Genomic DNA, 122,140 nt, shown 5'->3' on the forward strand with positions numbered 1-122,140 from the left:
TGGTATCCCAGTTACTGTGAAGAATCTTATACAACTATATTCTTCTCATATATTATGTGTAATATAGGAGAGAATAGAGTTGACGATAACTCCATATCCCTCGTACCCCTAGTTGAATAGATTAAGTGAATGTAACCCAAAACTTTCAGCTGTTGTTGTACGAAACGTTACGTTGATTAACACAAAATTCATTATAATAACGAAAAATTTCATTGTACGAGTATTAACGAATTTGTTTCATTGGCTCAGTTTTAATGACACATTTCGTTAATATAAGGAAACTTTTTCTATCAATGTATAACCTCAAAAAAGTCAAGCTTTACAATAGAGCTGTCAGATGGCAGATTGCAACACTAGGCCAAAAAAAGGCAACCCTCTATATACGGCCGAAAGTTCAAGCTGGCCCAATCTTATGTATCCTTCACCATGGACTGAGTACTATGTTTTGCAAACGACTGTCATGCCCGAACGAATTAGGTTGTGGTAAACGTTACCGATGCCAAGGTATTCTGAAACTTCTTAACTTTGTCGACATACCTACACGGTTGAAAAAGACTGTTTTTCATATGTTTGGCTATAAACATTATATGTTTGGAACACAAATTTTTAAACACAATATTTTTGAGTGCAAGCATATAATGTTCATAAACTAGCATAACATGTTTGGGACATATATGTTAATATGTTAGAACATATTATGTTTGGGACATAAAATGTTTGTAAATATAATATGCTTGGATGCAAACATATATTAATTTAGAAATAGCCTATAAACATATATGTGTTTAGTAGCTTGGAGCGCTATTTAACAGGGAGCGATATTGAATTAAGTTGGTGGTTGTTGCTTGTTATTACAAAATTAACATTTTATTTTTCCTTGGGCAATTGATCAGCTACTTCTTTGATCCTTACAAACTGTGTGGTCCGCTGTTCGAATCCCCGTCCGGCAAAAGGTAAAATTAAAATAAAATAAAAAATCATAAAATTGAATAATTTCTTCTACAATGTTTGTATTACAGAAAAAGGTGCTAAGAACTAAAAAATCTCGTGGAAATGAGAAAGATGTCGGGGAATATACAATTGGTCAGAAACAAAATTTTGAGCATTCAGGTCGAAAACCTATGTTGTTAGCACCTATATTACCTGTTTATTTTCATAATTCATTATGATTGTAAATATATAAATAAATAAATAAAATTTTGAGCACAATATTGTTTGGGAGAATTTTTTTTAAGCATATAATATTTTTGGGTGCAAAATGCTTCCAAACATATTATATGGTCACATAATAACATATTGTTTTTTGGAAGATAACATTATTGAATTTGGATGCAAAAATACAAAATGTTTGGAACTTAGACTACCCAAACATATATTGTTTAGACCAATATGCTTTCAAACATATTATATATTGGTAGAGATCAAACATATAAATGTGTGGGCAATACCCAAAAATGTATATGCTTGAAGCAAAATATGTTTGGGAGTATATGTTACAGAAGCGATTTTTTGTGAGGGTGTACACCCTCCAAAAAAATGGTTTCTGTAACATATACTCCCACATTCTGCTTCAAGCATTTATATATTCAGAATTGGTTCAAACAAAATATTGTTTGTATTCTCCAAACATATTATGTTTGACTTTAGGCATAAACTGGTAGAAAAAAAAAACTTTTAATGAAATTTTCTTTGTGTGTATATATTTTTAAGGCGCCAATTCGTTATTTGCATTTTTATACCCGCCACCATAGGATGTGGGGTATATTAACTTTGTCATTCCGTTTGTAACACATCGAAATATTGCTCTAAGACCCCATAAAGTATATATTCTGGGTAGTGGGTCACGCTAACTTCCGAACGAAACAAGCTATCGACTTGAAACTTGGCATAAGTAGTTGTTATTGATGTAGGTCGCATGGTATTGTAAATGGGCCATATCGGACCACTTTTACGTATAGCCCGCATATAAACCGACCCCCAGATTTGGCTTGCGGAGCTTCTTAGAGAAGCAAATTTCATCCGATCCGGTTGAAATTTGGTACATAGTGTTAGTACATATACGATATTTAATAACCATGCAAAAATTGGTCCATATAGGTGCATAATTATATATAAACCGATCCCCTAGATTTGACCTCCAGAGGCTCTTAGAGGAGCAAAATTCATCGGATCCGGTTGAAAATTGGTAAGAGGTGTTAGTATATGGTCTCTAACAACCATGCAAAAATTGGCCCATATTGGTCCATAATTATATATAGCCCCAATATAAACCGATCACCAGATTTGAACTCCGTAGCCTCTAGGAGGAGCAAAATTTATCAGATCCAGTTGAAATTTGATACGTGGTGTTAGTATATGCTCTCTAACAACCATGCAAAAATTGGTCTATATCGATTCATAATTATATATAGCCGTTTTTTCACCCTCTCTGGTTGAAATTTGGTACGTGGTGTTAGTATTAGTGCTAGTTCTTAGCACCTTTTTCTGAAACAGAAACAGCGCTTGATATAAATGACTTCGACTTTGGTTATTGAATAATCAAATAACAAAAATAAAAATGTCGTACCAAAAAAACAATTTGCTTCAACCGTTTTCCAAACTTTTTTTTTTTTGTGTATATACATTTAACTCCCACAACTCATAAATTGATTCAATGTAGTGCTATCTATTGAGAAGACGGTTGTTTTCAAATATTCAAAAGCCTTTGGTTGAATTCGTGTCGAACTACCTTAATATACAGATGTAAACCAAAATATTGATTACTCATTCATAGTGTGGGGGTTTCATATATTCATCAAGTTTGCAAACGCGTATTCGACGCCTTTGCCAAAAAGAAATCTTGCATACAATGAAAAACGGATGTAAGATATTCCACTCTATTGACTGCATTACAACATCCGGTGGTTAATCGCAACATACCCATAGATGAAAAACTCAAACAAATATACATCACACTATGTAGACACATTGTCATACACATACTCATCATTCATGGATCCATTGCCAGGGCAGACAAAAGCGGCGGATTTCTTACACATTGCTACAATTCAATTTATTTTGTTTTTTTTTTTTTCAACTCCAGAAGGAAGAAAGGAATATGAAATACAATTTGTGTAACACCATCAAAATTTCAATTGAAATTGTGCATTTAACGGTATTTCGAATGAATCAATTTAAATCCGATTGGATGGAGACATTTATGGCTGCGATGAATATGGATATATGAAGAATGCTTTTATGTATATGACAGATTAAAGAAGTCACCATAATATGAAATTGATTTAATGTTGACTCATCGCTAGTTGGCTAGATTTTAGTAGGAGCATTGAATTGCTCAGTGTTCTCGTTGAGAGATTTGCACTGTCTTCGATTTGGAAACCACCATGGATTGCGTAGAAACTTCTTCTAAAGACTGGCATCCACAATCGAATTGCTTGCGTTGCGATAACACTTGCCGATGGCAAGGTCTCTTAAAACCTAACACCGTCTTCTAAATTGTAAGTTAGTTCATATGTGGTATATATTAAACAAAAAATGCCGATTAAATACGTATATAATTCAGTTTGACAAAATTTTCTATAGAAATAAAATCTTGACAAAATTGTGATACCACATTGTTGAACTTCTCTCTACTACAAGTGTAGCTTAACCAACAGAGGAAAAGAATGTTTGTCAAATTTATTTGGGCAAAGTCCTATAGACTGCATCCTCTACTTGCAGCAAAACTATCAACCAATTATCAGAATAAATTCAGGCAGTTCATTAAACCCAACAATGAACCACACTTGAACCTTCCGAAAGAAGGTTTAACATGATTGCCGGCTTATGCCGAAATAATTTGTACAAACATATCTCTTTTCCGAGATATGTTTGTACGAATTTATTTCGGCATAAGCCGGCCATCATAAACCTTTTTTCGGAAGGTTCAAGTGTGGTTCATTGTTGGGTTTAGTGAACTGCTGAATTTATTCTGATAATTGGTTGATAGTTTTGCTGCAAGTAGAGGATGCTGATGAGGAATGTGGTAATTCCGAAACGTGCGTCCATCCAACCATCTTGCAGTTTATAGGGCTTTGCCCAAATAAATTTGACAAACATTATTTTCCTCTGTTGATTAAGCTACACTTGTAGTTTTGTCAATGCTTGGTTTTAAGCTGAAATCAAAAGAACAACAACAATGAAATAAAACTTTCACAAAATTTTCTATAGAAATAAAACTTTGACAAAATTTTCTATAGAAGTAAAATTTTGAAAAATTTTTTTATAAAAATAAAATTTTGAAAAATTTTCTATAGAAATAAAATTTTGACAAAATTTTCTATAGAAAAAGAATTTTGAAAAATTTTCAATAGAAATAAAATTTTGACAAAATTTTCTATATAAATAAAATTTTGAAAAATTTTCTATAGAAATGAAATTTTGACAAAATTTTCTATAGAAATAAAATCTTGATAAAATTTTGTATAACAGGTTGGCTGATAAGTCCCCGTCTGACACATAGATGACGTCTCTAGTATTAAATGCATATTACTTTTATATAGTACCAACCTTCAAATGATTCGTGTCAAAATTTGATGTCTGTAAGTCAATTAATTTGTGAGATAGAGCGTCTTTTGTGAAGCAACTTTTGTTATTGTGAAAAAAATGGAAATACTGTTTTCTGAAGGGAAAAAATACGGTGGAAGCAAAAGCTTGGCTTGATAATAAGTTTCCGGACTCTGCCCTAGGGAAATCAACAATAATTGATTGGTATGCAAAATTCAAGCGTGGTGAAATGAGCACGGAGGACGGTGAACACAGTGTACGCCCGAAAGAGGTGGGTACCGACGAAAACATCAAAAAAATCCACAAAATGATTTTGAATGCCTTAAAGATATCAAAGGAACGTGTTGGTCATATCATTCATTAATATTTGGATATGCGGAAGCTCTGTGCAAAAAGGGTGCCGCGCGAGCTCACATTTGACCAAAAACAACAACGTGTTGATGATTCTGAGCGGTGTTTGCAGCTGTTAACTCGTAATACACCCGAGTTTTTCCGTCGATATGTGACAATGGATGAAACATGGCTCCATCACTACACTTCTGAGTCCAATCGGCAGTCGGCTGAGTGGACAGCGACCGGTGAACCGTCTCCGAAGCGTGGAAAGATTCAAAAGTCCGCTGGCAAAGTAATGGCCTCTGTTTTTTGGGATGCGCATGGCATAATTTTTATCGATTATCTTGAGGGAAAAACCATCAACAGTGACTATTATATGGCGTTATTGGAGCGTTTGAAGGTCGAAATCGCGGCAAAACGGCCCCATATGAAGAAGAAAAAAGTGTTGTTCCACCAAGACGACGCACCGTGCCACAAGTCATTGAGAACGATGGCAAAAATTCATGAATTGGGCTTCGAATTGCTTCCCCACCCACCGTATTCTCCAGATCTGGCTCCCAGCGACTTTTTCTTTTTCTCAGACCTCAAAATTTTAAGGCAAAACCGAAGGAGTACTACCAAAATGGTATCAAAAAATTGGAAGGTCGTTAAAATCGTTGTATCGCTCTTGAAGGGAATTATGTTGAATAATAAAAACGAATTTTGACAAAAAATGTGTTTTTCTTTGTTAGATCGGGGACTTATCAGCCAACCTGTTATGGCCCATATCGGTTCACTTTTACGTGTAGCCCCCATATAAACGGACCCCCAGATTTGGCTTGCGGAGCCTCTTAGAGAAGCATATTTCATCCGATCTGGCTGAAATTTGGTACATGATGTTGATATCTGGTCTCTAACAACCATGCTAAAATTGGTTCACATCGGTCCATAATTATATATAGCCCCCATATAAACCGATCCCCAGATTTGACCTCCGGAGCCTCTTGAAGGAGCAAAATTCATCCAAACCGGTTGAAATTTGGTGCATTTCGTTAGTGTATGGCCGATAACAACCATGCCAAAATTGGTCCGTATCGATCTATATTATATATAGCCCGCAAATAAACCGATCCCCAATCACAGAAAAATCATGATTGCCACTCGAGCCAAAAATAATCTACTAAAATTTTATTGCCAAAGAAAATTTTGTCAAAATTTTATATTTCTATAGAAAATTTTGTCAACATTGTATATCTTTAGGAAATTTTGTCAAAAGTTTATTTCTATAGAAAATTTTGTCAAAATTTTATTTCTATAGAAAATTTTGTCAATTTTTGTAAAAAATTTTGTCAAAATGTTTTTTGTATAGAAAATTTATGAAGCATTTGGAGAGGAATATTTTGCAAAATCTTCCAAAACAGAATTCTACCAATCTACCAAACAGTAAAAAATCTACCATTTGTGGTAGACTCGTAATTGTATATATGGGGGCTATATACAATAATGAACACGAGTCTACCAAAAATGGCCGATTTTTTACTGTTTGGTAGCGACCCCAATATTTCAAATCTGGCTCTATAATTACCGCACAAAAGTTCATATCGGTTCATAATTATTTCTTCCCTATATATACCGGTCAAGAACTGAATATATACGTATTTAATCGACCTTTCTTTTGTCTACTTAATATCCCGTATGGACTAACTTACAATTTAGAAGATGATGTTAAGAAGTTTTCAGATGCCTTGCCATCGGCCGCGACCCAAGTAATTTAATTGTGGATGGCCGTCTTTAGTAGAAGTTTCTACGCAATCCATGGTACATAAGATTCGGCCTGGCCAAACTTATGGCCGTATACACTTGTTTTATTTTGTTGTTTTTTTTTTCTTATTTTTTACTTTTTTATTGATTTTCTATTCTGTTTTGCAAAATTTAATTGTACAAAAATTAAGTTTTCACTTAAAACGGCTTAATTCCGTACTTTCTAAGACTTGGAGCCACCGTGGTGCAATGGTTAGCATACACAGGGTCGTGGGTTCAAACCCAGTTTCGACCAAACACCAAAAAATTTATCAGCGGTAGAGACGTCTCAAGTCAAATCGTAATGATTCTTAATTGCGCGTGACTTCATTTCTCTTTCAAGAGGGAGAGTTACCTTACAAATCAGCCAAAACAAATGAGTGATGTACAGAATTTTATATACCTTGTAGTTGTTTGTGAGTTTTTCGGGAAATAGGCATACTCCAAATGGGGGTTTGCAGTCCGTGGAATGGGTTGCAAACCATGTGTCCCCACGGTCCATACCCAACAAACACGAGGATGAGCATTTTTCATAGGTAACGCCATATCAATTTGATAGCGAATCCCATCTTCAACATTAATTCAAAAATCCTTGCAAATTGAAAAGTTGTTGCTAAAGGCCGGTACTATGTTCATTCTTGCGAAAAATTTTTATGGAAACCATTATTTCGCACATAGATAGCGGCTTTTTTTTAGGTAGCTTGGAGCGCTATTTTACAGGGAGCGATATTGGATTAAGTTGGTGGTTGTTGCTTGTTTTTACAAAATAACATTTTATTTTTCCTTGGGCAATTGATCTGCTATTCCTTTTTTCCTTTGTATAGTTTCGGAACAAAAATATGGTCCGTGTTTGATTTATAAACCCGCACAAATAGTTTTAAAAAAAATAAATTATTTCTTAATTCACATTGCAAATGGCGCCGTGCTATAAACGTCAGTTTTTCAACACGAAAAAACAAAGTATCACAAATGGAAAAAATTTCGCAAATTTTTCCCATTTTTTGGTTTTGTATGGAGTTTCAACGCGAAAACCGAACAGAGTACCGGCCTTAACGTGTTGTATTCTATTGTTAAGGGTAATGTCTGTTTTTTGTTGAGAACGTGATTTTCTCAACAATTTCTCAAATTGAATTCTAATCTAAATCTTTGACAAAATGTTTGAAAGCGTATTGAATATAAACATTTCTCCAATGCTTGTGTTTATTGGGTAGACGCGACAAATCTAGTCATTCCTTTTCAGAAAAAAAACACAAAGCGCCATCTACGGCGTGCAGAAAAACTAAAGCACAGTGAATAGACATGAGACATCTATAAATTTTGTCTGTATATATGCAAGAAAAACGCATGTTGTTTAGGTCTTACATATGTCAAATATCTATACGTTTTTTTGTAATTGTCAACACTGTGTAAATCAAATCCACCAATCACAGACCGATACGTCTGTTCAAAGAGCAACAAGAGATATTAAAGAGATACTTGGTCATTCTGCAAAGTAACAAAGTAAGGTAAACAGTTAGACATTTATTAGTTGAAGATATTAACTTGCTGGAAATAGAATTAAAACTAGTCATTGCCAAAGATATAAACTCAACAAAGTTGAATATTTAAAATATCGTATAGGCGTTAATAGATTTTTTTTCTATTCGCGTATAGGAATAAAAAACAACAACACTTCTTCTGTCAACGTCACCGGCTTAAGACATTCTAGAAGTATTTTCGGAGCGATTGGAGCACACAAAATGATAATAAAAGGTCAGTGACAAGAATTACAATTTTTTTTTTTTGTAAAGAATCATTGATGAACACGTATTCTTTATACAGGCCTACTATGTGTTCTTTTTGCTGTGGTGATGCCCAGAGTTTGGGGCATGTATTCGCCCAGTGACGCTGTTGTTGAACTGACTCCCTCCAATTTTGATCGGCTTGTGGTTCAAGATGATGCCATTTGGGTTGTTGAATTCTATGCAAACTGGTGTGGCCATTGTCAGAGTCTAGCCCCAGAATACAAAAAATTGGCCAAAGCTTTGAAGGGTGTCATCAAAGTAGGAGCTGTGGACGCTGATGAGCACAAATCTTTGGGTGGCCAATATGGTGTACGTGGTTTCCCCACAATCAAGATATTTGGTGCCAATAAACGCTCGCCCACAGACTATAATGGTCAACGTACGGCAAAAGCTATTGCGGAGGCGGCTTTAGCCGAAGCTAAGAAAAAAGTTCAAGCTGCATTTGGAGGTGGCAGCAGTGGTAGCTCCTCTGGTGGAGATAGTGGCAAAGATGACGTCATTGAATTGACAGACGATAACTTTGATAAATTGGTTTTGCAATCTGAAGACGATTGGTTGGTTGAATTTTTCGCTCCTTGGTGTGGTCATTGCAAAAATTTGGCTCCTGAATGGGCTAGAGCAGCTACAGAACTAAAGGGTAAAGTTAAACTGGGTGCCTTAGATGCTACGGTCCATCAAAGCAAGGCTGCTGAATATGGTGTAAGAGGGTATCCCACAATTAAATACTTCCCCGCTGGCAAGAAGAGCTCATCCGATGCCCAAGAGTACGATGGTGGACGCACATCCTCTGACATTGTTACATGGGCATTAGACAAACATGTGGCAAATGTACCCGCCCCAGAATTAGTAGAGATTATCGATGAATCTTCATTTGATGAGGCCTGTGAAGGAAAACCATTGTGCGTTATCTCTGTTTTACCCCATATACTTGACTGTGATGCCAAATGCCGCAATAAATTCTTGTCGACTCTACGTGAGTTGGGTGAGAAATTCAAACAGAAAGCCTGGGGATGGGCTTGGTCTGAAGCTGTTGCTCAACCAGAATTGGAATCTTCTTTGGAAATTGGTGGTTTTGGTTATCCTGCCATGGCTGTGGTTAATTTCAAGAAAATGAAATTCTCCGTATTGAAAGGTTCCTTCTCTAAGGATGGCATCAATGAGTTCTTACGTGATATTTCCTTTGGCCGAGGTCAAACGGCACCAGTCAAGGGTGCCAAGAAACCATCCATCAATACAGTACCAGCCTGGGATGGTAAAGATGGGCAATTACCTGCCGAAGAAGATATTGATCTATCCGATGTTGATTTGGATGATCTCAAGGATGAACTGTAAGATATAATGAAATAGAAGCCACATCGCAAAATGCCACCACCATTTCTTCCTCATTTCATAATGTAATTTAGCATACACTTAATTTATCGTAAGACTGTCATTAATTTCATAGTTTTTTTTTATATATATAAACATAAAATTATCGTATGTATTCCATTTCGAAAAAAATAAAGCATTTGTGTAAGGCCAGTATGGCTTTATTTAAAATAATTGAATATTGAAAAAAAATTGTATTTATGTAGGACCAACACAATAATATACAAAGTAACCATACGTTGCAAAATCTAGCTTTTGATAGAACTAAACGCCCGAAACTTTTTTCTTTATCATTTTTGGGTAGAATCGAAAACAATTGCAAATATTTCCATGCCCAAGGAGGCACTATTTATTTTAATATCAATTGTATGTAGGTAACAGAGAATGAAGCCGACCCATTTTTGTCGGCGGCGGCTGACACTAAATTTTTGTCTCCGGCGGCGGCGGCTTGACGGCTAAGCCGATATAGATTTGTCCATTCGGCGGTGGACAATTATCCATTATAAAATCAATTTGAAGTTATTCGAATGGTAATGAGATTAGTTGTACAACCAATCTTACAATCAAATTTACATTGACTTCAAATTTTCTGAGCAAATTTTTTTGCAAAGTTATTATAGCAGCGTGAAATAGATTGATTGTGGGTGGAAGGTTCAAAATTTTGGAATAAAGTACGACAATTAGTAATACATTTTTCTGATTAAGATCGATATTTTTGATTAATTGGCGGCTAAATTTGAGTCGAGATGAGTCGATATATTCGGCGGCGGCGTCTACTGGTCAAAAATCGTCGGCGGCGACTGAAATCGGCGGCGCGACTCGGCGGCTTCATTCTCTGGTAGGTAAGAATCATTTATATGATAGGGTATTTTTGTAGGATCAGAATAATAATATTCACAACATTCGTTGAAAAATCTAGCTTTTGATAATACTAAATGCCTCGAAAGTTATTTTCGTACAAATAGTGTTATCAATTTGGGTGGATTAGAAAACAATCGTATGTATTTTTATGTCCAGGAAGGCACTATTTATTTTAATGTTATCAATTTTATGTATTTAAGATTCATGTATACGATAAGACGACAACAGCGTAGGCTATCGTGGAGGGAAGTATCCACAGAGAGATCAATCACTTTAATGTGCAGACAAAATACACATTCATTACAAGGTGGAAAAAAAGTCTGAAACCAAACAGGACCAATATCACACGTCATTCTCTCAAAATGTTTGTATGCCCTTGTTATATGCAAACAGTGAACCATTCCATATTAAGAAACATGTTCAAAATATATTAATGCTCAAAAAATATAGTCGGGAGACGTTTTTTTATCGGTGTTAGTAATTGATGCGACTTTTGTATAATCTATCAAGAAAATCTTTAGAAATCAAAAACGAATTCGACGCCACAGTGAAACCATTTAGCTCATTTTGACTATGCAACATCACGATAGGAGAACCTACCAATATCCGTAAAAGACATTTTTTTAATTAAACTATGTTAAATAAATAAAAAAATCACATCTAACGATAATTTTACTACCATGAAGAAATGAATGAATGATAACGAAAATTCCCTGAGACGATAGGTTAGGTTAGGTGGCAGCCCGATGTATCAGGCTCACTTAGACTATTCAGTCCATTGTGATATCACATTGGTGAACTTCTCTCTTATCACTGAGTGCTACCCGATTCCATGTTAAGCCCAATGCCAAGGGACCTCCTTTTTATAGCCGAGTCCGAACGGCGTTCCACATTGCAGTGAAACCACTTAGAGAAGTTTTGAAACCCTCAGACATATCACCATTACTGAGGTGGGATATCCACCGCTGAAAAACTTTTTGGTGTTCGGTCGAATCAGGAATCGAACCCACGACCTTGTGTATGCAAGGCGGGCATGCTAACCATTGCACCAAGGTGGCTCCTTCCCTGAGACGTTGTTATCGAATGTTTTCGCAAGATATATATGGAATTATCGGAAAACAAATAAAGCATCAATTTACAAAAAAAATATATGTTTTAAACAAGCCTACACTTGTAGGAAAAAATCTGCTAAAATAGCAGTCGGTGTTATATTTTTGTACTTCATACTCAAGCGTACAATTCGTAAAATGTTTACAGTTTAGGAACCAAAAAAGCATTGTGTATATTACTGCCCTCTAATATCTCTGAAAACTTCTAGTTGCGATCAGCAAGCAGTTTGTTGTTGGTGTCCATCGAAATTTCTATTAATAACAATTTGCATCTTTTTAAATATTAGTTTTGAATTACTTGCAACAAATTTTTGTTATTTTTTTTTTGCGTATCAAAGATACATATTGAACCACCAAGCTATATCTTTTATCGATTTCTGATATTTCCGATAAAATTTTCCCATCGATCTCGCATGTCAATTAAAATTTTGTAGTGTCTATCGAAATGTCTAAAAACTATTTACATTTTTTGTTATTTTTGACAAAAACACGGATTAACGTGCAAACACTAATTTTCTTTATCAATTGAAGGCATTATCGAAGCTGGAAGTTAATTTATTATGGAAAAATTCTCTCCGTTTTGATGTAGAAACCCCTTTCAGCATCATCATGGTTGCTCAAGTATATAATAGGGTTGCCAAAAAAAAGAGCATGTATGGTGACTTTTTTGATACAGTGAACACAAAAAAAACGCCCTAAAAACGCACATGAAAACCAAAAAGGCATTTTCAAAATTTTCTATAAAATTTATTTTTAAAAATATGTATACATATAAAAAATCTATAAAATACAGTATAAAAAAGAGTACAAGAATACTTAATTTTTATATCTAATTTCTATAGACTTATGACTAAAATTGTATATTCATCAAAAGGCAAATTTTTTCAAAAATTTTGTTTGTTCATAACCCTTTTGCAGTAAATAAAATATTTCCAAGAAATACATAATGAATGTGTAAATGGTTTTATATGCTATTTAAGTACAAACTAAACTATATAAATTTAGTTTCTTTTGTTGTTGTATATAATTGAATACGTAACTAGTGTAAAACTGTTTAAGTAGTTATTTAATAATATGATAAATTTGTAAATCTAATATGCTATTTTGTGCAGTGTAAATTATAGTCTTTAATGGAGAGTATTAATCACAAATGTTTACTACGATTTCTTTTTGTTCTATACACATATATCAAGGATATATGCTAGTTTTTTTCGCAAAATCTAAAAAATGATGATTGCTAACCGATTGTATGTTTTTGTCAATAGTAATGAAAAAAAAATATTTTTGTTACAACAACAATGTAGAGATTCGTTACTAAGGGGCTGTTTAGGAATGAGGATATCTAATATTTTAGGGGTTAGTTGGAATGCTGAAAACAAAAATGCTAAATATGAAACTGCTTAAGATATGATGATTAATCTATTGAGCATTGATTTCCGCTTTATGTTTGGAAATTGAAATTCTGATCATTTAACTTAGGCAATTATCTAGTCGCTCCCTTAGCCTTTAACTGTCAGTTAACAAAACAAAAATTCAGTTGAAGTTAATCTCTCTGGATTAACTTCAACTGAAAAAAATTTCGGCAATTAAGTTGCTAAGTACTGAAAGTTGTAGAAAAAAATATTTTTGATACAACAACAATATAGAGATTCGTTATTAAGGGGCTGTTTAGGAATGATGATATCTAATATTTTAGGGGTTAGTTGGAATGCTGAAAAGAAATATGCTAAATATAAAACTGCTTAAGAAATTATAATTAATCTATTGAGCTTTGATTTCCGCTTTATGTTTGGAAATTGAAATTCTGATCATTTAACTTAGGCAATTATCAAGTCGCTCCTTTAGCCTTTAACTGTCAATTAACAACAAATAAATTTGCAGATGTCTTCTCTCTGGGTTAACTTTAACTGAAAAAATTTCGGCAATTAAGTTGCTAACTGATATATGAGTATATAAGCAGTATTGTGGGGTTCAAGTGGAAAATTTTGTCGTCGGTAGTTTAGACTCGTCCAGTCTTCGTCAAAAATTAAGCACAATAGGTGCTTATAAATTGCACATCTCCATCCAAACAATGGATTATAATTTAGTTAATAACTGTGATTTGCTCATGCAACAAAGATATGTTTGTCCATAGTACTCTGATAATATATTCTTCTTGTTCATTTTCAAATTTGTAGTATGTCGGAATAAGTGTAAAATTGTTGAACTGACGTTGCCCATAAATTTTTAGAAAACCTATTTATGAAGTAGAATAATAATGGCATAATTCGATTCAGTGGTTTAAAGTCACCTAGGCTAACGATTAATACAGTTTTGACCAGCATCAATTTTCAATTAGTCGATTTTGACCAACTTTGATAGTCGATTATTTTTACATATCAAATTATCACATAAATCTGAAGTAAAGTTAGGTCATCGAATTTTATTTCCTATATTGTTGAAAATGTATATGTAAACCGCCTTTAACAAGCTGTTATATGCACTAACTTCCCCACATTTTTTAAAGTGTATATAATGAAATTTCACCGTTCTGAATTCAAAAAAATTATTAGGTGGGAATACGGATCAGTTTAGGAAACTGGCTAAAGAAACTAATAAAATACTGGGGATTCTCTCCAAATAGGGGCTACGTCAAACAATGGCCGTTGTGGACATTTATAGTTATACTTGACACATCGGTTTTGGCTGTTTAATTTAGGGATTGTAATCTAAATCGAAAATTCGACCATTTGACTTTAACAAATTTTTGGAAAAATAGACTTTCGACATTTTTAAATTCACACTGCAAAGATGGGGTTTTGATTTATAAACACTTGAATTTTGGTGGATTAGATTGAATTCGTGATAAAGATATGGTCATCATATTGACTACGAAAAATCGTGTGTACTTTTTTTTGTTTCTTGCTTTTCTAAACACTCAAAAAGGTCTATATAAGAAATTTGTCGAATTTTTAATCATCTTCTCTATATAGCTATTTTTTACAATAATGCAAATATAAAATGATTGCTCAGGAAGTACAGTCCATAAATGTGTCCATATGTTAGCTACATCACAATATTCAATAAGAATAACATTTCAAATAGGTTAAATTTTCAAGAAACCTCTTAATAAGTTAAAGTGACAAGGCTTGGGAGCTGTATGAAGAAATATGAAAATATAGTTAATATTTGACGAAACATTTGGGAAATCTTACAATTTCCTTTCCAGACATCATAAGTTCAAATCCTCCTATAAGGACGCTATATCAACATATAGGTTTGCTGTGAATACTTTGAAAACCTCGTCACAAGAAAATAGTCTAGGGTATTGGTTTACTTTTGCTTTTGTACCAAGCAAAACAGAAAATCACTTGCAATTAATGTGGAATAAAAAATGTATCTTATAATTTCCCCTAATGAATACCAAGTTTTTAAGGATATTCCCACGATAACAATACTATGACATTATTCATTAATACTATTTCCAGCGTCAAACACAAAATCTGATTTCAATGCTAAAGTCAACAACAACTAAAGTGTTATTAAAATATATGCATTTTTAATATAAATTATATGGATACATACATAGTTTCTTCTCAGATACCTGTATTCAAGCACTAATAAATCGAAGATGGGCAATGGAAAAATAACATAAACAAGCAGCTAGTAATACAGCATACAGAAATGCCTTTGCTAAAGGAAAACAAAAACACAAAGAAAACTACAAACACACAGTCAGCGAGGGAGGGAAATGTGTTGTTTACCACGTTTACACACTAAACAAAGATACAGTGAATCAAATATAGCAACAACTGAACTGTCTTCCACTGAATGTTTATCGTAAAGTCGGCGGCGGCATATGATCCACAACAAAAAAAAAAAGAAGAAAACATACAAAAGATATAATTACGGATCTAAGGTTTGAACAGTGAAACCAATTCACAGAATTTGTATTGCTAGTGATGAGGGTACGATGAGAAATTGTTGTTGTTGTTATTGTCATTTTTATCGTCTCGTCTACCAATTATTGTTGTTGTACAAATAAAGGTAATGGAAAATATTGAATTTACTTTGAAGAAGATGACTGACTGAGTCATTTTTTAGGAAAAAGTTTTCGAAACAATTATGGCCACCCGAAATAAATTCATACTTATCGGTTCTGTGCATTGAGCATTTTAAGAATTTTGCTAAACTATTTTTAAAGAGCCAAAGGTTTCTAAATATTGTACTTATGCATTAAGGTTAAGGTTTGAAAAATCTTACTCTATTCGAGAAAAATGCTGGCTGTATTTCCACCATTCAGGACCGGCGGTGAATGGTGAATCACAGGTCTGAGTTATTGCTGAATTCCTATTTAAATCTATGCTCTTCATTGTGCTGACCATGTTTTTGATCATCGGGATAATTTTCTATCGATTGTATAGAGCGAGATGTGGCTGCTGTGATGGTGGATGATACATCCATAAAACGATATTTCTTTTCATCTCGACACAGGAACGGATAACACATTATGCCATAATAGAATGCCAAACAGCTTACAATAACTACAAATATTATAGCAATGATTCCGAATGTGGAGAAGCCTGAATTTTTGTCCAGATATTCTTTGGGTGTAATAGCAGGAGCTTGAGTTGGTTGAGCTTGTTGTGATCCATAATAATTCCGTTTTTGTGAACTGCTTGAACGACTTCTACCTACATTCCCCGCTTCACAATAATAATCACAGCTCAAGGTAACTGCAAAAACAAAAACGAGAGTCACGTAGCATTTTTTTATGGGGCAGTGGGTAATGTTTTGTGTTGCATCTACTTACCTATCACCAAGAATATGAGGACCACTTTTTTGATCATTATATTATTATAGCTGTTAAATTCAAATTCCAATGGTACACTTGATGATGTTATTGAGTATATTTTATGAAGGTGATAGTTTCTCAAATTACTTTGTGTATTTTATTTACCCTTCCTGTTGCAACAAAACCATGCGTTGTGTGTGTGTGATAGCTAATCAACATCAGAGTTGAATTTTCAACCATTAATCCACTTTATACAAATGTGCTCAGATTGTAAGGATAGAAGCAGCGTCACGGTAAAACCTAAAAGGTATGTACGACGCTGGCGTATTGCACCGCCAAGCCTATAATACGGTGTTCTCACCAAGAATGTTTTGGGGTTTGAAATGTTTTCCCTTTATAAGCACCTCAAAACGAGACGTTTTCGACATACTAAACAAGTAAGGAAAGTCTAAAGTCGGGCGGGGCCGACTATATTATACACTGCACCACTTCCCTGCCAGCATTTCAACGTTCCATTTCATCCTCATCGCTATCAAAGACTCGTAAGTGGCACTGCAACTATCGCCAACTGTGATGGGGTAAACATATCAAAAAGTACAAAATGTACATGGAAGTATTTTGCCATCACTATTGTTACAAGAGCCATTTTATATTTTGTGAAACACAAAGCACAACTAGCTTCTTATAATTTATTTAAATAAAAGTGATAATGAAGTGTTAAAAACATAGTTATTACCCTTAAAATTGTGAAAAGTAAATTGGTGAACAATTTTTGACTTTCCAAATGGAATAAAGTGATAGTTTTTCAAATATTTTTCCAGGCACGCTGCCTCCATTGGGAATAAAAGTACTGGCTGATAGACGCTACAACATTTAACTTACAACTTGTAACTCAACATCAATCTCTTATTAATGCATAGAAATGTGTTAAATGTGATGTGATAGCCGTATAAATGATGTATATGAGAATTTATAAATGTTTCATAAAATTAATAAACATCTAAACAATCGTGTTTTACTTGACCACAATGATTCTTTTACAACTATCTTAAAATGCACTTTGTCTGATTGTTTGAAGGGGCTCTTATTGGCGTCCTTCTAAATGTATCCAGAAGGGCTCCTAATAATTGCACTCATGCGATACTTTTTTGTAGTAACTTGGCTTGGTACAACTTCTCAATAGTGACGGCGCTTTTCCGAGGAGTTTTGGATATCGTATAGACTGTTTTCGACGTAGTGGGGATTCTCTGAAGCGCCCCCAAATTCAAAAAATGTTGGCAGGGTTTGTAAATCCACATTTTCGATACTATATCAAATCCGTCAAATGTGTTGGGGGCTATATATAAAGGTTTGTCCCAAATACATACATTTGAATATCACTCGATCTGGACAGAATTTGATAGACTTCTACAAAATCTATAGACTCAAAATTTAAGTCGGCTAATGCACTAGGGTGGAACACAATCCCAATAAACACAGGATGAGCGTTTTTCAAATGCAACAACTTTTCAGTTTGAGGGTAAATATAATTTTCAACATAAATTCAACTTGACTTGAAATAGCTCATCTTTAAATCATCTTTAAATTGTTTGCGAATTACTTCCAATTTGCCAAAATGTTGACGAAATCTTTGAAAAAGTGTTGAAGATAATATGAGAAAACTTTGACAAAACACTACCCTAAAATGCAACGAAAAAACCATGTGGTTTTCCATACTTATTTGTGCAACGAAGTTCGTGGTCAATTGCAAGAAATTAAAAAAATGGAAAATTTTGGACAAAAAATGAAATAAAACTTTAAGGAAATCACTAAATGTATATCTCTTTGCAATCCCAATAAACACAGGATGAGCGTTTTTCAAATGCAACAACTTTTCAGCTTGAGGGTAAATATAATTTTCAACATAAATTCAACTTGACTTGAAATAGCTCATCTTCAATACATCTTCAAATTGTTTGCGAATTACTTCCAATTTGCCAAAATGTTGACGAAATCTTTGAAAAGGTGTTGAAGATAATATGAGAAAACTTTGACAAAACACTACCCTAAAATGCAACGAAAAAACCATGTGGTTTTCAATACTTATTTGTGCAACGAAGTTCGTGGTCAATTGCAAGAAATTAAAAAAATGGAAAATTGTAGACAAATAACCAACTAGTTAATAAAAATAGGTAAGTGAAAATAAAAAATGAAATAAAACTTTAAGGAAGTCACTAAATGTATATCTCTTTTGCAGAAAACTAAAATTATGGATTCTACGTTCTTGAAAACATTAAAAAGTTGACCGATGAAAAAATGGTGGACAATTAACTGGAATTGCTTCAAATAGTTTATAATAATTGGTACGTCAATATGAAAAATTAAATCAACACTTTAGAGAAGTCACTAAATTTAAATCTCTTTGCAGAAAACTAAAATCTTTGGATGCTACATTCTTGCAAACATTAAGAAGCTGACCAATGAAAAAAGAGTGGCTTATCGACAAGAAAAAGTTTCCAGAAGCATTACAAGTGCAACCAATTAAAATTGTTAAAAACAACAAATTGTTGAAATCAACAACTTCTGGATGAAAATGTGCATCACATCGTCAGTTTAATTCATATGCTATTAACAGTTTAAAATGGATATTTTGTGAATTCCTTCTGCTGGAAATCAATTCTAACACGCAGTCCAGTACGTTCCTAATTTCAAATTGCCCGCATGTTAATAAATTTTAATGCTGTTTTATGACACCAAAAGGAAGGAAATCGAATTATCAATGCAAAAATGTTTAAGATATTTAAAGGTTTGTTGTTTTTTTTTTTTTTGTTCTTATTTGTTGATAAGTTTAATAAGATTATTATTTATCAATTAGTATTGTAGTGTTATTTGTATTATTTGGTTTAGTGTATTATTATATATTTTATTTTGATGAAAAAGAATAAATTATACAAAATTCATAGAATTTTGGCTTTGACTTTCAATTTGAAGTGGGGATATCATTCATACAAATTTAGGTTGAAAAGTATTTGCAACGATGTTAATTTTGAATTTGACTCGCATCGAAAATTGTTTGACAAATCATTGAGTAGCGATGTATTTCAATTTGAGAATAACACTTGAGATATTATTGCTAATGTGTTGAATTTCACTGTTGAGGGTAATGTCTGTTTTTGTTGAGAACGCGATTTTCTCAACAATTTCTCAACTTGAATATTACCCTAATCCTTTGAAAAAATGTTTGAAAAATTGTTGAAATTTAGCATTTTTCAAAGGTTTGTGTTTATTGGGATTATGCAAAGAGATTCAAAACATTAAAAAGCTGACCAATGAAAAAATGGTGGACAATTAACTGGAACTGCTTCAAATAGTTTATAATAATTGGTATGTCAATATGAAAAATTAAATCAACACTTTAGAGAAGTCACTAAATTTAAATCTCTTTGCAGAAATCTAAAATCTTTGGATGCTACATTCTTGCAAACATTAAGAAGCTGACCAATGAAAAATGAGCGGCTTATCGACTTGAAAAAGTTTTTAGAAACATTACAAGTGTATCCAATTAAAATTGTTAAAAACAACAAATTGTTAAAATCAACAACTTCTGGATGAAAATGTGCATCACATCGTCAGTTTAATTCATTGTGAATTCCTTCTGCTGGAAATCAATTCTAACACGCGGTCCAGTACGTTCCTACCCTGCCAGCATTTCAAAGTTCCATTTCAACCTCATCGTTACCACAAACTCGTAAATGTCACTTCAACCATCATGAAAAGGTACATCAAAAAGTACATGCAAGTAATTTGCCATCCCTACTGTTAAAAAAGCCATTTTTTTGTGAAACGCCAAGCGCAACCAGCTCGTTATATTTTAATTAAATAAAAACGAAAATAAAGTTCTGAAAACATAGATTATACGCTTAAAATTGTGAAAGGTATATTGGTGAACAATTTGGTGATTTTCCAAATGGAATAAAGTGATTGTTTTTCAGATATTTTACAGACACGCTGCCTCCATGGAATAAAAACACTGGTTGATAGACGCAGCAACATGTAACTCGCTACTTGTAACTCAACATCATCATTAGTGCCAAAAATTATGTTAAATGTAATGTGATAGTGGTATAAATGTTATATTTTTAAGAATTTGTAAATGTTTAATCAAATTAATAAATATCTAAACAAACGTGTTTTACTCGACCACAATGATTCTTTTACAACTATCTTAAAATGCACTTTTTCTGATTGTTTGGAGGGTCCCTTATTGGCGTCGTTCTAAATTGATCTATAAAGGCACCTAATAATTGCACTCATGCGAAACATTTTTGTAGTAACTTGGCGTGGTACAACTTCTCAATAGTGACGGCGCTTTTCCGACGAGTTTTTGATGTCGTATATGATTGTTTTCGACGTAGTGGGGATTCTCAAAAGAGTCCCCAAATTCAAAAAATGTTGGCAGGGTAATTTCAAATTGCCCACATGTTAATAAATTTTAATGCTGTTTTATGACACCAAAAGGAAGGAAATCGAATTATCAATGCAAAAGTGTTTACTAATAATGTTTAAAGGCCGGTACTCTGTTCGGTTTTCGCGTTGAAACTCCATACAAAACCAAAAAATGCGAAAAATTTGCGAAATTTTTTCCATTTGTGATACTTTGTTTTTTCGTGTTGAAAAACTGACGTTTATAGCACGGCGCCATTTGCAATGTGAATTAAGAAATAATTTATTTATTAAAAACTATTTGTGCGGGTTTATAAATCAAACACGGACCATATTTTTGTTCCGAAACTATACAAAGGATCAAAGGAATAGCAGATCAATTGCCCAAGGAAAAATAAAATGTTATTTTGTAAAAACAAGCAACAACCACCAACTTAATCCAATATCGCTCCCTGTAAAATAGCGCTCCAAGCTACCTAAAAAAACGCCGCTTTCTATGTGCGAAATAATGGTTTCCATAAAAATTTTTCGCAAGAATGAACATCCCTGCCAACATTTTTTGAATTTGGGGACTCTTTTGAGAATCCCCACTACGTCGAAAACAATCATATACGACATCGGAAAAGCGCCGTCACTATTGAGAAGTTGTACCACGCCAAGTTACTACAAAAATGTTTCGCATGAGTGCAATTATTAGGTGCCTTTATAGATCAATTTAGAACAACGCCAATAAGGGACCCTCCAAACAATCAGAAAAAGTGCATTTTAATATAGTTGTAAAAGAATCATTGTGGTCGAGTAAAACACGTCTGTTTAGATATTTATTAATTTGATTAAACATTTACAAATTCTTAAAAATATAACATTTATACCACTATCACATTACATTTAACATAATTTTTGGCATTAATGATGATGTTGAGTTACAAGTAGCGAGTTACATGTTGCTGCGTCTATCAACCAGTGTTTTTATTCCATGGAGGCAGCGTGTCTGTAAAATATCTGAAAAACAATCAATTTATTCCATTTGGAAAATCACCAAATTGTTCACCAATATACCTTTCACAATTTTAAGCGTATAATCTATGTTTTCAGAACTTTATTTTCGTTTTTATTTAATTAAAATATAACAAGCTGGTTGCGCTTGGCGTTTCACAAAAAAAAAAAAAATGGCTTTTTTAACAGTAGGGATGGCAAATTACTTGCATGTACTTTTTGATGTACCTTTTCATGATGGTTGAAGTGACATTTACGAGTCTGTCGTAACGATGAGGTTGAAATGGAACTTTGAAATGCTGGCAGGGATAGTACCGGCCTTAAGATATTTAAAGTTTTGTTGTTTGTTTTTTTTTTTTTTTGTTCTTATTTGTTGATATGTTTAATAAGATTATTATTTATCCATTGGTATTGTAGTGTATTATGTAGTGTAGTGTATTATTATATATTTTATTTTGATGAAAATGGATAAATTATACAAAATTCATAGAATTTTGGCTTTGACTTTCAGTTTGAAGTGGGTATATCATTCATACTAATTTAGGTTGAAAAGTATATTCAAAAAAGATGAAAAGATGATGTACAGTGGGAGAAAAGATGATTCAATTTGTAAGAAGAAATTTCCCAAATGTTTTCTCCATAAGGAGTTAGCATAAAGGGCCCAAAATTGAGTTATCTCTCCCAGCCAGATCTATACTAAAGGCTGTGGAAAGGTTCATTCGCCCAAACCGAAACATGTACAGTCCAGGCGTGTATAGATTTGTATCTGGCGTTTTCTTTCCAATGGCTCTATTAACCATGTTCCTTAATCTATATCTGTCCATAAAGCTCGAAAAATAATTGTATAATTAGATATAATGCATTTGGACGTCAATTGGCTGTTTCGGTATCAGGCTAACATGAAATATTACCCTGCCAGCATTTTAAAGTTCCATTTCATCCTCATCGCTACCACAGACTCGTAAATGTCACCACAACCATCGCGAACTGTGATGGGGTACAAAATGTACATCAAAAAGTACAAAATGTACATGAAAGTATTTTGCCATCACTACTGTTAGAAGAGCCATTTTATTTTTTGTTAAACGCCAAGCGCAACCAGCTTGTTATATTTTATTTAAATAAAAACAAAAATAAAGTTCTGAAAACATAGATATTACGCTTAAAATTGTGAAAGGTATATGGTGAACAATTTTTGACTTTCCAAATAGAATAAAGTGATCGTTTTTCAAATATTTTTCCAGGCACGCTGTCTCCATCGAAAATAAACAAACTGGCTGATAGACGCTGCAATATGTAACTTGCTACTTAAAACTCAACATCATTCTTTTATTAATGCAAAAAATTATGTTAAATGTGATGAGATAAACCGAAAAATTTTATATTTATAAGATATTATAAATGTCTAATCAAATCAATAAACATCTACACAATCGTGTTTTACTTGACCACAATGATTCTTCTACAATTATCTTAAAATTCACTTTTTCTGATAGTTTGCAGGGGTTCTTATTGGCGTCCTTCGAAATTGATCTAAATAGGCACCTAATAATTGCACTGATGAGAAACTTTTTCGTAGTAACTTTGCGTGGTACAACTTCTCAATAGTGACGGCGCTTTTCCGACGAGTTTTTGATGTCGTATATGATTGTTTTCGACGTAGTGGGGATTCTCAGAAGCGCCCCCAAATTCAAAAAATGTTGGCAGGGTATATGCAACGATCTTAATTTTGAATTGGACTCGCATCGAAAATTGTTTTGACAAATTATTGACTAGCGATGCATTTCAATTTGAGGATAACACTTGAGATCAGAGAATGAAGCCGACCCATTTTTGTCGGCGGCGGCTGACATTAAATTTTTGCATCCGGCGGCGGCGGCTTGACGGCTAAGCCGATATAAATAAGTCTCTCTCTCTAAATAAGTCTGCGGCGGACAATTATCCATTATAAAATCAATTTTAAGTTATTCGAATGGGAATGAGATTAGTTGTACAACCAATCTTACAATCAAATTTACATTTCATTCAAATTTTCTGAGGTAAATTTTTGCAAAATTATTATAACACTTTGAAAAAGATTGATTGGGGTTGAAAGGCTCAACATTTTGACTAAAATTACTACAATTATTAATAAAGTTTTTTGATTTAAACTAATATTTTTGATTAATTGGCGGCTAAATTTGAGTCGAGATGAGCCGACATATTCGGCGGCGGCGTCGACTGGCAAAAAATGGCCGGCGGCGACTGAAATCGGCGGCTTCATTCTCTGCTTGAGATATTATTGCTAATGTGTTGAAATTCACTGTTGAGGGTAATGTCTGTTTTTTTGTTGAGAACGCGATTTTCTCAACAATTTTTCAACCTGAATATTACCCTAATCCTTTGAAAAAATGTTTGAAAAATTGTTGAAATTTAGCATTTTTCAAACGTTTGTGTTTATTGGGCATATACATACGCAACTAGTGGCTCGATTTTAACACACACGCATACATAATAATTAAATTGAAAAAGAAAAAGCAGAGGTTTTTTTACAAATAAATTTGAATGTAAAAAATCTAATTTTACAATTCTGCATTTTATTTTTTGGAACATACCCTGCCAGCATTTCAATGTTCCATTTCATCCTCATCGCTACCACAGACTCGTAAGTGACACTACAACAATCGCCAACTGTGATAGTATTTTGCCATCACTATTCGCATGAAAGTATTATGCCATCACTATTGTTACAAGAGTCACCAAGCGCAACTGGCTTATTATAATTTATTTCAATGAAAACGAAAATAAGGTGTTGAAAACATAGTTATTACGCTTAAAATTGTGAAAAATAAATTGGTGAACAATTTTTGACTTTCCAAATGGAATAAAGTGATAGTTTTTCAAATATTTTTCCAGACACGCTGCCTCCATTGGGAATAAAAGTACTGGCTGATAGACGCTACAACATTTAACTTACAACTTGTAACTCAACATCAATCTCTTATTAATGCATAAAAATGTGTTAAATGTGATGTGATAGTCTTATAAATGTTATATTTATGAGAATTTATAAATTTTTCAAAAAATTAATAAACATCTAAACAATCGTGTTTTACTTGACCACAATGATTCTTTTACAACTATCTTAAAATGCACTTTGTCTGATTGTTTGAAGGGGCTCTATTGGCGTCCTTCTAAATGTTTCCAGAAGGGCTCCTAATAATTGCACTCATGCGATACTTTTTTGTAGTAACTTGGCGTGGTACAACTTCTCAATAGTGACGGCGCTTTTCCGAGGAGTTTTGGATATCGTATACGACTGTTTTCGACGTAGTGGGGATTCTCAGAAGCGCCCCCAAATTCAAAAAATGTTGGCAGGGTAGCAATTAATTTTTATGATTCCATTCATTGGAATCAGCAGAAGTTATTTTACAAATAACTTTGAATGTAAAAAATCTAATTTTACAATTCTGCACTTTATTTTTTGGAACATAGCAATTAATTTTTATGATTCCATTCATTGCTACCCCGGTACTATACATGTTAGTTGAAGTGCTAATCTTCAATTGAGTTACACAGCCTGCGTCAGGGCACCAATGAATTTGCTGATTACATTGCTTGCCTCTGCGCTTTTTGTTATGTTTTTGTATTCCACGCGCTTTTTACAGTATAGGACTTTATGTATTTTAACTTCAATCAATAATTTCTCGTCCATATTTTAGATTGTTCTTCGTTTCTTGATTTGTTTACATGTTGTCAAGGCACCCGACGCATTGAAAAGTTAAAAGTTCGTCAACTTTATGCGTCATATGCATACGTTACTTTTGTCGTGTAAAGGCCGGTACTCTGTTCGGTTTTCGCGTTGAAACTCCATACAAAACCAAAAAATGCGAAAAATTTGCGAATTTTTTTCCATTTGTGATACTTTGTTTTTTCGTGTTGAAAAATTGACGTTTATAGCACGTCGCCATTTGCAATGTGAATTAAGAAATAATTTATTTATTAAAAACTATTTGTGCGGGTTTATAAAACAAACACGGACCAAATTTTTGTTCCGAAACTATACAAAGGATCAAAGGAATAGCTGATCAATTGCCCAAGGAAAAATAAAATGTTATTTTGTAAAAACAAGCAACAACCACCAACTTAATCCAATATCGCTCCCTGTAAAATAGCGCTCCAAGCTACCTAAAAAAACGCCGCTTTCTATGTGCGAAATAATGGTTTCCATAAAAATTTTTCGCAAGAATGAACATAGTACCGGCCTTAACTCAAATAATTGTAGTTCCAACATTTTAACTTTTTTTGACAAAAGCATATAACGTACGAACGCATGACCGCATGGTATGTACCCTGCCAACATTTTTTGAATTTGGGGGCGCTTCAGAGAATCCCCACTACGTCGAAAACAGTCGTATACGATATCCAAAACTCCTCGGAAAAGCGCCGTCACTATTGAGAAGTTGTACCACGCCAAGTTACTACAAAAAAGTATCGCATGAGTACCAAATTCAAAAAATGTTGGCAGGGGCGTACCAGCCTGCGAAATTTCGAACATAAAAAGCAATGCATTTCTTATAGGAACGAAATTTTTCGCTAGAGATGCATAACGGCCTTTAAAGAAACCAAAATCAGCTGTTTTTCGTTTTGTATGCGAACGAAGACTACACCCAGAGAAATGGTTGGTTGCAATTCGATAATTACAATGAGGAAATGATGTCAGTAACTTATTTTTTGTTACAAGAACAATGTTTTGATTGTTTTCCCCATTATACATCCAACACGACCATAAAAAGTTCACGGGATCAAAACGAAATTCCCATAACCATTCAATTGGTTACAATAACCAATGCCGATAAATTTGGTTTTATGCTGCATAAAATTGTTGAGCTAACCACCAACATAGTGAGACCTACATCATGAGAATCAACAAATGGCTGGTACAACCAAAAGTTAAGTATACTAATAGAATCTTAGTTCAATTATAGGACGGGCGTAAGGTAGTTGTTGCAACAAATAAATATTTATATCAACATCGACATGGTAAATGGTATGACGCTACAAAATTTGCAAAACGGGGAACAGCATTTACTTGATAATAGTCCGCAATACATTGCATAAAGTTTATCCCATAGAAAAGAAGTTGCCTTCAGGTAAGTATCGCACCGATTTATAAAAAAAGGAATGTTACAAAAGTTTCCATAAAAATTGCAGGCTTCATACACCAACAAACACAAATACTTTTTACGGCAAGCTAGCTTTTTTTATTGTATTAAGAATACAGGACGAGTCTAAGTCGATTTGTATTTATATCTAAGGCTTAAGGAAGAAATTTCTGGCAAGTATATATTGAATTAGGTTCTGTAGTTCGACCACATAATTGCAACCTAATAAACATAATTGGTATACAAACATTACCTATAAAAAATTGTTAACTGTAATGTAAATTGATCTCACATATATGTACAGTTTGTCAAGAAAGTGTTTTGACAATGGGATCAAAATTATGTTTTGTTCCAAAATTAAATATAATGAAATTTTAAAATAATATTTTATTATGTATTTTGCAAAGTATACATACGTACACAGAATTAAAAATTTAATAAAATATTTAATATTTCAATTATTTTTTTGGATTTGAAATAGTTGGCAATGTCAAAAGACTTTCTTGACAGACTGTATGTAGATCAAAAGCCTTTGTTGTTAGCACCTTTTGTATTTATTTTCGTAGTTTATTATGATTGTAAATCTTGTAATAAATTAATAAAATCTCAATATAATCTGCCCTTTCATTTGATATTGGAATTTGGTAAGGATAATAGTAAAGAAAATCGAGGGCGGTTGCACCAACAAACAAAACAATTAATATGAAATTGCGACAACCAATGCAAAGTTGATCCAACATACTACCATGTAATTACAATTGCCAAATGTTAATTGTGCTGACAGATATCATTGATAGTTGATGGAACCACCTGCTTTCGGTTGGCAAATAATTCGGTTGAGGCAACGAATTTGTTTTCTGGGTGTAGAATTCGGATAAGCCGGTACTCTGTTCGGTTTTCGCGTTGAAACTACATAAATACATACTATTTATTTATTTGTGTGTGTTTATAACGGATTATATTTTTGTTCCGAAAATATACAAAGGATCAAAGGAGTAGCAGATCAATTGCCCATGGAAAAATTAACAGCCAATTTCTCATATCCGAAACGAATGATTTCGTTCGACTAGAATGCCCAAAACAGCTGAATTTATAAAGGAAAATCAGCTGTTTTTGGCATTTCTGGCATGGAAAAAATTAAACATTCCAAATAGCTTCCAATCCAAGCATGTTGGTCTAAACACCTTCAGACTGGAATTTAGAAAATCAAATGAAGCAAATGACTTCGTCAATAACAAGAAACTGCTGAGTCTGGAAATGAAAACATTCATTCCGGATCGTTTTGTCCAAAAATTCTATATAATTAAAAATGTTCCCACATCCTGGTCGGGTGAGAAAATAATTAATGAAATCAACAGGAAGAATATTTTTAAATGCGTCTCTGTATACCGATATATAAATAAAAATGATGAAGGTATAGAATATCCAAGTGGGACAATTAAGATTGGTTGTATTCACAATGAAGTGATTCGAAAAGTGGACATGTTTGGAACATTTGCTACAGTGAACTTGTATGTACCCCCTCTCCGTCTTTGCAAAAACTGTGGAAGATTGGGTCATATTGCAACTCGATGTCGGTCAAAAAAGAGATGTTTACTATGTGGAAATTTTATCCCATGCGAAAAAAACTGTAAAGAAATAAAATGTAAAGATTGTCTAATGACAACCCAATGCGCTGCTCCTTGTATAACACCAAGATGCATTCTCTGTAATCAATCAGACCATTCAGCCAACGATTCAACAAAGTGTAAAAAATGGGAAGTGGAAAAATCGGTAAGAACAATTATGGCCTTATCAAATAAATCCCGCAAAGAATGCCTGCAATCTCATCAAAGCACGAACTATTTTGAAATTCTTGGAGAAGAGGAATATGCCAAAAATTTTCCTGAAATTACTACCAAAAAACATCAAAACTCCAATATTGTCTCCAATTCCATAAATGAGGAAATCAACAAAAGAATTACCAAGTTGAAATATAATAAAGTTGCTAGACTCTCACCAGCGAGAATAAATCCGGTTGCCACACCAGTGACAATTACTCCCACCAGACCCACATACGAATACCAAAACTTTTCTACTGTCTCTGATTTTGAAAAAGTAGTCACGCTATTCAATACTAAAATGACTGCAGTTCTTGAATCAATCAAATGCTCGGAGGGGCTAAATATTCTACAGAATTTCCAAGAAGCTATCAAAAGTGTACCATCTACAAGTAAAATTAAAACACATAATCTTAAAAATAATAACACAACTGTGAATGATTATTCTACAATATAACATTCAAAGCCTACCAAAAAATAAATTATTTTTAGACTATCATCTAAACAAATTAAATGTTGATGTGTGCATTCTTAGTGAAATTTTTAATTATGAAGACAAAGACACTAAAACGTGCCTTAACAACTACAATATTATAACTAAGAAACGCCATGATAATTTTGGAGGTGTTGCTATACTTAGTAAAAAAAGTATAAAAATTAAAAAAATACAATTTTCTAGTTCACTGGATATTCTGATTTGTGAAACAAAAAACCTAAACACAAATTTAATATTTGTTTCAGTATACTTCCCTCATTCAATTAGCACTAATACCTTAAAAATTGAATTGGAAAAACTATTTTTCTTTTTAGAATACAAGCAAAATGTTTTCATACTAGGTGATTTCAATGCCCGGTCAAAAGCTTTCGGAGACACTTTTGACTCATCCCGAGGTAATGCAATCAAAATGATTTTTAACCAATCAATTTTTCGATGCTTAAATGATGGCAGTGTCACCTTTAGGAAGAATATAAATGACCACTCTCATGGTTCAGTTCTCGACCTTTCATTCACAAACACGAACATGCCTACTTCATGGTCAGTATTAAAAAACTATATTGGTGGTAGTCATCACTACCCCATAGAAATCAAAATTATGAGTAATAAATTAAAAAAAACAAAATTTCTGGCAAAAAACTTACTATTGGAAAATATTAAAAAAATTACAATACCGAACAACATGCGGGATATCCAAAATTGCTTTAAGTCTGAAATTAAGAAATCAACGTTCACTTTAATTAAAAACAGAGTACCCAAAAAGTGGTGGAATAAAGAAGTAGATAAACTATACAGACTAAAACAAGCAGCTCAAAAAACTTTTGATCTCAAAAAAGACAATATAAATGCCTCAAAACTACACCAAGCAATAAAAAATTTTCAAAATGCAGCCAAGAGGGCTAAAAAACAATCTTTCTGTGATAAAGTTGAAAAGCTCAACAATAAACCTGACTCAAAGTCACTTTTTAAATTTATTAGAGGATGTAAGGAGTCACAAGAAACGTCAACAAGCTCCAAATGGTGTGAAGAGAATAACATGGAATTCCTAAACCACATGAAACTTCAAGTTCCGGATAACACATTTGTTACTCCAATAACGCACTCTGCTATATCACATGATTTTTCACTGGATGAACTAGTGCACGTCTTGAAAGGCAAAACTACCCCCTCAGCCGCTGGTCTAGATGGTATTACTTATGAAATGATCCATCAACTATCATTGGTATGTAAAAAAAGACTGCTTGAAGCTCTCAATAACTCTTGGAGATCATGCGAGATTAGTGATAATTTGAGAAAAATCAAAATAGTACCAGTACCAAAAAAAGGTAAGGATCTTGATATCTATACAAATTTTCGACCAATAGCTCTCATCTCGGTACTCATCAAAATTACAAATCTAATGGTAAAAGAACGCTTAAATACATTCATTAATCTAAACCACATATTGCCAAATAGGTCATACGCTTACAGGAAAAATATGTCGGCTTCACACTGCATTAACGACCTAATTCACACTATGAATCTCCAAAAAGAAAAGGGAAGAAAAGTTGTACTGGTTACAATGGACGTTAGCAATGCTTATGAGCGGGTTAATATCAGTGTACTGCAATCTATACTACTTGAATTAAACTTCCCTAACCAAATAATAGCATGGATAATGTCATTCCTTTGCAAAAGAATATTAGTTATGGGAAACAATCAAATAGAAATTTTTAATGGCATCCCACAAGGCAGTTGTCTGAGCCCATTATTATTTAATATCTACACGTTGGGTCTCCATGGCGTAGAAGATGAGAATACGGACGTCTTTCAATTTGCGGATGACTTCATAATCCTCACTCATAGTCATGACTTTGATGATGCTATTAAAAAACTGCAAAATAAAGTAATCAGTTTTGCTTCGCTTTTAAAAGACTTAAATCTCAAAATAAACATAGAGAAAACATCTACAATGTATGTGGCTAAAGGTGCAAGAAAAGTTCCACTAATATCTCTCGCTGGTCAACTGATAAAACCGGTTACAAGTATAAAATTCCTTGGTAGAAATATCAAAAACAGTCTGTCTCTAAAAGAACATTATGATGAAGTCATAAATTCCTGCAGGTTTTTTCTCAAGGCCATAAGAATGATAACAACTCTGAATTATGGTATACACCCCTACGTTGCCAATAACATAACAAAATCCATTATATTCTCCAAGATAGAATATCTCAACTCCTCCATGGCGCATATGCCAACATACCTAAACAAAAAAATTACTAGTTTTCAATATCAGATTCTACGTAGGAATCTTGGTCTAAAGGTGGGTACTATGTTTGTTGGCACGAAAAAAACTTCACTTAACCATTCTTTCGCGTTGAAAAATGAGAGTGTTGACAATACATTTCGAACGAAGAAAACAGCTATTTTGGAGCTATTCCGCGTTTATTTCTCCGCAATTTAATTGACAACATCGCCAAATGTCATACTATTTTTACTTATACATACGCAGCAGCTGATTGTTTACATACACGCATTCATGATAATTGTTTTGAAAAGTGTTTTTCTACCAGTTTTTGGATTGTTTTGCAAAAAAATCTCATACAGCACTGGACACTAATAATTGTTAAGAATAAAGCTCTAGCCGCTCTACTCCTGGTGTCTTACCACATTCTGCAACAGCTTTTACAACATGTGGTACATTGTCTTCTTCAGCTTTTCCAAATGGATACCGTCAATTTGTAACGCACATCAAAAAAACATATAATTCCGGTGTTATGCTAACTTTTACATCATGCGCAGCAATGGACTCATTCATCAACAAACTTAATTCGTTGGTGTCCACAATATCTACACAATCGCATTGCAATACCATGCTGTTGCCGCCTCACTAGCAATTTCAAATCCAGTGGTCACCACCACGGTTCCCACAAAGGATAATAACGCCATTTCATTTGCCAATGTTGTTACATCGGGGGGAACAACCAACTTAAGCCCATAACTCAAGTTCAAGGGTAGTTCCTAAGCCAAAGTCACTGTTCCCGACTTATATTTCGTCACAAAGGGATGTTAGTGTTCTATACCAGACTCTTCGTTGACTGAAATTAATACATTGAGAAGCAATTGGCTGGTTTACTGAAGGATGTTATACTCTCCCAATGTATAAGTTCCAATAACTATTTCAGTCACGTTATGAAATTCAACCAGTGTTTTGAATTGATAAAATGCAAGAATGCCGCTAACTGAAATTTAAAAGCCACAACGAAATTAAATCGTTTTATTCCAGCCTATCGCAATCTTTTTGGACAAATGATGAATACAAGAAAATTATTTTGCTATTTAAATAAAAATTATTTAATTATTTGCTATAAACATTTATTTTGGATATAACTTTGTTCAGAAAAATTTACTAATTTTATATTAAAAAGTATAAAACGTATAAGACCACCCAATTACTTATACCCCGGTATATAAAAATAAAACAAGTTCGATTATAATTTTATTATGATTTTTTATTAATTTGTACATTTATACACTAATTAAAGACCCTAGAACACAATGTTTTCTTTTCTGGATTATCAGCTTTCTTTCACTAATATTGTTATATTTAAAAATTTTTAATTATCATTTCTCATATTTAGCTTTCATGTTGTTTCCATTAAAAATTAAAATTGCATTAACATTTCTTTTGTTCAGTTCTCATTCATTTACGCCTCTTACACACAAAAAACGAGCTCGCTTAACAAATAGAAAAGGGAGCAATTACGAGGAGCGGTAAAATAATAAAAAAAATACAATTCATTTCTTTGTAAAAAATGGGTGTTGAATGTAGAAGCACTGGGTTTACAGAGATAAGACGAAATCGTTCTTAAGCATATTTTAAAAAAGAAATCTTCATCGATTACATCTGCAGTATTATGACAATTAGCTTCTTCTACTTCTTCGTGTTCTGTGCAAACATTATGTTGCATAACATTAGTCAATTCTAAATTAGCAGGGGATGATGATAAATGGTGGGCTGGTTGTATCTCTACAATATGACGCTGATGGAATGCTATTGTTGCTGATGGCTGAAGCGATGATGGTACTGTTGTAATAGGCGGAGTTTCCAACGGGCACCGGTCGCCGATTGGAAACTCCTAGAAGACATTCCTTAGGGGTAAAATTTCACCCGGCCACTTCTTCGCCAGCAAAATCCAATTTAACAACATCACCTGGTAAACATTCCTCCACATCAACTTCATTCTCTGCCGTATTTATACGGTTCAATGTCATTGTAATATCTGGACCAGACTTAAGTCCCACGGTAGCTCCTGCAAAAGCCATTGTAGTGGTGGGAACAACAACATTCGATCCAGCTGCTGGTGATACTATTGTGGATGATTGTGAAACCACCATTGCATTAGTATTGCATTTGTATTACTAACGGCAGCAACAGTCGATATTGCATTTGAAGAATTAGTAATAGTGGCTAATGTTGGAGTAGTATTTGCTGCCACCCCAATGGGACCACTCACTACTTGGGCGGCCGTTGTATTTGGTTGTTGCAATACAATATTTGCGGTCACAGCCACTGTGGTCGTGGCAGGTGTTGAGGGTGCTATGTTGGAGTTGTTCACTGTAGCTGATGTAGTGGCTGCAATTGTGGGTGTCAGGGATGTGAGGGCAGATGCTACTGTGGCAGAAACGGCTACAGAACCAGATGCTGTTATATATGTTATATACATATAGCACTCCGTTATTTTTATTTCGTCAATCTAATTGCATTTTTAAATAACAACGCGAACCACTTTTGTATTCTAATTTAACACAAATCATTTGAATAAATCAATTATTTCTTAATTCACATTACAAATGGCGCCATGTTTTGAAACTAACTAATCTCAACATATGGGAGGATTTAAAGCCGACCTAATTAGGGACTATGCACTTTATGTCAGTTTTTCAACTCGAAAAAAACAAAGTACCACAAATGAAAAAATATTTCGGTAGTTTTTCGCATTTTTGGTTTTGTATGGGATTTCGCTTCGGAAACCGAACATAGTACCTACCTTAACTCGAACAACACCCACGCATGTAATCTATGCTTTAGCTGGAACCTTACCTCCCAAACAAAGAACGCAACTCATTGCTGCTAAAGAACTTATAAAACTAAAAACCTTTAATCTATCTTTATACCAATATATCACCTCCTCGTCTTCTAATACAAGCTTGGGTATGGTTTATCACAAATTCAAATATATTTTTGATAATATTGTAACAAATGAGAACAAAAGACCCTCATATAAAATAAAAGTCCTGCTAAATTTGTTTGATGGAAACAAAAACAATACTAACATAGAATGTATAATTGCTATATATCGTCAGTCTATAAATGATTTCAAAACAATGGGTTATTCCATTTGGGCCACGGATGCATCGATCGGCGCACAGTCCTCAGGATGTGCGGTTTGCAACATCTCGACAAATCAAAATTTTCTTTTTTCCATACCACACAAGGTTTCCTCTCTCACTGGTGAACTACATGCTATTGACAAAGCGATTGATCTAATATTAGAGGAAGGAATATGCAATGCTGTTATCTTCACTGATAGCAAAAATGCATGTTTGCTTATAAGCAACAATTCGGCTCACAATTATTTAGTCAACAACATACTGGAAAAAATCAACAACTCATATATTTCGACTGTTACCTTTATATGGACACCCTCGCATGTTGGGATCACACCAAATGAAACCGCAGATTATTATGCCAAATATGCTGTTAGCGCCGGCTGCCCAATCTCCACCGCCTTATCAATAAGAGATGCACAATGTAAAATTCAGGAATCACTCTGGAATGAATGGTCTGATGATTACAAGGAAGCAGTTCTACACAAAGGCATATACTTCAAACTGTTCTTCCATGAACCTCCGAAGACCCAATGGTTCAAAAATGTAACAATGGCTCCCACCGACATTAAGACGATTAATAGATTATTAACTGGCCATACTTATTGCAAAAAATTCTTACATCGTATTGGCATAGCTCCATCAAACTTATGTGACACCTGTAATGTGGTAGAAGATGAGCATCATTTATTTTTTAGCTGTATAAAATTTGAACACAATCGACCAAATTTTGAAATTTTCAAGCATTTCAACAACTTACCTGACCTCCTTCAAAAACGGAACATGGCGGATATTGCAGAATTAGTTGACTTCATCAAACACAATAAAATTTCGCTATAAAGCTCGCCATTTTTTCTCAAATGTCAAACAAATCACGCAATGTAATAACGACCTACAATTCAAATCATGGAGATTTATACTAAGACATAGACCCTAAACATTGGCATGTCTCTCATCAAGTCCTGGTATATGAGCACTATGTGACTCTACCAACACACACTGACGTGGAACTAAAACCAAAAAAAAAAAAAAAAAAAAAAAAAAAAAAAAAAAGGATATGAGAAATTGGCTGTAAATGTTAATTTTGTAATAGCAAGCAGCAACCACCAACTTAATTCAATATCGTTTTCTGTTAAATAGCTCTCCCTGTTACCTAAATAAACACCGCTTTCTATGTGCGAAATAATGGTTTCTATATTTTTTTTCGCAAGAATGAACATAGTACCGGCCTTAAGACACATATGAGACAACCTATATTTCGTAAAATCAACTTCTACTTTCAGTAGATTTCAGATGAAAACTAGTTTGTGGAGATTTTGATAATGTGAACATATTTTATAGATTTTGGATTTACGCCACCGCTTGATTTAGATATCCATTAAACGGCGTTGCTTTATCAATTGACGGCTCTGAAATCAAAAGCGAGAAAAAGATAAAATATGGATGAAAAAACGAGCGTCAAACGAAACGATACGACGATTACTAAAAAGCTGATACTTTGCTATGACAAATTCATTAAATTCAATAAAACTATTACAATTTAAATCAGAAAAAGTGGAAAAACTTATACATTATTACCACCAGAAAACGAATTTTATATAATTTAGTGGAAATTGAACACGTATACATACAAAAATTATAGAAAAGCGTGTGACTTCCAGTGCATTTTTCGCCCCTAATGAATTTTGTAAGCCACAAAAAAGAATTGTCCCGAGTTGTATGTGTGTGACATGGAAACCATTTTAAAAAGTGAGACAAACGAGGAAATAGAATGAACATTTCATTAAAAGCTTAAGACATTTTTTGCCCGTCGAACAAGTCATGTAGAAGTGTTGTTCATTGACAATTTTGCGAAAATTTTATATGGGATAGTTTGACAAAATTCAAATAACAAAAACAAGCCTGCTAGCGTTGAAGAATACTCGGGTAAAGAAACTTGGCGATAAAGTTTGGTCGAAAAAGACGGTACGAGAACCAGAAAATTGCCTTCAATACAGTAATTTAAAGTTTAAAAAAGAACTTGTATTGAAAGTATGTACTCTGTGTAAGCAAGCTATTGGCCCCGTGCACAAAATAAATACGAGAATTGCTAACAATAACGCGAAAATTACAAAGAAATTCATATTATGTGTATGTGTACGCAAATCTCTTTATTGAAAGTGTTAAATTTATACAAAAGCAAGCACATAGACAAGCCAGCCAACCAACAAGAAATAACAACAACAAGCGTGGAAACAACGATTACGGCCACGGCAGCTAACATCAAGAAATAGAAGAACGAGCATCACGTAAAGCGTTGTGTGTGGGGACTTTCTTTTTGTTTGAATTCAGGAGGTTTTATTTTTCTGTTGTGTACTACGTCTGCCGCCACCGCGGCTTTGTGTTTTTTCTTTCCACCTCCTTGTTTTATTTTTTTTTTGCTTCGCCGTTCCGTCAACAAAATCAATGTATGTGGAGAGCACCGTGAGTTTCACAAGAAAATGTCACATTTGCCATTGGATGCACGCGCCATTTTGCATTATTTAAATGAATTGGGCTACCGAAATATATCGGCCGAACAACTCAAAGAATTTTTAAAAGGTAAATATTTTTTTGTATATAAATTGTATGTATTTATTTTATATTTAAGAGATTAGTAGTTATTTAGCTGAGTAGAAGAATAGAGCAAGTGTTTTGTGCATAGAGTATAAGAGAGCATAAATATGAGAGACTGGCTGTCACACAGGTTCAGTGTTGCCAATTTACTACTTTATATTGTCTTTCAACGAAAATTTAGTAGTGAGTAAAAAAAGATACTATAATAAACATAAAATAGGGTATTTTTACATGACATCATGGTTTCGTACAGGTTTCACAACCTACGGTTAGTCTTTAATAACTGACTAGCAAAATTTGTGTAAGCGCTTAACCGATTTACAGACATGACAGAACTTGGGATTGAGTGAACTGTCTGACAGGCCTGTATTCATTTTAATAAATGCCATCTGATTTTCTTTCTCTGGAATAAAAAAAGAATAGCAGAGTACATATTTGAATTTCACTTGTCAAACGCGATCTTAGTCTAGACCTTTGGATCAAATTTTAGGGTGAGTTTCAAACCCCTTTACAACTATTAAGGCAATACTCAAAAAATCCAATGAACTAAGATTTTATGCATTTCTATTAACATTGGAAAAATATAATTTAATAATTTTTCCATTAAACAAGATATTTTTTTATAGCGCCAGTGAAAAACTCGGCCAAACCTATGTAATTTTGCTAAAGTTAGCAACACTGCAAATATAGTCTAAGAGAGTATTTGAGAGAAACTGGAAAACGATGATTTTATTAATTGTAAACAAAAACATTGTACTTGCATTTTTTAATGAAGATGGTTAAATTTCGTTGCTTAATAATTAGTTTTTTTTTGTATAATTTTTGAAAAATGTAGATTTCGATTTGCTGTGAAAAACTTGTTTGCTATTAATAACCATCGAAATAAAAATAACCTCATAATGATTCTTCGTTGTAGAATCAACATTGTGACCGTATATTATAAAAATATTTTCAAGCAGAAATAAACTGATGGCGATGGAATATGGGACGTTTATCTAGTACTTAGCTTTTCCCCATCGAGTAAAGCATTTCTACATTTATTTTCAGTTCTCTACTGTGTATGGTGGTGTTATGTGTGTACATTGGCTTAGTTGATTGTCGTCGTTCGTCTGTCTTTTAGTTGCTTTGTATTCCAAAGCCGGTTGTATGTGTATTTTTGTAGTGTGTAGTCAAGATAGAAACACCACACACTAAACATGTAGCCCCGCCACACCATCAATTACCATAGCATTTGAATCGAAAATACAAATATCTGCTATACATTGTATTTTCTGTTTAGTTTTAATAGTTAAACACATACGTCGATGCTCATCTGACATACGACAGACCGGCCGACCACCACCACCACCACTAGTAAACTAAGCATCAAGACACAAAAGTGAACAAACGAACCAAAAACGTCAGCCATCCTCACAAAAAACAAAAAATCATAAAGCACACACAAAAACATCAGTTTTTTTGGTTTAACTAGCTGCTGCCACGAGCTCTTTTTCATTCCCCAATATAGTGTACAAAATCTTACATAAATCGAACATTTTTATAAGCATTTTTCATTGTAGTCTGCTTTTATTCTTCTACTTTATGCACCAACCGGCCGTCAACACAGTAGTAGAAGTGCTTATTATTTATTTTTGTAAAGGGAACAAGCAGCGCTGATCTACACTCGCATGACTGTGTGTTGAGGTCAGAACGTAATTGCTTTGCTCCTAAATAAATTCGTTTGCGATGTGCAATTTTCATTTTCTATTTTATTTGTGTCGTATTTGCGGTTTTTGTTGAGTTTTGGTATTCTCTTTTATTTTGTTGTCGTTTGTTTTATGTTTTTCTTACTCGTTTTAGCAGTGGTGTATTCGAACTGAAGTGCAAATGTGTTTTCTTTTTTATCTCTTTTTTTCTTTCATTTCCCTTTTATTTGATTGTTCTACCGATCCGGTTTGTTGTGAATGCACCACTGTTGTGTTTTTTGTTTTATCTGATAATAGCAGTGTTGTCAAATGGCGATTTCATATGTTTAGCGTTTTTATTCGTCTGCAGTTAATTGATCTTAGACTATGTATGTTTGCGTCAATTGAAATAAAATTAATTTGCACTATTAAAAATTTAAATTTAGTTACATTTTTGATAATGATTTTTGTATTGTTTAATGCGCTTTACAGACTATCAGTTATTCCGGACGACAGTGCTCGTGTCGAACATATCCCATACATTGTGCACATTATAAGTTAAGTCCGAAGGCATAATCGATACTGCTGCATGTTTATGGGATCGATAACACATTTACCGATTATTTAGTCATCGCCGACAAGTCGTATCGATCCGACACACTGTAAGATTCTTTACAAACACCGACATTCCGTCCGGAATAACTGATAGTCTGTAAAGCGCATAAGGGATAAAAAATGTATGTTTTAAATTGGGTATTAATTCGTGTTTAGCCGCTAAAATCGCCATTTTCACGATTACAATTACGATTACACCATTTTAAAGAATATGAACTTTATGAAAACTTGCTTTGGGCCATTCCCAAAGCAAGTTTTCATAAAGTTCATATTCTTTAAAATGGTGTAATTGTAATAAAATATATATCAAAGGGGTTTATCCTTCTGCTCGTTTTATTTATTTTTTGATTTTAGCGGCTAAACTTGAACTTAATACCCACCTCTAATTGCAATGACGAAATTTTATCAAGATTTGTATACATAATTTATTTGTAGGTAATTTAATGTAAAATAATTATGAAGAAGACATTTTGATAATTATCATAGTGTTTTTTTTTTTTTTAACATTCGTTAACGAACTAACTTGATATTAATCAACTTTTAACGGAAAAAGTAAAAAAGTGGAAATGATTAATAGAGGAATATGATTCAAATACATATTTCTATTGTAACTCATTAGAGTAACTAACATATAACGATACAATTTATTTAACATGAATGTTTTTAATAGCCTATTCATATCATATTTTTATAAGGCAAATAACAATTAATATTTAGTTAATGTGGATTTTGTAATGTGAAAAACGTATAAGGAATATGTATTTGAATATGATCATGATCTTCAAATTGAATATGATTGGAAGCTCTTTCGAGCTAGTTTTAATCACCAGTGAAGATTTTGACTCGTATGAAGATTTTGACTCATTGTAGACCCTTGCGGGCGTGCAAAAGTATTTTTTAATAAAGACTCGGCATGAGATGGCACAAAAGTGGCTACATTAAGTCGTCTGACGCGGCTCAACTGCTGTATTATACGCCACTGAGATGTCTAACATCTTAATTTTAATATCTTATTTGTATACCGTTCTAACTGAAAATTCCGATTATTCCGATTTATATACCCAGTAAAAAAAGCATCGCCAAAAAAGTAGTGAAAATGTTCTTTTTGGATACGGAAGTGGTGCCAAATTGACGCAGAAGCGATGAATTTAACATGGGCTTGTCATAGGACGGATGTCCAACATTTCAACAGCCGCTGCACTGAATTTGAATCACTTCTTAAGGTGTGAGGTGAATTCAGTGTTTTGGATGTGAATTAAGAATTTTTGTGATATTTTGACAAATAAATAATTTTGTATGATTTTTAATGCATTATAACGTTTTTGTCTGGAAAGTTTGTCATCAAATATTTTTAAAAATTCGCAATTTTTTTTAGAAAGGATTTAACATTTTTTCGACTAAATTTATAATTAATAATAATAATAATAATAATATGTACCATTTTATTAATTATTAATATGTTAAAATTGACTCAAATGAACTTCCTGAGCAGTTAAAATAAAGAACCTCTTCGGGAGAGCATTTTTGAAAGTTCTTTTAAAGTTGTGCCTTGAGAAGAACTTGCAAATTGTTTTGCTGGGTACATTTGCACGTTTAGAAAAGTTTCGCAAGTCCAATTGCAACACGTAGGAATTTTTCAGCATTGCCAATTTAAACGAAATGTCTTATTTAAAGGTGAGAACTATGTTCAGTTTTCAAGCTGAAACCCAGATTATTTTCACGATTACTTTTTTAGTCAATTAATTTAGAAATATTAAATGTTTCACAATCAATACATTGGTTCTTTTCCATCCAAAATTTGAGAAGACTTGATAAAAACGTAATCGTCTTCATAGATATTTTTGCACTTTAAATTTTCTGTTTTGGTGCTAAACCCGAACACTGTAAAAGTCGCTAAAATCATCATTTTTTCAAGATTACATTTCTTTAATAGTCCATATTAAGGAATATACACTTTGTGAAAATTTGCTTTGGACTATTCACCATCAAATAATAAAATTTGCAACAAATATGTATAATTTTATGTTTTTTTTTTACTGATTTAGTTTTCACTTTAGCGGTTAAACTCGAACTTAGTACTCACCTTAAGAGAAGAATAAACTCGAGTGTCAAATTTTATTTCCAAGTAACAAATTTTAAAGAAGAAGTGTGTAGGTAAGTAGAGTCTTACATGCAAAGTTTTTCGTAATGGCAATATGCCTACTCTCACTTTTTTTTATAAATAAGGGAAATTTTAATTGTCTATAAACATAATTTTGATTATAGGCGATTGCAATAATACAAATGTTCACGAATCTGGGGTTGACAACACTTTTTCATTTCATATTACAGAGTTGCAAAATTGTGGACATTAATTTATACATAGCCAGCAAATATCTTCTTTATGTCGATTACAATTAGCAATTGTGCCCTAAGTAAACACGAAATTCTTGGGGAATTCCTCCCACCACAGATTGTGATTCAATTAGCTCAATAAAAAAAGAAAACACTTTAGTTTTCATCAATGTTTGCTTCGTCAATACTGTTCTATAGATAGATACTATCTGCTATTAGCAAAAATGCAGAAGTGTATTATTTGCAAAGCAGAAATAGGTCTATTTTTATCAGAAATGAATAATACCAAGTCAAAGGATTATATTTAATTTGTGTTTTTCTTTACACCTCAGACATATTTATTTATTGATATACAGTAATACCATAGCCTGATGTTACACATAAGCTTCCTAATCGGCTCATATACCTATGTTGATTGGGTTGACTTACATCTCCATTTTTGCCTATTATTTTTTTTTCTTTGTTTTATAACGCAACGAAGATGAAATATAATATTCATAAAAATATACTGACAGTTTATCGAAGAAATTTGTATGGTAACAGTAGGTTTAAAGTTTACGTTAACTTTCATGAATATGAGAGTAGATATCTAAGACGCAATATACTTAACAAGTTCTCAAAATCTAGTTAGGGTATGCTATTTGTTATGTTTCTGTTATCATATATTTTTTAAATGTTGGAGCTAAAAATTTTCGAAATCGTTCACATTTCGATTGAAATATCAGAAGCAGAATTAAACATACACCTCATACAAGGTGCATGACCACTAAGACCTATCAGGGAACATCTTGTAGGAGAAATGCGAAGGAACTTATGTCACCTTCTTCAAAAATTTCACGATCATACAATGAGGTTTGAATTTTGTATTCTATTGTATTCAAGGACTTACAGCTCCATGCGCAATTAGTAGCTTTAATTCGTGTCGTCTCGCAATGGACTAATAGTTTAAGGGATCCGGAAGTTTTAGATTGAAATGTATTTGTTATTCACGTGTGTTTTTATGGTCTAAGCAATGGTTGGTACCTTTTATAATCGGTTATATAATAGAAAAATTCCTACTAAAATAACATTACCATGTATACTAATAGCTGGAAAAAATATATATATTTTTTTTTTAAATCATTCGCTATATATTTTATATAGATATCTGTTTAGTATATACTAAATTGTTTGCTACCCATTCGGCTGGTCCATTAAACTTCCAATTATTTTAGCATGGTAACGAAAAATCTATATTTAAAATATAAAAATTATTATATATATATATATATATATATATATATATATATATATATATATACATGAATGTAAATATATTTATATATATACATACAGACATTCATAGAGGAATTGTACAATTTGCGATATACAATCATTAGTATATAGGAATTTTGGTGTGGTATGTTATATGAGTAAATCATTAATATATGTGTGCAGTTTGCAATGCATTTTTATCGTTATAAATTGACTGTATACATTTAATATATTTGCTTGTATATATACATGTGTGTGTGTGCAATTTTATTTCATCCTTGATATAGAGGTTGAGGTTTTTAAAGGAATTCAAAAATTAAATATTTCCTTAGGCAACAATATTCTATTGCATTCATATTGGCAAAAAATTTTCAAATGTAGGTGTGTGCGTGTGTGTTTTAATGCCACCAGCCATGTTAGTATAGGTATGGCGGTAGTCTCCCGCTTGTTCGGGTAAGTAGTGAATGCTTACTTATATGGCTACCTATTCGTAAACAGCCCTACTTATAAACCTGACTACCGCCCTTGTATTTGAGCGGAGAATTTAACAAGGAGATGTCGCTCAAAATAACCAATAGACCATTCTCTGTATTATCGATAACCCCCCATTTGGTAGCTGGAAGTTACTCACAGAAAAGGGTGGTGAATATGTGGTAGCCAAATAAGCACTTTAAATCTATACCCCATTTGCTGGTTTATTCTAAAAATTAATTTTATTGTTTTTAATCAAGGCTTTTTTATTAAATAGTTTTTTTTAATATATAAATAATAAAATTACGTCAAGATTATACAAACAAAAATAAAAAAAATCAATATTGGTGTAAAGATGATTTTACTATTAAATTGTCCCTTCTTCTTCCGCTGCATTGCCTCGCGTAATTGTTGTTCTGGAGGTCCATTGCTGCTAGGAAATGGAGACGCCGCTTCTGAAATTAGAATATAAATATGAAATACATACATACAACTGATATGTAATAGAATTATAATTAATTTAACTTACATTTTTGAATTTCTTTCCTTTTGAATCACCATATGCACTCCGTATTCAGCCAAACGCATTGAAACCAAGAGCAAAACTGAACAAATCACGTGTTCTAGCGCGAATTCGTTTTTTTGTTCTTTCAACATCTCTTTACGATTAGGACAAGCATAATATCTTTCTATGCATTACGCGTAAGCACCAAAACCAGATTAAGAACATAATTACTTTTTTGTTTTGTTTAATTTTGCTGGGCAAACTATTTCGTACATTACTTTTAGACACCGAAATTAAATGATCACTTTTTTAATTTCTCTCTCATTTTTTTTTTCTGTGAGAGTAACAGAGTCTATCTTATCGATTTCATCCTCAACTGGTAATGCCCAATATAGTTTATCGACTATTTAATAGATTACTTTATGGTGCTGAATTGGGTGAAACGAAATGGTGCATTATATGCATTTAGAATAGGAGTCTTTAATACTTTTTGAAATCATTATTCTGTACCAAAATAACCCCCTGTACATGTGGAGTGCTTATATAAGCAGGGAAAAAGCGACAATAGCTATTTGCCGAACAAGCGGGGCTTTCTTACAAAGTCATGCATATAAAGTCCATTGAGATATCACTGGTGGTAAACTTGTCTCTTTCCATGACTCCTTTCCGATTCTATATAGATAAGGGTCTCTATATTTAAAGTTGAGTGTACAGGGCCGTGTTGTACTGTGTGAAACTTTGAGTAATCTGGAAATGTCCGTGCTAAGAGGAGATAAATTCAAACTTGTTCCCATGTTCTGATAATCAGAATTGCAAAGTTTTCGTTTTGTGATATTATCTTAGCAGCAAAACATATAAATTCTCTTCAAAATTGATCTTCTTTCGAAAAAATGTACCGCTGTACTGAAAAATTGTACGCTGGCCACACTTATATTTTATTGCCGCCTTTAATTGTAATGACGAAATTCTATCAAGATTTGCATAATTTCACTAAATTTGTAGGTGATTCTTCTTCTATTAAACGTTGAAAATCAAAATTTTTCCAATATTCGAATATGTTGCCGTAAATTTGCATAGTAAGCTCCGTAATATATGGTTCCACTTCATTTTCATTTTTAACTCTTCCACATTTTATTGGGCATGTTGTCATGTCCATTTCCACAATTCGATATTAAATAAATTATTAAAAAAGCTTCGTTTAATCGGCCTCTTGACGCCGAAGGCCGATTCGTGGCCGATTGTCGAAGCCAATTCTTCGGTCCAGCTCTAGTAAGTAGTATCCAATGTTACAAAGTATCACCTTGACAAAAGCCTTTAATTGATTAAGCACTACGAAAACCTTTTTATAAAGCCGTGACACATGCCTGCACTGATTTAAACATTGGTTTAAATTTGCTGGAGGTTGCTAAAAGTTGTGTTCCTTAAGATTTTGTCTAATCTCGGTTGTAAATAGTGATTCCCCGATTGCTCGAATACCACATATGAAACGTATATCGTTCCTTGTAGCTCCACCATTCTCGTGGGTGGGACAGAACAGCCAATTCCTGCACTATTTCAGCGTCTCCTTATCTTCTCCCAAGCGGTACTATCCAATATGCCTTCATGATCTTGTCTTGAAGTTCTTGGGCGCGTAAATACGCTGGCTGCGATTGTGGATATCGATATATCAAAGATTTATGTCTATATTCAAAATAATTTCTTGATAGTCTATCGATAGAATTGAACTTTTTGAAAATTGGGTTTTCTTGTAGTTTAATCAAGTATAATTTTTAGAATTAAAATTTATCTCTCTATCATTTCCCCATAGTCATAAAATTAGTTGTCCAGACACAATAATCTAAATATTGTGTTTTTGGCATTAAAAATCGCCAAATGCAACACTGCTGCGTTATTTTGATTTGTATGTAACGATGTGAATGTGTGTGTGAGTGTTTGTGCAATAAAAAGGGGATGATGTCAAAATCGAACATCTGTCCGTGTCAGATTTTTGTTTGCTTTTATCCTATTTTTCAGTTTTGGTTTGGCATTCTTTTGGTATGTTAGGATTTAACGAATTTTATAAAAAAAAATTAGCGGTCTTTTTCTAAAGTTTACAGTGTTTTTGCGAATATTTTTTTAAAAGCATGATTATTATAAAAAAAAACTATTTCATTGATTTAACTGACTGGTGTTGTTTTTTCTGTTCTTCTCTTTTTCGATAACATGTGATCGTCCCTCCTCCTTTTCTACTGTTAATCTACATAAAAACAAACGACAACAAAATCTCTATTTTACGATATAGCCATCTTGGGCCTAAAGGTATGCAACCGCAATCGGAAATTATCAAAAAAAGTAAATTTAAAGCACAGAATCAGCGGCAAACTCAACAATTGCCAACTACACCCACTACAAGGAATCTATCAACATCAGCAACAGCGTCAAAAGTTTCGGTTACAGCATCTCCTGGAGCAGCAGGCACTACTGTCTCAGCCTCAACTAGGATTGCTCAAGACTCGAATAAACGCATCTGTCCCACTGTCAAAGTAATCAAGTGCAAAAAGCCTCTTTGCCATTTCAAATTTTACTTGGATATATGTGATCATCAGCTAACAAAACGTATAGAGGAACAAATAAAAATTCTAGGGGGATCATTGGAATTCTTCCTAACGCCTAGTGTTACACATTTTGTGACCGATAAAGCAGTTGTCAACACCGGCGCGACCGGTGCAGTTGTAAATCCAAATAACAGTACAAGTTGCCCGGGTACACCACAAACGCCGCAGACCCCACAAACACCACAGACTCCTTATTCTGTGGAAAATTTTGAGGTCTCCAGGACAAATAATGGCACACCTACAATTACATCAAAAAAGCCCATAAGAAATTCAAGAGCTGATGCCATATTAAATCGTGCCAGACGTCTTAGCACCGCTGCTACCACACCCACCCAAGCTATAGGCGGTGGCTGTAACACCAGAGGTTCAACTGCAGATCATTTAGCCCAAACAGTAACAGCCCCGATTATCAACGCCACAACACCTCTAAAGTCCAGAGATAATGTTGGCCCACCACCTCCCTATGTTGTGTGGCAATGCGAAAATGCTTTAAGATTTTTTAAAAAGGTTCAAAACGAGCTTAAAGATTATCTGGGAGACTCAGCAAACGGCTCGCGAAAATCTTACACAGTTGAACCGATAAGTCTAAAAGGTGGTTTCATAAAAATCGAAGCTCTCAAACGTAACTACCGACCATATTATCATCTCTTTAAGAAACCCACAAGTGAGTGGCCTAAAATTGAATTAACTCGAGAAGACGGTGCTTTTCGTTTGTCACCCAAAAAGGATACCACAACTGCAACCAAGGACGATAAGAAACCTAAAGACGAAGTTGAAGCAAATCAGTTGAAAGACAACAATATGACACGAAAATCTAGATCACGATCAACTCACAACATCAAAAAGCCTCAAGGAAACGAATTGCATAAATCCCCTGCGAATTCACAGAAAAATAGTCTTTGTAGAAATCCGGTTCAGCAAAAAGATTCCTCGGAGAAACAATGTGGGGTTTGTGAAATATGCAAAATTGAATATGATGCCTTAACGATACACCTGAAGACCAAGGATCATGAGTATTTTGCCAAAAACTCTCAGAATTTCATAGCGCTGGATTCATTGATTACTTCCTCGGCAGATGTTAATAAGTTCCTGGATGAGAATCGTAAATCAGGTCCAAAAAACGAACTAGAGGAAATGGAAGTTGATCAAGAAGAATTGGAGGATGATGAAGTCGATCCTTTGGAAAATGAAGATGCTGGAGATGACGTTGAGGAAGAGTCTCAAAAATCTTGTTCCTTGAGTAAACCAACTAAGGTTTTCGAGAGGAAGGCCCTTTCCATATCTCCAACATTGAGGGAGAAATCAAAGCGTTCCACTAAGGGCAAACACTCCTCGGAGAAGTTCAAGAATGCCATTACCAGTACCAAATCGCCAAAGACTCCTAGTCCACAAAAACCACCTACTCTACCACCATTGGTTGTAAAGACTCCAATCACAGCGCGTAAAAAACACTCTGGCTCAGCCTCAAATGCTGCAATATCACCACCTATACGAGCTATGCTGCCACCGAATTCTTTGTACAAAGTTGTAGAAACTCATACGGAAGCGCCTTGTACGCCAACCAAGAATAGAATAGGAGCAGCTAACGATAGCACGGTAGTAGCATCACCCTCGATAATTGTCAAGTTTAAGAAGGTGCGCAATACCGAATTGCAAGTGTTGAATGGTGAGGCCGAGAACTTTATGTTTCCTAAAAAACCTTGTGATTCCAGCGAGCTACCAACGGACGTTGATAGGCATACTAGCTCTGAACGTGCTCAAAATACTGCATCCATTTGTACATCATCAAGCGCATCCACTCCATCGGCATCACCATCTCCTTCGGAGGACGAAAACGAAGAGTATTTCGTAGATCGGTCTAGGAAATCCCTTCCGAATGGTAAAAAGGCCATAGCCAAGGCTAAGAGAAAATTACCTCAGCAAATGAAGCGTTTGGCTACGACGGCTCCCGTAAATACAATGGAAACTGGTAGGTATTCTTATCCTAAAACTCCCATACCAAGGGGAGCAACTACCACACCTAAGGGTGTGGGGGGAAGACAGAGCTTTCCAAAAGCCCCCATCCAGCCACTTGAACAACTGAAAAAGATTACTAGTTCACGCAGACATTCCGCAGCTGCTTTCAGCTCTGCTGAGCTTCTTGCAGAAACTGCGAAAATAATATTTCCTGAGGCAACCCGTAAAAGTTCCAGAACTGCAACAGCCATAGTAACGGCGGCAACTACAAGTACGCGTCTAATGCAAGCTGCGGTGGATGCAGCGAAAAATAAAAGTAAACAAAATCAAACCACCGTCACCGCAAGCGCCACTGCCAAACCCGTGCAAAAAGGAAGGCCACCAAAAGCCTTATTGCAGAATGTTAAAAAGGAATTAGAACAGGTCGCACAACCTAAGGAAATTAAGCAGCAGCAGCAGCAAAAGTCCGAGACTGTTGAACAGGAATCAAGGCGATTACGCTATAATAATCGTAGTTCAGTTGCTTACCATCTGGAGGATAGGATGGGGGAGAATACAAAAAACAAATCTACACCCAAACAAATCAGTACTACTACCACCACCAACAACAGCATTGGCAGTAGCAGTAGAAAGAAACCACAGGTCAATTCTATAATCTTTAAAACTGAAATTGACGATGATGATGAGGACGATGACGTCTCCATCGATAATGATGACGAAAAAGATGAAGATTATAAGGTGAGCGAAAGCAAAGCTAAATCTTCACCTAAGAAGTCTTCTTCGAACTCTCAATCACAAATACAGCTTGAAAGCAGCAAACCATCGCCAACAAAAGCTTTCACATCGAAGAGAGAAGCTCGTCTGGAAAAGAGACAAAGTCGAATATTGCCCAAAATAAAGAAAGAATTATCGGTCGAAGAAGAAATACCAGCGGCAGAAGAAACTCCATTAGCACCAATAACAAAAGAAAAAGTCGATGAACCCTCTACATCTGGAAAGAAATGCAATGAGGCCAATACACCACCTAAAAAGTCTGCCGAAAAGAATTCTCCTGGTAAACAAGAACACTCATCTCCATCCCGCTTTTTTGATTTTACAAAGAGCGAGCGTTTGAAAAAGCTGAAGTATTCTTTTGAGCGGTTGCCAGAATATGATTTATGGTACCGTGTCTACAAACGTCAAGACAATTATCAGGAAAAGTATTTCGAATATTTTGGATCGACAACGTACAGAAAACTGCCATACGAATTGGGGCCCATACCCTTCGAAATGTCCCTGCAAGGATCTATGGGTTCGAAAATTTGTTGTAAGCTATGTCAGAATAAGAATACTGTGAAACAAGAGACTGAGCTCCAACAGGCGGCAAAAGGTGATATACGCGAGGCCAAAACGAAACCATCAAATAACCAGCGAGAAGATTCAAATCTACCACCATCTACATCTACCTCAGCCCCTGCCAAACAAGAACATTCCAAATTATCAAACTCCACCACAGATTCCACTACGACGCAATATACGCACAAGCACAAGAAATTGCATTTGCTTCAACGATATCGCCAGGAGCAGGAACAACAAGAGATATTGCAACGTCAAAAACTGGAAGAGCAAGTACAAAACAGCAATGTCCAAAGACTTGGTAATCACACCGATATTAAAACGGAGGATGGAACGAGAGATTTATTGAACCGTCGCGAGGATAGGGCTGGATCCACCCATAGCAATGCTAGTAGTTGTGCCAGTAGTACGGCCACATTTAGTAAATCGAAGAGAATGCATAAAAAACTTTTGAGCAAGGCCGCTTTTATGGCACATTTGGAGCTACCGCCACGGAAATCACCCAGAGAACATGCTTCCACTTTGGCCTTGGTTAGTTGTATAATAAAACAAAGGAAAGATTCGATAAGTAAATCGAATTCGGAAATAGATGAACCTGTAACACCAACGGAAACAGTAACTCCAAATTTGCCTCTAGTTAAAGAAGAGCCATCCAAAGATGTAGATGTTAAACAAAAACAAAATACACGGCTAAAAACACCACCTCCTACACAACCACCAGCAAGTGCAGCCAGAGAATCGCCATTGTTGCATCAAGGTAATGCCGTTCTAAATTCGCCTCGCACTCGTTCTCAGGCAGCCACACCCATAGAAGAACTCCGATTTGCTACGGAAATATCGGAAAATGTTAAACGTATGCGTAGGGGACGTAACAAGTACGATTATTCTCCACCATTTGTGGCTAGAGCCGGAAATGTCCGTGCCTCCAAAGGTAGGCCACCTGCCAATAATGTTGCTATGAATTTGTTTGGTAAATTTTCCGGTGGAAATACCTCCACATTGGCATCAATATCAAAGAATCCAAAGGTAATAAGTAGACTGGAATCTTTAGTTTCCAATAACGGAAATGGCGTCAAACCGAGCAGAGGAAGAAGGCCTAATCATCGAAATTCCATATCCGCTAAGAATATCAAAAATTCAGCTCCATCTATACGTAAAACGGGCACCAAGAAAGGTGTACTCGAATTCGAAGCTGATGCAAATGCGTTAGAATCTTTGAAAAAAATGACTACAGAATACAAGAGTCCAGCATTTTTGGAATGGCAAATCGATAAATTTTTAACATTAATGGGTCCTGAGGGTGATAACGATGTTGAATACTATGCCAAACCCGATATGACTCCAGCAACTCCTGTGGAAGAACAAGAAATTCAATCACCAAATGATCCCTCCAGCTCAACTGTAAATAATTCATTGCTTAATACACCACCTGCCACAGAATATTTCTCCAGCGATTTTGATCTCTATGATCTGGTCTACAAGGACTCAGAGGCCGGTATGAAAGATAGCACTGATGATAAATTAGGTCCCGACCATAAGGGGAGAAAGATAAGCATATTTAATTCAAGCCATATGCTTGGCTACTATCGCAAGCGTAAGAATCCAAAGACCAATCGAACGGGCTGGCCTAAAGTCACTAGAAAAAAGGCTGTTACACGCCAACAATCAAAAACTAATAAGATCTTTTTCCTCCAGAATAATTTGGTGACCAATGAAGAGAAATTGGAAAATGGTGTATCAGTAAAAGAGGAACAAATTACTGAAGACAAAGGTGACAATGTACTGGAAAATAAAGTTAGAGAAGATGGTGTAATTACTCCACCCGATTCCGAATTAGAAATGGGAGCAAATGGAGAGGGACGAGTGAAACCAGAAGAAGAAGAGAGTATTATAATGGAGGAGGAGTCACAAATGGGCATAAACGAAGATTCTCAGACAGCCAATGATGACGATGAGGAAGAGGAGGAGGATGATGACGAAGAGGACGAGGATGTGGAGGATAATGAAACAATGGCCGATTCTATTGAAGAGGAAATTATTGCTAGAAAAGACGATTCAGATGTAGAATTAGACGATGTGGAGGAAGTCGACGAAGATGAGGATAAGGAACGGGAAGATGACGATGATGATGCTGAAGAAGCTCAAGACGTCGAATGCAAGAAAATTTTGAAAAAATCCAAAAGATCTGTAACAAAACACTTTCTAACTCAAGAGGATGAAGATTCCTATGAGCCGCAAGAAAAACGTCTTCGTTCAATCGATGAGGTATCCAATTTATGTCCCATGGAGAAAGCCCGCTCGAATAACCTAAGCTTGAATAACGCCACAACCTCTACACCTTGCACACCCTTTATGAGAGCTCTACGTCGTACTCCCCAACTCAATGGTAGTCTAGGAAGCTGTATAAGCCCCAGCGAAAAAGCTGGTGACAATTCGGATATTTTCACAGTTTCCTCAGATGGCCTGGACACAGATCTCGATCTTAGCAATTCACATTCACAGCTAAGAAGCCACACCATAGATGATGATAATCATCATCACCATCATTTCGATCATACAACAACGCTCAACAATAGTGCATCTGCCACGCCAAAACGCAAATTTGATTTATCCAAATATGCACCCACAAATGCGGCATCTTGTGCGGCAGAAGCAGCAACAGCGGCTGTGAAGTCATTGGCCATCTCACAATTTCTAAAGAAAGAAGTTCGAGTTACATGTCGTCGCTTGCGTGCACCATTTCGAAGGTTTCGTTATCGTAGATAGGGTCAGGGTTATATTCTAATACCGATATTTGATTGAGATAGATAGATAACTAACACCATTGTGGAATCTTAATAACAGCCAAAAAAGTGAAGTAATAAAGAAAGAGCTCCTCTTGTATTAGGCTAATGAATGTGCGGCTAAAAGAAACGAAAATTGTATGTGTGATAAAACGGGGTTTTCATGTGATTAATAAATTTCGACTGAAATTATTGAATAATTTCTATAACACAATTAAGTTATAAATAAGGATTAGAAAATTCAAAAAATGAAAAAAGTAAAACAAAAAGAAAAAGAAAAAAATGGACAAATCTAGGTTTCCTTTTGATGCCTAACCGGGGAAACTATACCATTATCCATTAATTAAATAATGTCCTAAAAATACGAGATGATTTCACGTTGTTTAAGATGATGAGAAATTTACCGATTTCAATTAATTTAAATTAGAACCGAAATAAAAAGTCGAAATGTTTGTGCTTCGCCTAATTGTATTATCAAAAGGATTAACATTTTTTAATATTTAATTTTTAAAATTTTCGTCTCTTTAAAAATTTCTGCAATTCGATTTACCGACTTTGTGCCTGCAGAAAAGTCGACTAAACGTATTTTTTTGTTTTTGGGTTTTTATATGTTCCATGGGGATGGGATTTGTGACTTCAAAGAAAGCTTCATATCGCATTTTGTGAATTATCGACCTTAAAATGTAAGACTCGTGTCATGGAAAAAGTAGATTTATCGATTCTTGGAAAAAAAAAAAACGAATAGGTGAATCCACTTTCGGCTTTTTGCAGAGGCTACGATCAAAATGCCCATTATTATTATGGTTTAACAGGTTTAAATATGAATTTTATGAATAGAAATGGAAGATGTTAAGTTGACCGATCCCATTCTAAATATCGAATTTGCATATTCGCAATATTTCAACTCAGTAGTAAATTTAACTATTGAATAGGAAAGAAATAAGTATTTTTTTGTTGTTTTTATATTCACGCCTTAAATTTTTGTTATTTTTATTAAAAGTTTTAACCTAGCCAAGTCGATTTTTGATTTCCTTCACACCTCGATTAAAGAGAAAAAATAGAAATCGGGATTCCTATTCAACTTTTCGCACAATAAACTTTGATTTTGATTTTTATATATTAACATATTTCCCATAAATGTCCCATGCATCATATAAAACTTGTCCATGTAATTTTAGCCTAACGTTTGGTTTTAAGAAAAAGCATCATGAGATGAAAATAAATACTAGTTGTTCTTCTTACTATAGAAGGGGATTCTCCTTAATACTTCTGGAATGTTTATGGAAATATTTACATTTTTTTAGTTTAGATAAATGAGCATTTCTTCCTCTTAAAAAATACAAGTCTAAAATAAATTTACCATTTTCAAAATCAGTAGATTTAATCAGATCGATTAGAAAATTAAAATCACGACAATTTCTCATCTTCTTTTAAGCAACATGCTAAAAAATATGTATATAGAAGCCGTAATGGCAAAAAAAGGAATTTTATTTAAATGCCAAAATTAAAAAAAAAAAAAAAAAAAAAAACAAATTATATATATTAATTTTTGAAAGCCGTTTTATATTATCTCACATGTGTTTTGTATTTCTTTGAAAATTGCCATAACACATTCACATTCATTAAAAAGAGCCATTATTAAATTTTGTACTGAAATTCAAGAGAAATAATGTTGTATTTATGTGAACGTTAAAATAAACTAAAGAAAAAAGGAAACATATTTTTGTTTGTAATTTAAATAAAACTAAGAGACATTTAGAATAAATTGATGTAAAAAGCTAAAACTAGAATTACAAAAAGGTATACTATATACATTTTTTTGTTTTTATTTACACACAAATTTTTATACGAAAAATCCTTCCAATTTTTAACATTTTTCTTTTTTTGTTTTAATTTAGGGTTTTTATTTGTTTTTTTTTTTTATGTGAAGTATTATGTTTAGTTTTTTTTTCATTGTTTTTTCTCTGTGTGTAATTGAACAACTAAAGTGAATTTAGTTCACTTAAATGTTGAACATTTAGTTTATATTAATCCCAAAATAATTATCCTTGGCCGTTCGCTTTTTATATTTCCTGTAAATTAATAAATTTTGTTTAGTAAAAAAAAAAATAATGCAAACATTAAATAATAAAATTATTCATAGTAGTTATTAATATAGATCATAGTATTTAATTTAAATATGCAAATAATTCTACACAAAATATACCTACCTAAATACAAAATAAATAGTAAATGGTCATTATTAACTCTATATTATATTTCTCTTTGTTATTAACTTATCTTTATATTTTTACAATAATCCTATAAACTACACAACCACCACAATGTATACACAATAGGATTTAGTCAAAAGAAAAACAAATGAAATAGATAATTAAAAGCCGTGTAAAAATATGTCATTAGTTTATTTTTTTTCCAAATAATAATGTAGATTTCTATACAAAAAAAAAATCCGCCCTTTCCTATTTTTAAACGATTTTATTCGTATCCTCATTAAAACAACAACAAAACAAACCCCCCAACCACCAATCACCTCTGTCCCATTAAATTCCATCAAAACAAAAACAAAATTAAAATTAAATGTAAACACCCTATGAAGTAATCCAAACTCTAAATGTAATTTATATAAATATATAATTATTATAGCAATTAAAAAAAATGTGAGTGGTAATATCATTATTTTTTTCTTTTTGCAAAATCAACAATTATTAAAACAAAACTATTGTATTTAAAAAATGAAAGAAAACACACAGGATTGTAACAATTTTATGTTGCAATAAAATAAAGAAAAATATTAATTAAAAAAAAAAATATTTAACAATTCTCATTGTTTTTATCTTGGTATGTCAGGATAGGTTGAAGAAGCAAAAGACGCTTTCACATGAATTTTAAATTATTGGTGGAATTGATCACGACTTTGTTTTAGGTTAAGGAAGAATATAAAGCCCTAGTAACATACAAGGGTTCCGGGCGAACACAATTTTCTTTCAACTGTGGTTTATTTCACTTCAAGCAGCAGCACTTATAGGTGGGTATTAAGTTCAAGTTTAGCCACTAAAATCGTCATTTTTTCACGATTACTTTTCTTTAATAATCCATTTTAATGAATACAAACTTTGTGAAAATTTGCTTTGGGATATTCCCCATCAAGTTATACAGAAATCTGCAATTTTATGACTTTTTTACTGATTTAGTTTTCACTTTAGTGAAAATTAGCAGCTAAACTCGAACTTAATACTCACCTTATATTAAAAAAGTTTTCACTCATGGAAAAGTTTTATGAAAAGTTGTGTAATTAAATTTTTTCGACTATTCGATCAAATTTTGATAAACATTTTAATAAATTTTGATAGAATGTGAATTCGGAACTTCGAAGTAACATTGTTCCTACAAAGAGTTACCCAGTTTTTATGGCTGGATCAACTTCCATGAACATTTCAAATTTCTTGATTGCAACAGTAAAAGATATGCAGAATTATTAACATGTGAAGTTATCAATTAAAAAAAAATAACGGAAAACCTTTTTAAAAAGTAGGGCGAGGAAGTCCCCTTACAGGCATAACTCCTGGATTGTAATCCATTGGGAGTACCCTATTTCAACTGCATAAAAAAACTATTTTCTGTCAAATATATGAGAAATAGTAAAGATTTGAAAATTTTAGAATGTCGGGCAGGGGAAGATGCCTTTCCCACGGGTTTCCCAGGCTTTCGCCTTGAAAATAAAAAATATAAAAGCAAGTGTAAATGGTAATGGTTGTTTGTCAGCACGTCGAGTTGGAAACTTAATTTTTTATTGATGGGATAGTGAACGCCAAAATGTATTTAAACATATTTAAACATTCTGAAAGAAAATCTTTACACCAGCGCTGCTGAAATGGGATTCCGAGATAAAGACTTCTTGTTCCAACAAGGCAACGACCCGAAACACACGGCCTGGGATGTGAAAATGTCCTCCTCCTTCTCAACACCAAATACCTCAAAACGGCACCGCAAAGCCCAGGTGCCAACCCCATTGAAAACTAGGGTCCCATTTGGAATCGTGGATCGGACAAAACCAAATTTCATCTTAGACAACCCTTAAAAAAGTGCTACAGGAAGAATGGGGCAAAATCTCTCAAGAAAATTGGTAGAGTCGATGCCACGACGACTGGAAGCCATCTGCGCTAACAAAGAGCACCATACCAAATACTAAGTTGGCCAAAATACTGTCTCATACAATGTGATTACTGATGCGACGAATACGTTTGTGAACATTTTTTTTATACCCTCCACCATAGGATGGGGGTATATTAACTTTGACATTCCGTTTGTAACACGCTCCACTTTTACGTATAGCCCCCATATAAACGGACCCCCAAATTTGGCTTGCAGACGCTCTAAGAGAAGCAAATTTCATCCGATCCGTCTGAAATTTGGTACATGGTATTAGTATATTATCCTTAACAACCATCCATCCATATAAACCGATCCCCCGATTTGGCTTGCGGAACCTCTAAGAGAAGAAAATTTCATCCGATCCGGCTGAAATTTGGTACATGGTGTTAGTATATGGTCTCTAATAACCATGCAAAAATTGATCCACATCGGTCCATAATTATATATAGCCCCCATATAAACCGATCCCCAGATTTGGCTTGTGGAGCCTCTAAGAGAAGAAAATTTCATCCGATTAGGCTGAAATTTGGTACATGGTGTTAGTATATGGTGTCTAATAACTATGCAATTGGTCCACATCGGTGCATAATTATATATAGCCCCCATATAAACCACCAGATTTGATCACCAGATTTGACCTCCGGAGCCTCTTGGAAGACGAAAATTCATCTGATTCAGTTCATATTTGGTACATGGTGTTAATATATGGACTCAAACACCCATGAAAAAAATTGGTCGAAATCGATCCATAATTATATATAGCCCCCATATAAACCGATCCCCAGATGTGACCTCCGGAGCTCCTTGGAAGAGCAAAATTCATCCGATTCGGTTGAAATTTGGTACGCGATGTTAGTATATGGTATTCAACAACCATGCAGGAATTGGTTCATATCAGTCCATAATTATATATAGCCCCCATATAAACCGATCCCCAGATTTGACCTCCGGTGCCTTTTGGAGAAGCAAAATTCATCTGATTTGGTTGAAATTTGGTACGTTATGGTAGTATATGATATTTAACAACCATACCAAAAGTGTTCCATATCAGTCCATAATCATATATAGCCCCCATATAAACCGATCCCGAGATTTGGTTTAGGGGCCTCTTGGAGAAGCAAATTTCATCCGAGTCTGTTGAAATTTGGTACATTGTGCTAGTATATGGCCGTTAACAACCATGTCTAACTATATCCATATCGGTCTATAGTTATATATAGCCCTCACATAAATCGATCCCCAATCACACAAAAATTGGTCCATATCAAGTTCATAATTGTATATAGCACCATATAAGCGACCCCCATATTTCAATTCTGGCTCTCTACCTTGTATGGGCTAACTCACTTGTGGATGACAGTCTTTCGTATTGTGGATGACAGTCTTTCGTAGAAGTTTCTACGCAATCCATGGTGGAGGGTACATAAGATTCGGCCTGGCCGAACTTACGGCCGTATATACTTGTTGTAGTTTTTTTATTTAATGATTAAAATTAATACAATGAAATTAATTTCATAATTTTTTGTTTTGTTTAAACTTTTTATCTTACCCATTTTTGTTGTCTTAAGGCGTGTTGTACTAAAAGCTTCCTTATTAAATGAAGCCCGCCTAAAGGCGGGATTGTGCATTAGAGGGTTAATAAAAATGTTAAACGGTTTACAAATAAATGCATTTGATTTCAAGAAATCAAAAAAAAAAAAAACAAAACAAAACGAATACTTTTGTGAGTCATTGTATGTACTTAGTTCCCTGAACATTTCAAGACAATTGGAAAACTTTCAAATTTCAAAACAAAATCGGACCGAAGGAGTTGAGAAAATCTGAAAACTTTAAAATTTCACAAAATCGGTCAAGGTGGAGGTGTAGCTCTTCGGAATATGAGAAAACTTTCAAAAAATCGGGCAAGGAGGAGGTGTAACTCATCGACCAAAAATTTAAAAATCACGTACCCTATATTCATTTACACACCTCCCACATTTCCTATAAATGTCAAGTAAATCGGATAAGTTTATTTATTTTATTTATTTATTTTATTTTTTCATCATGTAATTTGAAGCCACTTAGCGGCCAATTTATATAAATTACAACGGACTACTAACTATGAATAAAGTACAAATCAATTTAGATTCTGCTTCCGATCAAATATAGGAAAAAATTGTTTTTTTTTCCATGAAATTTCAAGAACATCGGGGAACTTTTCTTTAAGTTTCAAAATGACCAAATACCGGAAAATAAAGTAGCGGATGTTTGACTTGGATCATATCTGAAATTTTCAGAGAATTTTGGTGAACTTGCAAGAGGGAGGTCCCCATCCCCGTTCAAATATCAAAAAATGGGGTACCCTATTTTTACCAAATGATCGCCGTTATACCTCATTCACATTATATTTCCAAAATCCACCTTACCTATTTGAAATTGTCAGGTGCCTTATAAAAAAAAAGGATTTCCAATATACACTCAAAAAAAGTTTACTTGCATCCAAAGATCTTGACTTTCCTTTAAGGATTTTGGTATTGATTCCGAGCCAAAGATGCGGGTTCTTTAACATAAGGAAATTTTTTTGCGACCTATCTGGCTTTAAATCTAGGATCTATAAAATTAAAATTAGGATACAGATCGCATTTATCGAATTTTCATTATATTTTTCCGGTATATTAATAAAGCCATTCACCTACAAACAAATGCCAGTTTAAAAATCTAATTTATGACGGATACTTCGAAGTAAAAAATATTTTCTTAATTCGAAAAAAAAAACTTTAAACCAAAGATATTAAATCCTCAAAATAAGTCTTAGCCTATATTTGAAGAGTTTTTATCTTAAATCTAAAGGTTCAATATTTCAGTTAATTTAAGAACGATTTCTTTAAAAATCTTCAAAAATGTGTTTCTTTACTTTAAGGAAAATTAGCCTTACTTCAAAGACATGCGACTTTAACAGAGGGACGCAAATTTACAAGAATTGTGTCCTAAATTTAATGAAAACAATTTTGAAGCAAAGATTATGAACTTTCTTTTAATTAAAATTTCATTATTTTAAAGAAATTTGTCCTTAATAGTGTGTAAATTGTGCATCCTAAAATTGAGATTGCGTTATCTTTAATATCACGTAAATATTTTTTTCAGTGTATTTTTAGAAGATTTTGAGTCAAATGTGTATGGGCTGTTACGTTCTCTGCAAATTTCAGGTGAATTGGTTCAGTCGTTTCCGAGCTTACCCGGAACATACAAACAAACAAAATAAGAAGTGAGTAATGTAAAGTCGGGAGGGCCGACTATATCATCCCCCAAACCCGCTCAACCGAATGAGTAAACATAAGCATTTGCTGGGTATCGCTGAAACAGGTTTGGGAAATAACCCATATTTCCTTATTTAAGAAAATTAAGGGGTATATATACATGGGAGTCATATCTGAATCGAAGATTAAGTTGAGCCAGCTTTGAGCAATGTCGATTTATAAGTAGCAACAATGGGTTTTAAGTAAGTGTATTATGGTAAAATTTTGGAAATTTGGAAGATGCATATATATGGGAGCTATATCTAAATCGAAACCGATTTCGATGATTCTTTGCAGGTATAGTTAGAATTTGCAAAATTTGAGTAAAATCGGTAAAAAAGTAAGGGTTTTATGGCCAAAATTGGGAAAATCCGGCGATACATATATATGGGAGCTATAGCTCAATCTGAACCAACTTCTATTATTTTTGGCAGCCTTAGTTTATACTACGGAATATTACACTGTGCCAAGTTTGAGTAAGATCGATTTATGAAAACTATATCAAAATCACAACCGATTTAGATATTTGGCAGGTTTGATTGATATCACAGAAGGTTACTTTGTGCAAAATTTATGTAAGATTGGCTAATAAATAGGACTATTATATCCAAATTTTGGAAAATCGTGCGATACATATAGGCGATACATTTATGGGAGCTTTATCTAAATTTGATCCAATTTTTTCCCAAATTTAATAGCGTTCGCCATTGTGGAAAAAACAAACACACTGTGTGCCAAATTTCATCTAAATCGGTTAATACGACCGAAATCCTATAAGTAAAACCATTGGGGTTTGCTGTTATAGTTTTGTACTTTGTGGTCTAGTTGACAACAATTCATAAAGATATAAGATTCTAAAATGTTATCAAAGTATTTTCAATAACATTTATTAGATTTTATACCCTCCACCATAGGATGGGGGGTATATTAATTTTGTCATTCCGTTTGTAATACATCGAAATATTGCTCTAATACCCCATAATGTATATATATTCTGGGTCGTGGTGAAATTCTGAGTCGATCTAAGCATGTCCGTCCGTCCGTCTGTTGAAATCACGCTAACTTCTGAAAGAAACAAGCTATCGGCTTGAAACTTGGCACAAGTAGTTGTTATTGATGTAGGTCGGATGGTATTGCAACTGGGCCATATCGGTCCACTTTTACGAATAGCCATATAAACCGATTCCCAGTTTTGGCTTGAGCATCCTCTAAGAGAAGCAAATATCATCCGATCCGGCTGAAATTTGGTACATGGTGTTAGTAAATGGTATCTAATAACTATGCAAAAATTTGCCCACATCGGCTTGCGCAGCCTCTAAGAGAAGCAAATTTCATCCGATCCGGCTGAAATTTGGTATGTGGTGTAAGTATATGGTCGCTAATAACTATGCAAAAATTGGTACACATCGGTGCATAATTATATATAGCCCCCATATAAACCGATCCCCGGATTTGGCTTGCGGAGCCTCTAAGAGAAGCAAATTTCATCCGATCCGGCTGAAATTTGGTACATTGGTCCATATCAAGTTCATAATTGTATATAGGACCCATATAAGCAACCCCCATATTTCAATTCTGGCTCTCTCCGTGCAAAAGTTCATATCGATTTGTAATTATTTGTAGACTTCCCTATATATAGCTTTTTTGTCTAATATATACCACGTATGGACTAACTCATAATTTAGAAAACGATGTTAAGAAGTTTTAAGATACCTTGCCATCGGTAAGTATTACCACAATCCAAGTAATTACATTGTGGATGACAGTATTTCGTAGAAGTTTCTACGCAATCCATGGGGAGGGTACATAAGGTTCGGCCTGGCCGAACTTACGGCCGTATGTACTTTTTTTTTTTGAAATAATGACAAATTGTGTGGGATCTAAAGCAAACAAATTGTTTTGACGGTCAAATCTTCATACAATATTGAAAGTATGATGGTTCTACTAATACATAAGATTGTCTCAATCTCACCATAGGTTCCAAGACGATCTTGCAATATCAGCTGGCGCATATCATCAATGGTTTCCGCAGCAACAAACGATTTTGGACGACCTTCACGAAATTCGTCTTAGAGTGAACTACGATTTCGGTTAAATTGACTATACCATCCTTGACAGAGATTCATAGCCAAATATTGTTGTTGAGTCAATCCATATCGACGTTGTCAAAAATAATCGCACAAAAATGTTCACGATTTAATTCAATTTTTTTGGGCCGAGATGAATCTTTCAAGTTGGTGTAAACACCAAAAATATCGCTCCACACCACAAAACAACCAAGTAAGCCAACCTATTCCGATACAGTTCTTTGTACCAGTATTTTAAAAACGGGTGGGAGTACACAGAAAAAATGTTCCGTAGTTAAACGAATGGTAAATTGTACTTATTTTTATGTGAAAAAAATTATTTGTTTGTAGTTACATTTTATTATTTTTTCGAAATTTTCCACAGCTTAATGAAATTTTCCTTTTGTTAAGTATGTCTCAAACATTTTATGAACAAAACATGGGTATAAAGTTCAATGACCGTACACATAAGTTCAATATGAACTAACGCAAAAGAAATTTTTCGTACGTTTCCCAAAATTAGTATAAATGAACTTCTGCGTGGTTAAAATGGTAAATCCTTAGCGCCAATGATTTTCTTCTTTACTTTTAGTTAATTTTTTCTTCTATGAGAGGATGTAATTTCGTGAACAGCGTTAAATTTTCCTAGTTTTAATAACGCTTTGTCGAAATCTCAAAATGTGGAATACAATTTAGTTCAATTTTCGCACGTGTTAGCTCATTCTTTTTGCAGAACAGTTTCCTTTTTTTGTTGTACTTTCGCACATGACAAGCGTTTTGATAGAGCTGTCAGTTGGAAGATTGCAACGCTAGGGTTGCCCAATCCCGCCGAATAAATAATATCCTTAAAAGCTTCTAAATGTGATCGGCAGCCATTTTGTTTTTTTTTGTTATGCCTTAATTTGAGAAATTTAAGGATTTTTGAGCAAATACAAGATACATATACTTAATACCGTGAAACCTCTCAAACTTGAACACTATTAAAGCGGACACCTCCCAAAAGCGGAGACATTTAGGCGACCGTGAGTGTTCGCTTTTGAGAGTTTTCACTATACTCTGAAATGCGAAAGGATACTCATGGTAAATTTTGTCTACACGTCTGAGAGATGTCCAGTTATGAGAGGCTAATTTTAATGTGTTAATATAGCAAACGTCCACAGACAACTATCCACTTTTTGGAGGTGTCCGGTTTTCAGTGTGTCCATGTTTGAAAGGTTTCATTGTATATTGTTTTTATTGTGCTACGATAGCCCCTAGGTTAACGTGTTTGCCTGTTTCAGCTAAACTAAATCATGTTTAACGATAATCGCTTAATAGAAGACAATGTTTGATATTTCAGCAAACATTTTCTATTTGCTGAAATATCAGTGACTGGTTTTCCCTTTTCAGCAGATTTTTTGCTGTATCTACTAAAAAAATTCTTTGGGTTTATAATAATTGAAAGGACACTGAAGTCTGAAGTCCTACTTCCATAGAAACAACGCATACAATCTGATAACAAAATCATAACAAACTATGACAACATTACAGTAAAAGAATGTACTTTGCAGCAGTAGTTTTCAAAGTAAAGAACGGAAGAAGGAAATTGAAATACCTTCATATGTAAAGAAAAATAATGAAAAGACGTGAGTGTAAATTAGAAAATGAGAAGTATGAGCTCTAGGTATGTACTTCCTCATGCGAACGGAGATGATTTACGAATAGATGCGTCGTAGGGATCATTTGTCACGAGTAAAAGATATCCCTATTTGAAACTTAGAGTAGGAGTAGATTTGTCGTATATCAACATTTAGAATACATTTAGTACATTTCTTTAACACAAATTGTTTTAATTTTTTTTTATAATATTTACAGATCTTCGAAAACTTATCAAGTATGAGGAACATATGGGCGTGAATACTCAACAAGATGATTACTATGAGAGTCTTTTTCGAAGAACTACAGCCAGCTTTAGAGCAAAACACGATAAGGAAAATCTACCGAAACATTCAGGCCGCAAAGCCGAAACAAATCAAGATGATTTGTCAGCTAAATGTAAACAAAAAACATTCCACGAGAGGCAAGGAGTTTTACAAGAAACCAATCGACGCCATGATGAAGTACCAAAATACAATAGAGGCACCTCGAGTCATGTCTCTACAAAAAATCAGAATGACAATGCCAATGGAGTTGATAGGAATTCCCTTAGGTCTATGGTGGAAGATATTGTGACTCAAATTTTGCAAGAAAAATTTAAGAATTCTCCAGGCGAACGAGGCCACTCTACTACAAAGAAGGATAATGGATTTATGGATGATTCAACTATGAGATCTGTGGTTCAAGATCTTGTTAATAAAATTCTAAGAGAAAAACTTTATGGCGGTTCTGACCAAGGTGCCATGAGACCACTTCAATCCATCATAGAGGAAATTGTCAATGCGAAACTCAAGGAAACCTTAACGACTACCACGTTGGCCAAGGAATTAACACAAAAATTGAATATTTCAAAAGATAAAAATGACACAAATAAATCTCTTAATTCTGAAGCTCTTTTGTCTGAATTACTGGCAGAAGATGACAAACCTACTTCGTCGAATAAACAACGATCAACTATGATACGTAGTCGTACCCCTGAATGGGAAAAACTAGGTGATAAAGAAAATTGCGAAATTAAACGTTTGCCTAGACCAAAAACAAGTTTACCGGAATGGCAAGAAACGAATGTAGAATCCAAACATCGTTCGGCCTCTGGTCCAAAAGCCAAACGTTCACAAAGCCCGGCTGCATCGTCAACTGGCCGCAGTAGTAGCAGATCCCATGCTCCAAAGGGTACCAGTGTTTTAAGTAAGTATCCATGTTCTGAATTATTTAAATAGTCTTCTAAATTGTTTAATTACTCTACATTCTAGTACCTCGTTCTGTTTCTCAAGGTCGTCGAACACGTAAGCCTACCAATTCCGATCCAGTTGCTTTGTATCAGTATTATAAAAATGAATGGGAGTACTTCCGTAGATATATCCCTGGCGAAACCAATCACAATTGTTTACGTTGGCATATTCGCCAGCGTTTTCTAGATCCGGAGTGAAATGGCGTTGAAATAAATTTTATGTTCTTTAAATTTTCAATTCTTAAGATATTAAAGTAAAATTTTCATAAATAAAAATGGGAATCTTTGCATCTTTATAGATGTGTAATGCTAAAATATTTGATGTCCTTGTTTGAGGGAGAACCGGATATGATCAGAGACATCGATGAAATATGATTATATATAAAAATACGATACGATATACATATACCATATTCAAATTGCAATCTACTGTTCTACTACACCCAAAAAAAAGTGAACCCACCGTGGAAGAAAATGTAGGTTTATTTTAGAAAATTTTAACTAAAATAGTTTTCTAATTGCAACATGTTACAAATAAGTTAATACTTTTTGTCAAATTGAAGAAAATTTTTTAAAAATAATTAATTTTTTTCTGTTGTTTAAGAAAATTTCATATTTTGAAAGAAAAAATTGAATTTAAAAATTGTTAAAATGTCTTTAGTGTACGAAGTTCGAGACAGGTACAATTTTAGTAAAATTTACTCATTTGAGAGACTTATGAACTCAATTTAAGCAAACTTCTACAATTTTAGGAAAATATGAACTATTTTATTTTTTAGTAAAATTGTGCACTATTTTTTTATTTTTTTCTTATTTTTAGTTCACGTCATTAAAGTTATCAAAAAATTATTCAAATAAGGAACATTTACTCGTATTGTGCTAAATTTAACTAAAATCGAGTAATCTTCATGAACTAAAATAAAGTTCAGTTGGCATTAGAGCCCCTTTTTTCTGGGTGTAGAACATACATTTTATTATACCCTCCACCATAGGATGGGGGTATATTAACTTTGTCATTCCGTTTGTAACACATCGAATTATTGGACTAAGACCCCATAAAGTGTATATATTCTGGATCGTGGTGAAAATCTAGCTAGTCGATCTAGCTATGTACGTCCGTCTGTCCGTCCGTCTGTGGACATCACGCTAACGAAACAAGCTATCGACTTGAAACTTGGCACAAGTAGTTGTTATTGATGTAGGTCGGATGGTATTGCAAATGGGCAATATCGGACCACTTTTACTTTTAGCCCCCATATAAACGGACCCCAAATTTGGTTTGTGGAGCCCCTTAGAGAAGCAAATTTCATCCGATCCGGTTGAAATTTGGTACGTGGTGTTAATATATGGTCTCTAAAATTCACGCTAAAATTGGTCTATATAGGTCCATTATTACATAAAGCCCCCATATAAACCGATCCCCAGATTTTGCTTTCGGATCCTCTTGGAGGAGCAAATTTCATCCGATCCGGTTGAAATTTGGTACGTGGTGTAAGTATATGATCTCCAACATTCGTGCTGAAATTGTTTATTTAAATAATTATATAATTATTATTGAAATAATTATATATAGCCCCCATATAAACCGATCCCCAGATTTGACCTCCGGAGCCTCTTGGAGGAACAAATTTCGCCCGATTCGGTTGAAATTTTGTACGTTATATTAGTATATGGTATCTAACAACCATGCCAGAATTGGTCCATATCGGTCCATAATTATATATAGCCGCCATATAAGCCGATCCCCAGATTTGACCTCCGGAGCCTCTTGGAGGAGCAAATTTCATCCGAGAAATTTTGTACGTTATATTAGTATATGGTCTCTAACAACCATGCCAAAATTTATCTATATCGGTTCATAATTATATATAGCTCCCATATAAACCGATCCCCAGATTTGACCTCGTGAGCCTCTTGGAAAAGAAAATTTCTTGGAGGCGCAAACTTCATCCGATTCTGCTGAAATTTGGTAGGTGGTGTTAGTATGTGGTCGCTAACAACCATTCCAAAAGTAATCTATAACGGCCCATAGTTATAAATAGCCCCCAGATAAACCGATCCCCAAAATATACTTCTTCCCTGCCAACATTTTTTGAATTTGGGGGCGCTTCAGAGAATCCCCACTACGTCGAAAACAGTCGTATACGATATCCAAAACTCCTCGGAAAAGCGCCGTCACTATTGAGAAGTTGTACCACGCCAAGTTACTATAAAAAAGTATCGCATGAGTGCAATTATTAGGAGCCCTTCTGGATACATTTAGAAGGACGCCAATAAGAGCCCCTTCAAACAATCAGACAAAGTGAATTTTAAGATAGTTGTAAAAGAATCATTGTGGCCAAGTAAAACACGATTTTTAGATGTTTATTAATTTTATGAAACATTTATAAATTCTCATAAATATAACATTTATACGGCAATCACATCACATTTAACACATTTTTATGCATTAATAAGAGATTGATGTTGAGTTACAAGTTGTAAGTTAAATGTTGTAGCGTCTATCAGCCAGTACTTTTATTCCCAATGGAGGCAGCGTGTCTGGAAAAATATTTGAAAAACTATCACTTTATTCCATTTGGAAAGTCAAAAATTGTTAACCAATTTACTTTTCACAATTTTAAGCGTAATAACTATGTTTTTAGCACTTTATTTTCGTTTTCATTGAAATAAATTATAATAAGCCAGTTGCGCTTGGTGTTTCACAAAATATAAAATGGCTCTTGTAACAATAGTGATGGCAAAATACTTTCATGCGAATAGTGATGGCAAAATACTATCACAGTTGGCGATTGTTGCAGTGTCACTTACGAGTCTGTGGTAGCGATGAGGATGAAATGGAACATTGAAATGCTGGCAGGGTTTCTGGATAATCAAATTTCATTTGATCTTGCTAAAATTTGGTACTAATCACAAAAAAATTGGACCCTATAGGTTTAGAGTTGTATATAGCCCCCATATAAACCTACCCCCATATTTCACTTCTGCCACTATTTTAACGTTCAAAAATTCATACCGTCCAAGAACTGAATTAAACCTATATAATTTAGTTCTTGGCCGGTAATCTTAATCTACCTCTTTTGCCTATTATATACCCCCTATGGACTAACTTTCAATTTAGAAGACGATATTAAGGAGTTTTATGATACCTTGCCATCGGCAAGAATTATCACAACCCAAATAATTCGATTCTGGATAACAGTCTATAGTAGATGTTTCTACGCAATTCATGGTGGAGGGTATATAAGATTCGGTCTGGCCGAACTTACGGCCGTATATACTTGTTTTCAATCACATTGAATACAGACTCGGGGAAGGGTCTGTATAGAGAGGCTATGGAGTGTAAAAGAAATCCATATTCTAAATTTCTATATATAGAATGAAAACACAGACTCAAACGCTTGATATGATCATCCCAACCATGATATGATCACCCCAACCATGTTGCACGAGCAAAATGTTACTTTTGCACGGAAAACATTGAGCATGTTTGTCGAAACCGTGTTCTTTTCTTGGAAATTATGTATCTGATTTCGGAAAGCATGTTATGTTTGGCGAGAAAAGAATATTTTTGCGACAAAAATGCTGCATGGTCGCTGTGAAAATGTAACATGGTGCTTTTGAAACATGTTTGAGGTGATCATATTCCTTCTCTGGGTGCAGGGTCGTGGGTTCAAACCCAGTTTCGACCAAACCTCAAAAAGTTTTTCAGCTATGGATTATCCTGTCTCTGTAGTTCTGGTGACATTTCTGAGCGTTTTGAAGCTTCTCTAAGAGGTTGCACTGCAATGTGAAACGCCGTTCGGACTCGGCTGAATAGTCTAAGTGTGCCTGAAATATAGGGCTGCCACTATACCTAACTTAACATAAACGCTTGATACACATCATTTGTTAAGGCTCTGCTCACATTCGTAAACCTAACGGGGTTCAAGATAAATATTTAAAACTACATGGTACTTGTATAACAATACCCAAATCAACCATAGATAAACGCCAATACAAAATTATTGAAGCTATAGTCCTTTAAGTTAGCATCGTGTACTCTCAAAGCTTTGGTGATATTTAAATTTAGCTCTATTATCTTTGTAACAATCGGACATATGTATCAATACTTGAGTTAAAATAAAAGTGAGATAAAAATCTCACAAAAGGTATTTTAAACATATGTCTGCGCTATTTAGTGAGGATTATCACTACGGCAACACTGTCATGAGTGCAAGCAAAGATAATTGAGAACATAGACATTATAATACATAGATGAGCCATGGGTGTCAAACTATGTTTGACAGTTCCGAAGATTAAGAATAAACCATAGACATTATAATACATAGATGAGCCACGGGTGTCAAACTATGTTTGACAGTTCCGAAGATTAAGAATAAACGAGAAAAATATGAGCACGCTTACAATCTCTTTCGTTTTCTTTTTTGTAGTTTACCAATTTTACATAAAATTAGACAGTTTATGATGCACCAGAGGATTTATAAATAAATTGATATATTAAAAGTTCATATTTGACCAACAAATTGTGACCAAAACCGCGAAAATACGAAATTTAATTTTGAGCAGCATCGCTCTTTACGAACAACACAAGAGCAAATGCGCGAAAATTTATGTTTGGGACTGACTCTTTACGAAAAAATCAAAACGAAATGTCAGAAAATTAATTTTTGGAACTGACACATTTTTTAAAGAGAATAGTGGATCATCTATGTATTATAATGTCTATGATTGAGAATAACAAGATTAAGCCTTGTGCTCTTATAAAGAGAAAACAAATGTCAAGGTGTAGAGGGCTATGAGAAAAGAATTGTTTTATTTGTCAATTTTTTCCAATGCAGCTCTCACAAGGAATAAATTAAAACAGCAATATTCACATAAGACCATAATAAATATTCGCTTTAACATACACATACGTTTTATTTTAATTTTCTATAATCGTTTTGTTATTACTTTTGTGGTTTTTAATTCAGAAATTTATGAATAACACAAATGTTGCGATATTTTCCGACGCAAACGGCAGTACATTTGAGAGACACGTTTACGCAAACTTCATTATATTTTGTTGACAGAGTCCTCTGGTGCTTCAGTTTCGCTGTGACAAGACTGCGTCTTCTTCTAATTTGTCTATGTGCAAGTTCAGAAATGAATTTTTCCAATGAGTGAAAGATTGGAACCATATTCACCATATTCACTGTTCATATTTTACATCTGAAGTAGAGGTGTGCGCGTAACACGAAATTATCGTGACACGCGTGATTCATGACCTGAATGACGTGAGTCTTGAATAAAATCTGAAGCAACTCTCGTGAATGTGCGTGAATGGGACTAAAACAAATATGTCGTGCGGGAGTGTGCGTGAGTAATAAAATCGGTTCGTGAATGTGCGTGAATAAAATTTCTGCAAAATCACACTCACGAAAAAAAATCAAGATTTAATTCTTACTCGTATGTTAACTGAAATTAATTTAGTTGTCGAACTATATTTTATTTATGAATTTTATTACCCTTGCTCATTCCCGATGGGAAAATGTCATGAGTCTCGTGAATTTGTCGTGAGTCACGTGAATTGTCGTGAATCGTGCGTGAGCGTGAGTCTGTAAAAGTACTTCGTGCGTGAGCGTGCGTGATTACTGATTTTCATTTCGTGAATGTGCGTGACTGGGAGTGGCTACGACACTTATCGTGCGTGAGCGTGCGTGAATAAATATTTGACTTCGTGAATGTGCGAGTGTGCGTTAAATTTCACTCACGCGCACACCTCTAATCTGAAGTGAGGCATCTTTAGGGAATTTACATCTTATCCTAGCGTCATAACTACGAACTATGAGTTCATGGTTTGTAACCGGTCTTAAAAATAATTTGGTTTGAGACTTCGCTACACAGTTAATTAGTAGAATGCCAGATGTAGATGGCCTACAAAATTTCCAAAGCATATGCAGAATATATACAACAGATGGCTCTCGTGAATATTTTTCCCAATTTTTCAGTCATTCAAGAAAGTTCACACGAATTCCTCTTTAATCGGAGCTCAATTGAAGTGTTGCCGAATTCTCACGAGTGAGAACTCATATATTGAATCTTAGAACAAAGATGTTTAAATAAAGTATATAGATTGGTTCAAATGGGCTTAAAAATAATTTGGTTTGAGACTTCGCTAAACAGTTAATTAGTAGAATGCCAGATGTAGATGACCTACAAAATTTCCAAAGCATATACAGAATATATACAACAGATGGCTCTCGAGAATATTTTTCCCAATTTTTCAGTCATTCAAGAAAGTTCACACGAATTCCTTTTTAATCGGAGCTCAATTGAAGTGTTGCCGAATTCTCACGAGTGAGAACTCATATATTGAATCTTAGAACAAAGATGTTTAAATAAAGTATATAGATTGGTTCAAATCACGACAGTACGGAATTCAATTTTGAGTGGTTTTGCAAATTCCGCAAAATTGACGATTGGAACTGACTCTTTACGAAAAATCAAATAATTTTTGTCACGTTGAAATTGTACTATCACCCTCAAAATAAGAAAGCCGTATAAATAATTCCACTTTGAGTTTACGATAGGATTTTGAAATATCAGTTAATTAAACATATTTACCTTTTGAAGTAATTTTACCATGGTTAGTTGTCATCTAGTCTTTTGACAATTTTATATTATAAATTATAACTAAATCGTTATAGAGAAATATTTACATATGTATATGTAAATATAAACCCATTAATATTCATATATCCGTTAAAAAAAAACAAAATTTGTAGTTGTTATTGTAACTCTATGATTTAACCTCTGGCTAATCGAATGCATCTCAAATAAGAGTATTTGACCATTTAAAGAACATACACAAAATACGAATCAAATGGGTACCTATTGCAAACCATGGTCACCCCGTTCGTCAAGCGTAAAATTATTACCAGTGGTTTTGAAGAATGGAGATATTACGCAAAGGAAATTTCGAAATGCAATATTTGGTAAGTTTTTAGAATTGTAGTATTGTAAGTTTTTAGAATTTTCTCGTGGGAATGGATGTATCCGATCCCCCTTATATGGCCAATTTTGTTTAGAAGTGTGTTACTCAGCTAGTCCTCTGCTAAAGTTTAGACTAACAAATCCATTGCTATAATACAGAAGGTGAACTTCTGAAGGCTGAGCAATATTTGTATGGTTATTATGGAATTAATATTTACCATTTACAAGTACCAAGCTTCGTCATCAAGAGGCTCGAGAAAAACTTTGGAATACATTGAAAATGGACCATCAGAAGTGTGCAAACAAAAATTTTTTTGTTTTCTTCCAACGAAGTTTCTTTAAATTCACTCTGTATGTGCATTACAAAATAGTCTATAAATAGATCTGATTGGCTGTATGCGTTACTTGTGTGCGATATATGTGTGTTTATGCCTATATTGTCTACATGTAGGGTTTTCTTTTTCCCGGATTTTTTCCATTCACGGGAAAGAGGGATTTTTTTTTTAATTTTCCCCGGATCCCGCTTAAAGAAAAAGGTTACTTTCATATGACGTTAGTTTTAGACGTTTGAAACTTAAAAATAGCCGAAGGAGTATATTCTAAGGGGCTATGCGGAAATTCAAGCATCTATTTCATTTGAAAATCTTACCGTTACAATCTAGAGTAGGACCCACCTCCATGTACACTCAAAAAAAAAAAAGAAATCAATCATGATCCAATTAATTTTTAATTGAAACGTCTTCAATCACAGAAATTATAGTATCAATTAAAAATTTATTGTAATTCAATTAAAAAAAATTAACTGATACTATTAATTTTTGTTTCAATTAAAAAATCTGGATTTGTGCCATAAAAATTAAAGAAAAATATTTGTGAAGAAAAGATTACGAATTATTATACCCTCCACCATAGGATGGGGGTATTAACTTTGTCATTCCGTTTGTAACACATCGAAATATTGCTCTAAGACCCCATAAAATATATATATTCTGGGTCGTGGTGAAATTCTGAGTCGATCCGTCCGTCCGTCTGTTGAAATCACGCTAACTTCCGAACGAAACAAGCTTGACTTGAAACTTGGCACAAGTAGTTGTTATTGATGTAGGTCGGATGGTATTGCAAATGGGCCATATCGGTCCACTTTTACGGATAGCCCCCATATAAAGGGACCCTCAGATTTGGCTTGCGGAGCCTCTAACAGAAGCATATTTCATCCGATCCGACTGAAATTTGGTACATGGTGTTGGTATATGGTCTCTAACAACCATGCAAAAATTGGTCCACATCGGTTCATAATTATATATAGCCCCCATATAAACCGATCCCCAGATTTGGCTTGCGGAGCCTCAAAAAGTAGCAAATTTCATCCGATCTTGCTGAAATTTGGTACATGGTGTTGGTATATGGTCTCTAACAACAATGCAAAAATTGGTCCACATCGGTCCATAGTTATATATAGCCCCCATATAAACCGATCCCCAGATTTGGCTTGCGGAGCCTCAAAGAGAAGCAAATTTCGTCCGATCCGGTTGTAATTTGGAACATGGTGTTAGTATATGATCTTTAACAACCGTGCCAGAATCGGTCCATATCGGTCCATAATTATATATAGCTCCCATACAAACCGTTCTCCAGATTTGACGAAGCCTCTTGGAGGAGCAAAATTCATCCGATCCGATTCAAATTTGGAACGTGGTGTTAGTATATGACCGCTAACAATCATACCAAAACTGGTCCATATCGGTCTATAGTTATTTATAGCCGACCTCCAATCACACAAAAATTGGTCCATATCGGTTCATAATCATGGTTGCCACTCGAGCCAAAAATAATCTACCAAAATTTTATTTGTATAGAAAACATTGTCAAAATTTTATTTCTATAGAAAATTTTGTCAAAATTTTATTTTTTTAGAAAATTTGATAAAAATTTTATGTCTATAGAAAATTTTGTCAAAATTTTATTTCAATAGAAAATTTTGTCAAAATTTTATTTCAATAGAAAATTTTGTCAAAATTTTATTTCAATAGAAAATTTTGTCAAAATTTTATTTCTATAGAAAATATTGTTAAAATTTTGTTTTTGATATAGAAAGTTTTGTTAAAATTTTATTTCTATAGAAAATTTTGTCAAAATTATATTTCTATAGAAAATTTTGTCAAAATTTTATTTCTATAGAAAATTTTGTTAACCTTTTTATTTCCATAGAAAATTTTGTCAAAATTTTATTTCTATAGACAATTTTGTCAAAATTTTATTTCTATAGAAAATTTTGTTAAAATTTTATTCGGTTCATAATCATGGTTGCCACTCGGTCCACAAATAATCTACCAAAATTTTATTTCTATAGAAAATTTTGTCAAAATTTTATTTCTATAGAAAATTTTGTCAAAATTTTATTTCTATAGAAAATTTTGTCAAAATTTTATTTCTATAGAAAATTTTGTCAAAATTTTATTTTTTAGAAAATTTTGTCAAAATTTTATTTCTATAGAAAATTTTGTCAAAATTGTATTTCTATAGAAAATTTTGTGAACATTTTATTTCTATAGAAAATTTTGCTAAAATTTTAATTCTATAGAAAATTTTGTCGTCAAACTGAATTATATACGTATTTGATCGATCTTTTGTGATTTAATATATACCATGTATGGACTTACATATAATTTAGAAGACGGTGTTAGGAGGTTTTAAGATACCTTGCCATCGGCAAGCGTTACCGCAACTTAAGTAATTCGTTTGTGGGTGGCAGTGTTTAGAGGAAGTTTCTACGCAATCCATGGTGAAGGGTACACAAGCTTCGGCCTGGCCGAACTTACGGCCGTATATACTTGTTTTTTAATTAAAATTTATTTATATTAAAAAAAATCTTTTTAATATTGAGTAAATTGCGTTTCACACAAAAAAATCTGACTCAATCACGAAATTAATTAATCCAATTAATTTTTTTAGTTGAAATGTCTTCAATCACGAAAATGATAATATCAATTACAATTTTAATTGGACTAAAAAAATATTTGAATAAAAAATTAATTGATTTCATTTGCGAATTTCAATTGATTTTTTAATTGATTCATTTAAAAAATGATTCAAAAAAATTTCAGTGTGGATGGACTTCAACTATTTTTACTAATTTAGTTATCCCCATAAGTATCGACTCCTAGAATATTTGAAATATCCGATTTTTATATTCATATTTTAAAAGATTTAGTTGATAGTGAACTTTTTTTTACTTTATTATAGAAAGATCCTTGCAGCATAGTTTACCCAGTTACAGCGTTTTCCATTGCCTCTTTTAGATAAGTAGTTATAACTCCTATATTTCACTATACAATGAAATTAAGATACCTACTGTAGTTTTGGTTTTTATAGAAAATATATAAGTTGTAATTAATTCAAAACCACCAATCACATAAAATACTATCTCTTAGCAATACCAAGTCGAATAAAGTGAACAATATTTACAAAATTATTTTACAAACGAAAAAAGAAATAATTTACAATTTTTCTCCTAAGGGAAATAAAGCTTATTGTAATAACAAATTATTTTAAAAGTATAATATTTACAAATAATCGCGAACTATGAATAGTTCACGATTCACATTTCTTGATTTTGAGGTACTTGCTGGTGTTGCTGTTGTTGTTGCTGAAGTTTTAGAACAGCATTCAATCGTTTCTTTTCCCTCTGACGATACATTTTATTTTCATCAGCACATTTCGTGGTTATGGCATTGCGTACCTCTTTGGGTGTTAGATTGGTATGTTGCGTCACCAAATGTATAATATCGGCAACTTTTAGGGTATCCAATTGATTTTTCATGGGTTTATCACAATCCATAAAGGCAGGTGAAGGTTTACCCGTTAGCGTGTGGAAAGCCAAAGTTTCACGATCAAATACTTCCATAAGAATTTTGCGCGTTAATGCCGCCCCTGAAAGGGACCAATTGATGGCAGTTAATGAGGCTTTGGGGATCATGGTACCATTGGGTCCAATGGTCACCATACCATCCTCATTGGCTATAAATCTATCGCCAATATCATGTTTATCCAATTTCTCAGGTTTTCGAGTAATCGGTGTTGAGGTGGCAGAAATTTTAACCCTTTTCGCTTGATGCTCCTCACGTTTAGGTGTTTGAGGTTGTAGTCCCGACAACAAATCCAAAGGTTCCATGGATGGTTGAATTTCCATTTGCTTTTGGTAGAATGCTTCAAATTCATCCTCATTAATTTCGATATTTTTCTCAAACAATAACTCTTCAAGCTTTTCAATCTTATCCTCCAACTCTTGCAGCTCTTCGACATCCTTTACCAATTTCTCAATACCACGTCGTTTACTAAGCTCCCATGTTTCGAGGACTTTTAATTTCATATCGATAATTTTCGTTTCATCCTTATCGGTGGAAACTAATTTTTTGCGTATCTCTTGTGGTGTTGTGGTGGGCTTTGGTGGAGATTCTCCACGGGGTGTTGTTAAATCCAAGCCTACCAAAACGTTGCTCTCCTCTATTTTGGGCTCCTGGAGTGTGATTTGTTCTTTGTAAGCTTCCAAAATACGTCTTTTACGTATATTCTAAAAATATTGTAAAGGTAAATCCATTAATTTCATATATTCCAAATTCGAAAATTTCTCTCGTAACTTACCACAGGATGTTGCATTATTTCGGTCATATTGAAGTCTTTATTTTTTGAAGCTTTTCCCTCTCTATTCGATATGTTCACTGTGTGCTAGTCTAGGCTATAATGTGCTTCTTATCTTGGGTGCTAACTCAAATATATATTCTAAACGCGTATTTCATTGTATTTAGTTGGGCAGGTGCTAGATTTAGTTAAACAACCACAAGAGGCCAAGCATCAGGTACGTTTTCCAATTTTTGCCCATGATTAATATCCTACCTGTCATTAATCCACCCACAACGAGCGTGCATGTGTGGTGTGGGTTTTCATACATGTTGCGCCTTCCAGTAAAACTGATGTTGGGAAATTCCCATGATTAGATTGTCAAACATAGTACATCCTTTTAATTATTGTGTTTAAGTAGTCCACGGCTTTAAATCTGCGTCAGTGATTTGTTTGTTGTATTGATTGGCCTATTGTAAGACTACTTCATTGCAACAAAATGTTTGAAAATTACAAAGGCGAGGGAATTCAAAGTGGAAAGGAATTGGGATTAAAGATTATGAGAGATGATGATGATGTTTCAGAGTATAGAGTTCATTTTCTTACATTATCACTTAAAAAAGCAAGCAATTTTATAGTATATAGGGCTTCGCACTTGAAACAACCTTATTTTCTTCCATATCTAACAAAAGACCTCTTTGGTATGGAAGGAAGGTTCTTAAGAAAGAACAAATTATTGTGGCAAATATGGAGTCGATTGGACTAAAATAAAACTGCAACCTAGACATTGATCACAAAATGTTTTCACAGACAGACGGACATGGCTAGATCAAGTCTATCTTGTCTCCTTCTGGGTGTTGAAAACATATGTACTAACTTATAATAACCTTTTACACGCAAAAAATATAATTCTTTCCTCCCAAACGAAATTTTAGACAAACAAAGATCGTTTCTCATTTGATTTTCGCTGTAAGGAAGTTTATTTTGAAGAAAAGTTTGTGATAAACGTTTATTCTTTTCCAGGATGTAAAAACAATTTCATAAAGACTAACTCAACTTTTTTTTTCTCTGGAGGAAGAATCGAACCGCGGACCATGCGATTTGTAAGCCAACACACTATCCACTGGGCTACGTAGCTGTTATTGTCATCAATAGACAATTATCGTTATAAGTTATATTTATATAGCATAGTTTGTGGCGCCCACGAGCCGATTAAACAAATTTTATTTAACAGAAACATAAATTTAGTTGGGCACCGTGAAGCAGTGGTTAGGTTAGGTTAGGTACCTAACCATATAGCATAGTTTGTGGCGCCCACGAGCCGATTAAACAAATTTTATTTAACAGAAACATAAATTTAGTTGGGCACCGTGAAGCAGTGGTTGGTACGCCTGTCTTGCGTACCAAGGCTCCTGGGTTCGATCCCTGCTTCGACCAACACCAAAGAGTTTTTTATATCTATATATTCCAGGTATGTTTTGAAGATTTCGAAAAGATGTTCAACATTACATACTACTATATTACATTTTTAATGAAACTGTAAAATGTGTCTTATTAAAGACTTAAAATCAGAAAAGAACAGTGCTTGATATAAACGATAAGGACTGTATTTTTGGTACAAAAATGATTTTTTTATTGAAAAAATAAAAATTTTGTAACAAACGAATATTTTTGGTGATAAAAGTTTAAAATTTTTAGGATATTAAAAAACTCTAACAAAAGAAAAACGTGTTTTCTTTACGTGCAAGAAGAGGTCTACGAGTATGTAAGGGTATCTGAATATTAATTAATATTTTGAATATTTTATTAACCCTTTCAGCCCTAAAGTTGCCTGTGGGCAACTCTTTGTGTTTTGAGACTCACTGTCAGCGTTGTTTTTGTTTTTGTTCATAAAACTGTAACGGTATCGAAAACTACAAGTGTTTTCTTCAAGTTGAATGAAAAATCAGTTAATTTGGTTGTCAATTAGCAAATTTTTTTTCATTTGTTATTATGCACGTGCCTCAAGAAAAAAATATTTGCGAATTTGGAAAACGGTTTTTATAAATGACATTTTTTCAAAAATTACAACAAAAGTATTGAAAGTTTTTATTAAATCAGTTATAGTACATATCAAATAAAATATTTGTGGAAGTCATATCTTAGAATTGCAAAAAAATACAAGTGAGAAATTTTTAAAATTGAAAAGTTGCCCACAGGCAATTTTGGGCAATTGTGGTAGTAAAATTACATATTTTTTCGACATGGGACCTACACCCAGAGAAGGAATATGATCACCTCAAACATGTTTTAAGAGCAAAATGTTATTTTTGAGGGGTGACCATGTAACATGGTTTTCGCAACCATGTTATTTTCTCGGATATCATGTATCTGATTTCGGCAAGCAGGTTATATTTGACGAGAAAATAACATTTTAGTGACAAACATGTTACATGGTTACCATACAAAAATAACATTTTGTTCTTGAAACATGTTTGAGGTGATCATATTCCTTCTCTGCGTGTAGAGAAAAAAGGTTTGAAAAACAATGATATTAAACAAATTTTGAACTTCGATTGGGATGTTCCAGTGACGAGGAATGTGGCAATGATGTGGAAGACATACCTGCAGTGCTGAGGAGGAATTTGAAAGGAATCGTAAAATGGGAAGAAGCCAAAGAAGCCTTCTTGGAAACATACTGGTGGATTAGCATGAATATTTAGACCGCCAGTTAAACTTGCATGGGTTCAGAACAAAAAGAAAGCAAAACATTTTCGTGAATCACGTATGATTCACGCGAACCCGTGAATGAAATTTAAATTAAATCTCGTGAATGTGCGTGAACGGGACTAAACAAAAATGTGTTGGGCATGAGCAAAAATCAAATTGTGTTCATGATTTACGTGAGTAAAATTTCTCCGAAATCATGCTCACGATTAAAATTCACCATTGTCATGAATTCGGGTTTATTTGCTTTCAATGAAAATACTTTATGTCAAACGGAAATTTCGTTTGTCTAAAATTTCGTTCCTTAGGAAAGAAAACTCTTCTTTCAGTGTGGTGGTACTAACTAACCTAACCTGAATGCTCAAGAAACCAAATCGGAAGATCGCTTTATATGGGCGTGAAGTCTACAAATAAAGTCAATAACAATTAAGAATTGAGATCGATATTTAGAAATGTTACAAATAGATTTTAACGGTGGTGGATAAACTTCTAAAAAACAAAGAATAATATCCATTATTGGAAGTTGCACCCCATTATACAGTCATTGATCGATTGAAGAACTCATTGGAATAAAATTTTCGTAAATAAATGTTTAGTTACAAAAATATAAAGTGTTTTTAATATTTATATTTGGCCGGAGTCGGTGTCGAGCAAAATTTTTACGACTCTGACTCCGGCTCCACAGCCATGTCTGTAACATGTACTTCCAAACACATTCTGCTTCAAGCGTATATATTTCCAGTCCAAACAAAATATTGTTTATATTGTTCAAACATAACATATTATGTTTAACCTTAGGCATATATATTTTTAAGGCTCCGTTTAGTTACTTCCAATTTTTACTTGCAGCAATGCCATAAACATACATGTGTTGGAGTACAAATAAAAACATATGTTTATAAATTATTTTAATGTTATACTCCAAATATTTAATTATAAACAAGCAATCACGAACATTTACGTTTTACATATTCCTTCCTTCCTTTTAGCCTCACTGTGTTCTGTTGATGTCTTTCGTTATCTCTCTCATTCGCCATCTTTCTAAACACATTGGGGCTATAGGCAATTTCTAAATTAATATATGTTTGCATGCACAAATTTATATTTAAAACAAGTGAAGAAGATTACCTTGTGCTAAATTTGAGTAAGATCAATTCATGAGGGCAATTTGGTCAAAACTAAGGGGAGAAATGTTTGAACATTGCGCAATATATATGGGAGCTATATCTAAATCTTAACCGATTTGGATGATATTTTGCATGTTTGGTTGATAAAAATTACTTTGTGCTAAATTCAAGTAAGATCGGTTAATAAATAAGGCTATTATGGACAAATTTTGGAAAATCTGAACCGATTTGGAAGGGTTTCCAAAAAAGTAGTTAGGATCCCCAACTTGTGATCAGGAAGTAATGTATCATCCCCAATGAATTTTACATGGGCTTGTCATAGGACGGAAGTACTCCATTTTTTGATCGTAAAGCCAATATTGTCATAATCCAAAATAATCCATACTTGTATAATATTTATACCCTGGCTTACTCCCTAAAATGACCGGAAGGCGGAACATGTTTCTTTAACCATCCTTTTTGTTGGTATGCTCATTTTTGAAATATTTGCGTATACGCATAGTACAATCTTTTAATTATATGATATTCATGCTGTTCTGGGTCTCACCACACTGTACCACAACACACTTTCTTCCCATCTCTCAAAAAGTTAGTTATTCTCACTCTCACGTAAAAAACTTTTTTCGGACTATTGATCGATACATGTAAACAGCCCAGCAAAAACTGTGTAACCACTAGTGATTCTTCCAGTAATAGCGGTAATCAGCAGTATTACTGGGATTTAAAAATAATAACTTACCTGTGTAGACCAAAAGTGATTTTGGTTTTATTAATACCAGTAATCAAAATCATATCTTGAGGTCTGAGACCCTACCTTTTTAAAATTACTTTTTATACCCACCACCATAGGATGGGGGGCATATTAACTTTGTCATTCCGTTTGTAGCACATCGAAATATTGCTCTAAGACCCCATAAAGTATATATATTCTGGGTCGTGGTGAAATTCTGAGTCGATCTGAGCATGTCCGTCCGTCCGTCCGTCCGTCTGTTGAAATCACGCTAACTTCCGAACGAAACAAGCTATCGACTTGAAACTTGGCACAAGTAGTTGTTATTGATGTAGGTCGGATGGTATTGCAAATGGGCCATATCGGTCCACTTTTACGTATAGCCCCCATATAAACGGACCCCAAAATTTGGCTTGCGAGGCCTCTAAGAGAAGCAAATTTCATCCGATCCAGCTGAAATTTGGTACATGGTGTTAGTATATGGTCTCTAACAACCATTCAAAAATTGGTCCACATCGGTCCATAATTATATATAGCCCCCATATAAACCGATCCCCCGATTTGGCTTGCGAGGCCCCTAAGAGAAGCAAATTTCATCCGATCCGGCTGAAATTTGGTACATTGTGTCAGTGTATAGTCTCTAACAACCATGCAAAAATTGGTCCACATCGGTCCATAATTATATATAGCCCCTATATAAACCGATCCCCCGATTTGGCTTGCGAGGCCTCTAAGAGAAGCAAATTTCATCCGATCCAGCTGAAATTTGGTACATGGTGTTAGTATATGGTCTCTAACAACCATGCAAAAATTGGTCCACATCGGTCCATAATTATATATAGCCCCCATATAAACCGATCCCCCGATTTGGCTTGCGAGGCCCCTAAGAGAAGCAAATTTCATCCGATCCGGCTGAAATTTGGTACATGGTGTTAGTATATGGTCTCTAACAACCATGCAGAAATTGGTCCCCATCAGTCAATAATTATATATAGCCCCCATATAAACCGACCACCAGATTTGACCTTCGGAGCCTCTTGGAAGACCAAAATTCATTTGATTCACTTGAAATTTGGTACGTGGTGTTAATATATGGCCTCAAAGTCCCATGCAAAAATTGGTCGATATCGGTCCATAATTATATATAGGCCCCATATAAACCGATCCCCAGATTTGACCTCCAGACCCCCTTGGAAGAGCAAAATTCTTGCCATTCGGTTGAAATTTGGTACGTGATGTTAGTATATGGTATCCAACAACCATGCAGGAATTGGTTCCTATCAGTCCATAATTATATATAGCTCCCATATAAACCGATCCCCAGATTTGACCTCCGGTGCCTTTTGGAGAAGCAAAATTCATCCGATCTGCTTGAAATTTGGTACGTGGTGGTAGTATATGATATTTAACAACCATGCCAAAAGTGGTCCATATCAGTCCATAATCGTACATAGCCCCATATAAACCGATCCCGAGATTTGGTTTTGGAACCTCTTGGAGGACCAAATTTCATCCGAGTGAGTTGAAATGTGGTACATTGTGCTAGTATATGGTCGTTAACAACCATGCCTAACTAGGTCCATATCGGTCTATAGTTATATATGGCCCTCAGATAAATCGATCCCCAATCACACAAAAATTGGTGCATATCAAGATCATAAGCGACCCATATATGACCCCATATAAGCGACCCCCATATTTCAATTCTTGCTCTCTACGTACAAAAAGTCCATATCGATTCGTAATTATTTGTAGACTTAACTATACATAACTTTATTGTCTAATATATACCATGTATGGACTAAATCACAGTCTTTCGTAGAAGTTTCTACACAATCCATGGTGGTGGGTACATAAGATTCGGCCTGGCCGAACTTGCGGCCGTATGTACTTGTTTTTATTATTATTAAATATTTTGGATTCTTTCAGGAATGATGTTTATACTAGAGGTGTGCACGTGACACGAAATTATCGTGACTCACGAACATTTTCGTGATTCGTGCGTGAGTCGTGAGTCACGCTCATGAAAACAGCGTGAGTGTGCGTGAGCGTGATTAACAAACCAAAATGTCGTGCGTGAGCGTGAGTCACGAAAATAATATCTTCGTGAGTGTGCGTGAGTAACGAATTACACTCACGAAAATATTCCTGCTCACCAACATAAAACCCTTAAGAGTTAAATTCATTTACAATTTTAGTGACACCTGGGATGTTAAGAGTTTAATAACACTCTCAATTTTAATAATGCTCATGTTTTCCGACACTTCGGTAAGGTAAATTAATCATAAAATTATTCGTGAGTCACGATATTTTTCGTGAGTCACGGTATTTTTCGTGATTCACGACGTTTTCGTGCGTGAGTGTGCGTGAGTACAAATGTTCTTTTCGTGAGTGTGCGTGAGCGTGAGTCCTACCAAAAAATATCGTGCGTGAGTGTGCGTGAATATGATTTTTCAGTCGTGAGTGTGCGTGAGCGTGAGTAAACTATTACTCACGTGCACACCTCTAGTTTATACCCTTCACCACTACTGTGGTACAGGGTATAATAAGTTTGTGCATTTGTATGTAACACCGAGAAGGAATAGTCTTAGACCCATCTTCTAGTATACCGATCGGCTTAGAATTAAACTCTGAATCGATTTAACGATGTCCGTGTGCCTGTCTGTCTGTCCGTCTGTCAGTTGATGTATTTTTGTGTGCAAAGTCCAGCTAGCAGTTGAAGTCCGATCGTCCTCAAATTTGGCACAGGGTCTTTTTTCGGCTCAAAGACGATCCCCATTGATTTTGGAAAAAAGCGGTTCAAATTTAGATATAGCTGTCATATATATTTATAACCGATCTGGTCATAAATGACGTATTTATCAACCGATCTTCTTTCAATTTCGTATAATTGAATATTTTGTGAGTCCCGTAAATTTTGCGGAATATTAGTCAAATCGGTTCAGATATAGATATAGCTCCCATGTATAGCTTTCGCCCGATTTACACTCCTATGGCCCCAGAGGCCAATCATTATACCCTGCGCCACACTGTGGAACAGGGTATTATAAGTTAGTGCATATGTTTGCAACACCCAGAAGGAGACGAGATAGACACATGGTGTCTTTGGAAATAATGCTCAGGGTGGGTCCCTGAGTCGATCTAGCCATATCCGTCTGTCTGTGAACACATTTTTGTGATCAAAGTCTAGGTCGCAGTTTAAGTCCAATCGCCTTCAAATTTGGCACAAGTTCCTGTTTTGGGTCAGAATAGAACCCTATTGATTTTGGAAGAAATCGATTCAGATATGCACTTATATGGACGCAGAAGCCAGAGTTTTACCATGATTTGCTTGAAATTTTGCACCAGGAGAACAATAAGTACTATAGTCAGGTGTGCCAAATTTGATTGAAATCGGTTCAGATTGAGATATAGCTCTCATATACATCTTTCGCCCGATATAGACTTATATGGTCCCAGAAGCCAGATTTTTAGCCCAATTTGGTTGCACTAGGAGTATAATTAGTAGTGTAGTCATGTGTGCTAAATTTTATTGAAATCGGTTCAGATTTAGATATAGATCACATATATATCATTCGCCCGAATTTTCGTCATATGACCACAGAGTTCAAAGTTGTAGTCCGATTTACGTGAAATTTTGCACAGGGAGTAGAATTAAAAAACTAAGTATGCATGTCAAATTTGGTTGAAATCGGTTCAGATTTCTATAAAGCTTCCATATATATGCTTTTCCGATTTGGGCAAAAATGACCAAACTACCCACATTTTCCTTATAAAATCGCCAGTGCTAAGTCGAAAACTTGTAAAAGTGACTAAAGTTTTCCTTTATTTCTAATATATATCTATCGACCGATAAATCATAAATACACTTTTGCGAAGTTGCCTCAAAATTGGTTCGGATTAAAATGTTTCCCATATTTATACCCTTCACCACTACTGTGGTACAGGGTATAATAAGTTTGTGCATTTGTATGTAACGCCAAGAAGGAAGTCTGAGACCCATCGTTTAGTATACCGATCGTCTTAGAATTAAATTCTTAGACGATTTAGCGATGTCCGTCTGTCTGTCTGTCTGTCCGTCCGTCCGTCTGTCTGTATATGTAAAGGGTGATACGGTCAAAATTTGGTCAATATAAACTTGACGTATTTCTTTCAATTTTGCATTTAAAAAACCTGAACACCCCTCATTTTGACGGTGTGTGTGTGTAGAATGTTGCTCCTATTTTGATTTTGGAATTCACTCTTCAGTTGTCAAAATGCCGTCCAAGCAAGAAGAGCAGCGTACCAAAATTTTGCTCGCGCATCGCGAAAATCCGAGCTACTCGCACGCAAAGCTGGCAAAATCGCTAAAAGTTGCCAAATCAACCGTTACAAATGTAATTAAAGTGTTTGGGGAACGTTTGTCGACAGCCAGGAAGTATGGATCGGGGGGAAATCGAAAACCGGAAGCCGCTGAGACGACAAAGAGAGTTGCAGGTAGTTTCAAGCGAAACCCTAACCTCTCTCTCTCCGAGATGCCGCAAATAAGCTGGGTGTATCGTCTACAACCTTGCATCGAGCCAAAAACGAGCCGGACTATCGACTTACAAGAAGGTAGTGACTCCAAATCGCGATGATAAACAAAATACGACGTCCAAAGCGCGATCCCGGAGGCTGTACACGGCGATGCTGACGAAGTTTGACTGCGTGGTAATGGACGACGAAACCTACGTCAAAGCCGACTACAAGCAGCTTCCGGGACAGGAGTTTTATACGGCAAAAGGAAGGGGAAAGGTAGGAGATATTTTCAAGCACATAAAACTGTCAAAGTTCGCAAAGAAATATCTGGTTTGACAAGCCATCTGTACCTGTGGCTTCAAAAGCAGCATTTTCATAACTTCCGGGACTGTCAACCAAGAAATTTACGTGAAAAAGTGTTTGAATAAACGTCTGCTACCTTTCCTGAAGAAACACGGTTGTTCCGTACTGTTTTGGCCAGATTTGGTATCTTGCCATTACGGTAAAAAGGCCATGGAGTGGTACGCCGCCAACAACGTGCAGGTGGTTCCCAAGGACAAGAACCCTCCCAAAACGCCAGAGCTCCGCCCAATTGAGAAATACTGGGTTATTGTCAAGCGGAACCTAAAGAAGACCAAAAAAACTGCTAAGGATGAGCAGATGTTCAAGGCAAAGTGGCTTTCTGCGGCGAAGAAGGCGGACAAGGTGGCTGTACAAAATCTGATGGCAGGTGTCAAGCGTGAGGCCCGGCAATTCGGATTTGGAAAAGCGAAAGCCTAACTGAATATTTTTCCTGAATTTTATACTAACTGAACTTGAAAAGTAAATTTAATTTGATTTTTTAAATAACGATTTCACCGATTTACACGCGTTTTCCCTTGACCAAATTTTGACCGTATCACCCTTTATGTGTGCCGATCCATGTTTTGGTATAGTCCCCATATTGTATCGATCTCCCTATTTTACTTCTTGGGCTTCTAGAAACTGAATTTTCTATTCGCTTTCCCTGGACTTGAAAATTTAGAGGTATTTTAGGAGCGTAAATAGGTGTGCCGAATATTGGGTGTATCGGTCTATGGGTTGCTATAGTCCCATATACTTTACTTCTTGAGATTCTACAAACCGTAGTTTTTACCCAATGTGCCTGAAATTTGAAATCTATAGTTTTTTAGGACCATAAATAGGTTTTCGGAAAATGGTGTGTATCGGTCCATGTTTTGGTATAGCCCCATGTAGACCTATCACCCGAGTTTACCTCTTGGACATCTACAAATCGTACTTTTTTTTCCAATTTGCCCGATTTGGGATCTAGATTCTGTAGGTTTTTCAGAACCACAATTAGTTGCGCTGAATTTGGTGTGTATCGGTGTATGTTTTTGGCATAGCAACCATATAGATTGATCTCCCGATTAAACTCTTTGAGCTTATATAAACCGTGGTTATTGGTAAGGCCGATTTCACTTTTTGAGGGTATTGAAGGCACACAAATCATGAAAATTGCTTGAAACTGAATATAAAATTTGCAGATTTTACTTCTTGTAATCGTTTGAATAATGGGGGTAAAATCTACAAATTTTAGATTTCAAATTAACGCATTATTAATATTTTTTTGCACACTTACACGAGATGTTTATGATACCTCTAAAACTCAAAAACAAAAATGGTTCTTATAAATCAGAAATCTGATCTAGTCTTCATGGGTAGAATCTTTAAGTTTATCTGTGGGAGGCGTACTGGTTCTCGTTAGCAGCGTTGCCAATTTAGCTTTTTTCCCGCTAGATTTGGCTTTTTTTGAAGACGTTTAGCGGGAAAAAAATGCATTTAGCTTTTAGCTTTTTTTCTGGTTTTTTTTCATGACCCTTTTAGCTATTTTTGGCTTTTTATACCCTTCACCACTACTGTGGTACAGGGTATAATAAGTTTGTGCATTTGTATGTAACGCCAAGAAGGAGTAATCATAGACCAACCTTTTAGTATACGGATCCGCTTAGAATTAAATTCTGAGTCGATTTAGCGATGTCCGTCTGTCTGTCTGTCCGTCTGTCTGTCTGTCTGTCTGTTGATGTATTTTTGTGTGCAAAGTACAGCTCGCAGTTTTAGTCCGATTGTCCTAAAATTTGGTATAGGGTCCTGTTTCGGCTCAAAGACGATCCCTATTGATTTTGGAAAAAATCGGTTCAGATTTAGATATAGCTCCCATATATATTTTTCACCGATCTGGTCATAATTGGCGTGTATATCAACCGATCTTCCTCTAATTCCGTACATCCGAATATTTTATGAGTCTCGAAAAACTTGCAAAATATCAGCAAAATCGGTTCAGATTTAGATATATCTCCCATATATAGCTTTCGCCCGATTTACACTCATTTGCCCACAGAGGCCAATTTTTTGCTCCGATTTAGTTGAAATTTTGCATAGGGAGTAGAATTAGCGTTGTAACTATGCGTGCCAAATTTGCTTTAAATCGGTTCAGATTTGGATATATCTCCCATATAAAGCTTTCGCCCGATTTACACTCATATGACCACAGAGGCCAATTTTTAACTCCGACTTAGTTGAAATTTTGCACAGGGAGTAGAATTAGCATTGTAGCTATGCGTGCCAAATTTGGTTGAAATCGGTTCAGATTTAGATATAGCTCCCATATATATGTTTTTCTGATTTCGACAAAAATGGTCAAAATACCAACATTTTCCTTGTAAAATCGCCACTGCTTAGTCGAAAAGTTGTAAAAATGACTCTAATTTTCCTAAACTTTTAACACATATATATCGAGCGAAAAATCATGAATAAACTTTTTCGAAGTTTCCTTAAAATTGCTTCAGATTTAAACGTTTCCCATATTTTTTACTAACATTGTGTTCCACCCTAGTGCATTAGCCGACTTAAATTTTGAGTCTATAGATTTTGTAGAAGTCTATCAAATTCTTCCAGATCGAGTGATATTTAAATGTATGTATTTGGGACAAACCTTTATATATATATAGCCCCCAACACATTTGACGGATGTGATATGGTATCGAAAATTTAGATCTACAAAGTGGTGCAGGGTATAATATAGTCGGCCCCGCCCGACTTTAGACTTTCCTTACTGGTTTTATTTTCGACATGTTTCTATTGAAATATGGATAAATCGGCGTTTTTATCTAAGGCTTGCTGCAAGTATAAGGGTTTCCACATATTTCAAAGATCAGTTGAAACATTAATAATGAGTCCAGCCATTATGCGGGAATTTTTGTAGCAAATACACCTTGTAAAGTTTTTTCATTATATACATAAAAGTTATCGTAAACTTTAAATCTACTATTACCATACAAATTTGTTAGATAAACTGTCAGTAAATTATTGGGAATATTATCATTTGACTCGTTTATCCTTTTTATGTTATTATAATATTCTAAAGTTATTACGATATTACTAAATTAAAATAGTAGATGTGAATAGCTTTGAGCACTGAAAAAATATTGTCGTCTCCTTAAAATACGAACGCGATTTTTGGTTATAATAGCATTTGTGAATTTCTTTTATATAAACTGTTTTCCTTGCCCAAAAGACGATAAAGTCGTTTTGTCCTTATAATTAAGTGATTCAACTTAAAAATGGGTATGTTTTCATGAAAGAAGGAAGAATTAATGAAATAGTCTTTAAATGTGAGGAGTTTTTGCATCTTAACCACAAACCAAAATAGCGTTCAAAAAGAGAAGATGTTTTTCAACACTTTATTTTAAAAACGTATATATACAATAATTTCTACTTGAAGTCGAGTCTGAAGTTGGAAATTTAAGTTGGCGTTAGCACGTTTTTAAAGCTCTTTGATAGCTCATGAAGAAAAGGAAAATGTTTTTACTGGGAAATGTTAACTATAGGTATTTTCTACAATTTAAATAAAAGTAATGTATTTCGAATTTTTCACAATTTCAAAACCAAACTAAAATTTTATTTAAAAAAATGACAAATCATTTTTTTACCAAATCTAAAGCATGCTTAGATCATTTAATATTTTAAAATAACAAGTAAATAAAATAGAGGTGTTGGGAAGGTAGCTCCCACAATACGAAGGACTTCCAGTAAAAAATTTGTGATAGCAATCAAAATGTATCGAATACGCAAACAGAGCTAAATGCCTTAGATATTGTCTTTAAGTTTGTTAAATTTCAATCAAAAATGTGACTTTTGATACAAAAAAATTTAGCTTTTTTTCTGGCTATTTTTTAGCATTTTTTAGCTTTTTTAGCTATTTTTTTAGGCAAATCTAGCGGTTTTTGGTGAAACAATTCTGGCAACGCTGCTCGTTAGAGGTGTGCACGTGAGTAATATTTTGCTCACGCACACTCACGACGGAAAAATTTTATTCAAGCACATTCACGCACGATATTTTTTGGTAGGACTCACGCTCACGCACGCTCACGAAAAGAAAATTTGTACTCACGCACACTCACGCACGAACATCTTTTAAATGTCGTGACTCACGAAAAATGTCGTGACTCACGAGTAATTTTATGAGTAATTTACCTACAGAACCTGACTGAAAACATGAGTATGATTAAAATCGAGAGCGTTATAAAACTCTTAACACTTAGGATATCACAAAAAGTATAAATGAATTCAACTTCTAAGCATTTTATGTTCGTAAGCGAGATTATTTTCGTGAGCGTGTTTTTCCGAAATTCGTTACTCATGCACGCTCACGAAGATATTATTTTCGTGAATCACGCTCACGCACACTCACGCTGTTTCCCTCAGCGTGAGTCACGACAATTTCGTGTCACGTGCACTCCTCTAGTTCTCGTAGAATACTGGAATATCTGTCATCAAACCCCCCATTAAATTTTAAATATTATCAATTAACCCGCTATGACGAAGAGTTTTCAAAGGAAACTGTTATATTTGATTCATGGTGGTGGGTATTCAATATTCGATCCCCCCGAACTTACTGCTGTATATACTTGTTAAATTTTATCGGATGGAGATGGACCATTCGGGTTGTAATACACAGTTCACTGGGTCATGCAGCTCTTATGATCATCAATCGCTATAGCCATCAACTCATAAGCAACGCATACAGTCAAGCAATTCTATTTATATACCAATGTGTAATGCAAAAACGCACATTTAAATAAACTTCGTTTCTTACAAACGACTTACAAACTTTCGGGTAGAACAAAAACGGAAAAAACTTTTTTTTCAGTATAGTCCAAAATTTTTCGTATAATTTTAAAGAGTATATTGGTCATCATTCCATAGTACTTTATTCAATATTTGCGCCGTAAAGCCATGCGTTCTTCAAAAACGAAAAGCAGTTGATACAAAGAAAATCGATCATGATTTTTATACCCTAAACCACATAGTGGTCAGGGTAACAGGTTGGCTGATAAGTCCCCGGTCTACCGAAGAGAAACACATTTTTTTGTCAAAATTCGTTTTATTATTCAACATAGTTCCCTTCAAGAGCGATACAACGATTATAATGACCTTCCTATTTTTTGATACCATTTTGGTAGTACTCCTTCGGTTTTGCCTCAAAATAGGCCTCAGTTTCGGCGTTCACCTCTTTATTGCAGCCAAAATTTTTTCCCTGCGAGCATCCTTTTGAGGTCTGAGAAGAAAAAAAAGTCGCTGGGGCCAGATCTGGAGAATACGGTGGGTGGGGAAGCAATTCGAAGCCCAATTCATGCATTTTTGCCATCGTTCTCAATGACTTGTGGCACGGTGCGTTGTCTTGGTGGAACAACACTTTTTTTCTTCTTCATATGGGGCCGTTTTGCCGCGATTTCGACTTTCAAACGCTCCAATAACGCCATATAATAGTCACTGTTGATGGTTTTTCCCTTCTCAAGATAATCGATAAAAATTATTCCATGCGCATACCAAAAAACAGAGGCCATTACTTTACCAGCGGACTTTTGAGTCTTTCCACGCTTCGGAGACGGTTCACCGGTCGCTGTCCACTCAGCCGACTGTCGATTGGACTCAGGAGTGTAGTGATGGAGCCATGTTTCATCCATTGTCACATATCGACGGAAAAACTCGGGTGTAGTACGAGTTAACAGCTGCAAACACCGCTCAGAATCATCAACACGTTGTTGTTTTTGGTCAAATGTGAGCTCGCGCGGCACCCATTTTGCACAGAGCTTCCGCATATCCAAATATTGATGAATGATATGACCAACACGTTTCTTTGATATCTTTAAGGCCTCTGCTATCTCGATCAACTTCATTTTACGGTCATTCAAAATCATTTTGTGGATGTTTTTGATGTTTTCGTCGGTAACCACCTCTTTCGGGCGTCCACTGCGTTCACCGTCCTCTGTGCTCATTTCACCAATCAATTATTGTTGATTTCCCTGGGGCAGAATCCGGGAACTCATTATCAAGCCAAGTTTTTGCTTCCACCGTATTTTTTCCCTTCAGAAAACAGTATTTTATCAAAACACGAAACTCCTTTTTTCCATTTTTTTCACAATAACAAAAGTTGCTTCAGACGTCAAATTTTGACACGAATCATTTGAAGGTTGGTACTATATAAAAATAATATGCATAATAGCGACACCATCTATGTGTCAAACCGGGGACTTATCAGCCAACCTGTTATAATAACTTTGATCTGCCATAAAATTTGCCTACCAGAAATATTGATTTTAGACCCCATAAAATATATACCGATCGACTCAGAATCACCTCCTGAGTAGATCTAGCCCTTTGCCACAAAGTAATCTAATTTCATCGAAATCGGTTCAGATTTAGATATAGCTCCCATATATATGCAGCGCCCGATTTTGAAAAATTTCTCCCTAATAACCTTATTTTTGACCGTAGTGGCCTCATTTATTAACCGATCTTACTCAAATTTAGCACAAGGTAATCTCCTGTAATGTCAACCAAGCCTGCAAAATGTCATCCAAATCCGTTCAGATTTAGATATAGCTCTCATATCTATGTAGCACCCGATTTTGAAAAATTTGTCCCTAATACCTTATTTTTGGTCATAATGATCGCATTTATTAACCGATCTTACTCAAATTTTGCACAAGGTAACCTTCTGTGGTGTCAGCCAAACCAGAAAATATCATCCAAATCGGTTCAGATTTAGATATAGCTCCCATATATATATATATATATATATATATATATATATATATATATATATATATATATATATATATATATATATATATATATATATATATATATATATGGGAGCTATATATATATACATATCTCGATTTTCCCCGATTTGTGAAATTTATTAACCCATGCTATTCAAGTTCCATCGTATTGAGACTTACATGTAACTCTTACATAATAATAGTGTCCAATTTTCACAAATTTGGATTTATTACCACATTAATTGAGCGATTTCCTCATTTTTAAATATGGACTCAATATTAGTTGTATACTAACTCTGTAGGTGCAAAATCAGCTATAGCTACAACTATATGTAATATCAGGCATTTCTGCTCAGATTGTGACAACACACAAAAAAATTTCACGAAAATTTTTCCAATTAAAATTTTAATAGAGTTTTAAAAAATATTCAATTAAAAATTTAATTGATTCAACAAATTTTTTTATTGAAACAAAAATCAATCACAAAAATAATAGTATCAATTAATTTTTTAATTGGATCAATTAACTTTTTAATTGACCTTCAATTAATGTTTTAATTGATACTATCATTTCTGTGATTGAAGTCATTTCAATTAAAAATTAATTGGATCAATTAATTTCGTGATTGAATCAGGAAAAAAATTTTTTGTGTGAATACTCCCATAAAAATGTACCCCTTTATGTTCTTAAATATGGAAATGCGGTTTATCTCTCAAACCTACACCAATGTTACACCACAAATACTTATGTTTACTAATTCAGCAGGGGTGGTTTAGGGTATATAGTTGGCCCCGCTCGACTTACTACTTTACTCACTTGTTTTTTTTTTTTTTTTTATAAAACTTATATAAATATAACCTTAAAAATCTTTCGTATGAGTCCTGTTTTAACAGGAAAATACATCCATCGTTCATCATTGAAAAAGAAAAAGCCACCTTTCCAAAAATTTGCTCTTCTTCTTGTTATACCCTTCACCACTACTGTGGTACAGGGTATAATAAGTTTGTGCATTTGTATGTAACGCCAAGAAGGAAAAGTCTGAGACGTTTAGTATACCGATTGTCTTAGAATTAAATTCTGAGTCGATTTAGCGATGTCCGTCTGTCTGTCTCTTGGTGTATTTTTGTGTGCAAAGTACAGCTCGCAGTTTTAGTCCGATTGTCCTAAAATTTGGTACAGGATCCTGTTTCGGCTCAAAGACGATCCCTATTGATTTTGGAAAAAATCGGTTCAGATTTAGATATAGCTGCCATATATATTTTTCACCGATCTGGTCATAATTGGCGTGTATATCAACCGATCTTCCTCAAATTCCGTACATCCGAATATTTTATGAGTCTCGAAAAACTTGCAAAATATTAGCCAAATCGGTGCAGATTTAGATATAGCTCCCATATATAGCTTTCGCCCGATTTACACTCATTTGCCCATATAGGCCAATTTTTTGCTCCGATTTAGTTGAAATTTTGCATAGGGAGTAGAATTAGCATTGTAACTATGCGTGCCAAATTTGGTTGAAATCGGTTCAGATTTGGATATATCTCCCATATATAGCTTTCGCCCGATTTACACTCATATGACCACAGAGGCCAATTTTTAACTCCGATTTAGTTGAAATTTTGCACAGGTAGTAGAATTAGCATTGTAGATATGCGTGCCAAATTTGGTTGACATCGGTTCAGATTTAGATATAGTCCCCATATATATGTTTTTCTGATTTCGACAAAAATGGTCAAAATACCAACATTTTCCTTGTAAAATCGCCACTGCTTAGTCGAAAATTTGTAAAAATGACTCTAATTTTCCTAAACTTCTAATACATATATATCGAGCGATAAATCATAAATAAACTTTTTCGAAGTTTCCTAAAAATTGCTTCAGATTTAAATGTTTCCCATATTTTTTACTAACATTGTGTTCCACTCTAGTGAATTAGCCGACTTAAATTTTGAGTCTATAGATTTTGTAAAAGTCTATCAAATTCTGTCCAAATCGAGTGATATTTAAATGTATGTATTTGGGACAAACCTTTATATATAGCACCCAACACATTTGACGGATGTGATATGGTATCGAAAATTTAGATCTACAAAGTGGTGCAGGGTGTAATATAGTCGGCCCCGCCCGACTTTAGACTTTCCTTACTTGTTTTATAATAAAAATGTTTTTATTCATGGCAAATTTTTAATCAACAAATTTAGTTGGTGTTAGGTACATTAGCGTAGCTAGCCCCCTAGCAAAAAATTAATAGACTGAAGTTATAGGTTCAATTAATGTTTTATTTTATAAAAACGAAAAAATAATCAGACTTCAACATAACTAGACAATTAATTTATAAAAAAAAACAACTAAAAGCTCCACACTAAAATTGTTCTGGGGGTCTAAGCCCCCTCCCCAGAGGCCTTCCTACGCTTATGGTTAGGTAGAGAATTAATTTTTTCCTATAATTTTTAAATTATGCTTCTTTCTAAGACGTTCGAAAAAATCCCATGTATAACAAAAAGTTTTGTGATGGGAATTTCCTTAATAATTGGTAGCCATATAATGGCAAATTCAAACTGGAAATATTTTCGGGGATTTCCCCGCATATGGAAAGCGCAAAGAAAAACCAATTGACTTTCGTTTAGGCCAATTGCTTATAAATGTTCATAAAATATGTTCTAAGAATAAAATAACTATTGTTCAGTATCATAAAATGTTGGGAAATTATCTTGCTGGGGTAGAGTCCAGGTAGTTAACTTGTGTGACATTATACCTGACCATAGAATATCATAATACTGTATACCCAAGGTAACGAAGTATTTAATGCAAACGGATTAGTTTGCTGGAAATAGTTGCAAACCATCAGTCTAACTGATAACAACAGTGATCTGCAGTATTTTTTGAACATATTTTTAAAAATTTTCGCGAAAATGACTTCGTTTCAAGTTTTAACAAAATCTCAAGAAATTTGTCGTATGTCCTGGTTCCTAATCGAAATGGACGAAGGCCAATCTAAAGGAGGCAAAGAGAATGGCAAAATTGTCTATGGCGTTATACATTCCATTGATTTGGTGGATAATGATTCCTCGAATATGTATGTTAATCGTAGAGTTCGTTTCAATTGGAATCATGCCATTATTGAAGGTCGTGTTAAATTGGCATCCGATGATCGATTTTTTATTGAACAACAATTCAAAACGTTGACCAAAAATAATGAAGAAATTATATTGAAGGAGAAATTTTCCAAAAGATATTTGGTTCAGTACAATAAAGGTAGTAATACCATTGTCCATGCTGTAGTCCACCAGAAGGAGATTGTTTGGCCCAAAGAAGACTTCAATAGTATTAGTATACGCGAAGTTCTAATAAGAGATGACAAGATACAGCGAATGGCCACTGTATTGTATGTCAGCGATTCGGATGATTTGATACAAAAAGAATTGGATATATTGAAGACAAGGTGTTTTGAGAGGGTAAGTTGAGTTTTCTAAATATATATTTTTTATTATGATATACCACAAACTAAGTAAGTCGAAATCGTTGTAATAAGTGAAGTGGGAAGGAATATTTGTTATGGATTTTATATTGAAATCTCATCTCTAGCTAACATTCTTCAGGTCCTCCTCATATTAAAGGCAGGACACTCATTTCTTGTTCAAAAAAGGGGTTAAGTTAACATAATACACTAAAAAACACACACCCAGAGAAGGAATATGACCACCTCAAACATGTTTCAAGAGCACCATGTTACTTTTTCGCGGCGACCATGTAGCATTTTTGTCGCAAAAATATTCTTTTCTCGTCAAACATAACATGCTTTCCGAAATAAGATAGATAATTTCCGAGAAAAGAACATGGTTTCGACAAACATGCTACCTGTTTTCCGTGAAAAAGTAACATGTTGCTCTTGGAACATGGCTGCGGTGATCATATTCCTTCTCTGCGTGCATTGAGTACAAGAAAAGCATGTCCTTAAAGTACAAATAAGAGTTTTGCTTAGCGTAGAAGACGCTTTTCTCTGATACAATGATTTTTTACTCGACCAAAAGTCGATAAACTTTGCAATAAAGGCGCTTTATTCTTAGGGTTGTGAGATTTGACTTTAAAATGGGTATCTTTACTTAAAACAAAAATTCTATAGAACTGAGTTTAATTTGCCCCAAAAAATTGGGAACAAATTAATATTTGCTTCGCAACATCGCAAAAAAAAAGAGCCTTAAATGTATTTTTAAGGCATTTCTTAGCTTATTAAGCCTAAATCATTGAAATCAAGCAAGCTTTATGTTCCATGTAATTCTGTGATCCAATATCTGGTATTAATTTGAGAACCTCTCTCTATCCTCTACCAAAGCGATAGGTCGAATAGCCTAACAGCCATTGTTGCAGCTGACCGACCAATATGTCTAAAAGCAGTAGATGGAACATGACATTAATGGACTCTATACTAGAGGTGTGCACGTGATTAATATTTTACTCACGCTCACGCACACTCACGACGGAGAAATCTTATTCACGCACACTCACGCACGACATTTTTTGGTGGGACTCACGCTCACGCTCGCTCACGAAAAGAAAATTTGTACTCACGCACGAAAATCTTTTAAATGTCGTGACTCACGAAAAATATCGTGACTCACGAAAAATGTCGTGACTCACGAGAAACGTCGTGACTCACGAATAATTTCATCAGTAATTTACCTATAGAACCTGACTGAAAATATGAGTATGATTAAAATCGAGAGCGTTATAAAACTTTCAACACTTAGGATGCCACTAAAATTATATATGAATTGAACTCGGAAGCATTTTATGTTCGTAAGCGGGATTATTTTCGTGAGCGTGTTTTTCCGAAATTCGTTACTCACGCACACTCACGAAGATATTATTTTCGTGACTCACGCTCACGCACGACATTTGTTTGGTTAATCACGCTCACGCACACTCACGCCGTTACCATCAGCGTGACTCACGACTCACGCGTGAGTCACGAAAATTTTCGTGAGTCACGACAATTTCGTGTCACGTGCACACCTCTACTCTATACATGTTATACTAAATGTTTTTGAGATACACTGACATGCTATATGTCTAAATTTATCTACATCCGTCGCCTGCTGAGGTGCAGCCGAAATTTTTGCAATTTAAATATTTCCAATATTGTTTTACTAACATTGTGGCCCGTCCTGGTCGTTAACCAATTTATATTTTGAGTCTAGAGATTTTGTGAAAGTTTAAAAAAAATATTGTCCAAATTGGTTCATATTTATATATGGGAATATAAACCTATATATAGCTCCCAACAAATTTGAAGGTGTTGAGATGGTATCAAAATTTTTGGTGAAGGATTTTCCTTACTTGTTAGAGCTGAACAGACATGTTGAATAAATACTTTAAAATTAAAGTTTAGAAGAAATTGTATTAAATTAAACAAGTATATACGCACTGAAAAAACAGTGAATCCACCAGGAAGAAAAATTTCGGTTAATTTTAGAAAATTTTGAATATTTTTCGAAATTTTTAACTAAACAGTATAACAAACGCTGGCATCATGCCGATGTCATAAAAATAAGTAAATATTTTTCGACAAATTCAAGAAATTTTTTTTGACATAATAAAGTTTTTTCACTTGTTAAAGAAAATTTTGTAATTAGAAGGAAAAAATTGGAGTTCAAAATTGTAAGAATGTCTTTAGTGACATACGAAGTTCATGATGGACGCACTTGTAGTATAATTTACAAATTTGAAGAAATATTGAACTATTTTGTGGAAGAAACGAATTTAGTTAATCTTTATCCTTCATTTGTGTATATTTTTTCCTCGGTTTTAGTTAATTTAATTAACGTACACAAAAAATTATTAGAGTAAACTTTCTCCAAACATAATAATTCCATGAACTAAAACAAAGTTAAATTGGCTTTAGTGAAATAGAGAGTTCACTTTTTTTGGAGTGCGGCCGTAAGTTCGGCCAGGCCGAATCTTATGTACCCTCCACCATGGATTGCATAGAAACTTGTACTAAAGACTGTCATCCACAATCGAATTAATTGGGTTGCGGTAACACTTGCCGATGGCAAGGTATGTTAATACTTCTTTTCAATTGTAAGTTAGTCCATACGGAGTATATATTAAACAAAAAGACCGATTAAATACTTATATAATTCAGTTTGACAAAATTTTCTATAGAAATAAAATTTTGACAAAATTTTTCTATAGAAATAAAATTTTGACAAAACTTTCTATAGCAATAAAATTTTGGCATATTTTTCTATAGAAATAAAATTTTGACAAAATTTTCTATAGAAATAAAATGTTGACAACATTTTCTACAGTAATAAAATTTTGACAAAATTTTTTATAATAATAAAATCTTGACAAGATTTTCTATAGAAATAAAATTTTGGTAGATTATTTTTGAGGATCGGCTATATTATATATAATTTTTGCCTGGTTATTAGAGACCATATACTTACACGACGTACCAAATTTCAACTGGATCGGAGTAATTTTGCTCTTTGAAGAGGCTCCGGAGTTCAAATCTGGGGATCGGTTTATATGGGGGATATATATAATTATAGACCGATGTAGACCAATTTTTGCATAGTTGTTAGAGACCATATACTTAGACCATATACTTACACCATATACTAAATTTCAGCCTGATCGGATGAAATTTGCTTCTCTTAGAGGCTCTGCAAGCCAAATCTGCGGATCGGTTTATATGCGGGCTATATATAATTATAGACCCATGTAGACCAATTTTTGCATAGTTGTTAGAGACCATATACTTAGACCAAATACAAAATTTCAGCCTGATCGGATGAAATTTGCTTCTCTTAGAGGCTCTGCAAGCCAAATCTGCGGATCGGTTTATATGCGGGCTATATATAATTATGGATCGATGTGGACCAATTTTTACTTAGACCGTATACTAAATTTCAGCCTGATCGGTTGAAATTTGCTTCTCTTAGAGGCTCTGCAAGCCAAATCTGCGGATCGGTTTATATACGGGCTATATATAATTATGGACCGATGTGGACCAATTTTTGCATAGTTATTAGAGACCATATACTTAGAACGTATACTAAATTTCAGCCTGATCGGATGAAATTTGCTTCTCTTAGAGGCTCTGCAAGCCAAATCTGCGGATCGGTTTATATGCGGGCTATATATAATTATGGACCCATGTGGACCAATTTTTGCATGGTTGTTAGAGACCATATACTAACACCATGTACCAAATTTCAGCCGCATCGGACGAAATTTGCTTCTCTTAGAGGCTCCGCAAGCCAAATATGGGGATCGGTTTATATGGGGCTATATATAATAATGGACCGACGTGGACCAATTTTTGCATGGTTGTTAGATACCATATACTAACACCATGTACCAAATATCTGCCGGATCGGATGAATTTTGCTCCTCCAAGAGGCTCCGCAAGCCAAATCTGAGCGTCGGTTTATATGGGGGCTATTCGTAAAAGTGGACCGATATGACCCATTTGCAATACCATCCGATCTACATCAATAACAACTACTTGTCCCAAGTTTCAAGTTGATAGCTTGTTTCGTTCGGAAGTTAGCGTGATTTCAACGGACGGACATGGTTAGATCGACTCAGAATTTCACCACGACCCAGAATATATAAACTTTCTGGGGTCTTAGAGCAATATTTCGATGTGTTACAAACGGAATGACAAGGTTAATATACCCCCATCCTATGGTGGAGGGTATAATAAAATGAAATTAGATTTTTATGCAACTGTTTGAGTAGCTCAGGGTTGACACTGAGCAGATAATGAAACCGCATCGTCGCCGACTATTTATGGGCAGTCGGCCCCTGGCTCATAGCGAATGAAATGAAGCCATCAATTCAGTGAGAATTTCTAAAAAGTGGCGCAAAAAGTGTCACTCGAAAAAAAATGGTGGCAGGCTCACCTAGACCATTCAGTCCATTGTGATACCACAGTGGTGCATTTCCCTCTTATCATTGAGTGCTGCCCGCTTCCATGTTTAGCTCAATGACAAGGGATCTTTTTATAGCCGAGTCCGAACGGCGTTTCACCTTACGGTGAAACTACGTCGAAATGCTTTGACACACTCCGTGACACAAAATTTTTAACAGAATGACAGTCTTTTTCAAAAAGAAAAATACAAATTGAAGATATTTATATTATATTGTGTAAATAGAACTCTTAAATCATGTGGCTCAGGGAAGTAACACAATTTACCATCTTCAGACACCTTTCGGTTAGGGGTACATGTGTCATCTTGAACACATTATGGTATGTGAAGAGAAAGGTGATATAGTATTGGTAGCGTAAATTCGATTATATGTTAGACACCGACTACAAGAGTAATCTTACAGGAATTGGGATCAAAATTGAAAAAAAGTATATACAGCAGTAAGTTCGTCCGGGCCGAATCTTAAATACCCAAATATCAAATATAATAGTTTCCTTTGAAAATTCTTCTTCTTAGCAGGTTACTTGATAATACATAGAATTTCAGGGGGTTTTATGATTATTTCAAGCAGATCAGTTCAACCAGTACTCTTCTCGAAGATACATTTAACAATTCTACCTACCATTTTTGTTTGAGTTTTAGAGGAATGATTAAATAACGCCTTCATCTAAAATCTGCATATTTTTACCTCCATGATTTAAATGATTACGAGAAGTAAAATCTGGAAATTTTACAATCAGTTTCAAGCAACTTTCATGATCAGTACGCCTTCTATATCGATCTGTATGGCGGTTCTAGACCCCAAATCAAAACCTGTACCGATACACAACATATTCAGTACATCTACTTATAGCACTAAAAACTTCCAGATTTTCAATTTCACGCAAATTGGATAAAAACTACGGTGTCTAGAAGTCCATGAAGTAAAATCGGGAGATCGGTCTATACAGTGGCTATTTAAAAACATGGACCGATACACACACGTCCTTGTGATCCAAAAATATCTCTTGATTTCCAATTTTAAGCAAATTAGATAAAAACTACGCTTTCTAGAAGTCCAAGAAACAAAATCGGGAGATCGGTCTATATGGGGGTATATCAAAACATGGTCTGATACTCACCATTTTTGGCTCACCTCTTTATGGTCCTAAAATACCTCTAGATTTCCAATTTCAGGCAAATTCGATAAAAACTACGGATTCTAGAAGCCCAATACCCCAAATCGGGAGGTCGGTTTATATGGAGCTCAACTTCGAACTTGACCTGTCTGCAGACACAAGACGAGTTTGTGCAAACTTTCAGCACGATAGCTTCATTATTCAAGACTGTAGCGTGATTACAACAGACAGACGGTCAGACAGACAAACGGACAGACGGATATGGTTATATCGTCTTAGAGTTTCTCCCTGATCAAGAATATATGCTTTATATATATCGGAAATCGATATTTCGATATATTACAAATGGTATGATAAACTTTTTATACCCCCATCACTATTCTATGGTGGTGGGTATAAAAATCTGTTACAACATAAAAGAAATTATTTAAAACATGGCACAACGTGACAAGAAGGTAGCACAAAAATGTAAAAAATATGATATTTAGTGTCAAAAAAGTATCAAAGCTAAAAAAAACAAGTGACAACGCTAGCGCTGACCACCATATTATTTCTGAACTGACAAAAGCTTTATTGTCTGGCACTGAGTGCCATTGAACTCTTTACAAGTCAGATTAGGGTTGCCATGACTTTCATATGAAATCTTCCAGACGCAAATTCCTCCCAACACACTATTAACAGAATCAACTACTTCTCCATAAATTTGTGTTCTAAATGGGTTTCTTAAATTATCGAAGTTATCTCACATCCATCTCTAATTAATATTCTTGTTGCAGGCTTTTGAAGAACCCTATGATAATATTGACATTGAGATGACCCCCTGGCTTTTTGTGCAATACAGTAATGGACCCAGTAATGTTAGTTACTCAGTTGTTCACCTCAACTCTACTGTTTGGCAAACAGATAATCTATATCGTAATGTAGTAGCTTATATTAAGGATGGAGATTCTGTCTTTCAATCGATTATAATACGTAAATCGAAAGATCGTAACGTCTTGGACACTGAGTTACGTACCTTGAAAGAATCTTGTCTGTCTGCTGATTTCCCCATTAGTGGAACAAGCTGTGTAAGTAATGAGAATATAAACGGGATTTTACATAAACATGTAAGTTCTGTTGTGAACTAGAAATTTGTAGTAATCTGGTATTTGATAAATTTGAATGTATTGTATTTTTCTTCAATATCTTTTGCAGTTTAAAGTATCATTGCCACCATTGGATCATCAGGGTTTGTGTGCTAAACCCGTATCGATATTATCTATGAAACGTGATGAATTCCAGATTATTAGACATTAATTGTAGGAAATATAATATAGTTGATGAAATTGTATGACAATAAAAAAAATGATTAGTTTCTTAGTTTTGTAATTAAAATAAAATCTAAAAGATTTCGAAAATTTTAAATTGATTGATTTTATTCATTAATGGGATATCTAAAACTTTTCTAGTAAACAAACATAAGTAAATAAGGTTTGGCCATATCACTTCTTAAGAACCCAGCAAAAAAAAGAGCTTCCAAAAAGTAGTTTGGATCCCCAATCTGTGATCCGGAAGTGGTGCAAATTTGGATCATCTCCAATGAATTTTACATGGGCTTGTCATAGAACGGAAGAACTCCCTTCTTGGATCGTTTGCATTGCTTTAGAAGTTGTGCCCTGGAAGTTAATTTGAATGAAGAAATTTAAAAAGCGAACATTTTTTTCAACCAATTTCATTTGTTTTTCATCCATATGTTTTATTACACTATTATTTTCCTATTATCTAATTTTTTTCAATTTGAACAATTTTTTCGCTCCGACCAGGGGTTGAACTTGGGTTTGCTGGCACCATAACAGAACAACTTAGCACACTCAGCCACAAACGCCATTGAACATAAAGCGTCGAAAGGTCAATTCAAATGTTTGTGATATGATCGTAATTCGACACCAAGGAATAACATTCTAATTGCTTCTCGAGGTGTTCTTTATTAGTATGAACGTAAAAATAAGAAACGCAGGTTCAAATCTCACTAGCGGCATTTTTTTATCAAATGTTTTTCTAAAAAAATATTTTTTTATGTTATGCATCGTTTTTGTTTTTTATTTTCGGCATATATTTTCGTATAAATATATTTTTTCCATTAAAAATCAACAAAAAAATTTAAAATTCTCGTAATGTGCAAAACCTTTTCAAAAGAACTTCCATGGAAGCGAAAAAGTCAAATGGCAAAGGTTCAAATCCCAGCGGGAATGATTGTTTTTTTAATTATTATTTTTTTTTTTACTTTTTTATTAATTTTCAATTTTTTTTATTGGTTTTCTATTTATTTTTTGTAAAATTTAACTGTCCAAAATTTGCACTTAAAATAGCCTGATTGCGTTCTTTCTAATACTTGTCCACAAGGACTGCATCGGAAGTAGAAAAAAATCATTGGGGGATCCCAAGATGCGCTTTAGAAGAAATGTTTGTGCCCTTGTCCAAAAGGACTGCATCGGAAGTGGAAAAAAATCATTGGGGGATCCCACGATGCGCTTTAGAAGAAATGTTTGTGGACTTGTCCAAAAGGACTGCATCAGAAGTTGAAAAAATCGATGGGGTATTCTGGGATGGGCTTTAAAAGAAATGTTCGTGGAACAACTTCCAATATTTTTTGCTGGGAAGTAATCCGATTTACTTCAATTCTCCGCTCTTTTGGCTCGGAAACAATACCAAAATTATTAGTGAAGGATAATTTCTTTGGAACCCAACATTCAGTGCAGTTACCGAATTTGAATTTCTCCGATGACCCAATGCCAATGGCCGATGGCCACTCCCGCTCGTATTCATAGACCGTGGGGTCAAAATAAATGCCGAATATAATCGGGAACAATATATTTTGGCCGCAGTCTAATTGATATTCCAACAGGACTCCTTTTGAATGGCTTAAAAAAGAGTTTCCTCGTTTCATTTCTACCGCACAATGGCCACTAAAATCTTCGGATTTCAATCCGTTAGACTCTTTCGGAGAGTAAGGTTGTCATTACAAAAATACCAAAGTGTGGATAATCTTTGCACCCAGAGAAGGAATATCATCACCTCAAACATGTTTCAAGAGCACATGTTTGTCGCAAATTTTCATTTTTTCGGCAAACATAATATGCTTTCCGAAAACATATCCATAATTTCCGAGAAAATAACATGGTTGCAGCGAACATGTTACATGGTCACCATCCAAAAATAACATCTTGCTCTTGAAACATGTTTGAGGTGATCATATTCCTTCTCTGGGTGTGGATGACGAATCAACAGTAATGGGACAAAATAAAGCAGATCGTCCGTTGGAAGGTCATAATTCGTACCAAAGAATGTTATTTCTAAATTGGGTTGTGGTCAAGGTATATTAAAACTTCCTAACATTGCCTCCTAAATTGTAAGTTAGTCCATACGTGGAATATATTAAACAACAAGTATATATGGCCGTAAGTTCGGCCAGGCCGAATCTTATGTACCCTCCACCATGGATTGCGTAGAAACTTCTACGAAATACTGTCATCCACAATCGAATTACTTGTGTTGTGGTATCTTAAATCGTTTTCTAAATTGTGGGTTAGTCCATACGTGGTATATATTAGACCAAAAAGGTATGTGTATGTAGGACTACAAATAATTACGAACGATATGGACTTTTGCACGGTACGTAGGGAGCCAGAATTGAAATATGCGGGCTATATACAATTATGAACTTCCCAGCAAAAAAGCGTCGCCAAAAAAGTAATGAAAATGTTCTTTTTGGATCCGGAAGTGGTGCAAAATTGACGCAGAAGCGATGAATTTAACATGGGATTGTCATAGGACGGAAGTCCTCCATTTCAACAGCCGTTGCACTGAATTTGCATCACTTCTTTAGGTGTGATCCGAATTCAATGTTTTGGATATAAATTAAAAAAATCTGTAATATTTTGTCAAATAAATAATTTTTATAATTTTTTATAATTTTTAATGGATTCTAACGCTTTTCGGAAACGTTTGATCTCAAATATTTTCAAAAATTCACAATTTTTTCAGATTGGATTTAACACTTTTTTCGGCAAAATTTAAATGATTTGTACCACTTTATGAATTCTTACCCTCTTTTTAATCTATTTGAAACAAAAAAAATAAAATTACCCATTAAAACAATGAAAAAACCAAGTTATAAAAAATTGAATTAAAAGAACTTCCTGGGTATTTAAAATAAAGAACATTATTGGGGGTGCATCTTCCGGAAGTGCTTTTAAAGTTGTGCCTTTAGAAGAACTTCCAAATTTTTTTGCTGGGTTGATATGGACCAAATTTTGTGTGATTGGGGATCGATTTATCTGAGGGCTATATATAACTATACACCGATATGCACCTAGTCATTAAAACAATGAAAAAACCAAGTTATAAAAAATTGAATTAAAAGAACTTCCTGGGTATTTAAAATAAAGAACATTATTGGGGGTGCATCTTCCGGAAGTGCTTTTAAAGTTGTGCCTTTGGAAGAACTTCCATATTTTTTTGCTGGGTTGATATAGACCAAATTTTGTGTGATTGGGGATCGATTTATCTGAGGGCTATATATAACTATACACCGATATGGACCTAGTTAGGTATGATTGTTAACGGCCATATACTAGCACAATGTACCAAATTTCAACTGACTTGGATGAAATTTGCTTTCACAAGAGGCTCCAAAACCAAATCTCGGGATCGGTTTATATGGGGGCCATATATGATTAATGACTGATATGGACCACTTTTGGCATGGTTGTTTAATATCATATACTTCCACTTTGAATATCATATACTTCCACCAGATCGGATGAATTTTGCTCTTCAGGTCAAATCTGGGGATCAGTTTATATGGGGGCTATACATAATTATGAACCGATTTCGACAAATTTTTGCATGGGTGTTTGAGGCCATATAATAACACCATGTACCAAAATATCAACTGAATCAGATGAATTTTGGTCTTCCAATAGGCTCCGGAGGTCAAAGCTGGTGATCGGTTCATATTAGAGGTGTGCACGTGAAACGAAATTGTCGTGACTCACGAAAATTTTCGTGATTCGTGCGTGAGTCGTGAGTCACGCTCATAACAACGGCGTGAGTGTGCGTGAGCGTGATTAACAAACCAAAATGCCGTGCGTGAGCGTGAGTCACGAAAATAATATCTTCGTGAGCGTGCGTGAGTAACGAAAATATTCCTGCTCACCAACATAAAACGCTTAAGAGTTAAATTCAATTACAATTTTAGTGACACCTGAGATGTTAAGAGTTTAATAACACTCTCGATTTTTATAGTGCTCATGTTTTCAGACACTTCGGTAAGGTAAATTAATCATAAAATTATTCGTGAGTCACGATATTTTTCGTGAGTCACGGTATTTTTCATGAGTCACGACGTTTTCGTGCGTGAGTGTGAGTGAGTAAAAATTTTCTTTTCGTGAGTGTGCGTGAGCGTGAGTCCTACCAAAAAATATCGTGCGTGAGTGTGCGTGAGTATGATTTTTCAGTCGTGAGTGTGCGTGAGCGTGAGTAAACTATTAATCACGTGCACACCTCTAGTTCATATGGGGGCTATATATAATTATGCACCGATGTGGGCCAATTTTTGCATATTTGTTAGAGACCATATACTAACAGCATGTACCAATTTTCAGCCGGATCGGATGAAATTTGCTTCTCTTAGAGGCTCCGCAAGCCAAATCGGGAGATCGGTTTATATGGGGGGCTCCCCAAGCCAAATCTGGGGATCAGTTTATATGGGGGCTATATATATTTAATTATGAACCGATGCGGACCAATTTTTGCATGGTTGTTAAGGACCATATATTAACACCGCGTACCAAATTTTAGCCGAATCGGATGAAATTTGCTTCTCTTAGAGGGTCTGCAAGCCAAATTTGGGGATCCGTTTATATGGGGGCTATACGTAAAAGTGGACCGATATGGCCCATTTGCAATGCCATCCGACCTACATCAATAACAACTACTTGTGCCAAGTTTCAAGTCGATAGCTTGTTTCGTTCGGACATTAGCGTTTCAACATTTCAAGATTTCAACAGACGGACGGACATGCTCAGATCGACTCAGAATTTCACCACGACCCAGAATATATACTTTATGGATTCGTAGAGCAATATTTCGATGTGTTACAAACGGAATGACAAAGTTAATATACTCCCATCCTATGGTGGAGGGTTTAAAAAAGGCAGATTAAATACGTATATAATTCAGTTCTTGAGCGGTATCGATATGAATTATTGTAATTAGAGAGGGGTAATTGAAATATGAGGGTCGCTTTATATGAGGGTTACATACAATTATGAACCGGTATGGACCAATTTTTATGTGATTGGGCATCGGTTTATTTGGGAGCTATACATAACTATAGACCGATATGGACCAAGTTTTGCATGGTTGTTAGCGGCCATATACTACCACAATGTACCAAATTTCAACCGAATCGGTCAAATCTATATGGGGGCTATATATAATTATGGACCGATACAGACTAATTTTTGCATGGTTGTTAATGTCGGTTTATATGGGGGCTATATATGATTATGGACCGATATGGACCAATTTTTTCATGATTGTTAGAGACCACATACTAACACCACGTACCAAAATTCAACCGGTTCAAATGAATTTTTCTCCTCCAAGAGGCTCCGGAGGCTAAATGTGGGGATGTGGATATATATAATTATGGACCAATTTTCTAATGGTTGTTAGATACCACATACATAATACCACGTACCAAATTTAAATCGGATAGGATGAATTTTGCTTATCCAAGAGGCTCCGGAGGTCAAATGTGGGGATCAGTTTATATGAGCGCTATATATGTAATTATGGACGGATATGGACCAATTTTTGCATGGTTGTTAGAGACCATATACTAACACCATGTAACAAATTTCAACCAGAGAGGATGAATTTTGCTTATCTAAGAGGCTCCGGAGGTCAAATGTGGGAATCCGTTTATATGGGCGCTATATATAGTAATGGACTGATATGGACCCAGTTTTACATCAATAACAACTACTTGTACCAAGTTTCAAGTCGATAGCTTATTACGTTCGCATGTTAGCTTGATTTCAACAGACGGACGGTGGGACGGATATGGCTAGATCGACTCAGAATTTCACAATGACCCAGATGTGTTACAGACGGAATGACAATGTTAATGTACCCCCATTCTATGGCGGAGGGTATAAAAATGTAAAAAATATAGTGCTTTACCTTGTTGCATTACAACGTTAACAAGTTTTAAGATACCTTGTAATCGGCACTCGTTACCACAACCCAAGTAATTGCATGCTCCAGAAAAAACAACTCTGGCGTAAAGAAAGTTGGAATTGGAGCGTTATCCTCAAGAAAAAAACAACTTTGGCATAAAGAAAGTTGGTATTGGGAAATGTGAAAAAAGAGTATTGGTTCGACACATCTGATGAACCAAAACCTCCTCTGAAGTGTAGTGTGAACTTTCCGCTTCATTCACTATACATGCCTCTGCCTCTCATGCCTCTGAGTCAATCTGCAGCACAAGGAAGCCTCTTCATTCAATGAACATTATAGTAATAGGCTGTTTGTTAACTCAAACCAGTATATAATTTAAGTTCGAATTTTTGATTGGGTCCTTAATACAGGAATGCTGATATTTAGGAATTTTACAGTGTGACCTATTCCGGTTAATGATTGATTAGCATAGCTCCTACCTGCTGCTTTGGTGTTAGCGGGTAGTTCCATACGATGTCCTATGCTCTGTACATATCTTAGTCATACTTTTCGTAACGTGAATCGATTATCTTGTGTTCCAAACAATTAATAGAAATTGGTTGGTGTTTGCTCCATCTGCGAAGTGTTACCTTTATCTTTTACAATATAGGTCGTTGAAGTCCTGTTTCTTTTATATGGTCGTCAACTTTACAACGAGAGAGGCTAATAGAAAAATCTTCGTATATTAACGAAATTGGTCATTAAAATTGAGCAAACGAAATAATTTCATGAATACAATGAAATCCTTTATTGTTGTCAAAGTTTGAGTCGAATTTTCTACCTCTTTCGAATATATGGAAGGATTTAACCCACCCTCCGATCCTTTTAAAAATCACTTGGACTTGGCCAATTTAGAATAATACATTTGTAAAATTCCCTAAATCTTAATCTATATTTTGCGTTACAGTGAATCAATTTATAAAACGAAAGTTGGATAGAATTATTGAAGAATCGGAATATGATTGTTTGACTGAGTGCGAAATAGTTTATCCTGGTTTCCATAGAGAATATGATCGCTTATCTGGTGGAGGTTTGAAATGCGATACTTCTGAGAATAGTGATATATTCCCAAGACCTTATGCAGCACTGCAACATAATGCAGGGAATAAAAGTTCAATTACTGTGGATGAAGAAATTCGTCCAAAATCCAAAAACCAACTACAAAACTCAGATATTACTGTGAGAATGGATTCTATTCAGGATAGATATTTGATAAATGAAAGGAGCAATAACATACAGTCTATAGAAGTTATGAATTGTAAAAAGTCCTTAAAGGAAAAAAACTCAATACTTCGTTCTGGATCAAATGAAGTTAGGGAAATTTCAAAATCACTTTCACTTGATGTAAAATATGCTGATGAAAATGAGGAAGAATATAAATCGGAAGGAAAATTCTATCCTCTCAAGAAAGTAAAATCGTCAATAGACATTTATCGATTATATGGTGGATGTTTGAGAAATCGAGATAGTGATGAAATTGAAGGAGAAAAGGAATCTTCAAGATCACATTCCACTGATGTAAAGATCGCCAACAATACTAGCCTTGAAATTAAGGTTAAAGGTCTAGAGGACCAAATTCAACAATTGATTATTGATCTTAGAGATATGAGAGAACAACTTGTACCCCTACAGGAGATACGAAAAAATACGGAGCGACTTAATGAAATTGGTGCTCTTCTGGAAGAATTGAAAAATAATTTTTTTCAACTTCAAAAGGTTTTTTACGATGAACGCCCTCATTCATCCCCCAGTAAAGCAAAAAACTTTTATTCCAATCGATTTCCAATGCAACAAGAGCATCTTAATCATAAACATCCTCATATTCCTCAAAAATATTCTGAGGTTAGAAATCCTAATTCAATGCAAGTTACAGGAAATAATGATTTAGAAAATCCTCAACTGAATTTCAAACCAAAACTTAATGCTCTTTATGATCAAAAATCAAAATCTAGACCACATTATAGAAAATCGGAAATAGACACAGAGCCTACTACATCATTGAAAGCCAGATATCAAGATCAAATCCGTTGCAATAATCAAACTGAATGTCATATGGTTGACGATCCGTGTTCTTCTCATTATTCTGGGGGTAGACATTGCCAGTGGTCATATCCAAGAGCACATTCTACGGCATTGAGCTTCAACGAAAATATGCAATATCAGCAATCACATAACGACTGTGGTCAATGCCGGAAGAGGAGAGACCAATATGATCTAAATTTCGAGAAGGAACATATCTTAGATAGGTCATATGCAGGGAATAATGGGAATACAATCGAAATTGATAGTGATCCTTTTACTAAAAATCTCCCGCACAGTACTGCATACAAGAATGATGAGATCAACGCTGTGCACCCTATTATATCCGACAATTTGTCTCAAATCATCTTTAATAAGATAGGGAAAAACGATTCTAGTAATATAGCCTTAACTGTCCTCTTAGATGAATCCAACCTCTATCAAATAAATGTCTCTGCGACAAATACAGGACAATCCTTAGCCGAAGTCTATGCAACGCAAGAAGCCCTGCAAGTGGCTGATCAGAATGGCTTATTTGAAAAATTCCTAACATTTTTCGTTATAAATTCGAAAACAAATTCCAAAGATAACAATCAAATTTTGGGACATTCCTTTAAATTTATGAATATAGGTAAGCTGATTGTTTTACCATTGTAAACTTAAATAAAATTCAAACGGCAAAAACTATTGATCTAATATGGAAGATTGCGCCATATAATTTTTGGGACGCGAAATGTTTACTATGGTTTTACTGATAAATTTATTTCAAATAATGAAATTTTAATTAAGAGAACATTTATATGAAATTTTAATTAAGAGAACATTTATAAACGCCCGCGAGCTTTTTTGTAGGAGTTTAAAAGTTCTATCCAGCAGAGGAAAAAAATCGTAATTGCAGATTTGGCAGCTAAAACTAAATTTCATATACCCGAGGTGACCAACTTTCAACGCCAATAGGTCAGCCCGTGAAAAAAACTTGCAAACATAGAGAGAAACACCTCAGCTATCACACAAAGAAAAAAATATGTTGAAAAATATGTTGTTAGCACAATGTACCAAATTTAAACTGACTCGGATGAAATTTGCTCCTCTAAGACGCTCCAAAACCAAATCTCGGGATCGGTTTATATGGGGGCTATATATGATTATGGACTGATATGGACCACTTTTGGCATGGTTGTTATATATCATATACTACCACCAGGTACCAAATTTCAACCAGATCGGATGGGGATCAGTTTATATGGGGCCTGTATATAATTATGGACCGATTTCGACCAATTTTTGCATGGGTGTTTGAGGCCATATATTAACATCACGTACCAAATTTCAACTGAATCATCGTTTTATATGGGGGCTATATGTAATTATGGACCGATGTAGACCAATTTTTGCATGGTTATTAGAGACCATATACTTACACCATGTACCAAATTTCAGGCGGATCGGATGAAATTTGCTTTTCTTAGAGGACTAGCAAGCCAAATTTGGGGGACCGTTTATATGGGGGCTATACGTAAAAGTGTACCGATATGGCCCGTTTGCAATACCATCTGACCTACATCAATAGCAACTACTTGTGCCAAGTTTCAAGTTGATAGCTTGTTTCGTTCGGAAGTTAGCGTGATTTCAACAGACGGACGGACGGACATGCTCAGATCGACTCAGAATTTCACGACGAATTTATGGGGTCTTATAGCAATATTTCGATGTGTTACAAACTGAATGACAAAGTTAATATAGCCCTATCCTATGGTGGAGGGTATAAAAATGACGCATTTTTGGCTTGGTATCAATACCAAAATTGTTATGGGAAGGTCAAAATCTTTGGACCCAAGCAATTTTTTTTTTGAGTGTAGATTTAAGGTTCAGTTGTTTATATAAGTGAGTCTTTAGTTTAAAGAAGACCCATCTAGCTTAGATTCAATATCACCTTTAATTAAGGTCACAATCTTAAGATCCAAGTACTCAACTCCCTTCTTTTTTAATAACGAATTATTTGCAGAAAATGAAAAACTAAAAGGGCAATATGCTTCCAAAAGCAAATCGGATTCATCAGCACGATATCAAACTGTACTTGAAGAAGAAAAATTTGTAACCCCTCAAAGCTCAGATGATGTCCACATACAAACTAGTGTTAAAAATATCACTAAGGTAGATGTAACAAAGGGTCATAAAGAATTATTTGCGGAACGTTTGGAAAACTTAGATCGCCAAATTCAAGAGTTACATTACGATCTTAAGGGAATGGCAAGAAACTAGTAAATGGGATCGCTAAATATTTTGCAAGATTTCACAAAACCATAATAAGAAGTTTTGAAAATATAGGAAATTCGAAAATATAAAATCACCAATTTTTTAAAGGAGGAAGAACAATAAGGAACATCTGGTTGTTGAAATTCATCGCAAGAATGTGCATTGTTGTGTTACGTTGTGTATTGTTTGTGTGTGTGCAAGAGACGAGTTAAAAAAAATAAATATACAAATTAAATAAAAATAAATTAAATAATCACCACCAAGAATCAAATGTAATAGTTTCCTTTGAAAACACATCTTACACTCAAAAATCTGTGAACCCACCAGGAAGGAAAACTTTGTTCAATTCTAGAAAATTTATATATATTTATAAATATTATATTTATAGATATAATTATTTTTTTCACTTGTTAAAGAAAATTTCGAAGTTTGAATGAAATAATTGGAGTTCAATATTGTACAAATCTCTTTAGTGCCATAGGAAGTTCAAGACACGAAGTTAGTAAATCTTTTTGTTTCATTTCTGTATAATTTCCCTCTTTTTAATTCATTTAACTAAACTGATTAAAGTCAGAAATGCTTTCACAAATCATAAAAATTCCATGAACTAAAAAAGAATTAACCCTTAAATGCACAAGAATACGGATTCCTTCAAAAAATATATAATATGGAAAATGGTAAAAAAATTAAAAAAAAATATCACCATAGGATGGGGGTATATTAACTTTGTCATTCCACATAAACGGACCCCCAAATTTGGCTTGCCGATCCTCTAAGAGAAGCAAATTTCATACGATCCGCCTGAAATTTTGTGCATGGTGTTAGTATATGGTCTCTAACAACCATGCAAAAATTGGTCTACGTCGGTCCATAATTATATATAGCCCCCATATAAACCGATCCCCCGATTTGGCTTGCGGAGCCTCTAAGAGAAACAAATTTCATCCAATCCGGCTGAAATTTAGTACATGGTGTTGGTATATGGTGTCTAACAACCATGGAGAAATTGGTCCCACATCGGTCCATAATTATATATAGTCCCCATATAAACCGATCCCCAGATTTGATTTGCGGAGCCTGTAAGAGAAGAAAATTTTATCCGATCCGGTTGAAATTAGGTACATGGTGTCAGCATATGATCTCTAACAACCATGCAAAAATTGGTCCACATCGGTCCATATAATTATATATAGTCCCCATATAAACTGATCATCAGATTTGACCTCCGGTGCCTATTGTAAGACCAAAATTCATCTGATTCAGTTGAAATTTGGTACGTGGTGTTAATATATTGCCTCAAATACCAATGCAAAAATTGGTCGAAATCGGTCCATAATTATATATAGCCCCCATATTAACCGATCCCCAGATTTGACCTCCGGAGCCCCTAGGAAGAGCAAAATTCATCCGATTCGGTTGAAATTTGGTACGTGATGTTAGTATATGATATTTAACAACCATGGCAAAAGTGGTCCATATCAGTCCATAATCATATATAGCCCCCATATAAACCGATCCCGAGATTTGGTTTTGGAGCCTCTTGGAGGAGGGTACATAAAATTCGGCCTGACCGAACTTACGGCCGTATATAATTGTTTTTTTTTAACATTTTTGCAGCGAAAAATCGTGTGTAAATGTTCAAAGGTTTTATAAAATTACCTTTGAACATTTACGTGTGTTGAGTGTTGCTAGGAATGAACGCTGAATTCGGAATTATTGTGTTTTGTGTTAATTTATTTATTCAGAACGTGGTTTTATGTGAACACAAAAAAGGGAAGTGTAATTGAAAAGTGTACCTATGTTTTGTTCTGCCCGTCCGTCTGTCCGTCCATCTGTGGAAATCACGCTTATTTCCGAATGAAACAAGCTATCGAATTGAAACATGGCACAAGTAGTTGTTATTGTGTAGGTCGAATGGTATTGCAAATGGGCCATATGCGACCACGTTTACGTAAAGCTCCCAGATAAACCGATCCCAAGTTTGGCTTGCGGAGGCTCTAGGAGGAGCAAATTTCATCCGATCCGGTTGAAATTTGGTACTTGGTGTTAGTATATGACCCACCCCTCTAACACCCACGCAAATTGGTCTATATATGTCCATAATTATATATATAGCCCCCATATAAACCGATCCCCAGATTTGACCTCCGGACCCTCTTGGAGGAGCAAATTTTCTTTCGATTCGGTTAAAATTTTGTACGTTATATTAGTATATGACCCACTCCTCTAACACTCATGCAAATTGGTCCATATATGTCCATAATTATATACGTATAGCCCCCAGATTGGACCTCCGGAGCCTCTTGGAGGAGCAAATTTCGTTCGATTCAGTTAAAATTTTGTACGTTATATTAGTATATGACCTCTAACACCCACGCAAAAATTTATCAATATAGGTCCATAATTATATATAGCCCCCATATAAACCGATCCCCAGATTTGACCTCCGGCCCCTCTTGGAGGAGCAAATTTCGTTCGATTCGGTTAAAATTTTGTACGTTATATTAGTACATGAACTCTAATATCCATGCAAAAATTGGTCCATATCCGTCCATATATAGCCCCCATATAAACCGATCCCCAGATTTTGTGTTTGGAACCTCTTGGAACAGCAAATTTCATCCGATTCGGTTGAAATTTTCTATGTTGTGTAAGTATATGGCCACTAACAACCATGCAAAAGTTTATCCTTATCGGTCCATAATTATATATAGCCCCCACATAAACCGATCCCCAGATTGGACTTTCGGAGCTTCATGGAGAAGTAAATTTCGTCCGATTCGATTAAAGTTTTGTACGTTATATTAGTTATGGTCTCTAACAACCATGCAAAAATTGGTCCACATCGGTTTATGTAATTATATAAAACCCCCATATAAACCGATGCCAAATGTGGCCCGTAGTTACATGTAACCCCCAGATAAAGCGATCCCCAGATTTGACTTCTTCCAAGATAAGCAAATTTCTTATGATCTCGCTAAATTTGGTATCACAAAAACTGGACCGTATAGGTTCATAATTTTATTTAGCCCATATAAACCGACCCTCATATTTCACTTCAGCTTCTTTTTCACCGCTCAAAAGTTCATACCGGTTAAGAACTGAATTATATAGGTTTTTAATCGGCCTTTGTTTTGCCTAATATATACCCCGAATGGACTAACTTCCAATTTCGAAGACGATGTTAAGGAGCTTTAAGATACCTTGCCTTGTAATTCGATTGTGGATGACAGTCTTTAGTAGAAGTTTTTACGCAATTCATGGTGGAGGGTACATAAGATTCGGCCTGGCCGAACTTACGGCCGTTTATACTTGCTTAAAACTGCGTTATGATGTTTTAAATGCAACAAACTTGATTTCGTAGAATTCGGTCAAAATTTTAAGGTTTTTTTAAATCTTGCTTGTGAGCTGAACATATTGTGAGAATGGATGCAACTCATATAGAACAAATAAGGAAAGTTTAAAATCGGGAGGGGCCGACTATATTATACCCTGCACCACTTTGTAGATCTAAATTTTCGATACCATATTTCATCCGTCAAATGTGTTGGGGGCTATATATAAAGGTTTGTCCCAAATACATACATTTAAATATCACTCGATCTGGACAGAATTTGATAGACTTCTACAAAATCTATAGACTCAAAATTTAACTCGGCTAATGCACTAGGGTGGAACACAATGTTAGTAAAAAAACATGGGAAACATTTAAATCTGAAGCAATTTTAAGGAAACTTTGCAAAAGTTTATTTATGAGTTATCGCTCGTTATATATGTATTAAAAGTTTAGGAAAATTAGAGCCATTTTCACAACTTTTCGACTAAGCAGTGGCGATTTTACAAGGAAAATGTTGGTATTTTGACAATTTTTGTCGAAAAACATATATATGGGAGCTATATCTAAATCTGAGCCGATTTCAACCAAATTTGGCGCGCATAGCTACAATGCTAATTCTACTCGTTGTGCAAAATTTCAACTAAATCGGAGCAAAAAATTGGTCTCTGTGCTCATATGAGTGTAAATCGGGCGAAAACTAAATATGGGAGCTATATATAAATCTGAACCGATTTCAATAAAATTTGTCATGTATAGCTACAATGCAAAATCTACTCCCTGTACAAAATTTCAACCAAATTGGGCCAAAACTCTGGCTATTAGAACCATATTAGTCCATATCGGGCGAAAGATATATATGGGAGCTATATCTAAATCTGAACCGATTTCAATCAAATTTTGCACAATGAACTGCACTACTAATTGTACTCCTAGTGCAAAATTTCAAACAAATTGGGCCAAAACTCTGGCTTCTAGGACCATATTAGTTCATATCGGGCGAAAGATATATATGAGAGCTATATCTAAATCTGAATCTATTTCAACCAAATTTAGCACGCATAGCTACAATGCTAAATCTACACCCTGTGCAAAATTTCAACCAAATTGCGCCAAAACTCTGGCTTTTAGGACCATATTAGGCCATATGGGGCGAAAGATATATATGGGAGCTATATCTAAATCTGAACCGATTTTAATCAAATTTTTCACTCTTGACTATACTACTAATTGTACTCCTAGTGCAAAATGTCAACCAAATTCGGCAAAAAATCTGGCTTCTGGGGCCATATAAGTCCATATCGGGCGAAAGATATATATGGGAGCTATATCTAAGTCTGAACCGATTTCTTCCAAAATCAATAGGGTTCTATTCTGACCCAAATTACGAACATGTGCCAAATTTGAAGGCGATTGGACTTAAATTGCGACCTAGACTTTGATCACAAAAATGTGTTCACAGACAGACGGACGGACGGAAAGACGGACAGACGGACATGGTTATATCGACTCAGGGACCCACCCTGAGCATTATTGCCAAAGACACCATGTGTCTATCTCGTCTCCTTCTGGGTGTTACAAACATATGCACTAACTTATAATACCCTGTTCCACAGTGTGGCGCAGGGTATACAAATGTTTGCATCTAAGCATATTATATTTACAAACATTTTATGTCCCAAACATAATATGTTCTAACATATTAACATATATTTCCCAAACATGTTATGCTAGTTTATGAACATTATATGCTTGCATTTAAAAATATTGTGTTAAAAAATTTGAGTTTCAAACATATAATTTGTACACCCAAACATATGAAAAACAGTCTTTTTCGTCCGTGCAGAGATTGTAATAGTTTATGAACATTATATGCTTGCACTTAAAAATATTGTGTTAAAAAATTTGAGTTCCAAACATATAATTTTTACACCCAAACCGTCTTTTTCGTCCGTACAGAGACTGTAATATTTTTTTTATAAAACGTTTGTATGTATTATCAATATAACCTTAAAATTTTTTCGTATGAATCCTGTTTTAACCGGAAATACATTGATCGTGAACATAATTCCGTTTTCATAAATTGAGTATGGAGAGTAGAACACCAAGAAATGACATTGACCTGGTAGTGGATGTACGAACATGGGATTATATTGGAAAAGAAATAGTCACCTTTCCAAGAATTTGCTATTCTTCTTCTTCTTCTTGTATGCTAAATAATTAAGTCGTCATTGATATAAGAACAATTGTATAGTTTTATAAATTTTATTTATAATAAATTTTTCTTTTACAAATTGTAAAGCATTGGTTTTGTTATCTATTGTAAATCATTATTACAAATACACAATTTTTAAATATTTGGGAGTAGTTTTCTTTTATAAAATTGTGGTTAATATATTTTTTTATTGTATAAATGAAAATATTTTGACACAGTATTTATTGAGAATTAATTTCATATAATTTTATATTATTTTATTGGCAAATAAGTTTTCTTTTTAGCTTGGACATTTACTGTTGGGTAGGATGTGGTTTATAGTTGCATTCTTAATGTAAATATTTTGTTTTTATTTTTTAATATATTGTTTAGTTGTATAGTTTTATATTTTTTAATGAGTGATGTACTCATTCCAAAAAATTTTTTTCTGAAATTAGAATTTTTTTAACTTGGTTAAATTTTTTTGAAATTGTTGGTAAATTACCTTAACACGTATGATATCATACAGCAGTGTTGTCAGTACTGGGCATTTTCCCCAAATGGGGGATATTTTTCGTGGATGGGGACGACATTTTTGAGTTGGGGTCTTGACGCTATGGTGGGGAATTTAAATAAATTTTGGAATTTTTTTTAAATCGGTTTAATATAATTAATCAGGTTTACACATTAAATTTGCTGTTATCTCTACATTATTATAAAAAGAACAGCGAATCGTCAAAATTATAAACAAATACTAAGCTCCTCTTTATTGAACGGCCTATAATCACGGTTACCACTCGTGCCAAAATAATATACTAAAATGTGAAGAACATTTTATCAAATATCTATAAAAAAATGTTTTTCTTTTCGAAAGCAATTTACATTAAAACATATGATCTCTCCTATCAGCGACAATTTTTTGGGTGTATAAATATCCTTTGAATTTAAATGTGTAGAATTTTAAACTTTTGAACGATTTTAGCTTGCACCAACAAGAGCAAGTTAGTACTTCTATAAAAATGGAGAACTTTCTCACCATGGACCTTTTATTTTTATAGGAAATTTTGTCAAAATTTTATTTCTATAGAGAATGTTGTCAAAATTTTATTTCTATAGAAAATTTTGTCAAGATTTTATTTCTATGGACAATTTTGTCAAAATTTTATTTCTATAGAAAATTTTGTCAAAATTGTATTTCTATAGAAAATTTTGTCAAAATTTTATTTGTATAGACAATTTTGTCAAAATTTTATTTCTATGGACAATTTTGTCAAAATTTTATTTCTATCAAAAATTTTGTCAAAATTTTATTTCTATAGAAAATTTTATTACAATTTTATTTCTATAGAAAATTTTGTCAAAATTTTATTTCTATAGAAAATTTTGTCAACATTTTATTTCAATAAAAAATTTTGTCAAGATTTTATTTCTATGGACAATTTTGTCAAATTTTATTTCTATAGAAAATTTTGTCAAAATTTTATTTCTATAGAAAATTTTGTCAAAATTTTATTTCTATAAAAAATTTTGTCAAAATTTTATTTCTATAGAAAGTTTTGTCAAAATTTTATTTATATAGAAAAGTTTGTCAATGTGTTGTTTCTATAGAAAATTTTGTCAAAATTTTATTTCTATAGAAAATTTTGTCACAATTTTATTTCTATAGAAAGTTTTGTCAAAATTTTATTTATATAAAAAATTTTGTCAAAATTTTATTTCTATAGAAAATTTTGTCAAAATTTTATTTCTATAGAAAATTTTATTACAATTTTATTTCTATAGAAAATTTTGTCAAAATTTTATTTCTATAGAAAATTTTGTCAAGATTTTATTTCTATAGAAAATTTTGTCAAAATTTTATTTCTATAAAAAATTTTGTCAAGATTTTATTTCTATGGACAATTTTGTCAAAATTTTATTTCTATAGAAAATTTTGTCAAAATTTTATTTCTATAGAAAATTTTGTCAAAATTTTATTTCTATAGAAAATTTTTTAAAGATTTTATTTCTATAAAAAATTTTGTCAAAATTTTATTTCTATAGAAAATTTTGTCAAATTTTTATTTCTATAGAAAATTTTATTCAAATTTTATTTCTATAGAAAACTTTGTCAAATTTTTTATTTCTATAGAAAATTTTGTAAAGATTTTATTTCTATAAAAAATTTTGTCAAAATTTTATTTCTATAGAAAATTTTGTCAAGATTTCGTTTCTATGGACAATTTTGTCAAAATTTTATTTCTATAGAAAATTTTGTCAGGATTTTATTTCTATAGAAAATTTCATTAAAATTTTATTTCTATAGATATTTTTGTCAAATTTTTGATTTCTATAGAAAATTTTGTCAAAATTTTATTTCTATAGAAAATTTTTACAAAATTGTATTTCTTTAGAAAATTTTGTCATATTTTGTTATATTTTGTGGGCCCAAATGCTAATTTATACCCAGCTTGGTATTTTTTTTTACAATTGTGAAATTATTTCGAGAGGACTCGTGCCTTAATATTGCACCTTCATCAGTGTTCTTGACTGATTGATGGTTCACCTTTATATTGATTTAAGCAATTTTATTACTTAAAAAATATGTATAAGTAAAATTTCATTCGTGAATGCATAGTGACCGAGCTCCAATTTTAATTTCTCGCATTTGGAAAACGATCATCTCTCTCCTGATTTTATAAAGTGTGTTTTTTAAGAGCTTGTGATTTGAAATTAAATAAAAACAAGTATATAAAGCAGTAAGTTCGGCCGGGCTGAATCTTAAAGACCACCATGAATCAAATATTATAGTTTCCTTTGAAATTTCAGGGGGGTTTGATGAGAGATATTCTTCCAAGCAGAGCAGCTCAACCAGTCCACTTCCCGAAGATAAATTTAAAGATTTTGTCTGAGTTTTAGAGAAATCATTAACGTTTAGAGTTTTAGAAAAATTTTTAACGCCTCTGGTAAGTGTGCAAGATAATGATGAAATTACGCCTT

The 122,140-nt window shown here is 34.2% G+C and overlaps 6 protein-coding genes and 3 long non-coding RNA genes across 11 annotated transcripts; 5 read left to right on the forward strand and 4 right to left on the reverse strand.

The window, feature by feature from the left end:
- The first annotated feature begins 8,087 nt into the window (after positions 1 to 8,087).
- On the forward strand, positions 8,088 to 9,983 carry CaBP1 (Protein disulfide-isomerase A6 homolog CaBP1). Of its 2 annotated transcripts, none has more exons than XM_075296729.1 (3): positions 8,088 to 8,162; positions 8,311 to 8,409; positions 8,479 to 9,983. In XM_075296729.1, exons 2-3 carry the CDS (start codon positions 8,397 to 8,399, stop codon positions 9,771 to 9,773), a joined length of 1,308 nt encoding a protein of 435 aa, XP_075152844.1. In that variant the 5' UTR covers positions 8,088 to 8,162; positions 8,311 to 8,396; the 3' UTR covers positions 9,774 to 9,983. The 2 variants fall into 2 exon arrangements, with proteins under 2 accessions (XP_075152844.1, XP_075152845.1); XM_075296730.1 differs by having other exon boundaries at positions 8,139 to 8,157.
- A 3,680-nt stretch (positions 9,984 to 13,663) lies between these two features.
- On the reverse strand, positions 13,664 to 16,771 carry LOC142226628 (uncharacterized). The gene is made up of 2 exons (XM_075296731.1): positions 16,572 to 16,771; positions 13,664 to 16,494 (listed from the first exon to the last, which is right to left on the reverse strand). Exons 1-2 carry the CDS (start codon positions 16,606 to 16,608, stop codon positions 16,109 to 16,111), a joined length of 423 nt encoding a protein of 140 aa, XP_075152846.1. The 5' UTR covers positions 16,609 to 16,771; the 3' UTR covers positions 13,664 to 16,108.
- Positions 16,772 to 20,369: 3,598 nt separating this feature from the next.
- On the forward strand, positions 20,370 to 20,732 carry LOC142224278 (uncharacterized). Its single transcript, XR_012719107.1, has 2 exons — positions 20,370 to 20,467; positions 20,525 to 20,732. It is a non-coding gene; the product is annotated as an uncharacterized LOC142224278 (long non-coding RNA).
- A 1,037-nt stretch (positions 20,733 to 21,769) lies between these two features.
- On the reverse strand, positions 21,770 to 22,226 carry LOC142224279 (uncharacterized). Its single transcript, XR_012719108.1, has 2 exons — positions 22,035 to 22,226; positions 21,770 to 21,977 (listed from the first exon to the last, which is right to left on the reverse strand). It is a non-coding gene; the product is annotated as an uncharacterized LOC142224279 (long non-coding RNA).
- A 14,019-nt stretch (positions 22,227 to 36,245) lies between these two features.
- Positions 36,246 to 55,728, forward strand: chif (DBF4-CDC7 kinase regulatory subunit chiffon). The gene is made up of 2 exons (XM_075296732.1): positions 36,246 to 37,381; positions 46,521 to 55,728. The coding sequence occupies exon 2, from the start codon at positions 46,540 to 46,542 to the stop codon at positions 52,888 to 52,890; it is 6,351 nt and encodes a 2,116-aa protein (XP_075152847.1). The 5' UTR covers positions 36,246 to 37,381; positions 46,521 to 46,539; the 3' UTR covers positions 52,891 to 55,728.
- Positions 43,975 to 44,332, reverse strand: LOC142226630 (uncharacterized). The gene is made up of 2 exons (XR_012719716.1): positions 44,264 to 44,332; positions 43,975 to 44,189 (listed from the first exon to the last, which is right to left on the reverse strand). It is a non-coding gene; the product is annotated as an uncharacterized LOC142226630 (long non-coding RNA).
- A 16,190-nt stretch (positions 55,729 to 71,918) lies between the features above and the next one.
- Positions 71,919 to 113,760, forward strand: LOC142226631 (uncharacterized). The gene is made up of 3 exons (XM_075296733.1): positions 71,919 to 72,246; positions 110,266 to 112,008; positions 113,383 to 113,760. The coding sequence occupies exons 1-3, from the start codon at positions 72,135 to 72,137 to the stop codon at positions 113,637 to 113,639; spliced, it is 2,112 nt and encodes a 703-aa protein (XP_075152848.1). The 5' UTR covers positions 71,919 to 72,134; the 3' UTR covers positions 113,640 to 113,760.
- Elba1 (Early boundary activity 1) lies at positions 75,738 to 76,967 on the reverse strand. Its single transcript, XM_075294048.1, has 2 exons — positions 76,886 to 76,967; positions 75,738 to 76,814 (listed from the first exon to the last, which is right to left on the reverse strand). The coding sequence occupies exons 1-2, from the start codon at positions 76,910 to 76,912 to the stop codon at positions 75,843 to 75,845; spliced, it is 999 nt and encodes a 332-aa protein (XP_075150163.1). The 5' UTR covers positions 76,913 to 76,967; the 3' UTR covers positions 75,738 to 75,842.
- On the forward strand, positions 95,880 to 103,496 carry Elba3 (Early boundary activity 3). Of its 2 annotated transcripts, none has more exons than XM_075296734.1 (3): positions 95,880 to 96,486; positions 102,869 to 103,198; positions 103,287 to 103,496. In XM_075296734.1, the coding sequence occupies exons 1-3, from the start codon at positions 95,944 to 95,946 to the stop codon at positions 103,386 to 103,388; spliced, it is 975 nt and encodes a 324-aa protein (XP_075152849.1). In that variant the 5' UTR covers positions 95,880 to 95,943; the 3' UTR covers positions 103,389 to 103,496. The 2 variants fall into 2 exon arrangements, with proteins under 2 accessions (XP_075152849.1, XP_075152850.1); XM_075296735.1 differs by having other exon boundaries at positions 102,869 to 103,159.
- Positions 113,761 to 122,140: the final 8,380 nt, after the last annotated feature.

Source organism: Haematobia irritans, chromosome 2, assembly GCF_050003625.1.
Source record: "Haematobia irritans isolate KBUSLIRL chromosome 2, ASM5000362v1, whole genome shotgun sequence".
Taxonomy (NCBI): Eukaryota; Metazoa; Arthropoda; class Insecta; order Diptera; family Muscidae; genus Haematobia; species Haematobia irritans.

Excerpts from the sequence above, each read along its gene's own strand:
- LOC142226628 (XM_075296731.1), bottom strand. The coding sequence starts at position 16,608 with ATGATCAAAAAAGTGGTCCTCATATTCTTGGTGATAG. Across the intron at positions 16,495-16,571 it reads CCTCATATTCTTGGTGATAG|TTACCTTGAGCTGTGATTAT; the intron begins GTAAGTAGATGC and ends TTGTTTTTGCAG.
- chif (XM_075296732.1), top strand. The coding sequence starts at position 46,540 with ATGCAACCGCAATCGGAAATTATCAAAAAAAGTAAATTTAAAGCACAG.
- LOC142226631 (XM_075296733.1), top strand. The coding sequence starts at position 72,135 with ATGGGTACCTATTGCAAACCATGGTCACCCCGTTCGTCAAGCGTAAAA. Across the intron at positions 72,247-110,265 it reads ATTTCGAAATGCAATATTTG|TGAATCAATTTATAAAACGA; the intron begins GTAAGTTTTTAG and ends TTTGCGTTACAG. Across the intron at positions 112,009-113,382 it reads CTTTAAATTTATGAATATAG|AAAATGAAAAACTAAAAGGG; the intron begins GTAAGCTGATTG and ends AATTATTTGCAG.
- Elba1 (XM_075294048.1), bottom strand. The coding sequence starts at position 76,912 with ATGACCGAAATAATGCAACATCCTGTG. Across the intron at positions 76,815-76,885 it reads AAATAATGCAACATCCTGTG|AATATACGTAAAAGACGTAT; the intron begins GTAAGTTACGAG and ends CAATATTTTTAG.
- Elba3 (XM_075296734.1), top strand. The coding sequence starts at position 95,944 with ATGACTTCGTTTCAAGTTTTAACAAAATCTCAAGAAATTTGTCGTATG. Across the intron at positions 96,487-102,868 it reads AGACAAGGTGTTTTGAGAGG|GCTTTTGAAGAACCCTATGA; the intron begins GTAAGTTGAGTT and ends TTCTTGTTGCAG. Across the intron at positions 103,199-103,286 it reads ACGGGATTTTACATAAACAT|TTTAAAGTATCATTGCCACC; the intron begins GTAAGTTCTGTT and ends TATCTTTTGCAG.